At 44.4% G+C, this 139695-nt stretch overlaps 11 protein-coding genes across 26 annotated transcripts in view; 7 read left to right on the plus strand and 4 right to left on the minus strand.

The window, feature by feature from the left end:
* Nucleotides 1-12447: 12447 nt before the first annotated feature.
* On the plus strand, nucleotides 12448-18807 carry tagapb (T cell activation RhoGTPase activating protein b). Its single transcript, XM_077017665.1, has 10 exons — nucleotides 12448-12572; nucleotides 13265-13349; nucleotides 13499-13552; nucleotides 13725-13797; nucleotides 14094-14242; nucleotides 14859-15020; nucleotides 15242-15351; nucleotides 16000-16183; nucleotides 16765-16873; nucleotides 17246-18807. Exons 2-10 carry the CDS (start codon nucleotides 13323-13325, stop codon nucleotides 18343-18345), a joined length of 1968 nt encoding a protein of 655 aa, XP_076873780.1. The 5' UTR covers nucleotides 12448-12572; nucleotides 13265-13322; the 3' UTR covers nucleotides 18346-18807.
* Nucleotides 18808-24521: 5714 nt separating this feature from the next.
* On the plus strand, nucleotides 24522-29138 carry rnf8 (ring finger protein 8, E3 ubiquitin protein ligase). 2 transcript variants are annotated; one of them, XM_077017667.1, is made up of 8 exons: nucleotides 24522-24766; nucleotides 25005-25133; nucleotides 25367-26050; nucleotides 26913-26975; nucleotides 27079-27168; nucleotides 27500-27607; nucleotides 28345-28556; nucleotides 28880-29138. In XM_077017667.1, exons 1-8 carry the CDS (start codon nucleotides 24641-24643, stop codon nucleotides 28917-28919), a joined length of 1452 nt encoding a protein of 483 aa, XP_076873782.1. In that variant the 5' UTR covers nucleotides 24522-24640; the 3' UTR covers nucleotides 28920-29138. The 2 variants fall into 2 exon arrangements, with proteins under 2 accessions (XP_076873782.1, XP_076873781.1); XM_077017666.1 differs by having other exon boundaries at nucleotides 28345-28549.
* A 2842-nt stretch (nucleotides 29139-31980) lies between these two features.
* On the plus strand, nucleotides 31981-38527 carry drc5 (dynein regulatory complex subunit 5). 2 transcript variants are annotated; one of them, XR_013133276.1, is made up of 6 exons: nucleotides 31981-32002; nucleotides 32325-32537; nucleotides 32731-33299; nucleotides 34885-35334; nucleotides 36428-38070; nucleotides 38220-38527. XR_013133276.1 is itself a non-coding variant. In XM_077017673.1 (5 exons), exons 2-5 carry the CDS (start codon nucleotides 32366-32368, stop codon nucleotides 36602-36604), a joined length of 1368 nt encoding a protein of 455 aa, XP_076873788.1. In that variant the 5' UTR covers nucleotides 31981-32002; nucleotides 32325-32365; the 3' UTR covers nucleotides 36605-38527. The 2 variants fall into 2 exon arrangements, 1 of the variants encoding a protein (XP_076873788.1); XM_077017673.1 differs by having other exon boundaries at nucleotides 36428-38527.
* Nucleotides 38528-42730: 4203 nt separating this feature from the next.
* Nucleotides 42731-55669, minus strand: tmem151ba (transmembrane protein 151Ba). Of its 4 annotated transcripts, none has more exons than XM_077017670.1 (3): nucleotides 54863-55669; nucleotides 54256-54634; nucleotides 42731-44152 (listed from the first exon to the last, which is right to left on the minus strand). In XM_077017670.1, exons 2-3 carry the CDS (start codon nucleotides 54337-54339, stop codon nucleotides 42731-42733), a joined length of 1506 nt encoding a protein of 501 aa, XP_076873785.1. In that variant the 5' UTR covers nucleotides 54340-54634; nucleotides 54863-55669. The 4 variants fall into 4 exon arrangements, with proteins under 4 accessions (XP_076873785.1, XP_076873784.1, XP_076873783.1 ...); XM_077017669.1 differs by having other exon boundaries at nucleotides 42731-44155; XM_077017668.1 differs by having other exon boundaries at nucleotides 42731-44155; nucleotides 54238-54634.
* A 94-nt stretch (nucleotides 55670-55763) lies between these two features.
* nfkbie (nuclear factor of kappa light polypeptide gene enhancer in B-cells inhibitor, epsilon) lies at nucleotides 55764-62063 on the plus strand. Its single transcript, XM_077017674.1, has 6 exons — nucleotides 55764-56333; nucleotides 58651-58753; nucleotides 59883-60093; nucleotides 60578-60666; nucleotides 60794-61042; nucleotides 61409-62063. The coding sequence occupies exons 1-6, from the start codon at nucleotides 56002-56004 to the stop codon at nucleotides 61472-61474; spliced, it is 1050 nt and encodes a 349-aa protein (XP_076873789.1). The 5' UTR covers nucleotides 55764-56001; the 3' UTR covers nucleotides 61475-62063.
* A 3258-nt stretch (nucleotides 62064-65321) lies between these two features.
* On the plus strand, nucleotides 65322-73509 carry slc35b2 (solute carrier family 35 member B2). Its single transcript, XM_077017675.1, has 5 exons — nucleotides 65322-65816; nucleotides 67776-67963; nucleotides 68190-68350; nucleotides 68725-69009; nucleotides 70151-73509. Exons 1-5 carry the CDS (start codon nucleotides 65800-65802, stop codon nucleotides 70805-70807), a joined length of 1308 nt encoding a protein of 435 aa, XP_076873790.1. The 5' UTR covers nucleotides 65322-65799; the 3' UTR covers nucleotides 70808-73509.
* Nucleotides 73510-86184: 12675 nt separating this feature from the next.
* On the minus strand, nucleotides 86185-91553 carry hsp90ab1 (heat shock protein 90, alpha (cytosolic), class B member 1). The gene is made up of 12 exons (XM_077017678.1): nucleotides 91396-91553; nucleotides 89967-90110; nucleotides 89663-89869; nucleotides 89403-89562; nucleotides 89189-89322; nucleotides 88712-89026; nucleotides 88405-88570; nucleotides 88086-88276; nucleotides 87628-87775; nucleotides 87232-87500; nucleotides 86792-87125; nucleotides 86185-86647 (listed from the first exon to the last, which is right to left on the minus strand). Exons 2-12 carry the CDS (start codon nucleotides 90108-90110, stop codon nucleotides 86535-86537), a joined length of 2181 nt encoding a protein of 726 aa, XP_076873793.1. The 5' UTR covers nucleotides 91396-91553; the 3' UTR covers nucleotides 86185-86534.
* A 1290-nt stretch (nucleotides 91554-92843) lies between these two features.
* On the plus strand, nucleotides 92844-106660 carry rbm25b (RNA binding motif protein 25b). Of its 2 annotated transcripts, none has more exons than XM_077017676.1 (18): nucleotides 92844-92995; nucleotides 93564-93687; nucleotides 94735-94784; nucleotides 95097-95282; nucleotides 95770-95827; nucleotides 95919-96079; nucleotides 96301-96486; nucleotides 96722-96805; nucleotides 99560-99828; nucleotides 101864-101990; nucleotides 102112-102201; nucleotides 102445-102518; nucleotides 103012-103162; nucleotides 104468-104879; nucleotides 105030-105325; nucleotides 105461-105559; nucleotides 105767-105814; nucleotides 105912-106660. In XM_077017676.1, the coding sequence occupies exons 2-18, from the start codon at nucleotides 93582-93584 to the stop codon at nucleotides 106002-106004; spliced, it is 2490 nt and encodes an 829-aa protein (XP_076873791.1). In that variant the 5' UTR covers nucleotides 92844-92995; nucleotides 93564-93581; the 3' UTR covers nucleotides 106005-106660. The 2 variants fall into 2 exon arrangements, with proteins under 2 accessions (XP_076873791.1, XP_076873792.1); XM_077017677.1 differs by having other exon boundaries at nucleotides 95115-95282.
* Nucleotides 106276-111387, minus strand: eif2s1b (eukaryotic translation initiation factor 2, subunit 1 alpha b). 2 transcript variants are annotated; one of them, XR_013133277.1, is made up of 9 exons: nucleotides 111252-111387; nucleotides 110572-110814; nucleotides 110421-110500; nucleotides 110178-110329; nucleotides 109422-109528; nucleotides 108982-109079; nucleotides 108642-108785; nucleotides 107048-107286; nucleotides 106276-106856 (listed from the first exon to the last, which is right to left on the minus strand). XR_013133277.1 is itself a non-coding variant. In XM_077017679.1 (8 exons), the coding sequence occupies exons 2-8, from the start codon at nucleotides 110810-110812 to the stop codon at nucleotides 107161-107163; spliced, it is 948 nt and encodes a 315-aa protein (XP_076873794.1). In that variant the 5' UTR covers nucleotides 110813-110814; nucleotides 111252-111387; the 3' UTR covers nucleotides 106979-107160. The 2 variants fall into 2 exon arrangements, 1 of the variants encoding a protein (XP_076873794.1); XM_077017679.1 differs by lacking the exon at nucleotides 106276-106856 and having other exon boundaries at nucleotides 106979-107286.
* Nucleotides 111388-111800: 413 nt separating this feature from the next.
* On the plus strand, nucleotides 111801-115074 carry atp6v1d (ATPase H+ transporting V1 subunit D). Its single transcript, XM_077017680.1, has 9 exons — nucleotides 111801-112014; nucleotides 112736-112853; nucleotides 113201-113280; nucleotides 113362-113429; nucleotides 113593-113637; nucleotides 113761-113864; nucleotides 114054-114120; nucleotides 114191-114269; nucleotides 114378-115074. The coding sequence occupies exons 1-9, from the start codon at nucleotides 111974-111976 to the stop codon at nucleotides 114520-114522; spliced, it is 747 nt and encodes a 248-aa protein (XP_076873795.1). The 5' UTR covers nucleotides 111801-111973; the 3' UTR covers nucleotides 114523-115074.
* Nucleotides 115075-126705: 11631 nt separating this feature from the next.
* gphnb (gephyrin b) overlaps nucleotides 126706-139695 on the minus strand; it is a 119727-nt gene continuing 106737 nt past the window's right edge. For 4 of the 9 annotated variants that reach the window (XM_077017688.1, XM_077017683.1, XM_077017686.1 and 1 more), the window contains 15 exons: nucleotides 139390-139452; nucleotides 136223-136265; nucleotides 135046-135183; nucleotides 133883-133975; nucleotides 132677-132732; nucleotides 132173-132292; nucleotides 131613-131671; nucleotides 131280-131433; nucleotides 130936-131057; nucleotides 130512-130599; nucleotides 130138-130211; nucleotides 129972-130045; nucleotides 129319-129422; nucleotides 129101-129197; nucleotides 126706-127898 (listed from right to left, as the gene is read on the minus strand). In XM_077017688.1, coding sequence (XP_076873803.1) covers nucleotides 127765-127898; nucleotides 129101-129197; nucleotides 129319-129422; nucleotides 129972-130045; nucleotides 130138-130211; nucleotides 130512-130599; nucleotides 130936-131057; nucleotides 131280-131433; nucleotides 131613-131671; nucleotides 132173-132292; nucleotides 132677-132732; nucleotides 133883-133975; nucleotides 135046-135183; nucleotides 136223-136265; nucleotides 139390-139452 — 1419 coding nt within the window. In that variant the 3' untranslated portion in view covers nucleotides 126706-127764. The remainder of the gene's footprint in view (nucleotides 127899-129100; nucleotides 129198-129318; nucleotides 129423-129971; nucleotides 130046-130137; nucleotides 130212-130511; nucleotides 130600-130935; nucleotides 131058-131279; nucleotides 131434-131612; nucleotides 131672-132172; nucleotides 132293-132676; nucleotides 132733-133882; nucleotides 133976-135045; nucleotides 135184-136222; nucleotides 136266-139389; nucleotides 139453-139695) is intronic. The other 5 variants (XM_077017689.1, XM_077017687.1, XM_077017685.1 and 2 more) reach the window with 3 other exon arrangements.

Consider the following 139695-nt stretch of genomic DNA (forward strand, 5'->3'; position numbering starts at 1 on the left):
AGGGGGCGTGTCCTCCAACTCGCTCACGACACGGCAGGCACGGGTCACCCAGGTATTACACGTACACGACACCTCATCTCACAACGTTATTGGTGGCCGTCCTGGGAAGATGACATCAGGGATTACGTGTTAGCGTGCTCGGTCTGTGCCCAATCCCGCACTCCCCGTACTCTCCCAGCAGGAAAACTCTTTCCTCTACCTGTTCCTCTCCGGCCCTGGACTCACCTCGCTGTGGATTTTGTCACAGATCTACCCACTTCTGGAGGTAACACAGTTGTCATGGTTATCGTAGACCGATTCTCTAAAATGTGCCGCTTGATTCCTCGCCCCAAACTACCTACAGCTATGGAATCCGCACTGGATCTGTTTAATTATGTCTTCCGCATATACGGCTTACCTGAAGATATCGTCTCAGACCGAGGAGCACAATTCACATCTCGGGTCTGGAGGCAGTTCTGCAAGCTTCTAGGCATAACTGTTAGTCTGACTTCGGGTTACCACCCCCAATCTAACGGAGAGGTGGAACGATACAACCAAGAATTAGGGAGGTTTCTCCGTCAGTATTGTACCTCCCAACATGACTGGCACAAATACCTCCCGTGGGCAGAATATGCCCGCAACTCGATCATACACTCCGCAACCAAACTCACACCCTTCCAATGTGTCTATGGTTATCAACCTGCATTCTTCCCGTGGGACAGGACACCCGCTGACGTCCCGGCCCTGGATGAGTGGCTCAAGCGCAGTGCCCGCACCTGGGAGATGGCACACGTCCATTTACGCCGCGCCCTGCACACACGCCGGCTCAACGCGGATCGCCGTCGTCTTCCAGCCCTAATCTATCATCCGGGACAGAGGGTATGGCTATCGACACAAAACCTGCATTTGAAACAGCGTAGTAAAAAACTTAGTCCACGGTACATCGGGCCATTCAAGATACTCAGCAGAGTCAACGCTGTCTCATATAAGCTCCTTATGCCTGCTCATTATCGCGTCAATCCTGTCTTCCATGTCTCTCTCCTTAAGCCAGTTCACTATAGTCCGTTCACCACTCCCCCTGTGTCCACGAGCCCTCCGGACCCCCTGGAAATCGACGGTCGACCGGCATACATCGTCCGGGAGCTTCTGGAGTCTCGGCGCCGCAGGAACGGACTCCAGTACCTCGTGGACTGGGAAGGATATGGTCCCGAGGAGCGGGCTTGGATTCCGGCGAGGGATGTCCTCTGCCCTGCCATGATCGCGGATTTCCACGCAACGCACCCCAACTTTCCCGCTCCCAGACGCCGCGGTAGACCCCCGGCTCGTCGTAGAGCGTCGGGTGCCGCTCCTTTGAGGGGGGGTACTGTAAGGAATGCCACCTGATCTCCACCTAACCAGCCTCACCTGACACTCATCACCACACCCCCTGTATCTCTACTTAAACGCCCACATTCCACTTCCTAGTCGCGAAGTATTGCCGACTCATGCCGCATACCAAGCCTTTCTATTACCTGCCTGCTTTCCTGTGTTCCGACCCTCGCTTACGTCCCCGACCTCGTCTCCTGCCTAGTCCCTCTGTACCTCCTGACTTCGGCTTCCCCGGTATGACCCTGGACCGTCCTGACCACGCCAAGACAACGCAGTTGTTACTAGTGCTCGTGATACACCTGCCTGTGCTTGTACCTACGTTTCATTTCAATAAAAGCGGTGTTCTTCCGCATTTGGATCCCTCTCTGCCTGTTCAATACGTTACAACCATGTATAAAAATACACATAGGACACACAAAACAGTAAATTACTTGGTAAATTAAATAAACAGTTTGTGATTGTGATTGTGATTTATAAAGGTTTATTGAAAAAGAACAAATCTAAATGCATATCGGAGGTTTTTCTAGGTTACTGAAGTCTTTAGCACTGTTTGAGCTGCGACGTTCAACAAAGGCTGCATTACAGCAGGACTGACGTTATGCCCAAAGTTGAGAACACTGCTTATACAAACATATAAAGGGCTAGTTTCTCAGTTAACTGTTCAACAGAGACACCTCTGTAGTAAAGTCCACTGCTGTCAGTTAATTACTGTTAAAGTCAAACAGTTCACATATTTTGAGTAGACTTTTGGCAAACAGTAAATAAGCTACAAATATCATACATTCTATAAAAAACATTTCTTTTAGTATCTAACTTGATGGAGGCCATTCCAATGACAAGGTATTTTTTTTCATTATGGGTGCTTGAACAAGTGATCATTGTTTTGGTCTGAATGGCCGCCCCAGAATGCAGTGGTGCTGATGAAATGTTTCCATCAAGGACACATTGTAATTGTCGTGCAGCAACGTTTTGCATTCAGCTGCTTTGCACCAAGACTAATTATTTGACACTGACAACGAGATTAATGAGCACATTTGTCCGTTTAGAGACCGAATGCAAATAGAGAGTTTAGTTGTTTTGTCAAAAAGCGCTGAAAAATGAATCTGCTCTGAGACCAGCAGGGGGCAGTAATGTATGAGAGCGTCAGAAGGGCACTCCAGATATTAACATACTTCAAATATATTCTCGATGCATGCTCTCTGCTTGCTCACTGTCAGGCAACATCCATCCAGAGCATCAAGATGCCACATATCTTGTTTCAATTCTCCCCAGATTTGCTCAGTGACTAAGACTTCAATCTTTTTCAACCTGAAATAATCATTCCCAAAGAAAGCCTGACATTCTAATTCCCCATGTAAACACAGCTGATTTCATTATTACTTATGACATTTAAACAGGGAAGTCAGGGAAAAATAACAAAAGACTTTGTGCAGGAGTGCTCTAAAATGTACTAAAACCGCATAGTGGTACCATAACCGTATAGACTTTGTCAAGTACAAATACATAATGGCAAATATGAGTTTCACTGATGCACAGTTACTGTGAAACACACTAATACACAGTAATTAACAGTAATGAACAACAGTAGTGAACTTTCAGAGGGACCGTCCCCTCCTCCTCCCTCAGTACAGTTACAGTGAAGCATATAATGCCAATCATTCACTTCCCCTGTATGCAGATTTAGCAGATTCTTTCTTAATATTCTGCAATGTAATGGCAGCCCTATAAAGGCTTTGATCCTGGGTCTCCTTGGTGATCTGACTACCACAACACAAGCCCTCTTCTACAGCTGCAGACGTGTTTGAGTTTCCTACGCACTGCCCACTCCTTCAGGGGCTGACGCTCTCAGTCAAACTGTTTTCTCCTTCATAGAGCACCCCTCATCGCTTCACACGTTCCACGTGTCCATCACGTCCACCCTGTCTGGCGTGAAGCCATCCCAACATAGCATGAAACTATTTTTACGAATGCAGGCTGCTTTGCAGGGCACACCTGGCACTTCCTGTGAGAAACAGATTCTCTCATTTTAGTGTTGCCCCTCCCCATTATTTGCTGATATTGTGTTGAATGGTTTCAAGTTGATCAATAATTGTCTTGTTACTTTTTAAGTCCTTTATAAACTCTTGATGGAATTACCTGCTGTTTTACAGCTGCTCCGTAGTCTGGCCCACAGAAGAAAATCAGCCCCGTCCCTGTTTTTCACCAAGGCCCTCAACTTACACCCCAATAAGGTATGTGCTAATCTCACTATACTAAATTTGGGAGATATTGGGGGAACTGCAATTTGGGAGAACTGCAATAAATAAAAAAAAAAACTGAGACGACAGCACAGCTTTAGAAACACAATAAACAATCATATCTGTACTAGATAACTTCTTAAGCAAAATAAGGTTCCAACAAAATAAGGTTCACAGCTCCGTGTTCCTCGGGAGCGGAATATGTAAACAACGCGCACGAGGGCATCAAAGGAATGAATCGAAACTAGCTAGCGGTGGTACGCTAACGACAGCTAGCGTCGCCACAGCGGGCGGATATTATCATACAGTTAAGCCCTCCCACTAAGAGGGAAGATATGATTGGTCAATTTTACTGTCATTTGAAACTGGTATTGCGCTGAATTATAACTGCCTAGCCCTCTGTAAACGAACAGGGGGCATCACAGTCCTGATAGGGGGAGACACAGGCTCACAGGCTTCCACTTAACCCAGAGCCGGAGTGGCTAATCGGGAGATTCGGGAGGATTCCCGATGGGCCGACTCATGTCAATCTCTAGTTTGGGCCGATTGGGATGGAAAAATAATTTTGGGCCGGATTTGCGCATGAAACTCCCGGGCTGAAAAAGTGGCCCACTCCGGCCATGACTTAACCCCTCACCTTCCAACACAGATTGAATAGACACGGTTAAATAATTTATTTGCTTATATTTTTGTAATTGTTTAGATGTCGATTGTCAAACTGTAAGTAGATAAAAAAAATTGAATAAATTATATATATTTATATTTTAAGAATATTTTAGGCCCTCTGAGAGGGCGTAGAGGGCCCTGACGGTTCCCCACTGATATATACACACACACACACACACACACACACACACACATACAGAGGTATTTTATCAACTGTACAAATGAATCAGTTTTTTTCTCAGAGCTTCCTAAATTCATTGCTGCCATAGCAGCAACAATTCATAATACAAACAGATGTGTCATTATTGAAGTGTCTGTTAACATGGCCACTTCAGCCACGGAGTAAGCCAATGGTGATTTTTGAGTTTAAATTGTCCAGCAGAGCATCACCAGATTAATTTCACTCATGGAAAGTGTAGTTATGCTTTCATTTAAAAAAAAAATATTTTAGTAGTGGTGCATCTGGAGTTCTGGTGAGGACTACATCCCAGAACACACAGAGGCTGATATGATGAGATCTTTTAAGAGTATGAATGTGACCGTGTGTGCAGCCAGCCACATGCTGAGGAAGACCCGAGATCCTTGTCATAACTGTCGTTGGGATCGTCAATATGTATGTTAAAATCACCAGCAATTACAAAACAGTCAAATTCAGCGGGAATACAGTAATACATTTGAATTGTCCTTTGTAGGTCAGTTAACCATGTTGCAGTTAAAGGCCTAAAATCGAGAGATGAAATGGGAGAGATTAGGGGGAACGCTGGCTCTGAGTTTCTCTGTGAGACGTTCCACTGACATCTCTGTGGCGGCAGGCTGCGCTGTTGAAGTATAACAACGTGGATGTTTGATACTGGGGGTCTCTTCCTCCACTACAGCACATGATGGTGGGTGGAGCTCCTGCTGTCTGCAGAGTAGAGAGTGAAGCTGCCTTTCCGGTGGTTGACGAGGTTGTTTCTTCTCTTTGATGTGCTGCATGCAGGTGGTAGAGGAGCTTGTTGGTTCTTAGGAGAAGGTCTGGGGGGGGGGGGGCTTTGCTGTACATGGCTGGCTGAAGGGTAAAGCGAATGCCTTGTGTCGGCTGATACCAGCTTCTCCCCTGTTGCTGGGCGATTTAGGGGAGGGGAGGGGGGAGTTCTGACAGGATTGTGGCATCCCCCAGTAGCTGATAAACTTGGTCATCATCGTGACTCTCATTTGTGGTCTGTGGCTTTATCAGGGCACAAAGGGGGTAGAGGTTGTGACTACAATAATATCCTCTGATATAAGGGAGACGTGGGGCATTTGTGTCGATGCGTCTCCAGAAATGGGGCTGGATGAGTCATGAACTTGGAGAACCACATTTCTCTGTGGTGGTTTTGACACCCTTCTGTTAAAGTGTTGTCCATCTGGCCTAAAACAGCCTCTTCCCCAAAAATGGTTAAACTATTTCATCTGTAGCTTATGTAGCCGAGGGTTTAATCTGTGTATTAATATGTATTCATTCTCTGCCCTGGCAGTGGACCACTGACAAATGATGGCATGTTGAGCTTGCTAATTGTATTGAAGAGATTATTGAAGTTCCTTTTCAATAGTCTAGCTGTCTTGTGTCTTGCCAACATGCTCAGTAATCTGCTTCACTGTTGTGTGTTCATCCGTACTGTGGTACGCTTTTCAACTCTGTCATGTGGCGCTCACATCAAACTATGAGTTTCTGGTTTTTCTCTCCATTGCTAGAGACAACCGCAAGGAGGAGTCTGCCTGCTGTATCCCTGAGCTGGAGCCTTGTGGCTCTGCTGGGGCAGTTTGGTTCAGCTGGGGCAGGTTTGGTTCAGCTGGGGCAGGTTTGGTTCAGCTGGGGCAGGTTTGGTTCAGCTGGGGCAGGTTTGGTTCAGCTGGGGCAGGTTTGGTTCAGCTGGGGCAGGTTTGGTTCAGCTGGGGCAGGTTTGGTTCAGCTGGGGCAGGTTTGGTTCAGCTGGGGCAGTTTGGTTCAGCTGGGGCAGGTTTGGTTCAGCTGGGGCAGGTTTGGTTCAGCTGGGGCAGGTTTGGTTCAGCTGGGGCAGGTTTGGTTCAGCTGGGGCAGGTTTGGTTCAGCTGGGGCAGGTTTGGTTCAGCTGGGGCAGGTTTGGTTCAGCTGGGGCAGGTTTGGTTCAGCTGGGGCAGGTTTGGTTCAGCTGGGGCAGGTTTGGTTCAGCTGGGGCAGGTTTGGTTCAGCTGGGGCAGGTTTGCTCTGTTGGGGCGCTAAGGACGATTGGTGCTTGTTCTGTCCGTGTCCTCTTCACTGCCTTTGCAGATATCCGCACTGAGGACTTGCAGTGGTTTAAATCTGCAAGTGATGTGATCTCATTTTGTACCTTGTTGGCCTTAGTGTTGGCAGTCAGAGGAAGCTGAATGTGTGATCCCGGCAGGGATGGAAGACAAGACTCCATCGCATATCCATTGCTCATGTCTGCTGTATTCATGATGGAAGACAAGATTCCATCGCATATCCATTGCTCATGTCTGCTGTATTCATGATGGAAGACAAGACTCCATCGCATATCCATTGCTCATGTCTGCTATATTCATGATGGTGGCTGAATCCATGATTGTGGGTTAACAGAGCAGAAGGAGTCTGGCCAGAAGATTGCATGAATGGGGCCACCGACAGTCTGCTGTCAGCACTACCATACTAATGACACTCGCACAGCATAGGACCGAAAACCCAGATAACAAGCTCCAAAAATACATTTTCAAATCATTTTCTAAAGAGCATTGTAACAATTTATCACATGTGTTCTAAAACCTCAGCCATTTTCAAATCTCTTTCTTTTGGTATCCAATGGGAACCTTTCCTGTTCCTGTATTTGTAGCACTAATCTTGAAAGTACAAAAGTCATGAAGAAAGAAGAGCACGTTTGGCTTCATCGTGCTGATCTATAAATGATGGGCTTGGAAACTGTAACCTGAAAACTGTTTGTCAGTTAACAGTAAACTTTAATTCCTTAGAATCTCATAAATGTGCATTTCAGCAGCAGGAATGTTATTGTTAATTTAAAACGGCCTGTCGTTGTCCTTGAGAGATCATCTCATAACTTTCTCACAACCTTATGAAGAATGTTTTTTTGCCCAAAAACTCTTGGTCAGTGGCCAGGAAATCATTAAAATTATGTTAAAAAATGGCCGGTGTTCCGAAGGTCGGGTTGGTAATAGAAGAAATATAGAGTAAAAGAAAACATATCACTAAATTAATCATATTAACAACAATCCCCTGCAATCTACCCTTATTAAATCGAGATAAATGATCACCTGTAACACATTTTTTTTATTGAACGTGAGCGTGCATGTGTGCGTCTATGTGAATGTGTTTGAGCATTAACGCATACATTAACGCATGTGTGTGGCCTGAGGCAGTGTGTCTCTGTAGCTGTGTGCGGATGCCATGGCAACCACAACAGCTGTGGTGATGGGTCTGTGAGTCTAACCTGAAGGTAGGAAGATGTGTGTCCTGTGGAGGTGGAGCAGTGTGAAGACTCCACACTGCTTCTGGACGACACCGCCCAGGTGACGGAGGTCATGAAGACCAGGGACATACATTTCTTTCTCCTCATTCATGTGCTGGCCATCGCTAAGCTCAAGTGAGAGTGCAGGAAACACACACACGCTCACACACCCAAATATACACACAGCTGGTAAGAGGTCAGAGAAAGTAGTTAATTAAGATTTGGTTTGTTGACCAATTACAGCTATTGCATCAGGTTACAGGCATTATTCATCGTGGTGGTATTCAACATGGCGTCAGGCAGATAGAGAATGAGAGTTTAGTGCTAATTAAGAGCAAATGTATTGGCACAGTGTGTATTTAGAATTATTATATTCTGGCCAAATATTACAAAACTACAGCAACAGTAAGAAGTGAGAAGATAGAAATGTTCTAACAATAAAATCATTTAAAGCTACAGAGCCCTGGATCCAGCCGTCAGTGTAAATGTGTGTGTAGTCCTGTGCGTCTCTTCCTGTTCGCTCAAGTGCATTATTTGTGCAACAAATACATTCCACGACACGCTGCCCCTCTCGGCTACAGGAAATGCATGTCATCTGACAGGCCTGTGAGAGTTTGTGTTTCCTTTTCAGAATGGCAATCTCAACATCAGAGCGCGAGAGAGAGAGATTCACACCTCAGTCATTTGTCCATTCACTATTTAATTTGGTGAGTTGCACTAAGTCCTGAGGGAACCAAGAAAAAAATATTATATGTAATTATATGTATGTATATATACTAACATGTATAACTAAACTATAACTACAGTTAAATTGATTCTAATTTAATATATTTTGGACATTTTAATCAGATGGTTTAACTCGGTGGTTCTCAAACTTTTTCTATCATTCCCCACCTCAGAAGAAGGGGAAATTCCATGCCCCAAATACAAATGCTAGTTTTAAATTTTATAATTTATTGAACTAAATTCAATAGGGGTGGCGAACATAATTAGTTGACAGGGGTGGTTGTGTAACGTGATTTTATAAGAAAATGAAATAAAACATGAAATAAGATTTCACTGTCAAATAGCAAATTCACCCACAAACTCCAAAAACATCCAATCCTTTAGGTCAGGGGTCTCCAACACGTTGCTCGCGAGCTACCAGTAGCTCGCCACCCCTTTCCGAGTAGCTCGCCAAAGGGCCAATGAATTACATATAAATTTGTAAACCTAATTGGTCCCATCGAGAAATCTACTTAAATTTATGTCCAATCAAAATTCACAGTTGTCCCTCCCCTTCTAACACTAAATGATTATTCGCCAATTATACAACAGTTAGTTCACAATCTGACTGGTTGAGAAGTGCTCTAACCCTGCAGATATGTGTGATAACAGCACGGTATTCTCGTTCTCTGTATCACTCCGCGGATGCGTTGTCAAGTAACGGCATGTACATATATTCACGATAACACACTCCCTCTCGTGTTCTATTGCTCAATTAGCTGCCAATCAAAAAGTTAGGCTGCCGTCAACCAGGGGTCACCCACGTCATGAGTAGCCCGCGGGCTTGTTTTAAAAATAGCTCACTATAGTGCAATGCACCAAAGCGCTGCATCGTTTATGTTTTTGCTACTATTATAGATTGGCGGTCTTCCCGCTTAGCAATTGACACACGCAACGTTTCGTAAACGTCATAAATGACACTTTTTAGTCTGGTTTCAGAGCTCTCCACAGCACTGAAACAGCATTAGTTAAGGTATTAAATGACCTGAGATTGAATAAGGATGCAGGCAAACTCTCAGTCCTTTTTCTGCTAGATTTGAGCACCGCTTTTGACACAGTTGATCATAACATTCTTCTTGATCGACTACAGAGCTGGGTAGGCCTTAGTGGCTTAGTCTTAGACTGGTTTAGATCGTACCTAACTGGGCGTGATTACTATGTAGCATTAGGTACCTCTTCCTCCACACGTCAAAAAATAACTTGTGGCGTCCCCCAAGGATCAATTCTTGGGCCTTTACTGTTCAACCTATATATGCTTCCGTTACCACATATCATTAACAAACATGGTACTAGTTATCATCAATATGCAGATGACACTCAACTTTACATTTCTCTAGAACCTAAAGCCCTAAAATCAAATCAGCTCACTGTTTGAGTGCATAGGTGATATACAGACATGGATGTCTGACAATTTTCTGCAATTATGTAAAGAGAAGACAGAGGTTTTTGTTCTTGGTAGTGATTCACAAAGAAATTATGTTCAGGCCAAACAATGTGTTAAGAACTTGGGTGTCACTTTTGATAGGTTAGCTTTAAATCACACATCACGACTACATGCAAGACAACTTATTTTCACCTTCGGAACATCGCTTCGAGATATGCTCTCTCCTGCTGATAGTGAAAAACTTGCCCATGCATTTATCACATCAAGGCTAGATTATTGTAACGCTGTTCTATCTGCTCTTCCAAAGAGCTCTATTTCGCACCTACAGAGAGTTCAGAATGCTGCTGCAAGGGTTCTGACCCGCAGGAGAAAGAGAGACCATATTACACCTGCACTCCACTCACTGCAAGTTACCTGTCAGGTTACCTGTCAGTTTTTTTAATAGATTTTACTATTTCACTAGGTTTCTTGCTCCTCTTTACCTCAGTGAAATGTTGGTTAGATATGTTCCAGTCAGGTGTCTCAGGTCTTCAAACAGTAATCTACTGGTGATTCCTAAAAGCCGGTTAAAGATTGGCGAGGGTGCTTTTAGGCACTATAGCCCAAAGCATTTCATCCCTGTACAGCATCAAGAGGAGTCTCAAAACTTACTGTTTTTATCTGCTTTTAGTTATAGAACTCTGTTCTAATTATTTTTATAATTAGAACTTGTTTTCCATCTTATTTACTTTATTACTTTATGTTGTCTATTATTTTATAATTTGTCACTTTATTACATTATTTTATTATGTTTGTTTTCTTTTTATCTTTAATGTCTTAACATTTTCTTTTTGTCTTATCTTTGCTTCCTTTTTAATGTTTCTTTTTTATTTATTCTGTAAAGCACTGAGTTGTATGTATGTATGAAAGGTGCTATACAAATAAAGATTATATTATTATTATTATTATAAAACACCATGGTAGCACACCGTATGAACGAGGACTCTACCTCCATCACCCTTTAGATCCAGTGCAAGTTACAGACTGAAGTACAGAATCAACCTGGAGCACCTCTGGGTCTGCGGATTCAAAAGTGAGGACGATGTGGATGATGAAGATGGAAACGGTGACTTACAGAACACCATTCTTCTGGCCTGGCCCATCTCCCTGTCTGGTGTCATTTGGGTGAGTGTAGATGAAGTAGTGTTCAGGATGATTCTTTAAAAGAGACAACATGATACTGCAAGCAGAATCATCAAGACTCTAAAAACATTTGTCATTATATGCAGAAATACATGGATTTCCTAGAACAATACCAAGCTATTTTCAGACTTCTAAGCATTTGGCCAAGGTAGGAGAATAGAAGAAACGTTTCAAAGGGCTTCATATGAAAACATTTTGAAATTAATTTAGAGATGAGTTGATCTTAATTGTTTTTTAAGTGAATGTGTCATTAATTTTCAGAAATGTACCTCAGAAATCCTCTCTCTCTGAGTTCCTATATAGTGCACTGGCTTCATTTGGGTCTGTTCAGTCCACACACATTCAGTATGTACATATACAGCATATTACTGTATAGCAGTATCTCGAATCAGATTTTTATGCCTACACATGATGGAGAACACAATGAGAATGAGAGCACAAAAATCTGACCTTTGCAAATCAGATTTGTACCACTCCGGTATGTGGTCCTGGCATAATACATATGACACGGTTCTGTGTCTTCTGTGAGAATAGGTCGTCTCACTGTAGTGCAGTGCACAAGTGCAGGGCTCTCGTTACATCCCACAGACGTGTACAGTAGCATCTGAAAAAGTGAACCAACCATTGCACTGAACCCTTTCACTACTATTTCTTCCTTTTCTCAATTTCGGTGGTCACGCAAATATGATGCCTGCTATTCCTCAATCGCGTTCGAGTCTTGGACGTAATGGCATTGTTATTGTTACGTGCGTAACGCGCAAATAAAAGGAGAAGTCACCACTTTTAACAGGAAGAATGATGCCCAACACTGGACTGGTCACATGCGCTCTAACCGCCGTGAAGGGGTATTCCACAGCACACTGAAACCCTTGGAGGAAAGTCACCCATCTATAAGAAAGACTTGGGGGTTTTGGCAAAACTCCTCAAATTAACCGTCAACTGTCCCAGGCCTAGATCACAGATCTATAGCGATCATTTGTTCACATTTGCAGGATTAGGTACGAGATGGTCAGCTATAGTATAAAGGTACTGACTGAAATGACTTTGATTGTTATGGAAAGATATTGTTGGATTTTCTGCATTTTGGGAGAAAATTAGGTTTTAAAAAATCATATTTTTATGTGTGGAGGGTGAAGATTATCAATGTCAAGCCTAAACATCGTCCATTTTGTGTTGAAGTTCCAAAGGTACACATAGTGGTAGCAACCCACAACCTCACGCGCTCGGTCAATGCATACACGTCCTATTTCCCCAATAACCATCATAAACACCTTCAGGTGCTACAGCATCATCGAGGGAGAATTTCCATTTTTTTTTTTAAGCCAAAAAGAGGAAATGGCGGTGTTGCCATGACGCTGCTTCCTGTACCCATGACTTGATCAAAAGAGAGTGTAGAGCTATCTTTCATCCACAGATGTGACTTCTACTTCAGCGATGCCTTTTGCAGTCTGTGGACTATTAACTTCAACCATGATGCTATTTTGCCTGCAGTTTGCCTGAGGTTAAAGAACGCTGGTTAGATACTCCTCAAAGGTGAGAGATTATCTATGTGTGTATTATGTACACTTCTTTATAATAATTTCAGTTTCATTCGCTTCATTTAGATCAATAATATAATGTATGTAATGCATCAGGGGTACATGTGGGGGAAACATTGATTTATACAATAATTATATAGAATCTGAAACTTTACTTGTATTCCATCATGCCATAAACCATAAAACAAAAAAAAAACAGGCAGCAGTTTAAGCTGGTAGGAAATAGTGCAGAATTCAATATTGTTTTGTGTGTATGAGAAGCCTCTATTGTTTTTGGCTACAGTTTAAAATCTGTTCTTTCCATTAACTCTCTATTGTTATTTTTTGCTGTTAATACTGATATTTTAATTTGAATATTTTCAAAGCGGCAAATTCTTTATTCGTGATTCAGTGATTTTAGTTTTATTTGAAACATTCATTCCTCAGATCACACAAGTTCACCGTTGTATATTGCTTAGTGATTTTCGCAGGATATTTGTATTTTTGATCAATCACAGGACATTTTTACTGTACATGTATAACTTTTTATTAGAAATTGTATTAGAAATTCCTAAACCAATATAGTATCAGTGTAGTCAACACTCAGGGCTCCTCCTCCGTCATTCATGGATGTGGACGCTACGACGTGAACACTGGACGTTCATGATAAACCATTTTAAAACGCAACAACTTTGCGTGTCTTACCAGGACAATCACAGAGGCAAAGAAAAGGATAGGCACCAGTTCTCCACCTCCGATTGTCCTCATGAAAGTCTTGACCAACACCACCACAGTACGTTCATTTATTCCTATTAACAGCCTTCTCGGGCAAGTCCTGGGGTCCTTGGATTGGTCATTCCATCTGTGGTGAAAATGTTCTATTCATAAACTGTTAGGTACTCAAATCTCTCTCATCTTTCTTTTTTTATTTGACTCCTTTAGAATAAAATCCTAAATGGTGATGGAATGGACTCTGGTATTGAGCTGCATAGTCAGGTAAGCGCTGTTTATTTCACAGAATGTCAACTTTTCAGTAAAGAGCTGGAACGTTTGTGGCATGTGCGCTACTGTGAATGTGTGATGTACGCGTTCAGGAGTCACACGCCGTACCGTGGTGCAACACGCTTCTCTCACATGCTCACCACCAAATGTTCTTCATGGTCTCCAGGACAACGACAAAGTCCCCGCCCAAAAGTCGATGGAGTTGTGTAAGCAGGAACTGCAGAGTGAGCAGCTCATTGGTGAGTTTAAATGAGGCCCTGCGTGGCTGGCAACATGTGGTTAGAGAGAGAGAGTGTGATGGGGAGAGAGAGAGAGAGAGTGTGATGGAGAGAGCTTTGTCATGAAAGCCTATTCTATTCTAAAACCATTTAATGAAAAATTCAAGTTTACGATGCAAAAAATTCTTTACATCACCACAGTATGTGTCATGTATTAAGTTATTGACTCCATCACTACATATAGCAGCTGCCTGCAGTGACTCAGGCTCTTGTAGCCTAGGGCAACCTGATTTATGTTTACATCCTACGCTCAACAGAACACGGAGCTGCCACGGTTGCCCGAAGGAACATCTTCTCCTTCAAGCTGAAGAGAAGTTCTACACACACCGGCTTGCCCGCCCTGAACAGAAAGCGTCTGCTGTTTGGTCAGCTTATCCCTGGAGACACCCTCCCAAAACCAATAACTGTATGTCTGGCTTCTTTTTTTGTAATGTACTTTCTTCTCTCTTTCAGTTCCTCTCCCTTCATTCATGCTAAGTTCTTTCCCCCGAGTACCTCTGTGTGCCCACTCGGAGATCTCCTGACCTACTGGGTGATTTAGATTTGTACCAGATTTGTATCAAGACGGTGCCAAGATAGCTGGGAAATGATCAGATCTCCTTCATTTACTTCTGGACCTAAAAACACATGTTGATGCCTAGAACTGAAACAGCGGCTCGAGATTCACAAGATACGAGATGCTATTGCGTACTAGTCAAGGCCTCAGTGCAGTCAGTTTAGATCCTGTCTGCACTGCAGTCGTAACCGAGCTGTGGCTGTACCTATGTGCCACCACAGATATAATCAATCGTAAATGTTCCGTTATATAAGCGTGAGAGGCAGTTCAAACACCTTAAAAAGTTCAAAAACAAAACTCAGGTATATTCTGATGACTCACCACTGCAGTCTATAGCCTACAGCTATCTCTCCTTCTCTCTACCAACACTTTCTCTTCGTTTTGTTCTTGTCCTTTTGGGTCTCTTAATCACACATGCATGCGCTTCCTCTCACACGTCTTCTCTTCCTTCGTACTTGTTCTCCAGGAGGTTCTTGACCTGCTGTGGAGGAAGGGTCCCAGCACTGAGGGGGTTTTTAGGAAACCATGTAACAACAAGAACCTCAATGCCCTTCGGGAGCAGTTGGATAGTGGAGCTGAGGTGGACATGGAGGCCCTTCCTGTGGTTCTCCTGGTCGGGCTGTTGAAGGTAAACTCTTCCCCTCCATTCCACCATCTCTCTCTCTCTCTCTCTCTCTCTCTCTCTCTCTCTCTCTCTCTCTCTCTCTCTCTCTCTCTCTCTCTCTCTCTCTCTCTCTCTCTCTCTCTCTCTCCTTTTTTTCTCTCTCTCTCAAGATGTTTAGGTTAGCTTAGCATGAGGAGAGGCTTGAGGGGGAAATGACTGACTCTCTGATTTGGTTGTAATGGCAGACATTCCTGAGGGAACTCCCAGGAAGCCTGTTGGTGACGGAGCACTATGGTGAATGGGTGGAGGCAGTGGAGAAGGGGGCCATGACGGAGAGGCTCTCCGAGATGAGGAGGTAAGCTCTCGTCTCTAAGAAAACTCCACAGACATTCGTCTTCGGCATGATGCTGTAATGCTGCACAGTGGGCGGTTGTTTGCTGACACACCCAGAGAGAGAGACACACAGACAGTTGAATATGGCATGCTTAAGTTTACTTCAAGAAAATCCCAAACTTCACTGGCTGTTGTCTCGCAGGGGTGGGGCTCACACAAACACACACAGTTAAGGAGATGCCACAGCTAACGAGTCGTGGAAGTTTACTCGAAGAAAGTCCCTAACTTCACTGGCTGTTCTCTCACAGGGGTGGGGTTCACACAAACACACACACAAACACACACACACACACACATACACACACAGTTAAGGAGATGCCACAGCTAAGGAGTCGTGGACATGTACTCGAAGAAAGTCCCTAACTTTACTTGCTCTAACCTAAAAGAAGAATAGAAAGAGGGGCTTTCAGTGGACTTTTTCTGAGAGGGAGCAAAATGGGGAAGGATCACGTGTCCTTGTCCCGCTGCCAAAATGTCATGCCGCCACTTCTGCTTTCTCCCTTTCTCGCTCAACAAAACACGTGGTTTTGAAACGGCAGCAAAAACCAGACAGAAAGTCATGAGATTGAATATGGTGTCCTTCCTCTCCCGATTCCCCCACTGTGTTCAGAATGGCCGACAAGCTCCCGGCAGCTCACAACCTCCTGCTGCAGAACCTGCTCTGTCTGCTCCTCCGCATCAGCAAACGATCGCAGACCAACAAAATGGACACCAAGAACCTGTCCGTGTGCATCGCTCCGACGCTACTGCAGCAGCCCGGCGTACACACCCTGGACGTGAGCGCGGTCGAAAAGGTTCGTCACCTGTGCTCTCGTTATGACGGAGCCGTTGACATCAAAAGGTCGCCGGATTCGTGCACTTGGTGTGGTTTGGTGATGCATGACAGACCACAGTGTTTTGGTTCTCAGAACTGGCACAAGTTTGTTTTTGTTTGCTTGAACACTCTGTGAGATTTTGTGACATACAAACCCCCCCCAAAATCCATTTATAAATACTGAAATGCAGGTTGCACGAATGTAAAAGTGACACTGATCGGGTGTCTGTTCACAGTCACTCTGGCATGAGATAGTCAGATGTGTATCAGATCCGTGGGTGAAATACCTGTGAAATATTCAGTGTGAGTCAATCCAAACCATTTTGAGGTGTAATGAAGAACAAAAAAACAACTTGTCTTATTTGCTAAAGTCCTTTAAGTAGTTATTCAGGGTAAATACTTTAAACCCATTTTAGTGTTGACACAGGCATTGGATTGGGGTATAACATAAAAATGTGCAATGCACTTAGAGCTGGTTTACCATATGCATCCTACTGTACACAAGACTCTAGTATTCTACTATCCTGAAGGTCCTAAAGGTCATGCCTCTCTGCATTTCAGGTGACAAGCATCACCCAGTTCCTCATTGAGAACTGTTGTGAACTCTTTGGAGAGAAGATCCTGACGCTCCTCGGAGACCCAGAAGATGAGGAGCTGGGAGATAACTCAGGTAAAACTACAGCAGATGTAAACCACCTTACTCCATTTGGGAGCACACACCTGGGAGCACCCCTGGCAAGCACTCTGCATTTTAAAACAATATAGTGTGATGATGATGTAGACTTACACTTTGGGATTCCATCTCTATTTTAGTTCACGTAATATCATATCAGATTATCCAGGGTGGTGGACACACACCTGAAAAAGACTCTGAACATACAGTTCTTAGACTTTTAATCCAAGTTTCAAACTGATGTCCATATAATCTTTATATGTTGATAGTATGACAAAAGAATATTTATAGTATTCCATGGTTGCAACCAAAAAGGTTATTAGCTGAAATAACACAACATTTGAATAATGTAATTCAAATTTTCCACAGATTCCGTACCTTCAAATCAGCATGACTCCGCATACGATAGTCCAGACCCCGACGCAGATGGAGAGGGTGACGAGGCAACGATGGGTCTTCCTCAGGAGGAGGAAGATGATGGAGCTCTGGCCATCAGCCCAATCAGAATAGAGTATTCCCATGTACCTTCCGGCTCTTCCGATGCCATTTTCGAGACTTACAGCAACACTTTCGACCGACGCTCTTCAGAGCCCACCATTTTCCCCTCGGTCCCCATGAGAAGTCTCCGGGGTCTGGCACGCAGTCATGACGACTGTTCGTCCAGCAGGGACGAGTACGAGAGTCAACCGCTGAAGAAACGCAACTCGGACAACGCGCTGCTGCGCCCGCAGCAGAACCAGAACGCACGCCTGATCTCTTCTGCCCCGGTCTCGAAAACCGGCTCGTGCTCTTCCTCCTGCTCGCTGGAGAGCGCCGTCTCTGAGAACTCGCCGTTCGTCAGCTCCCCTCTGCCCTCGCCCACCGGCTCCCGTAAGGGCCCGTCGACGAGGAACTCGTCTACCCTCGCCAAGGCTCGGCCCGACGGCCCCAAGATCTTCAAGAGGGCCCGCAGCCTGGGGAGCTTCTCCGTCAGCAGGGCGTCCTCGAAGAAAGGCGAGGCGCAGAAAGACGGCGTGTTTCCCTGCGAGACGCTCCCAGAGGACACCCCGAACGAGGGGGACACCCCGGACGAGCCTGCCCGCCGCCAGCGTCCCCTCTCTGCCATCGAGGTCTTCCGCCACGTGGACAGCCTCAACTCCCGCCCCCCGTCCTACGAGCAAGCGCTGTTGTCCGGGGCTCTGCCGATCCCTCCCCAGAACCGGCCCATGACGGTGGGCGCCGCCCGGGAGAGAGGCCAAAAGTCTCGCCCCGTCTCCATGAACGAGAGCATCCTGGACTCTTGTCCCGTTAGCCAGTACACAAACCCGGTTATGCCCTCAAATGACAGGTCGGTCGCACCAGAGTTGGTCCCATTCAGGCAAAGGGCCATGTCGGAGTCAGTGGCCTGCTTCAAGATGGATAAAGTGACCCGAAGGTGCAGTCAGCCTGTGTTCGAGGAGTTGGCCAACGCAAAGGAGTCCTACATATAACCTTGTTCACTGTGAGAAAAGAACTGCACGCCATCACCGCCATGTTGGAGACTTTTTTGTGGTACAGTGTTTTGTCCCATTTATAAAAGCTATTTAATATGCTAATGTAAATAGTGTTTAAATATCACCAGTGCAAAGCTATGTAAATAGAAACAAAGATTCAGTGTGAATAGTTTATTCTTTGCTCTGTGAGTCTCTTTCGGCACTTGTATGATGACACTTGTACATTAGAGATGTTTGTGATTTATAAATGTTGCTGTCCCTTTTTCTTTCACTACAATAAACGTGGTTGACTTCAAATTTGGGGTTCTCATTTAGGAGTGACAACCCTCCCTCTCCAAGATGTGGATATTGTAATTTTCCACTGCAATTAGGATACAGCAAAGGGGTCTCTGTTCACTTTGTATGTATGACATTAAATATGGCCTGAAGCCTCAAGCAAAAGGCACGGACGTCAAAGTCTCATGAAGCTGCACTCTTGTTCTTTTGAATGCTCAGAATAAGCATTCATCAAACCCACCACCTCCCCCCAACACACACACACACACACACACCCTTCTATCACTACATTAAGTAATGGACCCTGCAGAGCTTCATTCAGAACAGAGTGTTCCAATATCGAGGTGCAGATAGAGGAAGTCGACTGTGAGCTGGCGGATGGTGTTGGTTTTTCGCTGAATTTGGTCTGTAGCCTTTCCGTCGCCTGCTGAGCAAACGCCACCATTTCCTCCTTAGATTAGAGCCCCATTTCTGAGAGACAGATTTAGAGGCTTCAGGCAGACGTAGGCGAAGAAAACAGTATATGGCATTTGTCGTTCTTCTAAATATTTCTGCAGAAAGAAAGTATAACTAATTAATGTTCTGTGCTAGTTATCTCATCGGTTCTGCAGCTGTGTGAGACAGAGCGGGTGTCATGAAGTGATGGAGCATTCTAGTGCCTATTTGTGGTGATGGCAGTGTTTCTTGTTGAGCCATACTTAACTTTCAGTCCGTTGTTGGAGAATGTTACATAATCAAAATCATTCGTATACTGACTCTCTGTGTTATGTAACACAGTGACACTTCATCTGCATCGACTATTAAATAATTAGGAGGTTAACAGGGATTTTGATGTTTGGTTTGGTATTTTTCCTGTTGGTCTTTAGTGGTCTTTTGTGTAGATTAACTGGATGAAAAAATGCAGCAGAGTGTTTCAGGACAAATGTGACAAAATGCTTCTTTAATGTAGTGTAGCTGTTGGGTACCACAGTTCTGTACTTTAACACAGAATGAAAAACAGTAAAAGCAAAAATAAAAACCACAATCAGTTTGTATGTGCAATCCACTGATGAAATATCTTAATAGTGCTGCACCCATTTTCAGAACACAGGGTGCAGATGCATTCAGTGGCAGGGGATTATAGAACCATGTCCATTCAGTGGCATGATATTATAGTACCATGTCCATTCAGTGGCATGATATAGTACCATGTCCATTCAGTGGCATGATATAGTACCATGTCCATTCAGTGGCAGGAGATTATAGAACCATGTCCATTCAGTGGCAGGGGATTATATAACCATGTCCATTCAGTGGCATGATATAGTACCATGTCCATTCAGTGGCAGGAGATTATAGTACCATGTCCATTCAGTGGCAGAGTATATAACCATGTCCATTCAGTGACAGAAGATTATAGTACCATGTCCATTCAGTGGCAGGGGATTATATAACCATGTCCATTCAGTGGCATGATATAGTACCATGTCCATTCAGTGGCAGGAGATTATAGTACCATGTCCATTCAGTGGCAGAGTATATAACCATGTCCATTCAGTGGCAGAAGATTATAGTACCATGTCCATTCAGTGGCAGGAGATTATAGTACCATGTCCATTCAGTGGCAGAAGATTATAGTACCATGTCCATTCAGTGGCAGAAGATTATAGTACCATGTCCATTCAGTGGCAGAAGATTATAGTACCATGTCCATTCAGTGGCAGGAGATTATAGTACCATGTCCATTCAGTGGCAGGAGATTATAGTACCATGTCCATTCAGTGGCAGGAGATTATAGTACCATGTCCATTCAGTGGCAGGAGATTATAGTACCATGTCCATTCAGTGGCAGGAGATTATAGTACCATGTCCATTCAGTGGCAGTGCAGAGCTACTGTGCTTTAAAGGCTCCTGCTGGTCTAGAGGCAGCTGTTCACAGTATGACCCGCAGTGAAAAAAAAGCATCACAATACTGCCAGAGGTTTGTCACCTTTGTGTCAACATGTCACCTCCACACAGTGTTTCCTGTCTTCTATCTATGCCACTTTTTTCTTTCACACTCCTCCTCTCTCCCTCTCCATCTCTCTCTCTCCATCTCTCTCTCTCTTTCTCTCTCTCTATCTCACTGACACACAGGCCCTCTTTTTATCTAAAGTGTCTGAACAAGAGGCTTGTGGCTTTCACAATATGTGTATGCAGGTTCTGCACTAAATCCTTGCACTTCTGAGTGGGTTTTGAAACTTTCTGGTGTTACAAGAGAACTCGAGGTCTGATGAAACATCTTAAAACTCAACACTGGCAATGTAATAACAACTCTATCAGTGCAATAACAAGGCAGGTGTGTGGTAGCCATGGACAAACTGACACCCAGACATATCTGTTTACTCAAGTGAACTAAATATTGGATAGCACTGTCTGATAAAACTAGGTTATAGTTTTGTTTTATAACATGACAATGTGATTATAGTTGCATATAATAGGATACTTAAGCATTTTACTCAGACTACAGTGTAATAAATGAACCATGTGTTGGGGGTTGGCTGAAAAGATAAATGAATTAAGACTGCAGGGTATTCGATGTAAAAATCATTTATTTAAAATATGTAATATAAATTTTTAATACCTTTACAAATTTCCACTGCAGTCCAATGTAAATGACTTGAAAAATAATGAAATACATACTTTAAATGCATGCAATTAATATGTAAAGTTCATTCATAGTGTGATGGGCATTCATAGTGTGATGAGCATATGGCCTGCTGTAGTATTTCTAACAGGAGTTCTGATTAAGTCTATTAATAAAGAGCAATACTCGTACTCCATACCTGCTGTTCACACTTGAAGGTGTCATGGTCTTTTCTTTCACAACATTTCTCTATTAGCTCTTACCTGCTGCCTGACTGGGTGTGGGCTAACATGTGTTTCCTGTTGTGCATCAATTGCTATATCTTCACAGAGATGTGCGTTGTGCAGGATCATAGCACAGTGACATGGGCTTGGAGAAATGCACTGTTCATGGTTCAATAGTATCGGTCTTCAGTTGTAGTGTTCGCAGTTATGGTCTTTAGGGGTCTCAGGAGTAAAACGTAATCACAATAGTCTGCTGAAACTGCTTGAGAGGGTAGCGTGTTCTTAAGTTCAAGTAAGTTCAGGTAAGTTCACTGTATGGCCAGAAATATGTGGACTTCCCTTTCTAATCATGGAGTTCAGTTGTTCTGACCAGACCCATATTGAAGAGGTGTACAAGCCAAATCAAACAGCAGATAGATGCAGACTGGATGTAATGAACAACTTGGTTCCTTGAAATGAGATCTTGTCATAGGATGGTACCTCTGCCACCAGTCAGTTTGTAAAATCTCTGTCCTGCTAGACTACAGAAGCACTCGGGAACAGCAATAGCTTAGCCACGAAGCGGTGGACCACGCACTCTCACTGAGCGGGGACCCCCGCACACGTGTTGCATATCAAAACCGCCCATCCGTCAGTGTTCACAACAGAAGTCCTGATCGCCTCGGGAAGCATCAAGGACCGCATGTCTGGATGTTACTGAAATGGGTTTTTATGGCTGAGCAGTTGCTACACTCGGGCTCTAATGATCACTGTGTGCAAAGGCGTTGTGGAGAGCGTTAGCAGAGAGCATGGCATCATGGGACTTTGGAGAAGTTGCAAATGTGTCGAGTCATGTTTGTTTGGAATGCACAGTGCAGACAGTAACGTTTGGTGGAGGCGGGATAAGGGTTTAGGGGTACACCAAAGCCCCTTAGTTCCAGTGAAGGGTACTGAAAGACATTGTACACAAATATATGCTTCCCAGTTTTGTAGCAGTCGTTTGGGGAAAGGGCGTTCACATCCAACATTTTGGCACTGACCTCATAAATGAGCTTTGAGCAGAAACACCCACAGACGCATCTCACGGTTTTGTGGAAAGCCTTCCCAGAAGAGGCTGCTAGAAGAACCAGCTTCATATTAACACCCGTAGATACAGAATGGGCAGGCCAACGAACTCATAAAGTTGTTATGGTCGGGTGTCCACATGCATTTTGATATATAGTGTAGGGTGGGCCTATGTCTTATTTCCCATTTGGGGAAATGCCACAACACTGTGGACTTAATGTGTTATTTTGATAAGTCCTTCTGTCGTGTAATGCCCCCTATTGATTACATATATCAGACATATTCAGGGGAAACAGCTAATAATCCTGCATCTCTAAGTACACAACAACAAACACAAACCCCAGATTACCATAATATTCTTTTCAGGTTTAGTTATATAGTGCTTTACAATCGACATTGTACCAAGGCAGCGTTACAGGAGCCAGGTAGGGATGTAATAAGCAAAATAAAATACAAAATAAAACAATTACCTGGTTACATTCACCATATTTGCAGTAAAAGCAACAAAGTATCTCAGAATGGAGGAAATATGTAGTTCCCTGTGTTTCACTACAGATCTTTTTTTCTCTTCTGTAAACCAAAGGTTTTTAAAAATCCTTTCTTAACGTATGAAACTTGAGCGGAATACCCCTGATACGGCCTCTGGAAGAATAGGAAGAATGTGGTGGCTCATATTTAAATTTCTCAGCTTGCAGCCGATAATGCCATCTGGTGGCTGTCAGAGATATTGCACATAACCATGCGCACGGAATGTTTTTCAGACCGTTTTATGTGACTCAACACTGCAGCTTTTAAGCCCTTAGATTGAACCACGATATAAAGCAGGTCATATTCAACAATAAGAACATTTCCCCTACAATTAGCTTGCACCACTGGAAAAAGAAGACCAGAGAAAAAGCAGAGAGAGACAACAGAAGACTAGATCAGAATCTGGTCAGGAGCAGGGTACCTCCATTACATCATGGCAGAAATCATTTAGGGAGAGTAACAACAGTTAATGCTGTAATGTATGAAATGTCTAATATTATCTTGTGAAATGGCATATAAATTGACTAAAGTCTTAACCTCATGGTGATAAGATTTACCATAACTTATCATAACATGGCTTTCATTTTACTTGTTTTGTATACAATCACATCTACCACAACTCGCTGTTATATTTCAAGCTTTCAAGTCTCCTTCAGATTAAAAAAAGATAATAATAATGTGGTCTTATAGACAACATGGTTTCAGCTGAATACATGCTTGGAGTTTGTGACAGATATGTTTGTGTTTTAGCCACAAACTGGGACAGGACTCTTTGATACAGAGAGCGTTGAGTTGAGATGACGTCCACCAGCAGCACTGAGAGAGAAACAGTGTCTTCGAACATGTTTGTATTGTTCTGGTCATTGTGACACCAGTGAGCAGTGGACCATGTGAGTGTAGCTTTTGTGTAAGGATGTTGGACAAATTGTCTATGAATATTGGCCTGCACCACTGGCCTGCACTATCACAGGACATACTTTAGAACTCCTGGTCCTGGATTAGTAATTCCTTTGTAGTTAATTAAATATTTAATGTAATTGGTTGACCACTTTGCCTGACTCCTGACACCTGACTTCTATATAGGTAGGGTTGAAAGTTTTTGACAGTGTAAATAAGATCATGCCAATAAAGCTTAATGAATTGAAATGAGGTCCTGTCTCACTCTTCTGCTGGGTGGTCATTTCTTTCTCCTCACACTTGGGCGTTATACCAGACTTTTTGCTGTTCCTGCGATTGCGATCTTCTGGCCTGAAATTGATGTTATAATTCCTGGGATCTACTAGAGTCCTGAAACTTATAACCACAGGGACAACATTTTTGCTAAACGTCCACATTCTCAATATATTTTCTCTCATCCTAAACGCTATTTAAAGTGATGCGTTTGATGGAACCTTTATTTTGAAATGGACGGTGCGCGATCTGCCCAGTCTCGTTCCACTCGCGCGATTCCGCGCGAACTTCGTGGCGCGTGACATCAGCGGCTCTGTTGTTGTTGTGTGCGCGCGCGGCCTCTCGCGCCCCCTGGCGGACCTCCAGACTGTGACTATGGTGACTTTCTCAAGAAAGTGTGGCGCGTCCGCTAGTTAATTCCACATAGCTGTATGGCGCGGTAATTATGGATGGGGTTGAAGAAGAACCCTTATTACCCTCCGAGCAAGACCGTCCCGCCAATGGCAAAATATGGTGTTTAAAACGAGCTGGAGAGAATGGTGGCTGGCTGCGTCTCTTCGAGAAGTCTGAGGTAAACGCAGCTAGCTCATGCTAGCTTCTGTGGGAATGTCCACATATAGATCTAATAGTAAATTATTACCCAGTTTGATTCGTTTATCCTATCAGATAGGTTAACTTAATGTTAAAAACAAATATTTTGGTCCATTAAAGCTCCAGTCACAGCTAAAGCTAAAGGGTAGACGACTATAGTTAGCTAGCTAGCTTCAATAATTAGCTGCTCTCCTTTTCTGTGTTGTTTTCTGCCACAGGTCACAATTGGTCGTGGACTAAATGTCACACATCAGATTCTGTCAGCGAGGTATCCGCTGATGATCTCCAGAAACCACTGTGTGCTGAAGCAGACGGAGGACGGCCAGTGGACGGTGACTGACAATGAGGTACAGTACTGTAACTTACGTAGGTCAGGTTATTTTCTTGGAAAGACATTTTTTACAAGTTTAGGCACAAATGCACACTGTAAAGTGTGTAAAAACAGATGTAGCTTGCCTATTTTTGCTTATGTTGTGTGTGTGTGACCGTACTCTTTGCCTGTCATATTCCTCTTGGCTATATTGCATAAGTTTGGATAATTTTCAGTATAGTTATGGACCTTTTCCTCCTACTGTTTCAGAGCATGAATGGAGTTTGGGTGAACGGAGCACGGATACCCCCCAGCAAACCCCACCCTGTACAGCAGGGCGATACCATAAGGTTTGGGGTTCCTTTAGACGACAACCCGGTCGAGTTTGAGTATATCCTCGATCACTGCATTCTCAGCAGAATAAAACATTTCCTGACAAAGACCGTAGTCTGTGAAGCCAGCGGCACTGCCTCCCTCCCAAAGCCCAACAAGGCTAAGCGCAAGTTTACCACCGATGAAACGGGACTGCTCACCACCACGCCGGACTCCGGTTCTAAGCTCTATCGCTCCTCGGACATGGACAAGTCAAATGCCAGGCCCTGCCCGGCCGCTCTGGCGGAGCACGGTACCGGTCCTACCCCTGGGCCCCCAGATCAGGCCGGAACCAGCGGCCCGACCGGAGACACAACCGACCGTGGCGTCGGCCAGCAGCAGATCGCTGCCCTGCGACGCTACAACGACAACCTGCGGGCGCTGAAGGAGCGCATGGGGCAGACCCAGCGGAGGGCGGCCGAGCTGCAGGGGTCCGCCAGTCCCAGCCAGCAGCAGAGGATGCAGGCACTTCAGGAGCAGCTGGAGGTGCTCCGGGGCCAGATGAGCTCACAGCAGGAACAGGCCCTGCAGCGTGTGGACCTCCTGGAGAGGTCTGTCTGCGAGGAAGAGCGGAGACTGGAGGTGAGCGGCTGTCAACCGCTGGGTTGTTTTGTTTGGTTGTTTTTGTAGGAGCGTGTGGTCATCGCACCATATAGCGTAAATGCACACACTCAACCAGAATATGCGTCCACTCTTCTACTTTACTCCCCCACTCTTCTTCTGCTGTACTCCTCCTCTCTTCTCCTTTACTCCTCCACTCTTCTTCTCCTCTACTCCTCCTCTCTTCTTCTTTACTCCCCCACTCTTCTTCTGCTGTACTCCTCCTCTCTTCTCCTTTACTCCTCCACTCTTCTTCTCCTCTACTCCTCCTCTCTTCTCCTTTACTCCTCCACTCTTCTTCTCCTCTACTCCTCCTCTCTTCTTCTTTACTCCTCCACTCTTCTTCTGCTGTACTCCTCCTCTCTTCTTCTTCTCTACTCCTCCACTCTTCTTCTCCTTTACTCCTCCTCTCTTCTTCTCCTTTACTCCTCCTCTCTTCTCCTTTACTCCTCCTCTCTTCTTCTCCTTTACTCCTCCACTCTTCTTCTCCTTTACTCCTCCTCTCTTCTTCTCTACTCCTCCACTCTTCTCCTTTACTCCTCCTCTCTTCTCCTTTACTCCTCCTCTCTTCTCCTTTACTCCTCTCTTCTCCTTTACTCCTCCTCTCTTCTTCTCTACTCCTCCTCTCTTCTCCTTTACTCCTCCTCTCTTCTTCTCTACTCCTCCTCTCTTCTCCTTTACTCCTCCTCTCTTCTCCTCTACTCCTCCTCTCTTCTCCTTTACTCCTCCTCTCTTCTCCTCTACTCCTCCTCTCTTCTTCTTGGCTCTTAATTTTTTTTGTTTGTGCTTTTTTCCCAGCACATGGTGAATGAATATGCATTCTAAACAGTGTTTTTTATTGAAGGTGGAGAATGCCCAGCCGAAAGAAGATGGCTTGAAGAAACAGTTAGAAGAGGCGTTAAAGGAGGTAGCGGTAGTCGTTTGCTCGCTTGCTTGTAGGACATGTATTTCATGTTTGGGAAAAGAGGCCAAAGATATCCTGCTTTTGTTTTGTTTAACACCCATTACAGCACCGGAAAGTAATAGACGAGCTCCGACACGCAAGAGAAGGATTTCAGGAGGTTCTTCAAGCCAAAGATAAAGAACTGGAAGTTACCAAGGTAACGCCTCTGCAGTGAGGAAACGTAACAGCATGTACACATCTTAACCCCTGTATGATGTTCTTCCCAAGGAGTGAATGAAGACGTTCACTGCCTGATAATCTTTTAAAGCAATGGGTAAAACCTAACATTTTAAGAAATTGGGGAGAGACCATGGAAGAGGCAGAGTTTAGCCATCAACTTTTCCTGAAATGTAAAAATGATTTACATATGTCTGTTGATGACGATGTTCATTGAGAATATCAGATAACATTGGACAAATTCCTGTTGGATAAAGGAACTGATGTCGTCCAGCGCCGCTTGTTTGAGCACAGGGTTCTGTTTCCTGCAGGAAGAGAAAGAAAAGGCAAAGGCCCAGAAGGAGGAGGTGGTGACGCAGATGACCGAAGTCCTGGAAAATGAATTACAGTGCATCATCTGTTCTGAGCTCTTCATCGAGGTCTGGTCATGGTGCACTGCTGCTTTGAGCTGCTTCCCCTGATTTCCCCAGTGTAGACGTTCTTCTTACTCTGCCCTGCCGCACCATCCCGTGTGGCATTTCAGCTGCTTAACCTGAACTGAGCCGGGTCCGTCCGAGCACTCTTAACAGTGTATGGTGGAGGAATACCCGGTTGTGCCTGGTAGTGTTCCACTGCAGTAAGAAATTACTCTCTGAGGTCGCACAGCTGGAAAAAAAAGTGTAGGAGAGAGCCACCAATGTTTAAATAGCTGTAGGCTGTTTCATTTGTGGTTATTCATGTTATGCAGTTATTGGAGTTATTCGTGGAATGTTATTTCAAGACAAGTGGAGGTGTTTCCCTTCCTTGTGATGAACACTGACATTTGGCAAAACTTCCAAGTGCTTCGGGCGTGAATGTTTCAGGGTTTTGTCAGAGGTGCTCAACCAGGAACCAAACTAGAACCTCATCGGGTTCATTCAGAATAGATGTTGCTCAACAGGACTTCGTTTCTCATGGATGAATAAACAGCCGAAGAAGCCCATCGTAAATTTAGAGATCGCCTTACAGAAGCAGAAACAAAAATTTTGGTTTTAAATTTCACCTTTTTAAAAAAATATGTATAGAAAAAAAGATTTTCCTTCCTTAGTTTATGACTAAGCAGGTGCATTATGAGCAGGTGCTTAACGGCTGGGCCCGTGACTCCGCCCCCCCTGTGACTCCGCCCCTCTGTGCCCAGGCCGTGACGCTGAGCTGCGCCCACAGCTTCTGCCAGCACTGCATCCGTGACTGGCGCCGGCGGAAGGACGAGTGTCCGATCTGCAGGCAGCCCATCGCGGCCCAGACCCGCTCCCTCGTCCTGGACAACTGCATCGACCGCATGGTGGAGAACCTCAGCGCCGAAATGCGAGACAGGAGGCAGGCGCTCGTCACCCAGAGGAAAGGTGAGAGGTGCGTGCTCACGTGACCCGTAACCCTGCTTCACGCCCGCCTTTCCTTTGTAGGTAGGTCGTGTTTCAGGACCAGGACCTTTTTTTTTGACTGTCACGTTTCAGCCACGTGTAGGACTGGAACTTTCGAGAAAAGCTCCGCGGTCCCGTCGTAGCCGTCTTCCCCGCCGTAGCGCGCGTGATCGGCCGCGCGAAGGGTTTGACGATCGGCTGATGGGAGGGAATCGAACGTGAAATGAGACGGGGCTGAACTGAGGTGAATGACAGCACGTGACTGGTCCTCTAACAGTGCTGGACTGAGCCTTTGTGTGTGTGTCCCCACAGGTCAGCGAGAAGCCGTGTCCGTAGGAAGGCCAGGAACTAAGAAGAACCACACCAGTGACAAGTGACTACTCGTGGAATGCTCCCTCGTCAACCCCAGGCTTTTATTTTGTATGGAGATGATGTATAGAATCAAGAATAGTTGTTTTCTGGACAAACACATGAATTCTTAAGAATGTAAAAAAAAATGCTGTTCTTGTTGATCGTTTGTTAGTTTTCTTTTTCTCGTATAAATAAAGCACCCTCATTTGTTTTGCACGAAGCTCTTATACTCTTGATAATTACTGAAAGCATATAATGTTCTCCACAGTCATGTTTTATCTCTGCTATTTGTGCATAATGCTTACCCAAACATTTGATAAGTTATTTCCAACATAATTACCTGTACATGTGTTTACTGAAATGGGGAAGGTGAAGTTTGTGTATTGAGCTTACCACAAGAGGGCAGCATCATATTAATGGCTTGGTATTTTTATCATAAACATCTTGCACCTGCATTCGCATGATGTGGAGAGGAAATATTTGACCTTGTGGGTGTATATGTAAAAGACCTCAAAAACATAACGATGTTTTCCACTACATTCAGTAGCGTTGAGTAGATTCAGCTGTTAAACTAAAATCACTTTGATTGGTAAGACAGAATTTGACTAAACTGCACAGACTCATGGAGTCAGAATAGAGGCCTGTGTAGTTTGACCTTTGTTCGATGAGACTTTGTTTCTGGCCAAATGTCAGCTGAGGGTCATTAAATTAGTGATTTTCCCCTAGAGAGCCATTCTCTTTCACTCTCAATTCCCCCTTTTTTGATAACCATGTCAGCAACATTATGAACCACAACTCCTGTCTTAATGGATTTTTCCAGTAATTTGGCCTCATTTAGATTCAGAGTTATTCGACTATAATGGAAAAACTTGGCCTCAGAAATATAGGGCACAGCCTTGTGGTATTCATAGTCCTGCTGGATCAAGATATTTTACATTTCATACCACATTTTAAAATGGACGAAAAGTAAATCTTGGCTGTGTTGGTTTAGTACAGTATAAGGATGAAGGCTGGTTTAGAAGTTGCAGGAGAGAAGCAAATTTGAACAGGTGACAACTGATTAAATTTGGCCCTTAGTGAAGTATGACCGTGTCAGCCATCACACACATCTCCCAGTGCCACTTCCCATGGAAGGTTAGCACAGTCACTGCAGACCCTTTCTGTCTGAGATATATCCGTAGTTTCACAATACACATCCAGTTCTGATTACAGTTTAATAATAGAATCTTGACTACAAACATGAATTTGCAAAAACACTAGATACTAGACGTTTCACGAGACATCTGTATTGACGCACGTGCTATAACGTCCAGAGATGAGACGGTTTCAACTCCCAGTTTGTATTTCTAGTTTCATAAAGATTGAGAGCTAGCATGCCGGTTGTTTATGTTCATTTAGTGAAAATGATGCAAAGCTCTTTGCATTATGCAAAATTGGTCTTTGTAACAGATTCTTGCAAGCGCAAGACTGGTTCTCAGGGAAACTGACTCATAACCTGTGCGTATGTTGCAAATGTTTGCAATAAATGGTCTTCAGTACTTCAGGGTTCATACACCTTTTACAAGGTAAAATTCAAGCACTTTCACGGACCATTTTCAAGTTTTTCCAGCACATTTCAGCTGTGGTAAATGAATGATGACGGTGAGGAACCTGACCGACAGACAGCAGCCCCACACAAGCTGCTTCATTTCTTTACAATGCAATAGAATAATAAATTTTCTTTAGCCATATTAAAAAACACAGAAGTGGTAAAACTATGTTGCATCTGGGGGCAAAAAGAGCTGGTGTTGTCCCCTTATTAAAATAACCCTTGTTGAATGAGACATGTGCTTCATATAGAATAGCTTACACAGTTAGATAAATCACAAAAATAAAAGAGTTAACCAGACATTTCAATCCTGTGAGTTACAGTGATTATAACTTAGTTCATTCTAGTTTTGTCCTAACTAGATATTTAGACATAGGGCCTAATACTGCTGTAATACTGTGAAGTCATGTGGTCAGAGGTGAACTTCGGTATAGCCAGTGTGTATCGTATTTAAAATAATTAACACCCTTGAGCCACTGTGTCTTTGGACATAGATAATGCTGTTTGCTGTGATGGATAATTAAAGTCTAGCTCTTATTTATGCATAGAAACGTTAATGGCGAATATCATGTGTAGCGTCTTTATGCGGGTCCACACCGGTTCCTATGGGCCAACTGCTCCTGGATCACCAGACAGAACCGGGATCACACGTACGTGGAGGCGAGCGAAACCTTTTTTATTTTACGCTCTGAACCTATTTAGTCAGATAGTTATTTATTGTAAAGTAAATGCGGAATTTCAAGCATTTTCAAGCACTTTCTCCAAAATGTCAGGACTTTCCAGGCCTGGAACTCTGACGTTAAAATTCAAGCATTTTCCAGTATGTCAAGCTCCCTTATGCGTTTCATTATAAAACCCCCCAGGTGTTGTGGTCTTTCAGGTGTTTTTTTCGGGAAGGTCCCATCAATCATCATGCTTCATTTGTGAATTTCTTAAGATTTGATGAGATTGTAATGAGATTTCCACAATTTTGCATGATCTTTTTTCCTTAAGCATGAGACAAATACCAATTCCCATTCTCATCCTTTCACAATGTCCCTGGGTCTTTGCTCACCGTTAGTGATATACTGACAACAATTTAGTGTTCTCCTAACCTTCTAACGTTTTCTAATTCTCGGAAACTTCAAATGCAAAACTGGAGAAATGTAAGAAATGTATTCGTTGATAAGCTATAACTGTACATAGACTCGGTTCTCCCAGTACCTGAATGTCTGTAGTATGACTGGCCCATCTAGGAAAACACAACACTAATTTAAAGCCTGTTTGAGAGACTCATATAATAGCCAATGTGAATTAAAACGGTCAACCAGACCTGCAGCTTGAATTTCTCATAGCCATTTATTATAAATCATGTAAAAGCTATAACATTATTGCTTATCGGACTGGCTCTTTTGTGGCACACAGGCCGGTGAGGCGAGACGGCGCGCGGGGCTGCGCTCGAGTGCGCGCGCGCTTGCACGTTACCATGACAACCCCCGACGCCGCGCACGCTGAAGGTAATGTGTCGCTGGTTAAGATGTAATTGCACATGTAATTCTTGTACTGTCTTAAAACACTTCATTAGCCAAATAAACCATTGAATAACGTACACGTGTATGAAACAATGCATTAAAACAAGTTGTTCATGTTTTGTTAATACAGCTAGCTATCTTACTCAGTTTAAGATGAGCTAGGTTAGCTAAATGAACTTTAGTCTAGGCCTAACTTGACGTAGCTAGTTTAGCTAGCTAGCTAACCAGATGATTAGCTAGTGATCTTATCTAACAGATACTCCAGAGAAGATTTTTCACATGAATTATGTTCCCCCCCCCTAAACAGACATTTTATTGGAATAACAGTCGCAAGCAAATGTGCCAGAGATGTATTTGACCAAAGGCAAGTATCCAGCTGGATTAAACCAGACATGGAGAGAGAGAGCGACTCACCCCCGACAAACGCGCCGGGTCCTTGCCGAGGATCCTGAGTGGTCTCTAGCTGTGGTGCCTTCACTAGCCAACCTGTGTCTTCAGAACATAGTCAAACATTTTCAAGGTGATACTCTTTCCACTGTTATTGGTTTAAAAATGTACAAACATATCTATAAATACAATTAAGACTTATACTGTAACGATTATTGTGATTTGGTTGATAAAATTAAGGTTTTGGTGAATTTCATGAAAGCCAGTCTGGTTTTTTTGCTTCTTAAAATGTTATTAAAAGGTTTTGCTTATTTGATATATTCCAGAGAAACCCATTCTTGACGAGCTTCTTCCTGACCACAGGGCCTACGTCCTGGAGAAGTTGTCCACGTCTCTGCCCCTGAGTGTAACAGCTAACCTGGTCAGCGATGAGGCTTATTGGAAGAGATGCTGTGAGAGCCGCTGGGGGCTGTGCGACGTCTCTGAGTACGGCAGCAGCTGGAAACGCATGCTGTTCGAACGTCATCTGGAGAACATCATCGAACTCTTCATCCCGGACGTGACTGACCCGGAGTCAGTGCTGGAGGTCGTGCCGCAATGTCAAAACTACGTGAGGAGGTTGAAGATTTCTCAGCTCCTGCCACCCATCAGGGAGCCGCCAAAGTTTGAGGAGGACGATAGCTCAGAGTTCGCCAGTGATGTAGGTCACGAGGGACCCTCGGTGGACCACTTTGACTTCGGCATTCTGCTGGACAAGCTGAGCAACCTGGAGGAACTGCAGCTGGTTTATGGGGTCAATGGGTGCGGCATGAATTTCGAATGGAACCTGTTTGAGTTCACCTTCCGTGACTGCGATTCGCTGGCCAAAGCCTTGAAGTCCTGCAGGTCCTTAAAGGTTCATATGGATAATTTTGGATGAGCTTCCTTCCATCGTGTTTACCTGCAGAAAATAGCGTCCAGGCAAACCTGTTTAACCATTCAAGAGTGCTCCTGTCACCAGTCATTTTATGCAATTAAATGATAAAACAGTGGAAGGACAATATCAGGTTATTGGCTGGCAAAGTGCTACCAAAAATGTAACTACAGATGCCATAAACTGAAAAATAACATCCAGTAAGATAGAACATACACTACTCACATAAAGTTAGGGATATTTGGCTTTCAGGTGAATCTATGTAAAATGTAAAATGTTCGTGCTACAGTGATATATTATGAAATTAAGACATTTAAGTAGAAGCATGCAATGGTGATTTCCTAATCTCAAACAATTGATTGAAACAAAAGCCAACAACAGTGTTGGGTTTACCCCACCAAAAAATGTCAACGTCTCAATAACTTGAGATGTGCATCAATTACTGCTTGACAATGACATCTCGTGCTGTTCACAAGTTGACTTATTGTCTGCTGAGGCCTGGCATCCCACTCTTGTTGAAGGGCTCAGGTCATTGGGGTTCAGGGGTACAGAGTTACGAGCCTCTACACTTGACTCGAGCAAGACGATGACGCCTGTGTCTGCTGGTGTGGTCACGCACGCTTGCATGTCGTCTAGCACGCAGAGCATTCTGGTATAAATGGTTCTGAATGGTCTGACGTGACACCTGTGTGTCTCTCATCTCCCTTATATGTTCCTGGAGTCGTGTGGCGTTCATCTGGTTCCGCCGGGGACTTTTCACAATGGAGCGGTCATCAGCGTGGGATGTGGCCCAAGGACGTCCTGCTGATGACACTCTGTGACACTCTAAGCTCAATGGCCACTTCCGTCTGAGAACATCCTGTTTGAAGCCTCACAGGGGCGAGGTGCTGTTGGTCCGTGGTCTCATGATGTCAAAATGTGAACAGCATGATGAGGAGGACTGTTTAAATACCAATTCTAATTGATCCAGGAAGTGTATTGGTCGATTCATGGACCATAAACCTTTTGTAAATTTTGTTGTTGTGCGATTGACTTCTTCTTGTTAGAGAAGTACTGAAACATTGAACAGTTGGACATTTGCATTCAAAGGTTTAGAGAATGGCATATGACGTTCATCTGTAAAGGCTATTTGGGTTCAACCTGAAATGCCACCCTAACACAAATATCCCTAACTTTCCGCCAGTACCGTATATTGTAACTAAACAGTTTCGTGTCTTCTCGAAAGGTGAACATGAGCTAAATGGTATCGTGCAGTAAGTAACATTTGGGAAGGTCACACCTGAAACTCCCAGCCATTTCCTGTTCAATACTTCCTACTTTCTATTATCCTTGATGTGTTTTCACACCCAGCCGTTTCTCCCCTCCATTCTCCATGGCTCCTGGTACTGCACTCTTGCATATTTAACAAGCAGCTCCTTGGTTAAGTAAAGCTAGCCACAGAGCAAAAGACGCCCTGTGTTTTATGTGAACCCCTCCTTTTAAAAGGTGGTGTAGGCAAAGCGGTGCATTACGTTAAGCCAAAGGGCCGTTGTACACAGCTGATGTTTGTGGTGTCTCTCCTGAACAGGTACTCAGGATCCATCGGAGCAAAGTGGATGATGAGAAGTGTCGTGTGCTGGTGAGGTCCTTGCTGGACCACCCGTCCCTGCTGGAGCTGGATCTCTCTCACAACCTCGTAGGGGACCGAGGAGCGAGAGCCATCGGCAAACTCCTCAACCGCAGCCGTCTGGAGAGGCTGGTCGTTTGTGACAACCAGATCAGGGGCCCGGGGGCCCAGGCCTTAGGCCACGCCCTATCTAAGAACCCCCCCCTCGTCTCCCTTAATCTGAGACTCAACAGGCTAGGGGATGAGGGCGGGCAGGCCATGGCTCAGGCCCTGGTGAGCAACCAAACCCTGATGAACCTTCATCTGGGGGCCAATGAGATGACAGAGCCCACAGCCACAGCGCTGGCTCATGCTTTAGTGCAGAACTCCACGTTGAGGAACCTTAACCTGGCCTGTAACAGGCTGGGAGTGGTGAGTCTTGCTTTGAGCGCTTAAGCGGGTATAAGACAATAACTTCTTTGATCATGTCATTGTATATATATATATACACGTTTTGTCCACATGTTAAGACTTCATCTTAACACCTATGTGCTCAGAACTCGCCTCTCTGGAGCATCTCAGTTTTCAAATGCGGACGTGAATAGATTAGTTCTCGTTGATCCAGCGGTAATGCGTGCTTAATTATTGATAGAGCCGGGTTGGAAGTGCCCTGACAAGCGGAACAGTGGAGGGGAGATTATGGCTCTCTGGGCGTCTTATCAGCCCCCACAGCTCTCTGGATTTTGTCATCTCCCCCCCCCCCCCCCCCCCCTTTCGGCCAGCTCCTCATTCAGAGTGAAATTGTATTAGGATTAATTCCCTTATTCAGGAGAAAGCTCTGGCTCCATTTGACCAAGAAACATTAAAACATTAGACCGATGTTTGGTCAGAATGTTTGAAGAGTGCATAATATGATACGCATGTTCATCACTGCTCTGACCTTGGAACAATCTGCTGCAGCACAGAACGAAACACACTCCTACTTCTCTGGACGAGAGGGAGTGGTGTGACACTGCAGTTAATCCTTGGAGTGCGAAACGTTTGCCGTTTAACATTCACGTCTGCTTTTTTGCTCCAGCCTCTCATGTCAGAATTAAGCGGTAGCTAACAGCAAAGCTACCATGAATCAGAACACCAGATCTCGTGATCTGTCGTGCTGATGTAAATTATGGACATGTTTACTTACCTGGCAAGGCCCTATTTCCTTTCAGTGGATGTTAATGTTATGGGGAGATGGGGAAACACATACATTTGCATGACATGAGTTTTTATTCGCTTGTGTAAGATAAGTTTGCTTCTCATCACTGTTTACACCAATACTGATGTTTGTTTGTTAATTATAACATCTTATTAATTATTTTGACATTTTACATCCTCCATTAATGTCATTATTATTTTGCATTTGAGAATTCCACTCCAAGTAGCTGTTATGTAATCAGCACCAGCAGTTTACATCCTAAATGTTGGGCGTGGGGTTAGCAGTTGCTTCGCTTTAAAAGCAGACGTCTTGTTTTCTGCCCTCCAGGATGGTGGGAAGGTTCTGGAGGAGGGGATGTCTCACAATGGCAGCCTGCTGGAGTGCGACGTTCGCCTCACCAACATAAGCCTGGAGAACCAGAACTGCATCAGCCAGAGACTGTGCACCAACCGGATCAGAGCCCAGTGCAGACAGACGCCGCGGGCCTCCGCCACGCCCCAGTGAGCTGCCCCGCTGTGTGCGCGTCACGGGCAGGTTTATTAAAGACGTCCTTAGGAAGGGATCACCTTTTAGGATCATTAGCTGTGTGTTTATGTGCCTGCAGTGGATGAGGCAGGATCTTACATTTCTGTCTTGACCAGGGAATGACTAGGTGAGGGAAGGTCAGAAACATAAATGTGAGTGAGTGAGTAAAAATGTGAGTGAGATTACAAGGGAGGGGGAGATTGAGTAGATGTAGATGAAAAAGTAGATGTTTAAATAATAACATTCATTCCATGGGGTTCTAAAGTATTTGAGACACCAAGAGATGACTAGCTGATGGGTCGAAGACCTTCGGATTATGGATCTGTTTCCGTCACATTTAGCTCCGCCCTCCGCCCCAGTCCTGTGTTGTCTGCCCTAATCCCACATTGTTTCCTGGTTTCCCTTCTGTGTGTCACGCCCCTGTACCTTGTGTCCCTGCGTCTTTTCTCGTTCTCACTTGTGTCTTGTTAATTTCCCATTTAGTCTGTGTTCATAATCCCCGTGTTTCCCCAGTTCCATTGTCGGTTATTGTAAATTGTCCATGTGTTACTCTGCCTGTTCCGCCCACTGTTTTTCTCTCTCTCTCTCTCCCTCCCCCTCCCTCTCTCTCTCTCTCTCTCGCTTCCTTTATTCCCGGTTCGTTCTTTGGTTTGTCATGTTTTACGGTATGTGTATGTTCGTTGTCTGTATATTCCCTCTCCTAGTTTCCTTGGTTGTCTGTGTCTAATGTGTCTGGTTATCCGTTGTTTTCCACGTTGCCCATGTCTCCCAGTTGTAACGTTTAATTGTTTATTCGTTCTTGTTGTCCATGTACTTGAGTTGCCTCTTGTTATGTTTGCCTTGGTTCTTATGTTAATCCCGTTCGTCTGTTGCCCATTTGCGTTGTATTTGATATCTGTTGTAACCGTGTGTGTCAGCCGTCGTAAGCTAGTCGTGTTTACCGTGTCCTCGTTTGTGAACTCCCTGGTTGTGTGTGTTCCCCTTTACCTGGTCTTACTCCTCTATTCAGTTGTTTGTCTTGTCGCTTTAATAAACTCTTCAAACACCTGCATTTGCATCACGTCCGCCCAGTCCACACGATACAGTTTCCAGGGGCACAGCATTTGAATTCTAATGGACACGCATACACACATGCTTGTGTCTTTGTATCTTAAGATTAAAATAACTGTATACATGTGCCTTAATCCATTTTAGGATATGCTGCACCCCCAAAATGTTCTACCACAATGGTTTGTACAGTCTTAGGGTGCATACATTATCACAGTGATCACACCTGAAGTGTGAAAATGCTGTTGGATCGATTTGGAAAGCTAGTGTGCAAACTGAACAACACCTCAGGACATCTCACGACATCTCAGGACAGCTTATCAACACTTCCTTCAGTAGATTTATCTTCCCAACATCGTAGGCCAGGCTGAGCTTCTTAGGAGATTTTCACATGCAAGGTAAACAAATACATTTGTTCCATCAGTGAAATGAAAGTGAGCACCTTTCAAGTCAGATTATGCTTTATTGAGTTTTCTTCAACTTAACACGTGTTCAGACTCCAAACTATTACATGCCACATTCTGAAAAGGCAACATCGTGTTTGCAGGTTCGATGTGTGTTGATCGGTTCTGTGCATTTCTTGAAATATCTCGCTGACGACAGCAGAAAAGGTGTTTATACCATCAACTCTTCACCAGCTGTTAACCAGCAATTCTTTATGTTCAGAGTATTAAGTAGGCAGTGGAATGCTTTTTGAAGTGTAATGGAAGGCTACAATGACAAATTGTGAAATAAATTAACACAATCTTGACTGGTAGTTGACTCAGAGTGCTTGATTTCGGTGATGCCTGTTTGAATCTACACTTCTGCTAGACAGTCAGTAGTCAGACAGTCATGAAATATCCAACAGCATAACCAGTGGCAAAAGAAAACATCTCCTATCTATGTTTCCATTTTTCAACAATAGTAAAACATCACTCGTTTTCTTACACGTTTAGGACAACACAGTTGGAAACAAGTTATGGAAAATGTTTGCTGAAGGAGAATTTGAGTTAGGGTGAAGAGGGCGGCGGGAACCTCAGCCCTCACCAGGACCATCTTCAAGCACCTTTTACATTTCCATGGAGGATACATATAATTGCCAGTCACATCATCTTGCTACAGTTAGCTAGGAGCCAGCTACACTCACCTATGTCACACAGCTCATTATTTACACATTCCCCTGTTGTCATTATGAGAGCAGAGTGAGCAATCGCACAAGTTTTTTATGGAGAGAAGTTCCTTCTGTGCAGAAACGTAAGGCCCCAGTTCAGCCCATTGGTAGAGTTGGCTGTTGCTGGGCGAATTAGGCAACCCTTGGGAACATGTATGGAGTCTCAGATGAGGGACATAAAGTGACACTGTTGTCCTGAATCATTTCTCTCCTGCGTTTCCTCCATTATTGTATACATCCCGCTTGAACTGTCGTGACCTCCACAAAAATCGCTATATACAAAGTAGTTCACAACACAGAAACAGAGACCTGAGCACGAGTTCATCTCTCACAGCACACGGCTTCTTCCCCGAATGACTTGGCGTGGTAATTACAATCCAGCAAGGAAACTCCTTTGAAAAGTACAGTGGTAGCACGGAGAGACGCATGACAGCCAAGCATGCATATGTCGGCAGTTCCTTTAACTGTATTCAGAGGGGTGTAGTGGGTGTCATCTTCAGTCCCTGTCCGCTGTATTATTTACAGGAAGACCAGTGGTATAGTTCAGCCTTGTTGCTATGGATTACCACACCATCAAGAGTGCATGGAGGGATAGATACTTCAAGCTTTAGATTTAGCCTCGAGAAGTCTGGAAAACTGGAAGAAAGTGTAGTGTCCCTACTAACCCCTGTGAAAGGTTTCATATTTAACCTGTTGGTGAGCATGGTTCACTAATGCATTTTGTGTAACTGATTATCTTTCACAAGAGATACCACACTCTAACATTCAACAATTACTGAAAATATTCATTTTAAAACGGCACAACAGCTACGGTGACTGAAGTAAAACTATCAAAAGTACACTAGCTACTTTTCTTACTTTGCTCTGATACAGTGGTCTTCACAAAATGACCTGAAATTAAAGGCATTTAAACATTTAAACAAATGGAAGGCTTCCCCCTTCTGTCTCCGAGAGCCTCGTGTGTGATCTCGAGGCTTCAAGTAGGGAATGTCTGCACACATACACGAGAGCGTGACATCTTACACTTACACATGCCAACGACACTTCTGATGCAGAAACAAATTTTAGGCACTTCAAATTACTGTTAAAAAAACTGGAATCACAAGAATTGTTTCATGCTGTTATATAAAAAAAACATCAAAACTATACAAGATACATAAAAAAGAAACTAGTAATAATCGCCATCACGCTGAGATCTGAGAAGAAGATGAGATGTATTCTATTTTGACATAAGAATGGCTTCTCTTGTCCTTTGGCTTGCATATACTAAATTATTCATACTGACTCACTATAAATACAGTTGTGATCAAATTTATTCAACCCCCACTGAAATAAAGTGTTTTGGCCAGTTTGACATTGATTTTGATCATTTCAGTCATCTTATTTGCAATTATATCAAAGAGGCACTTATAAATTAGACAAACATAACATAATATTTATGATGGAATAACCACAAATGTCTTTACTGTGCTCACATCATTATCAGTTTTATTCAACCCCCTAGTGACATTATTTTTTAGTACTTAGTACAACATCCTTTTCCAGTTATGACAGCTTTCAAGCGTGAAGCATAGCTTGACACAAGTGTCTTGCAGCGACCTATGGGTATCTTAGCCCATTCTTCATGGGCAAAAGCCTCCAGTTCAGTCACATTCTTAGGCTTGCGCACTGCAACTGCCTTCTTTAGGTCCCACCAGAGGTTCTCAATTGGATTTAAGTCTGGTGATTGCGATGGCCACTCTAGAATGTTCCAGCCTTTCATGTTCAACCATGCTCTAGTGGACTTGGATGTGTGCTTCGGATCATTGTCCTGTTGGAAGGTCCAACGTCTCCCAAGCCGCAGGTTTGTGACTGACTCCATCACATTTTCCTCCAAGATCTCCTGGTACTGAAGGGAATTCATGGTACCCTGCACACGTTGAAGCTTTCCTGTACCATTAGAAGCAAAACAGCCCCAAAGCATAATTGACCCCCCGCCATGCTTCACAGTAGGCAAGGTGTTCTTTTGTTCATAAGCCTGGTTCTTCCTTCTCCAAACATAGCGCTGGTCCATTGTCCCAAACAGTTCTAATTTAGTTTCATCTGACCACAGTACACTGTTCCAAAACCTTTGTGGCTTGTCCACATGACTTTTGGCATACTGCAGTCGACTTTTCTTGTTCTTTGGAGTCAGCAAAGGGGTGCGTCTGGGCGTTCTGGCATGGAGGTCTTCGTTATGCAGTGCGCGCCTTATTGTCTGAGCTGAAACTTCAGTGCCCACATCTGACAGGTCTTTTTTCAGTTCCTTAGCAGTCACGCGGGGATTTTTCTCCACATTACGCTTCAGGTAGCGCACAGCAGTCGCGGTCAGGATCTTCTTTCTGCCACGACCAGGTAACGTTTCCACTGTGCCCTTTAACTTGAACTTGCGAATGATACTTCCGATAGTGTCTCTTGGAATATTTAACAACTTCGCAATCTTTTTATATCCATTGCCATTCTTGTGAAGAGCAATAACCTCTTCTCTTGTCTTCTGGGACCATTCTCTTGCCTTCACCATGCTTGGAAACACACCAGTAGATGTCTAGAAGGAGCTGAGTATCACAGTCCTTTTAAATCTGCCTAATTGGTGCTTATCATGCTTGATTGCTGCTCGTTGACATCCACAGATGTTTTCAATACCTGATGGAAAACACTGGAATGAACCTCTGTTCTTAGGAGTGGTAGTCGTAAAGGGGTTGAATAATTGTGTCAATGAAGAAATCACAAAAAGGTCATTTAATACTTTATGACAAAAAAAATTGATGCTATCTTAGTTGCATTTAGTTCTTTAACAAGTCCTTGTAAGATTTCATTATGAACACAATTACAAATGTGCACTGAATTCCATAAAACCCTTCGCAGCATTGGGGGTTGAATAAATTTGATCACAACTGTAGTTAAGGAAGAAAAAATGTGATGTAAAATTAGCATTTTTGGCAGTTGCTTTCTGACTCTGTTCCACATCAAGTAAGCCCTCCTGGAATGATGTGTGAACTGGAAATCACAGGAAAACCCCTTCGAAAATGAGACCGTCTCATTTTATGGTCTGAGGAGAAATGAAAAAACACTTGGTTGCTCTATGAGAAAAGCACAGTAATTCTGCAGGTCTTACTCAGCATGACAGAATATGCCAATTCACCTAATCAGCAGTGCATAAACTCAGTCCTGACACTGCACCCTTTCCTGGCACTGTGTCAAATGCAGATCACTGATCCATAGATTAGAATAGCTGTCATATATCTGTCATATTGATTATCAAAGGACAAAGGTCTTCTGATACCTATTTGATACCTATCCCAGATGCTTAACCCCTGACAGATACATTCCCTATAAAGTTATTAGTTTTAACCAACAAAATTAACATGAAAGCTACTGTTAAAACAGTGTAATTGAGATTTGCATCTTATTACTGTTATTTTACACATGACCAAGACCAGAGACAGACAGCAAGAAAGATGTTTGTCTGCAGTGGACAGAATTAGAAGTGTCATTTTTTATCATGCTGTAAGAGTATGCTGCTTTCTATTGCCTACAATAATAGAAATGTCAAAGTATTCTGATTAACTGTTGTTTATTATGCATAATAATTAATTAACTGTATTTGCTTGTGTAGCGTGTATTTGTGTAAAGGTTTTTATCTAATATGTTCCGCTTAAAACAACATAGTCCCAGGCAAAGCTCCATTCAGTAGTCTAAAGGGATAAGCGTCTCATTATTGTTTGTAGATGGAAGCATCTTTCATTTGGCCCCAAACAAGTTGCCTGAAGTACATTCCTCATTATGAACACTGACCAGCTCTCCCAAGGGATGCCATCAGAAAAGTCCTCTTATCAGCGACCAGCTCACTAACGAGCACTCGAGGCTTTGCCGGGCGTAAGCCTGGGTCATAAAGACGTCTCCACGCAGGATCCGTTCCGGTGCAGCGAGCGATGGTCGTGGTTGAGGCAGCCCTCGTTGCGGTGCACGATCAGAACGGGGAAGTAAAGTGCGTCCTGATAGGCCGGTGGGGAGGGCGGGCCGTCCTCCTGGGCGGGCCTCGCGGCCAGGCAGTGCGTGCTCTCGGTGGGGCAGGCCGCCTCGTTCAGGCTGCCTCCGCGACTCCCCCACAGCAGGCTCCTCCTGGACCCGTACAGGCGGCCCAGGGAGAAGCGGCTGGCGCTGAAGGCCAGACGAGGGCTGCTGCCGTTGCACACGCTCAGAGCGCTGCGGGAGAAGATGGACGAACTGCTGATGGTCCTGTGGCAGCGTTCGCAGCTCTGCCGGTAGCCGGCGCCGTGGGGGGAGTAGCCGTGGCGGGCCAGGTCCATGAGCACGGCCTCGGAGTAGCTGGGCACCAGCTGCTGGTTGGAGCGAATGTGCCACTCCAGCTCGGTGCTGTCGACGGTGGTGACCCGCGGGATGCGTTGGCAGTAGGGTCGCTCGTCTAGCGGCGTGGCGGGCACGTAGTCGAAGCCGAACAGCTTCTCCACGTGGTAGTGAAGGTGGGCCGTGCAGTACTCGCTCAGAATCCGCATGGGCCAGGACAGCGTCAGCGCCGCCGTCCCCCAGAACAGGCCGCGTTGCGCGTACCACGGCGGGCGCTCCATGTCGGAGAAGGCCACCACGCACTCCCTGAAGTCCACGTTCTTCAGGTGCATGCCCTCGCGTGCCTCCATGTAGTCGTCCAGGCCCTCGTTCTCCGTGAAGAACCTCGCCCTCTGGGTGAGGTACGCGTTCTCCGACTCCACGTTGGCGAAGCTGAAGCACTTGGTGAAGCGGAGCTTGGTGACGGGGAAGCCCTCCAGACCGGCCAGCTGCTTGGACACGTCCTTCACCCCGCAGTTGGCGTAGTCGAACTCGGCCTCCGCCACGTGCGTGTTGACGCGCTCGTGGTAGACCTGCGTGGCCGTGTAGGCGTCGCCGTTGCGGTAGCGCGTCACCTGCCTCGTCCGCCGCACGTAGTGGTAGCTGATGGCCTTCCACCAGATGCAGGGCGTGGCCTGGCACATGCGCTCCACCCGCTCCGAGACTCCACCTACGTCCACCTTATGCTGCAGCTCGCAGCGGACGTAGCAGTGCCAGCACTCCGCCAAGTACACCACGTAGAGCGTGAAGAGGAAGGCGGCGGGGATGTAGACGTAGCCGCCCGAGCAGGGGCTCTCGTAGCTCATGGACTTGAAGGAGCTGTCGAAGGTCGTGCGGGTCACCTTGGTGAGCTGGCACCAGGCCATGGCCACCACGCAGCCGTACATCAGCAGGGTGAGGAGGAGGCATTTCCAGTGCGGCTGGCGACACAGGGTCTTGCTCAGGGACTGCCTCTGAGGACACTGCTGGGGACGGAAAGAACGGAAAGAAGGAAGGATGTGAGAGCACCATGGTTACTGGTTCAGGCTTCATTAGTGGCTATCATGGAGTTGTCTTTCAGTGCTGGGGAGCAGTTTTGCAAAACTTCATACAGTAAACTAAAAGTGTCAAAATGTAACATTTAAACTGACGTCGTTAGATAATCAGGAACAGAAGGGCTAAAATGTTCCTGCAGATGACAGCCTAGCCACCCCAAAAAGATCTGCAGATAATTTCACAGAGAAACACGTGGCAGGTGCCATCTTGCCTCACACCAGGGTACACTGAGCCTTCGAGAGAGCAGCAGAATCTTGCCACACAGGTCAGTGAGCTGGCACTGAGCACAGAGCTGCACTACACACAACCCAGCGACCATCAAACATGCCTGGCACGCATGGCTTCCCTGGATCTGGGGAAAGGATCGTATGACCGCAGCGGCGTAACTACCAAACAATACGTCGGCTAGTGCTGTTTCAGACAGATAAGGAAGAGGCATGTGTGTGTGACCATGCTCGGTTCTGACAGCTGATCCCTGGAGATGGACTTTTAGGGTGATGCATTGTGAGACATAATAAGGTATTGCTCTGCCGTGCTCTTTACGTGGTAGGAGACTTTTAATAATTAATGCTGGTCTTTTTCTCCACCGTGTCACATGCTTAACCCCCCCCCCCCCCACTCCATCACCACCCCCCCCTCCAGGTCCACCCTGGCAAAGCTCACAGCAGAAAAAGAAAAGGTGAGAACCATTTGCTGTATGCAAAAGGAAGAGAGTAGCTGAGAGATGCATGATTGCAGCGTGCTCCGGGGCTTCGCACATGATCACACGATTCGAGACTGGCAAGAGGACCACAGACTCGTGGGCAGTTCTCGTGTTCTTTCCTTCAAGAGCCATGCAGCCATATTTTGATGGAATATCTGCCTGCAGCTTCATGAAACTGTGGTTTTACTCCCAAACGTGAATGCATGGTTGTCTCTCTGTAATCAAAACTCTTATCTGGTTTCCTTTGTCCGCTCACCTTGACGATTTAGATAATCCTTTAATCTTTGTGCTTTCGATGAATGGTGTTTTTGTATATATATCCGCATTCTCCTTCTCACCTCAGCCCACAGTGTACAAAAAGACAGATCCACTGTTGGAGGGTCTGCTCTTTTGTTAGGGGAAGCACAATTCAAACACAAAGCCAGGTATTTTCATTCTAGTGAATCAAACTGCCATGAGGACACAAGATGGGATCAACACTTATTGCAACCAGTCAAGCTGGTTTCCTTTCATTTGATATGCGTGTGTTCAGAATACAAATGGCATTGTGATCTGCAATGAGAAAGTGGCTGTAACTAACAGTAACACCAGAGTGCTTCATGAGATTCTGTTAAGTTCTACTTTATCACTAAAGCAAAAATAGAATAAATCTAGGACCATTATTAATGCATGTTTTTCACTGCTTGCCAATGCAGCTCCTATTTATATTTCAAAGAAAAAAGTGAAGCTGTCAGTAAATATATTCATGCATACAATTAGCATAAATCAGTGATGATCATAATTGCATCCGAGAGGTCATTCCCAAAAAAGTGGCAGAGGACACTGGTACACTACAGGAGGCACATGTGTGGCAAATAAAACTAATTTGTCAATCACAACGTACAGAACATTGTTATATTTTCATAATTTTTTGAAGTTTTAGTTCCTATACATTAAGCCTAATTGTTTTACAGTCGTGGCCAAAAGTTTTGAGAATGGCACCATTTTCACAAAGTTTGCTACCTTAGATTTTTTAGAACCTCATATTAGATGTTTATATGGTATAATGAAGTATAGTATGCATTCCAAACATTTTTATTGACAAATACATCTAGTTTAAACAAAGACTTGATATTTAGTATAGCCCTATATACTGGTGATATTTAGTATAGGCCTATATACTGGTGATATTTAGTGTCTTCTTTAAGACTTCTGCAATTTGTCTCGGCACGCTGGATATCAGCTTCTGGGCAAAATCTTGGGTGATGGCAACGCATTCTTGTCTAATCAGTGCTTGGAGTTGATCAGAGTTTCTGGGTTTTTGTTTGTCCACCCTCCTTTTGAGGACTGATCACAGGTTCAATGGGATTGAGATCTGGGGAGTTTGCTGGCCATGGACCCAAACTTTCAAGGTTATCTTCACCGAGCCACTTTATCACTTTTGCCTTGTGACATGGTGCTCCATCATGCTGGAAGAACCAGGATTCCTGTATTGTTGGCAGAAGTTGCTTTTGTAGTTTCGATACCATTCCTTATTCATGGCAGTGTTCTTCGGCCAAGTTTTGAGCGAGCCAACTCCCCTGGATGAGAAGCAACCCACACATGAATCATCTCAGGAAGCTTCACTGTTGGCAGGCCTCAGGTCTCATGGTAGTGCTCACCTTTTTTCTCCAGACAATAATTTTTCCAAATTCCCTAAACAGTCTGAAAGGAGCTTCATCAGAGAAAAGAACTTTACCCCAGTCATCTGCAGTCCAGTCCCAATACGTCCTGTAGAGCGTCAGTCTGTTCTTGATGTTTTTCTTGGAGAGAAGCAGCTTTCTTTGCTGCCCTTCTCGACACCAAGACATCCTCCAAACGCCGTCGTCCAACAGTGCGTTCAGATGTACTCACACCTGGCCTCTGCCATTCCTGAGACAGCTCTGCACTGGTGGAGACCCGATCTCATAGCTGCATCCTCTTGGCAGCCTGCAAATGAACCACTCCTAGAAGTTCTTGATGACTGGATATATGGTTGAATGGGGTGCTATCTCACAAGCAGCAATGTCTTTGCCTGTGAAACCCTTTTGATGCAATGCAATGATGACTGCACCTGTTTCCTTGGAGGTAACCATGGTTAACAGAAGAAAACTTGAAAGCACCACTACCCTTTGAAAGCAACCAGTCTGCTCCTCTGATCAGCATGACGGAGTGACATCAGCTGTCTTGTCCTCATTAACATTTTCTCCTGAGCTAACGAGATGATCACTGAAATTATTTTACCAGGCCATTTTGTAGGGCTGAAATGCAGCGGCAAGAATGCACTATTTTTTGTAATAAGGTCATTTTCATAACAGAGAATGACTTTGCAATTAATTTCAATTAATCTAATCACTCTTCAAACTTTGCAAAATCCAAATTGTGTGCCATCCTCAAAACCTTTGGCCATGACTGTGTATTTAGAGTTGAACACATTGCTTTGTTGTTACAGTAACAAAACCTAGTAAGGATACGATGACTAAAGTGAGTATTCACCCTCTCAAAGCAGCTGTGGTGAGGAGACTCAAGATTATTTTTACTCCTGAGCAGCAAACCGTATTAATTTTCCCACAGGAAAATCAGATCCGCAGCAGCAACTCCTACTTTGGGCAAATTCAGAGTAGCTTCAGAGCTAATCTGCCAGATGAAGCCCTGGGTGATATTCCCTGTTTCTCTCCAGCTGGCTACACTGACGGACCAGCACCGTGCTTGTGCTGCGTTTTCAGGCTAAGGATGCTTTCTGGATTGGCACCGGGATCTGGGCCGGGGTGGGGGGGGGGGGGGGGGGGGGGTGACGAAGGCGCCCCACTTCTCCGCTGGTTATTTTCATGTTCTGGAGTTGTGCAGATAGGTGGTGAACCCACAGGCACTCATCTGAGCCCTCGTTGTTGCTGGATGTATTGCGTTTAATGAAATGTGGTGGTGGAACATTATCGTGCAGGCAAATGTTCAGTGCTTGAGGCAGAGGAGGAGACTAATAATATGCCCTGTTGCCTTTATGAAAGGGGGTTTAACAACCCATAGGATTATGTATGGAACAGAATGACTTCTGTTCATGCTACGCCAAGGCTTTCATTTGAATGGTCCTTATGGACTAGCCAGAGATGTTACGTGGTTAAGAAAGCGCTAGTTAAACTAGCGAGTTAAAATACACATTTGTTGTAATATTGTAATTTCACAAATTTCTTCCCTTAAAATAGCCCATAGTGATGTAGCGTGGCTATGTTGGGACAGTGCCCTCCCCCTCGTCTCATAAATCTCCTCCCTCACCTGCCTCTGCCCTATTCACAGGTCCAATATGAAGAGGTGGGTGTCAGATTTTGCTCCATATTTAATCTTCAATAATTCTAGACTTCCAGATAAGTCACCAAATAATCACCTATTTATCAATATATTAATCAACAACTGTGCTGTAGAATATATTGTAAATTTTATACTGAATATACTTATATACATATCGTTACTGACACATTATGTACTTTATGCAGTGTACCATAAAGTACATTTTCATGTGAATAACATCAGATGAGAGTAAAGAGACAGGTTGACCTAACTAATTCTAAAAAGTTGTTTATTATTGACAGCACAACAATAATTTACAAAACCACCCTAGCACAAAGATTTAATTTATGGGATTTAAGTCAGCTGAAACAGTCTAACAGCTGCACCATGGCTGAGTGGGGAACAGTAATGTTGTTGTATTTCCATGGAATAACGATGACCTAATAATCCACAATCTGCACATGCCCCTTTTTCCTGGAAACATCTCTCATCGTGCAGCTTCTGCAGATTTTCAAGTGAACGAACTGCGAGCTTCCACCCCACCTTATCCCAAAGGTACACCAGCAGATTTACACTGTGTAGCCCAACCGGAATGAACTGAAATCACCGTCATGTTCCAGGAACCAGCTAGAGGCGACGCTTACTATTTGAGATAGCACACTGTCTTCCTGAAAATAGCCCTTTTTTTTAAAAACAGCTACATGGGCAATGATGCTTACTCACATTTCAGAAGACATTGAGAAGACGTGTGGGTGGTGGTAGGTGGCCTAAACGTGTGCAGAGAAAGCATTCCACGCGCCATGACACCACCATTCTTTCAGTGTAGGTTGACACAAGGCAGAACTCCTTTTGCCAAATTCTGACCCAGCCATCTGCATGTCACAGATGTCACACTCATGAGGCAACGTGTCTTCTACTTTCAGTCATGCAGTGCTGGCAGTCACGGACACGCTGCAGCCTCGTCTTCCTCTTCCTAGCTACCAGGAGAGGAACCCAGCACGCCCGCTGCTTCTGCTCCCCGTCTGCTTCAGGGTTTGACGTGTCGTGCATTCAAATATGCCACTCGGCACACCACTGTTGCACAGGGACGTTACGTCGAATATTTGTGAGCTTTCTGTTTGCTGTTAGCTGTTAGCTTAGATTTTACTGAGAGCCTCATTCTCATTAATGGTGTTTTCACCCACACTTATCCACTGATGCTTTCTGGGTAATGCCACTATTCTCTGTGAACAGTATAGAATTGTGTATGAAAATCCCTGCTGTGTATATGCTTTAGCTTTGACACCAACAGTCGTACCGGAGTCAAAGCTGCTTACGTCATGAATCCTGCCAGTTCTAACATTTGTTCCAATGTCCCAACTAAACTCATCATATTACTTGAATTCTAATCTACTGCCACATGATTTCATGCTTGGAAGACGCTTTTTGCATTAACAAGCAGGCATGTCTAATCAAGTGACCCAAAATTGATTGAAAAGATTGATTACCAGTCCAAACCTTGCCTTTCATTTGCAAAGTCTATTACAGTCTGCTTAACTTTAAATACTCCCACTGTCATGTAATAATGAACAAAGTGTTGAAAATAATTCATTTGATAAATGATGGATACATGACAGACAATGTAAGTTCACTGTAAAAACTGCTGTAAAATAACCATAATAACAGGATAGTATTAGTATTAATAGATTATTATCCTGCTATTCTTAACGTTTTTATAATGTAATATCAATTGTAGCTGATTTTGCAACAGCTACTTTCGACATTTTTAGACCATTATTCTGAGAAACATGAGAATGCAGGATGTTACTTCAAACACAGCATGACTCTAGCAGTCCCCCCCCCCCCCACTCCTAACCAGCCACACCCTCTCCATCTAACCCCCAACCATCATGCAGAAAAGCTACGCCCATGATTTGACTTGACAATGCTGTATGTTGTCTATGGCACAATCCGAGGCTTGAAACTACAGTCTGTTTTAACATTTGTGATAAATATTTGTGTTGTTATGCATGCAAGGTACACTGAAAAAAATAAAGCATTGGCTCAATGTAATAAAATTGAATTAATCGATCACACGAATTTTTTTTCATTGACTCAATCTAAAAAACTAAATTCATTTAGTCATTTTTTCGTGTGATTGATTAATTCAATTTTATTACATTGAGCCAATGCTTTATTTTTTTCAGTGTAATATGCTTCAAGACAGGGTTGATAAAAACCTTTGAAACATTAATAATAGAAAACAGACATCGAGTTAAATTATTTATGTTGGTGTGACAATGAAAGGTGTTTTCGTAGTATTTTTATACTGGTGAAGTCTGTTTACTTAGGTTTACAGTATTACATTAGAAAAGTATTACATTACAGTTATATGCTGTATTTAAAGAAACTGTATCCTATTAATCCCTGAAACAGTAAGATACTGTTAATTTTACAGTAACTTCCTGGCAACATTGCTGCCAGTTCTTTTTTTTTACAGTGTAGGCTTGAAATTTGGAGCCAAAGGGGAAACATGTGAATCGCACATGTGAATCACGAGTGCACGCACGCAGGCACAGACGCAGGTGCACACAGACGCAGGCGCACGCAGACGCACGCAGACGCAGGCACACATACATGATCACCTCGAAGTACAGTTAAAGTCACTTGTCCTTTGTTTATGTATATCAAGTGTGACTGATATGTGGGATCAAGACCCTCACAAAAGCTCACCAGGGGTGTCTCGAATACTGTAAAGAGTGCCTGTGTAGGGAGGTGTGTGGGGAGGTGTGTGGGAGGTGTGTGGAGAGGTGTGTGGAGAGGTGTGTGGGAGGTGTGTGGGGAGGTGTGTGGAGAGGTGTGTGGGAGGTGTGTGGGGAGGTGTGTAGGGAGGTGTGTAGGGAGGTGTGTAGGGAGGTGTGTGGAGAGGTGTGTGGGAGGTGTGTGGGGAGGTGTGTAGGGAGGTGTGTAGGGAGGTGTGTGGAGAGGTGTGTGGGAGGTGTGTGGGGAGGTGTGTAGGGAGGTGTGTAGGGAGGTGTGTAGGGAGGTGTGTAGGGAGGTGTGTGGGAGGTGTGTAGGGAGGTGTGTAGGGAGGTGTGTAGGGAGGTGTGTGGGAGGTGTGTGGGAGGTGTGTGGGGAGGTGTGTGGGAGGTGTGTGGGGAGGTGTGTGGGGAGGTGTGTGGGAGGTGTGTGGGAGGTGTGTAGGGAGGTGTGTGGGAGGTGTGTAGGGAGGTGTGTAGGGAGGTGTGTGGAGAGGTGTGTGGGAGGTGTGTGGGGAGGTGTGTAGGGAGGTGTGTAGGGAGGTGTGTGGAGAGGTGTGTGGGAGGTGTGTGGGGAGGTGTGTAGGGAGGTGTGTAGGGAGGTGTGTAGGGAGGTGTGTAGGGAGGTGTGTGGGAGGTGTGTAGGGAGGTGTGTAGGGAGGTGTGTAGGGAGGTGTGTGGGAGGTGTGTGGGAGGTGTGTGGGGAGGTGTGTGGGAGGTGTGTGGGGAGGTGTGTGGGGAGGTGTGTGGGAGGTGTGTGGGAGGTGTGTAGGGAGGTGTGTGGGAGGTGTGTAGGGAGGTGTGTAGGGAGGTGTGTAGGGAGGTGTGTGGGGAGGTGTGTGGGAGGTGTGTGGGGAGGTGTGTAGGGAGGTGTGTGGGAGGTGTGTGGGGAGGTGTGTGGGAGGTGTGTAGGGAGGTGTGTAGGGAGGTGTGTGGGAGGTGTGTAGGGAGGTGTGTAGGGAGGTGTGTAGGGAGGTGTGTGGGAGGTGTGTGGGAGGTGTGTGGGAGGTGTGTGGGGAGGTGTGTAGGGAGGTGTGTGGAGAGGTGTGTGGGAGGTGTGTGGGAGGTGTTTGGGGAGGTGTGTGGGAGGTGTGTGGGAGGTGTGTAGGGAGGTGTGTGGGAGGTGTGTGGGGAGGTGTGTGGGGAGGTGTGTAGGGAGGTGTGTGGGGAGGTGTGTAGAGAGGTGTGTGGGAGGTGTGTGGGAGGTGTGTGGGAGGTGTGTGGGCAGGTGTGTGGGGAGGTGTGTAGGGAGGTGTGTGGGAGGTGTGTAGGGAGGTGTGTGGGGAGGTGTGTGGGAGGTGTGTGGGGAGGTGTGTAGAGAGGTGTGTAGGGAGGTGTGTGGGAGGTGTGTGGGAGGTGTGTGGGAGGTGTGTGGGCAGGTGTGTAGGGAGGTGTGTAGGGAGGTGTGTGGGAGGTGTGTAGGGAGGTGTGTGGGGAGGTGTGTGGGGAGGTGTGTGGGAGGTGTGTGGGAGGTGTGTAGGGAGGTGTGTAGGGAGGTGCGTGGGGAGGTGTGTGTGGAGGTGTGTGGGGAGGTGTTTGGGGAGGTGTGTAGGGAGGTGTTTGGAGAGGTGTGTGGGAGGTGTGTAGGGAGGTGTGTGGGGAGGTGTGTGGGAGGTGTGTAGGGAGGTGTGTAGGGAGGTGTGTGGGGAGGTGTGTGGGAGGTGTGTAGGGAGGTGTGTAGGGAGGTGTGTAGGGAGGTGTGTGGGAGGTGTGTAGGGAGGTGTGTGGGGAGGTGTGTGGGAGGTGTGTAGGGAGGTGTGTAGGGAGGTGTGTGGGAGGTGTGTGGGGAGGTGTGTAGGGAGGTGTGTGGGGAGGTGTGTGGGAGGTGTGTAGGGAGGTGTGTAGGGAGGTGTGTAGGGAGGTGTGTGGGAGGTGTGTAGGGAGGTGTGTGGGGAGGTGTGTGGGAGGTGTGTAGGGAGGTGTGTAGGGAGGTGTGTGGGGAGGTGTGTGGGAGGTGTGTAGGGAGGTGTGTGGGAGGTGTGTGGGGAGGTGTGTGGGAGGTGTGTAGGGAGGTGTGTAGGGAGGTGTGTGGGCAGGTGTGTAGGGAGGTGTTTGGAGAGGTGTATGGGAGGTGTGTAGGGAGGTGTGTAGGGAGGTGTGTGGGCAGGTGTGTAGGGAGGTGTTTGGAGAGGTGTGTGGGAGGTGTGTAGGGAGGTGTGTAGGGAGGTGTGTGGGCAGGTGTGTAGGGAGGTGCGTGGGGAGGTGTGTGGGGAGGTGTTTGGAGAGGTGTGTGGGAGGTGTGTAAGGAGGTGTGTGGGGAGGTGTGTAGGTGTGTAGGGAGGTGTGTGGGAGGTGTGTGGGGAGGTGTGTAGAGAGGTGTGTGGGAGGTGTGTAGGGAGGTGTGTGGGAAGGTGTGTGGGAGGTGTGTGGGGAGGTGTGTGGGAAGGTGTGTGGGAGGTGTGTGGGGAGGTGTGTGGGAGGTGTGTAGGGAGGTGTGTAGGGAGGTGTGTAGGGAGGTGTGTGGGAAGGTGTGTAAGGAGGTGTGTGGGGAGGTGTGTAGAGAGGTGTGTAGAGAGGTGTGTGGGAGGTGTGTGGGAGGTGTGTGGGAAGGTGTGTGGGAGGTGTGTGGGGAGGTGTGTAGAGAGGTGTGTGGGAGGTGTGTGGGGAGGTGTGTAGGGAGGTGTGTGGGGAGGTGTGTAGGGAGGTGTGTAGGGAGGTGCGTGGGTGGTGTGTGGGGAGGTGTGTGGGAGGTGTTTGGGGAGGTGTGTGGGAGGTGTGTAGGGAGGTGCGTGGGTGGTGTGTGGGAGGTGTTTGGGGAGGTGTGTGGGGAGGTGTGTGGGAGGTGTTTGGGGAGGTGTGTGGGAGGTGTGTGGGAGGTGAGTGGGAGGTGTGTGGGAGGCGCGTGGGGAGGTGTGTGGGGAGGTGTGTAGATGTGTGAGGAGATGTGTGTGGAGGTGTGTGGGAGGGCGGTGGAGAGGTGTGTAGGGAGGTGTGTGGGGAGGTGTGTAGAGAGGTGTGTGGGAGGTGTGTGGGGAGGTGTGTGGGAGGTGTGTGGGGAGGTGTGTAGAGAGGTGTGTGGGAGGTGTGTGGGGAGGTGTGTGGGAGGTGTGTGGGGAGGTATGTAGAGAGGTGTGTGGGAGGTGTGTGGGGAGGTGTGTAGGAAGGTGTGTGGGAGGTGTGTGGGGAGGTGTGTAGAGAGGTGTGTGGGAGGTGTGTGGGGAGGTGTGTGGGAGGTGTGTGGGGAGGTATGTAGAGAGGTGTGTGGGAGGTGTGTGGGGAGGTGTGTAGGAAGGTGTGTGGGGGTATTTGGGGAGGTGTGTGGAGGTGTGTGGGAGGGCGGTGGGGGGCTTACAGTGGCGCGAGCGCTCACCTCCTCTCGAGGGCTCTCCGCTCCGTCATGAGCTGTGTTGATGCTGCTGCTCTCAATGGCCGTCGCAGCCGATGCAGGTGACATGTTGGTACTGGACGTCGGGCGTGAATCACATCATAAATGCGAAACATGCGGCAGCCATACATCGTCTATGGCACTTAAAAAGGCAAATCCTTAGTGATGCAGCATCTTGTCCATAAACATAAGAGCAAAACGCTGGCTGTGCCCGGTGGTTTTAAATCGTACATCCTCTGGTTGCTATTCGTTGTTTGTGTATCAGGTAACCAACACGTCCTCCGGGTCTTTGGGGAATAACAGCACTATAACGTCTCCTCCGCACATCAAGAATTAGCTCCGATTTCGGGATGTTTCAGAAAACCTAGACGGAGAAACCATCTCAGTGAATCACAGGCTAATAACGACAGAAACAATGAACACAAAATACACGTGCGGTCCCTGACGACGATGATGATGATGATGATGATGATGATGATAGCTGCGGGGTTGGAGCGAGGAAGACGGCGGTATCGCATCCTCTTCCTCAGGTACCGGAGTCAGCAGTGAGGACGGAAAGAGCGGACAGTGAGGACGGAAGGAGCTCGTTTACCTGTCCCGCTGGTCCTGCTCGGAAAGACTAACGTGATTCGCTGGTTCGTGGGTCCCAATGAACGGATCTAAAATGATATCTGAGCGAGTCCAAACAAAGGACATCCGGCTCCTGTGGGTTCATTCTGCATGTGAGCTGTGAGCCCATCCCTAGCGGAATGGTACGATCAGCGTTTTGGCCCAAACCAATCCTGAGAGAATATAGTATGCAATTTATTTTTGCGTTAAGACATCATTGGGAATTAACACAGTCTGGATTTACCTTGTATCTCATGGTGATTTTTATTTTGGTTTGCTCGTTTGATTACATTTTTGGGCGACCTCGTTGCGATGGTGCTCTCGGTGTAAACTAATATATAAAAATATCGGAATTTAAAAAGTGGAACATTGATTGATGGTGTTCAAATGAGCTTAGAGGAGTCTGGTTCTTTTAATGTGTGTATTTATTGTAAGATGCCTGATCTTTGCATGAACAAAGTGTAAAGAAACGAAAAAAAACTGCAAAGATTGCAATCGTCACTGAGAACCACTAACATTTACACACAGTGAAAATAGAGCGAACCCACACACACACACACACACACACATATATAACCTCCAGATACACACATATAGCGGGCAGCCAGCGACACACTTGCTGGGGGTTACGCTTGTGTTTGCTAATGATCATGCATCATGATCAGAGTTCACTACACTGCATCCTGCATGTCCCATGTCATGTCCCAGACTCACGCTCGGGGAAGCGTGTAAACTGTCTTCACGAGGAGGGGGAGGAGTTTTCGGAATCGTAATTCTAGCTAGGCCCCTCCCACTGGGGAATTCCCACTCTAAGACAAACAGCGTGTGACTCTTAGTAACTCGACTTTGGCCCCGCCCCCCGCGCCTGTGGACACCGTTCGACTGTCCCCGGTCTTATAGAGACGCCCGTGTGTCCTCCGTGTCCACTTCGGTTCAACCCTTCACCCAAACTCGACCCAGGCGGAGTATTTTGGCGTTTTTGTGTATTTTTGTTCTTTATTTCGCCGAGAAGAGCGGCTGAAGGTGGCATGAGAGAGGGCGACGAGCGCGTTTGTTTCCACCATGGCGCGGTAGTGTCTCGGCTGTGATACCCCGACGCTCCGACCCGCTTCTCCGGACACCATGGCGCGGAGCGACGGCGAAAAGAACAAGTTTGACATGCTGGAGGATACTCGGACCGACTCGGGTATAGACTCGTTTAGGTCTTTAACTAAAGACGACCGGTGCGGTGCCGGTTCGGCGGCGGACAGCACCAGGAGGGATGAGCCGGACAAGCTGGGCGTCGAGGAGCGCCTGGACTCGGCGTACGGGTCTTCGTCTCTGAACGCCGACAGTCTGGATGAAATCATGGGGAAATGCAGCATCTCGGAGAGCAGGAGTACCGAGACCGAGGAGGAGGTCTCCGAAAACGAGGAGGAAAACCCTTTCGCGACGATCACACAAGATGGAGACACGTAGGTTTAAAAACTTCGACGCGGTCTGGTGTCTACTCGTCGATCCTGGTGGTGTTGTGCGAATAAAGCGCTGAACGTGTCCATAATTAGGACTACAGGTCTACAGTTTAACTCCATATCTCACACAAGCCTGTGCTGTTGGACTGGAAACTTCAGACTTCTCTTTTCACTGAAAGGTTTAAGTGTATAAAAATAGACCCAGAGCAGAGAAGGCGCTTGTTGTGCTGTCATGTCTCCACTTAGAAGGAGCTACAAGTGCACAAAGATGGTGGTGTCTACCTTTAAAAACATGCCTGTGTGGCTCAAGCATTTGCATCTGTGATTTAAATAATTTAACCAATTATTTTGTGTTGAACCGGTGGTTTAGGTGCTTTCTGTGTGTGTGTATAGAAAGTTTTCAAAAATGAGGCTGCATTTTTTTGCACGTCTATAAATTTGGTCCAGAATTGAATAGTTTTAATGTCTTTAGTGACCAGGTCTCGGGTGTGGAGTGAGATGGACGGTGTGTTTTCATGTGGGCTATACAGGTGGACCGAACTGGATCCTTATCTGTGGTGCATCTGTGTGCAAAAGCAGAAGTACTCGCACCGGCGGCGGAATTCCCCGCTTCTACCCTGGAAACACGTTCTGGTGCCTCAAACGAGCTGCTGTTGAGGGCCACGAAACGTTCAAACACACTTTCGACGGTTGTAGAACATGTTTATGCACATTTTGAAGCTTTTGTAAAGTTATTTATTGAGTTATTAAAGTTGTACGTAAGGCCAAGTAACTGACGCGCACACGGGCCTGAACCACCGTGTGCTTTGTTCTTACTGCACTGCAGGACGTGCAGGTTGTTGGTGTCGATCCCAGGCAGTCGAATATCAAGCATGACTCCCTTCAGTGGGTGGATATGAATATTCATATTGAATATTCATGGTCGGTCTCTCTTCTGTCTGTAGCTAGCCTGACCTCTTTTTATTTCCGCTCCATCTGGGTCTGTGCCATGAGGAAACCTGCCTAGTTCCTCGCAGTCATAAGCAGTCAGACCAGGTGAATTCCCCAGGCGTTCCTCACTGAGGAGCTGACTTGCACTTTAGGACTGTTGGAAAATTTCCTCAGAAAAATCCCATTTCTTCTTCCTCAGATTTTTTTTTCGGGGGGCCGAATTTTTATCTTTGATATGCCCGTGATCTTTAGACTTTGGGACTTGATTAATGTATTTTTCAGTGCAGCGCTTCTTTGTATTAAACTGTAACAGTGATGCAGGACTGCTGGTTAGGAACAAGACAGGTTTTCCTCATTAGCACCTCAACAGATACGTATTTGTGTTCTGCATTGTCACATCAACTTGAAGCACTCCATAAACCACATCTTGTTTTTTATTTTAACCGTAAACAACCTTAAATAATGTGCTACTGTGTATAAGCCATATGAAGTTAAAAAGATGCACAAGATCACAAGTGAAATTAGCACAATATTGCTGAACTCCAGAATATATTACAGAATAATGATGTGTATATATATATAGTTGATACTTTTATCTTAATAGTTATGAAACTATATCATGTTTATTTGTTCGGTGAAACTGTATGACCTAAAGTATTTTTTCAGCAAAAATCCATGGAGTTTAGTGTTTGTTTTCTAGCTCCTAAAACTGTGTAATCCCTACAGCACGTGGTTCATGTGCTGTGTTCTGTGTCACTATTGTTTGGGCTTCTGTGTCGTCTTAGCAGTTCAGTGTCTGATTTAACCCTCCATACACTGAACTCGCATGTACCTGCCACTAACGGCTGGAGGGACGAACACGTCAGGAATGAATATGAATGCACTTCCGGTTATTTTACTATTTCAAAACACATCATGAGTGAAAAAGCAGCTCTAGGTGCTTCTGTTGGAAGTCTAGCTGTTGTGGTCTTGAAGTGTTTCCTGTTCTCTGGCCTCCTTTACCCTTATTTCTGGTGTGTTAAACATGCCATAGTTGCTCTTTGTCTGAAACCACGTCTGTCACTTCTCTAGGTAAAACCATTTCTACTTTAATGTCTGCATTTCCAAGAACCGGACAGGCTCTGCACTGTTCTCTCTGATTTGACTGCTATCTGCACGGAAGTTCCAGAGTTGCGCAATGCATCTCTGCCTGATGGCCTTCTGACCACTCATACTATGGCATAGCGTGAACAATTTTCTTAGTATCATTTATGCAGTCTATATTTCTTTCCGGCACAGATTGTGAAATACTTTCCTTTGTGTGTGGCCTTCCCACACACACACGTTAGACTTAGAAATGCTGAACTCAACTCTCTGGTTCTCTGACTCTGTCTCACCTCCTCCCCCCCAGACCTCTTCACTTGTTAATAATCCATGAAGAGGAGTCGTTTGCACACGAGTTGATAAAGTTCTTTCCAAAAGAAGTACTGGACATTCAGAACGACTTGTCTCAGGTAAACACGAGAGATGCACGTTATTCCAGTGGGTTTGTGTTTTTTTTTTACTCACAGGGTCATGTAAACCAATGCAAATGCAGATTTTGCAATGCATTCTGGGGTCATGTCAGCCTACGTCATTGGTATTGTAAGGGAAACTCCACCTCGACCAGAAATGAGAGTTATCACACTCGTAGGCCTCTTAGAGTTTCTGATATTTATTTGGAAATACTGGTTTTATTCCATTTTGAGAGATGAGGAGGGGTTAAAAAAATCCAAAATAAAATTTGGCACAAGATTTGTAAAGAATGCTAAAAGGGCCAATATTTAATATTTTTGGTTCCATTAATGGATGACTAATAGATGTATACACGTATAAGCTTATTGTAAACATGCCCACAGTAGACCATTTAAACAGGTCAGCGAGTGATTACGTGTCTGTCTACGTGCTGATGCTGTCTCGGGGTCTCCTTTGAACACCTTGCAGCGTCTGCGAAAGGAGGAACCTCGCAATGAGAAGACAGAAGTGTTGAAGTCAGCACTTAAAACTATGACTAATGGAAATGTATTTTTGAGGCAGTTACCGAAAACCACGTAATCGAGATCCAGCGTTGGTCATATCAGCCAACGTGACATATCGGCACAGTCAGTATGCAGTTTGAAATTGACTAAGCACAATCTTGTCAGTGAAGTAGAATAGAATTATTCATACTCAGATTTTTTTTTCATGTGTCTAAAATGTTGTGTAATTTAGTAGTTATGAAACCATGTGCCATAAAATCAGAGAACTCATAATTTAGTAGACTTTCTTTAAACTAGTGTTTGTGGTCCCAAAGATAACAGTGCATTTGTAAGTGTACTGTTAGGTTTGTGTAAACAGCTGTCTACTCTATTCATTTAGTTGAATAGAGTATACCTTGATCCTTTTTAATGGTACTGTTTTTTAGATCATATTTTCAGTGAAGACAAAGTCAAAGAGCTGTGGTTAGTTTATTGAGGTGAATTTGGTTTTAAGATTATGCCATTTAAAAGATCACATGTATCTGATCAATTAATTAAAATGCTGGGGGGGGGGCGTTTAGAGTGGGCGGAGTACGGCCGGTCTGTTTCAGCTGGAGGAAGCGCTAATGCTGACCCTCTCCCGCAGACGCCGATGCACCTGGCGGTCTACCTGAATCAGCCGGGCGTGGTGAGTGCTCTGATGGGTAAAGGGGCGTGTCCGGCACTCCAGGACCAGGATGGGAACACCCCTCTCCACGTGGCCTGCGAACACGGCAGGCTTGATTGTGCCACCGAGATGATTCGCAATGTTTCCGCCATCGAGCTGACCTACATGATGAACATACAGAACTGGAGAGGTGTGTGTGTGTCTGTGTGTGTGTGTGCCGTGACCACTGAAGGACTTTTAGAGTTGTGTCATTCCCATTTTTTCTTTTGCCTTCTGAGTGTCGGCATGCCCTAATGCAGGATGTTGTGTGCCGTGAGGCAGTGACTTAATTGAAAGTGGAATTGTTTTCATTTGCTCATGTTGACAGAAACAGAAATACAGTAATAATAGAATGGGGAAGTTTCCAAGTGTTTTGGAATTATCGGGTCCATTGCCATGACAACTCTAATTCATTATTCCGCTGTCCTCAACCCACTTCCTTTTGCTCAAGTCTGTTGGGGTCACTTCACTGTGATCTTGTGCCTTCCAAAGAAGATGGTCAGAATGACTTGGGGGAATTAGCAGAACGGTTGACAAGACAGCAATGCATTATTGATTGGTTTTATTAATTAATTTATATATTTTAACACAGACGAATATCATATCCAGTCATAACCATTATTCCACTGTCCCAGGTCTCACCTGCCTACATGTGGTGGTACTGCATAGACAGCACAAGCTCATGAGGCTCCTTATCAAGAAAGGCGTGGACCTCAACGTTCAGGTGAGCAGTCCGCTGGTGAACAGACCCGGCCGTTTCTAAAGCGTGGTCCACCCTCCGTGAAACCGGGCTTTGCCCGGCGCCCGCTGCTTCCTTTAAAGGTCGTTGCCGACTCTGTTTGGCCCCTCAGGAGGGGACGAGCGGCAAGACGCCGTTGCACGTGGCCGTGGAGCTCCACGACGTGGAGATGGTGAGACTGCTGCTCAACAAGGGCGCCAACGTGGACGCCGCCATGCTGAACGGCTGCACGGCCCTGCACCTGGCCATCGGGCGCCAGGACGCAGACATCACCACCTGCCTGTGCCAGGCGGGGGCCGACAGAATGATCCGGAACATGGAAGACGAGACGCCGCTCGACCTCGCCGATGGCAAGGATGATGTGAGCACGGCTTTTTGTTTTAGATAGTGAGATGTAGGAATTAAGCGTTTTAAGCGGGAAGACTGATACTACTTTAGGATTAGGACATGTTGCCAGATTTTGCGACGCTATGACCTGTTCTCAGTAGAGTTTCTCTGCCGTCTGAATAATCTTTTGGGACTAGTGGTTTAAACTCTGGCTGGGAAAATTGCTGATTGGGCAAAGAACGATTTTCCGTTAGTTATATGTGCTAATCGTTGCTGGTTAATGTAGTACGCCTTGTGTCCTGTTGTGCCTCAGCAGGATGAATTCAGAGCTTGCGTTGTGGATCTGTGTGTGACACAGTATGTGTGAAAAGGTAACACAGCTTCTGCTTTTGCCTTTCAGATACTTGCACTGTTCCCGTTTGATGACATTCAGATCATGGGCAGAACCATTGGTGTGAACTTCTGAGCCTTTTTGGATGTGAAGATTAGCATTGTGTGTGTGTGTGTGTGTGTGTGTGTGTGTGCGCGTGTGTGTGTGTGGCTTTTCTTTTTAGATGCTTTTGTATCTTATAGTTGTTAATTTATGCAGATATTTGGGATTAAATACATGTTGTCAGATTCTAAAAAATCTCTGTGCCAAAGATAATTTGGAATGAAGAACTGAGTGGCCAACTCGTGGCTTTGCAAGTGTAGCACAATGAATTTTGTTACCAAGCTGAAGTGCGCACATGTGATGTGTGCTGTGAAGAAGCCAATTCAAGGTATATTTTTGTGCAACGTTGTAAATGAAGTTGAGGTTGGGGTTCAGTCTGTTCGTCAGATGCAATTGATGCACCAAAAATTGCAAAGGAACCTTACACTACTTCAGTAAAGCAGATAAAAATAGGAAATTCAGTTTCATTTATTAGACTGTTGTGGTTTTCTTTCTGTCTTTTTTTTTATCCAGTGAGGCTAAAAAACTCCATCACCTACCCAGCTGCTAAACCATTCTTCTAAGGTTGCTAACGTGCTCCCTTAATATGTAAAGTGAATTACAACTCTTTGTGAAAAAGTGAGCTGTGATCTGGCACTTAATAATGTGTACACCTTCGGCTGATCGTCCTCTCTAGTTTTGTTAGAGTAATAACCATTTCTTGGTTTGTAACGTTTTTAAAGTGATGTAGTTACCATGCTCTCGGAATGTCACGGCCTCCGTGTCCTGTAGCTTTTACTAAGAATGGGTTTTCACTTCCTTATCTCAGAGTTGTGACATTATATAATCCCCATTATATAAAACCCATTTTGTCCAACTTGTATCCTTAAGGAAAATTTGGGGGGGGAGGGGGATCACTTTTAAAACAGTTTAATATCAGACTTGACAAGTTCATCAACCTTTTGGGCATCATGTCTACAATTTAGCATTTTGCTATGAATCTGATTGAACAGCAGTGAGTAAAAAGCAAGTGAAAGAATTAATTATGCAGTGCCGTGCTTTAAAACACCTGGTTTTATGTACTTATCCATGTATTTGACAGTATTTTACTTGAATTTCATTGGCTAAGTCCCACATGGTACATGCACAAAATCTTTCATAAAATTAATCATTAGTAAGGGTGGGTTCCCTGTAGCTTCTAACCTCCAAGTAGTCAGAAATGTTTTGCATGACAATGCCAAATGTAAATGAAAACCACCTGCTGCTAAACGGCCAACAAAAACTAATGCCAAAAGTGCCTGATTGCTTTCAAATAAATACTTATTCTATCGCTTCCATTCAAGTAATTTCTCAAAGAAATACAAATACTTTGAAATTCTCGAACGGGACAACCCTATGCAGCACAACCCTAAAGCCCTACAGCAGTGCTTTGTGCTTATAGACCACAATAACCTGTTGTGGTTATAACCTAACCTAACTAACCTCCCGTAACCAAGTCTGCAGGTACATGGAAGTAGTCAAGTGGATCTAAACAGAATACCAAGAGTAGTTTGCAATTGGGGAATTTTGTTTTCAGAATGCTACCGTTATGGGTTGAACATGCAAGCTGTTTGTGTTGTGTGAACTCCATTCTCATTTCAGTGTTGCAGTTTTTACTTATTTAACCAAGAAATGCGTATTTTAACAAAGGAATTGTATAACATGTTAACATATTGACAATTAACATTCTGATAAATGGCTGTTCTCTTTGTAGCATACCTGTTCTTTTCATGCTAAATATCACAATTGCAAGATGTACAGTTTTACTTTTACAGATCTTATTTTAGGGGGAAATCATGAAAGCTTATTTTGTATTAAAGACGTTTTTCCAAAAATGAAATGGTGTTTTGTTTAAAAATATTTTCAATTTGAAAATATTTACCTCAGATTTTGATTACCAGACAGCCATCATTGTGCATAGAACAATTCAACAAACTAATATTATTTTCCCTGAATTTAAAATACTGTGACTGCAAAACAGACCAAGATTTTTTCTAGGAGACCATTAAAAAGCCCTGCACAGAAAATCTCCTAATTTAAAAATGCATGAACTATGTGATTACTTTCATATGTCTGCTTCAGTTTAACATTTGCTGGGCACTGCAGACCTTAAATTATTTATTTGTGTATTTTGTATACTTCCCCCTAACTAGTGTTTAGGAACAACACTATTTGACGTGATCTTTGACGTCATATATAATGGTAATTGACTGTAGTGAAACATACCTTATATTGCATATTCATAGCCGGTGAAATCAACTGAACTACACTTCATTCACTGCATTGTTCTACTGCATAACAGATGGCACATGCATAGAAATGCTTGTGTTTGGTTGCATTTTATTCCAGAAAATTATTCCAAATCAAAATGGATCAAATTTCTTTCTGGGGTTGAAGTTACACCAAATGCAAGAGTTTGTAGCAGGCATTTTACTGCAAATTCATTTGAAAATTGGGTTCAATGCAGTATCATGAAATGTTATGTAGTTTAAATAATCTACAAATTTATTTTTAGAATGTTACACGATACACTGACATTTCTGAAAATGCCAATAGTTACTGACTTACCCAAGCTTTACCCAAGACGAAGCTCGTTACATACACCTAGTTAACCACCCATAGATGGCTGTAAAAATGCTCTAAACACATTTTTGAAATATGAACCATGGCATCCTCTGATTTAAGCGGATATTTGATTAGCCTCTGTTCACCTCTTCAGGTTCAGACGAATAAAGCCACGTTGGTGTGGCGGAACGTCCAGGCTGCTCCCCACTAACGGGCCATATTCGCCAGTGTCAGTCTAACTGCTGGGTACACGTCCACATAACAGAATGGTACAAGGCTACAGAGAAAAATACATTTCAAAATATTTATTTTAATGTCATATTAAGGTGGGCGGGGTGGGAATGTAAGGTGACGAATACATAACATTCTTTACGGAAGTATATTTTTTGCACATTAAAAGCATAACCGCATTTAAGCAGTCAAAATATGAACAGTATGAAATATGGAAAAATGAAAACTCCTCTGAAGAATTCCCTTTTAATATATTTCGTCTATTGTTGCTGAGGTAAAACGATAACTCTGCTTTGTTCACTGTACTGTCGGCAGCTCTTCTGGACAATGTAACTTTCAGGAAAGCATAGATTGAATTGATTTGGAGCGGTTTAATTCCTCATTACTATTCATTGTATTTGATCCCAATATGCTCACACTGTTAGGTGACTTGTTCTCACTCTAGTCTAATCTCAGGCGCGCTCATGTGGTTAACCATTGACCACTGAATGGACCTGTAGACCTGTTGAAGGTTGGGTCACCTGCTTGTGAGTTGCTACATCACTAGGGGAATATCAGGGTCAGAACTAAGGGAGCGACCCCACTCCAACTAAAAACGCGCTGTTGATGTCAAGATAGGTCACTAGTTTCTGTTTTATCTTTAAAAAATCCCAGTCCCAGTAACCCAAATATCCCATCCAAATATCCCAGTAACATATCGAGGTTAATATTCGACTTAATATTAGAAGTCATATATCTCCACGACAGATGCACCGTCTGTGGAGAGGGGTTAAAGGATGTGTCTCGTCATCTTTACTGTAGCAGATATGTTGAAAAACGACTAAACGCTCAAGACACACCTGCAGAAATGGAATCGTTACTTCATGCCATAGTGTATGTTAATACTCGTAGAGTAAGAACAATGAACCTGTCTTAGAAGCTCCTTGTCTTTAAAATGCATAAACCATTTTTCCTAACGGAAATTACAAGACTGCAATACTATAAACATTTTTTTTAATAAAACTCACCCTTCTCTTTTATTTTAAAGTTCTTTCTAACAACTTCCGGTTATGATTTTACTCTTTTCAAAACAAAAGTCCGCTTTCTTTTCGCCTCACAGTAAGCTTGCTAATCTTCCAGACTTCCACCGTTAAATACACCGTTTAATTATATGTGTACTTTATCAAATATTTTAGATTAATGGATATGCAAAGCTTCAAATGTCACGGAGCCCTACAAATCCGGAAACGTCTTCGTGGCTGGGAAAGTTGCTAACTAGCTAGCTAGCTCAGCTAACCGCTGGCTAGTGATGCTAACCTCAGAAATGGTCTCAGTTCATCTTTGACAGCAGCGCGTAGCAGACGCGGCTGGCGAGCTCATGTAGCTGGTTAGCTAACTAACTGACGAGCTGACATTAATAAGAGAAGTTTCATTTGTGGAAACAGACACTGGAACTACTAACTTTAGCTGAAGGTTTTTAACGGTTCATGTGCCGCTTAAGTGAACGTCGTGAGGGAGTTCGGGGGGTGTAACGCTGGCCGTCTGACTAGCACACTTTCTTGAAAATGCCACATCTTCTGAGGTAAGAACCAAGTGTGTTTTAACTTCTCTGTGAGTCATTCGTCTCCCAAGGTTAAGCAGCATATGTAATTCGTTACCTGTGTATCAGGAGATTACTGGCACCCCCTCCTCTTCCTAACACAGCTTAAACTAGCCAGAACACAAGGGAGCCCATTAACAGACCCAGTAAGTTGGTGAAAGAGAGTCTTATACGTGTGTGTAAACACATTTCTTTGACATCTTTCCCAAAGCAGCACAAAATGTACAAATATACAAAGTATTCATAAATTTTACATGGTGACAGTATGGCTTAGAGAACAGGTTAGCTGGTCGTCTTAACTACCTAGTAAGCTGCACATCTCACCAAAGTTCTTATAAAATAGCTGTGTTAACTATCACGATGTAACTACTTAGATAGAGATGCTAGATAATTAAAATACTGTTTTATTTCAGTGTACGTGATGGAAAAATAGTTATGCACACACTAGTGACCTAACTAGGTTATCTTAACTAACCTGTGAAGCTACCTGTGCCTCTTTTAGCTAGCTGGGTGAAAATGCAGTTATAACTAGCCAGTGCTTTATTTAATAGACAGGAAAGTTCATATATGATCAAATGTACAGCTGAATTAACCAGACTACATTATTTGAGGAACTACATTTGCTGGGGTAGCTATGTGGCCAGCTAGCATAGGTTGCTAGCTAGCTATGTGGGTAGTGTGTGCCTGGCTAGCTGGATAAGGCTCTGTGAATAATTGTATTGTTTACATTTCCTTATGGGCTTAAACAGAGATTATGTAATTATGTTACATACTGAATTAATTGACTTTGATCTCTTGGTTTTGAACATGTTTCTCTACCTTACGTTTTCACCTTTAGGGCCCAGTAGTGGAAAATATGGTACTATATAAGCAAACGTCCTAGTTTTGCTCAACAGGCTGGGTAGGATGTTGTATAAACATATATATTGATTGTAAGTTTAATTCTGAACAAATATGGTTAAGGGTTAGTACAGATATGAAAATATTTGCCCATGGCTTTAAGCTGTGTGTGCAGTACTCATTAATTTTCACTGTCCAACCAAACCTAAAACTGAAGAATAGGCTAGCTTAGAGTACTGACACAGGTGTGTTACTCATAATAAACAAAGCACTAAAGTTGATGTTAGGTTTCTAAGAAATGTAAAGATGAAGCAATTAATCTTTAACTGGCAAGGATTTAAACACCTGTTTAGTTTGGTGTTACCTTGTGTAGACATATAGGCCCCTATATGTATTTTTCTAACAAAGCAAATGACATTTTTAATGGGGGGTGGGGGGGGGTCGTATTGGTTGCTATTCTCCAAGACGTTTGTGAGGTGGCAGGGCTGTGGCCCTGTGTGGCATCCACTACTACTCTCGTGGACTGCAGGGAGTTGGGTCTGGTGTACAAAGAGGCTCTGTTGAAAGGTGCTTGGGGTTTGGGGGAGGCCCACTTCAAGAATGTGCAATATAGAAATGCACTCTGTCACAGCTGTCGTCACTGCATTCATGGGCTTTTAATGGTAGAATTGATCATTTGATTAAAAAAATTAGCATATGTGTGCTGTCTCTAAATACAGCATATATTTTTAATTTTAATTTTTGCTTCAATGCATGCAATGTGTGTGTGTGTGTGTGTGTGTGTGTGTGTGTGTGTGTGTGTGTGTGTGTGTGTGTGTGTGTGTGTGTGTGTGTGTGTGTATTTGCCTTAGCCATAGAAGTTTTAGAAGTTCACGATTTTCTCAGGATTATTTTAGCACTGTGGGTTAACCTGGTTGCTGGTGTCAGGTTTTGCTGTAAGTCAGAAACTCTGTTGAAGGAGACGTTTGTGTAGTTTGAATATTGCCTTTGTGTACTGACTGTGAGTGTGCTCAGTGTTGCGTTAGAAACTGTCAGAGAAGAAACATACCGTTGCGTCTAAATCACTGGAAACTATGTGTATGCGTGCGTGTGCGCACACAGTGTGTGGCCTGGCCTGCTCGGCCTCTGGACCTGCGTCCTGGCTGATGCTGCAGAGCGCCCCCTACTGGAGACCTGGCAGGACATGTGGCTGTTACGTTTCTTCCTCAACATCCTGGGCTACGCCACCATCATCATCCCTGGGTACTTTCTAATCAGCTACTTCAAGAGGACCAACTACCTAGAGACAGGTGCAGTGCACATTCCAGCTCGTTCCTTTTCCGCGTTACCATCATCACTGATCATTGCAGCACACGGGGTGGATCTGGCAACCTCACCAGTTTGAATCCAGTCGTTTGTCTTGTCCTGTGCTGTCATGACCTTTCTGTGATGGAAATTCTCTGATTTTCCGGGGCGGACGTGTTCTTTGCTCTCTTGCGTTCAGCCTGTTTCACCGTCAGGTCCTGTTCTTTGCAGGACGAGGGTTTTGCTTTCCTGTCGTGAAGGCGTGCGTGTTTGGCACGGAGTCCAAGAGCACGCTGCTGGACGATGCGTCCGCGGCGCCCAGAACCGACGCCGAGTCCACGTCATCCACTCGACAAGCCATGAAACTCCTCTTCTGTGCTGCTGGACTTCAGGTGAGCAGGTTTTGGTATTTGGTTGCTTTAGGCTGCGGATGGTTTAATTTTAAATGGCTAACCCATGTAGTTACATTCGTCGTCTATTCATGAAAATAGCTGTATGTTCATATTTCAGTATTGCTTTTTTAATATTAATATTTAAATGTTGTTTCCCCTTAAATGACGTAGTTATAAAAGACGGACATTTTAACTATTTCCGGCAGTTGTATTAATGCATGCTATACAGGCATTGTGCTGCTTTCTGCCCTAATTCTTCCCTGTTGACTATAAATCTGTGCGTTCACTGCGATCCTGTTTGTGTAAACGCGTCTTGTTTTCCTTCCCTTCGGTGAAGCCCGGTCTCATTAAAGACGCCTCCTCCTTTCCCGCAGGGCTCGTATTTGACGTGGGGCGTCCTGCAGGAGCGGGTCATGACCCGCTCGTACGGCGGGTCCGAGGAGGAGGGCGGTGGCGAAGGAGAGCGCTTCAGGGACTCGCAGTTCCTGGTGTTCATGAACCGCATCCTGGCCCTGACCGTGGCGGGACTGTGCTGCGTGGTCTTCAAGCAGCCGCGCCACGCCGCCCCCATGTACAAGTACTCCTTCGCCTCCCTGTCCAACATCCTCAGCAGCTGGTGCCAGTACGAGGCCCTCAAGTACATCAGCTTCCCAACACAGGTGAGGCACGGTGGCTGCGCAGAAGGGGTTGCGCGATATATTGTTTGACCATTGCCATCACGATACTGCGCCTTGCGGTACCGATGAAACCGAGTGTTGTCATTTGCAGTTAGCGCCTCCCAAGTCCCACACATTTCTAGATGGGTTTTCATTATGGTCAAAATGATACAGGCATATTTTTAACTATGTCACATATATTTTTGACTGATGGAGTGTTTTAGATTGTAATTTATACGGGAGCTTTTGGGATTATTTTCAGGCTTTGAGCTTTCATTTAAAAGTGTGTACCAATTTAAAAAGAGCCATTGAGATATTGGGGATCATTTTGGGCATTCATTTATGGTCAGTTTGAAGTATAGGAAAGGGGTGGTTTTAGAATAGTTTAATAGGAAGGAGCGTTGCCCCAATGCCCGCACAAGACGTTAGGTCTGTGTGACTAGTCAAATGTCAGTCCGTTGTGTTAAATACAGCATATCTTTTCAGTCTGGAGACCCACAAGTCGGCAAACACAATATGAAGTAGAGACACGTTGCACATGTGCAACTACAGAGGAGGACCAGTGTAAATAGCTCTAGTTAACCTGTCATTATGCCTCAGGTCAACATGTCACGCAAAAGACATCAACCTTCTTTCAGTTATTAGTTTCACAGTCTGTTTATATGCCTCTAGTTTTCTAAAGCATTCAGAATACAACACTAATTCATGGATCATGGGGTTTGTGTGGAAATACTTTTATATAGATGCATTGAATTTAATGCAAGAAAATTGGGTTTCTTGATACTGCGAGTATTCTTGGATGTTGGTTATTGGGTAAACCTGCTTATTAGACAGCTTTGTGTAGACAGCTACTGTTAGTTTATAGTAGAATACATAATTGTAGTAAACAATATTAAATTGAAGTGAATTTTTTAACAAATGACTTTTTTGATGATTCAGGAAGTTGGAGTAATGTACTCAGCAGGTTTTCTAGATTAAACTTGACGGGTGTTCCCCTTTGTGCTTTAGTGTTTTAAACATCCTGAGTTTGAAGGGCACAACTTGTTAGTCTTTGTAAGTACAGCCTGGTTTCTCTGAGCTCACTCGTGTGTGTGTGTGTGTGTGTGTGTGTGTGTGTGTGTGTGTGTGTGTGGCGCACCGGTAGGTTTTGGCCAAAGCCTCCAAGGTCATTCCCGTGATGCTGATGGGGAAGCTGGTTTCACACAAGAGCTACGAGTACTGGGAGTACTTCACGGCGGCGCTCATCTCCGTGGGTGTCAGCATGTTCCTCCTGTCCAGCTCCACCAACAAGCACCCGTCCACGGTGACCACCTTCTCCGGGCTCTTCATCCTGGCCGGCTACATCACCTTCGACAGCTTCACCTCCAACTGGCAGGACAACCTCTTCAAGTACAAGATGTCGTCGGTGCAGATGATGTTCGGCGTCAACCTGTTCTCCTGCCTGTTGACGGTGGGCTCCCTGCTGGAGCAGGGCGCCTTCTTCGACTCGCTGGCCTTCATGACGCGCCACTCCGAGTTCGCGCTGCACGCCGTGCTGCTCAGCGTCTGCTCCGCCTGCGGCCAGCTCTTCATCTTCTACACCATCGCCCAGTTCGGCGCCGCCGTCTTCACCATCATCATGACCCTGCGCCAGGCCATCGCCATCCTGCTCTCCTGCTTCCTCTACGGCCACGCCGTCACCTTCGTGGGCGGGCTGGGCATCGTCGTGGTCTTCCTCGCCCTCTTCCTCCGCGTCTACGCCCGTAGCCGCATGAAGAAGGGCGCCAAGCGGGCCGCACCGCCTCCCCCGCAGAAGGTGTAGCCGCCCGCGGCAAGGCTGGGGAGGGCTTGCGACTTTGTGCAGAGGCCACGTTTGTAGTGGTCTGGCCCGGGTTTGTCTTATTTTTTTTTTGGGTATCCTTTTATAAAAAGATACAGAAAGGGATAACTCCTTTTTTTTTATTTTATTTTTTTTTAAAGGGGGATTTAGAATTTGCTGTCGAGAGAAATGGGAGACGTAGTTTGTATATAGGGCGAAAGTGCATGTGTGTGAACGCCTACCTGTACGCACATACATGTGCGTGTTACTGAAAGCCTCCATGGGTGGGATTTCACTGAGCCAGTGGTGGATCATAACATGTTTGTCGGATGAGTGTTGGGGTTTTTTTTTGTCTTTCTGTTGCTACAATAAAAGTCAAACTCCTGCTTTAACGCTCTTATTTATGGTTCTACTTTCCCTTAATCCCTACAAGGCCTCTCCGAGTGAGCTGAGTCATGCTCCTTACTTTGAAGAGCTTTGTGTCGTTTGGTGTTAAGGGGTCATGTTTTTTTTTTTGTGTTTTGTTCTCAGGCTAAAATTCAACCTTGTCACCTATGCTACTTACTTGCTAAATAGCTATTCTCTATTAGTGAATGGGACTGTATTTAAAAATCTAGATTTAGCTGCACTCTTTATTTTGGGAGTGATCTTATTTGGTTTTTCTTATTGTATTTCACACCAAGGCTACCTTTGCATGTAGGCGGAGCTGATTGCTTTGGTTGACCCAAGGCAGTTTTCTTAGGCTGACTGTGGACTCGTGTTGGGCCTTGATCAGCCTCTCAGACCGTGAGTGCCTATTGATGGAGAAACTGGACTTCACTGCTTATACCAACCTACAGACAGTGACCGTTGTATAATCACAGCATCCTGAAATGTTAGCTAAATAACCTGCTAGAAAATTCTTTGTTGTTGAAGTGATCTTTTAGTGTTCTTCGCCAACTTAACTCTGCTCTGGAAAACTGCAGTTTGTTTGCAGAGTTGTTTCTTAAACTGTATGGTAGAAATGTTATTTTGAACAGTCACAGCATAAATATTTGCAAGTGGCTGTGGATACGTTTGCACAAGGAATTTAAGTGATCTTATTGTGAGGATATTTTCTCGTACGAAGTTCCGTTCTCCAGATTGCCGGAGCGTTTGTGAGGATAATGCGCAGCACATTTGCGTTTTTGCGGTACGAATAGATCGGGGAACATTCCAAATGGTGCTAGCTCATTAGCTTGCTTTCAGAGGGCATCTCACGCCTCTCAGCCAACCACAGCACAGCACGTGTGACTTGGTTACCGTGTGCTCGTGGATGCACCTCTTTAGCAGGTACCAGAGTTCATTCACCTAGGCCACTTTTTTAAATGTGTGTACCCAGGCATGTTTAAATAATTAAAGAGCTAAATGTGGAAAAAGGTCTCAAGTGGCCTTGAAATGTTTTTAAAAGTGCAGCACCTTCCCTTTTGAGGTATCCATGTGGATGCCGTATGCTGGCTGAGTACTGCAAGCTTAGGTACCACATGGTGAATCTCGGTTTTCTGAGCAGCATCTGAGTAAAGCAACTCCCAAATATACAAATACTGCAAATATCAGAGAGATGGTCTTAGGAGGCCGTGGAGAAAAACGCCAGCAGAAGAAACCCAGCATTACGTCAGAAGAAAATACATTGAGATGGAATGTTTGAATGTGAATGTGAAATTTACTTTCCCAATTCCCTCTAACAGTTGATTAGAGAAACACTATTTTGCTCTTATTTATGTCCCACACATTCTCTTTCAGGCAGTATACAGTATAGAAGTGGAGATCCACCCACCAGTGATTCACCAATCTTTTGTTTTGCTCTTTTTTGAAACTGTGCTTTAGAAAATAAGGTTTGGGTAGAAAACAGGTCTGTGGATCTTTTTGCCTTTGAGGTAGACCCCTCATGTTTGTAATGCCTATAGAGGTATACGCTTTGTTATGGGTCAAACTTTTCTTTGGGGTATTTTTTATTTGTTGAAATAAGTAGATGCTTTAACTAGACGAGGGGTATACCCCCCACTGTAGTAGTGAAGTGGACTTACATACTACAGCTTTGAATGCACCTGAATTTTCAGTCTGAAAAATTAGTTTTTCATTCACCTCTCCACCCATTAATATATAGACAAAGGTTCAAGTCATTTATAAAACTGTTTTTCGTGTGATCCGTTATGTATTATTTTTTTAATTAGTAAATTCTTAATTTACACGATTGCCTTTCTTTTTGAATAGATTCCAACTTAAGGTTGCTATGCAAAAGTAATAAAGGGGTAGATGTTTCAAATTGATATCCCTACAGAAACACTGGTCTTCAGCACACTACCAAAACATCTAGCTTAGCTTATGAGGAATAGACCTAATGACATCGTCAGCATACACATTAAATGGTTTTGGAATTGTTCATCATTTCTCTCTCTCTCTCTGTGTGTGTGTGTGTGTGTGTGTGTGCGATGCGATGCTGTGCTGCTCGCCAGGGGAGGTACTGTATTAAAGAGTCCCATCTTAACTGGTGTCACTGGTCCCATCTTGTGTGATTGAATCTTTGAGTCCAAAACTTGGTTCTGGATTTTTGTTTGTTTGTGTGGAAGATGTGAGCGATGTGCCGAGGACATAAGGAAATGCAATCCAGCTAATGTATTGTTTGTGCTCTTCTCTTTTTTTTAAAGGATGTATTAATTATGTTAGGGAAATAAATTAATTTGATTATTCAATGAAAGTTTTGGCTGTCTTTTTGTTCTCACATAAATATGTAGAATAAATACAAAATATCAGAAATGCCAATATCAAGCACATAAATCTCGTAATGCACAAAAGCCACAGACCCGCACGCCAGCCACAATGAGGTGAGAAGGCACGTGTGAAGTGTGAAATCAACTGTAGGATGAGACGCAGTGTCCTTGTGTACATCCATGTAGCACACAACCTTAAGATGAGCACATGAAAGAGTGCCTCAAACCCATGGGTGGGGGGGGGGGGGGGCTGCATAGGCAAGACAAGTTTATTTGTGTAGCACTGAGGGTCTGACCTCATTCTTGGGTATTTGATGATCGATGGTGTCAAAGATCAAGTGAAGAGAAGAGAGCAAGTAGAACATGTTTTTCTGGAATCTATTGAAACAGATGTTGTTGAGAACGTTTACAAAAGCTGGTCTCGACGCTGTGGTTGGCCTGGAACCAGGGGCATTTCTGGACTACATGTTCTGGGCCACACAGAAGTAAGGGGCGTACAGCCCACAGTTTGCTGAGCGATGAAAGGGGAATAACTGGATTTATGCTTTTTCTTTCTTTCTTGTTTTAAGGAAAAGGCCTAATCCTCGTTTCGTTCTCGTACTCTTATCTGTTTTTTATTCCCTTTTCTCTGTTTTATTTTCGTAGTTCTGCTCACTTCTCATTTTTGGTTGCTCATGATACATTTTGTGTGTAAAAAAAGGTTGTGGAATTATTATTCATTGGCATTATTGTCCTTAAGGTCGTCACTGTGTGAACTGTATACTTAAATCAGCAGCAATGATAGTGATTCCAAATCAAAATTACTTTAAGATCAGTAAACAGCACTGGACCTAGGAGGCCTACTTGCCCCTTTCTTTAAATATAATAAATATTCTACCACCTTTCCTATTGGTTCATGGAACATTTGCATATCCATAGCGTGCCATGTGCCATGAAACCATTACTTAAGAATGAGAGATCTGATGTTGAGAATCGCTAACAACACTCAACTAGCTAACTTAACACTCAAATAGCTAACTTAGCACTTGAGTGACAGACTTGTCAGACATGGTACAGATGTTGAAAAAACCCTCTTCTTTCTATTACTGATCAAAACTAATGGGACTTTCCGGCCATGTGGCCCCAGCTTGTTTCCAAGCTGGCCATAATACAATTATAATGACTATTATAACAGTATAATCCCTACTGAAATATAAATCCAAAAAACTGTCTGCGTTCTGTACTCTGATGCTCTTTTATTAGTGCTGAGTGTGAACATGCCGTGCTGTGTGGGGCCTTGGGGGGCGGAGGAAGGAAAAGTCGAGATCTTTTAGTCCAAGGAGGAAGCGGGTGGGGGGGGGCATATACTCTAGCTTGTAGGCTCACTGAGATGGATTGAGACGGCTTGGTCCCTGCAGACACAAGTTCCTGCGTTTTCTCAGAAATGTTCAAATGTGTGTGTGTGTGTGTGTGTGTGTGTGTGTGTGTGTGTGTGTGTGTGTGTGTGTGTGTGTGTGTGTGGAAAGGGGGGGGGGGGGGTTGTTTGGGGTTGAGGGTGTTGATTCTGGAGAATCTGGCAGTGACAGCTGCAACCCTGGTGGAGATTCTGATGAAGGTTGCTGTGGATACTGCACAGGTCATCATGACTCATCAATGAAACAGGAGTGTGTGTGTGTGTGTGTGTGTGTGTGTGTGTGTGTGTGTGTGTGTGTGTGTGTGTGTGTGTGTGTGTGTGTGTGTGTGTGTGTGGCAGATCAGCCCCAACATTAAATATTAAAACCACTAAATAACATGGATGATCTCAGCACAGAATAGGCAGCACATAGACCAGTGGGAGGATGAGAAAACATGAGGGTTGAAGCATGTTTGAGAAGGAAGAGATTGTGGAGGCTGGATGACTGGACCACCTCCACTCACAGCCACACCGGAGCTACTGCAGCTCTGATTGCTCAAACAGTTCATGCTGGCTGTCGTGTCAAAGGTGACAAAGCACACAGCACAAAACACTGCAAAAAAAATTTATAATAATCTTTATTTGTATAGCACCTTTCCTATATACATGCAACTCAAAGTGCTTTATAGAATAAATTAAAAAACACTAAAATGAAGCAAAGATAAGACAAAGCATAAAAAAAAATTTAAGATAAAAAGAAAACAAACAATTAAATAATGTAATTAAGTGGCAAATTATTAAAATAATAGACAAAATAATGTAATAAAGTAAATAAGATGGCAAAACTGTTAAAATAATTAGAACAGACATATAATGTAAAATAATGTGATAACGTTATAAAATTATTTACGATTAGAGTTTCATAACTAAAAGCGGATAAAAACAGGAAGGTTTTGAGACTTCTCTTGATGCTGTACAGGGATTAAATGCTTTGGGCCATAGTGGCTGAAAGCACCCTCGCCAATCTTTAATCGGCTTTTAAGAATCACCAGTAGATTACTGTTTGAAGACCTGAGAGACCTGACTGGAACATATCTAACCATCATTTCACTGAGGTAAAGAGGAGCAAGACCATGAACACATTTAAAAACCATCACTAGATCCTTAAAATCTATTCAAAAAACTCACAGGTAACCTGACAGGTAACTTGCAGTGAGTGGAGTGCAGGTGTAATATGATCTCTCTTCCTCCTGCGGGTCAGAACCCTTGCAGCAGCATTCTGAACTCTCTGTAGGTGCGAAATAGAGCTCTTTGGAAGAGCAGATAGAACAGCGTTACAATAATCTAGCATTGATGTGATAAATGTATGGACAAGTTTTTCACTATCAGCAGGGGAGAGCATATCTCGGAGCGATGTTCCAAAGGTGAAAATAAGCTGTCTTGCATGTAGTCGTGATGTGTGATTTAAAGCTGAACTATCAAAAGTGACACCCAAGTTCTTTGTGATTTCTTTGTGAATCACTACCAAGAACAAGAACCTCTGTCTTCTCTTCATATAATTGCAGAAAATTGTCAGACATCCATGTCTGTATATCACCTATGCACTCAAACAGTGAGCTAATTTGATTTTAGGGCTTTAGAGAAATGTAAAGTTGAGTGTCATCTGCATATTGATGATAACTAATACCATGTTTGTTAATGATATGTGGTAATGGAAGCATATATAGGTTGAACAGTAAAGGCCCAAGAATTGATCCTTGGGGGACGCCACAAGATATTTTTTGATGTGTGGAGGAAGAGGTACCTAATGCTACATAGTAATCATGCCCAGCTAGATACGATCTAAACCAGTCTAAGACTAAGCCACTAAGGCCTACCCAGCTCTGTAGTCGATCAAGTGCTGCAGCCACACTGACCGACCGTATCGTACTGACAAAAGCACAGCGGACATATAAGTGTCTGGACCATGGAGTGCTGGAAGAAGGTGGCCTAATGAATCACGTTTTATCTTATCATGTGCATCAAGGTGACAGAAGCAATATGATGCTCTGGGTAATGTTCTACTAGGAAACAAAGCACACAGCCGATGGACAACCTGTTTTTCTGGAAACCTTGTGTACGATAGTAAATTAGTCCTGTAACAGAACGGTTCAAACAGTGGTCATTCTTTAGCTGTATTACAAAATCTAAAGAAGGGGCAGATGTTTACCATAATGAGGTACGTGCATGAAATGCACCTGGAATGAAATGAATATATTCACCATAACCAAAACACATTTACATTTAGGTGGCTGAGGACAAAAGGCTCAAAGGATGAGTGTCCCCTTGTGCATCTTCCAAAAAGTGTACTTTTTTTTATTAATGCAAATGAATGGAGAGGTTCTCTCTAATGTGCCTGTCCTGGCTGATGTTCATTGGTGTGCTTTGAAAAGCTTGAGGGCCTGAACCCACACAGGCTGAGTAAATAGGAAGTTGTTCAAATCAAATGTAATTTGATTAAATTTTAAATGAACAACATGTTATCTTAGGTTTTGTCTGAGAGAGAAAATCTAATGTACCTGAAAAGTGGCAATAGTAATCTGTTCTATTATGGTAATTACCGGTAAGTTGAATTACCATAAACGTGACCACTTGTTTTTCGTGGAAAAGGAGGATTGTGTGATTCATAATCCGGCCTTGGCAGCACTTGTCTCACTGACTCAAAGTGGTAATCTGCTAAATCTCACTTCGAATCTTGTGGTTTTTCACAGCTAGGTTACAGAAAAAATATTGCACGATTTGTACAGAATGCCAATGTCTTTTGGGGAGCGCTGCTGTTTTCTGAAGACCTCCACCGACTGGTGTCCAGTAGTGCCGACTGGTGTTTTGCCGGATCACCCATTAGCCGGTGTTTGATTTTCTTCAGTGGTGCACATGAGCCAGCAGAGGTAGTGTTCTTTTCATTTTCACAAGCATGCCTGTTAATGTAGCCACAGTGTGACATTCTTGTGCAAAATTATACAGATCAGTCATCCAGTCTCAGAAGCCGTCATCACCAAAGTTGGCTGTATCTTTTTTTAATGCATGTTTTTACTTTGGCTTTTTCCAGTACATTTAGGTATAGCAAACCAGAGTGAAGAGGAAAAATCTTACAAAAGAACCTTCTGAACCCTGAAACCCGCGGGGAGAATTTCACCTGTAAAGCACATGAACACACCTTTATTTATTTATGTCTTCAGCGTAGCGAACATTCTACATAGTGCTTCAACATACATAAAGGCAGAAGATAAGGACCCACACCATGAATCCACTCCTATGGATAAATGCCTTTCATCTCCAGGGAATCTCTACCATTATTTTACAAAGTGTATGGGATGTTTTCATACACTTTTTTGCTGTTTTGAAATTATGATGTTTGTTTATAGAATTCTTACTTTCTGGAAGAACAAGAAAATAAAAGAGTCATCAAAGTCAAGACAAGTAAAAGTGTAGAATAATTACTGTAGAATAACTTCATTAAGAATAAATCAACAGGTTTACAAAGTCACTTTGTTTTAGCTCCATGTAGAAGCAATAAAAAGTAAAAACAAAAGTAAAAACAAAAACTGAAGCTAGCACACAGTAACAGTGATGAGAATAGACTTATAAAACAGTTTTAGTTTACAAAGGGATATGCTAACTATATATCTCTGAAATATGAATACAGTAGTAAATGAACATATAACAACAATTCACAAATCTTAATGCAACATAATAAACTACATCCAACACCTTCATATTTCATATATTCATATATAGTGAATGATTATACTTCATATATTCATATACTGTATAGTGAATGACTATAATTAATTTATTCATATATGGTGAATGACTATAATTCATATATTCATATATAGTGAATGACTATAATTCATATATTCATATACTGTATAGTGAATGACTATAATTCATTTATTCATATATGGTGAATGACTATAATTCATATATTCATATATAGTGAATGACTATAATTCATATATTCATATACTGTATAGTGAATGACTATAATTCATATATTCATATATGGTGAATGACTAATTAATATATTCATATATGGTGAATGACTATAATTCATATATTCATTTATAGTGCATGACTATAATTCATATATTCATATATGGTGAATGACTATAATTGCTCCGGTTGATGCACGCTTAACTGTGAGAGTGGATACAGCAACAAATGAGAATGAATAAGAATAGACATTTCTTATTGCTATTGATGGTGAATAATTAATGGACAAAAAGTGAACCCTGGCCCACACTCCATTCATATATGTAACATTGTTGATTTTAGTGCCATTAAAAATAACACAGAGTTCTCTCAGAAAAAAAACAATACCCTGATTTGACAAGCCAATACTAATAAAACAATTTGTCATGTTTTATAGCTGTTGGTTTTGTTCTTCATATTTTTATTAAAAAACCAACATGCTCAAGAGAAGCTATAGAATAATTGAACAATGCAATCATCAACAGTGACAAGGCTAAACAAATCATGTAGTAAGATTAATCACAAATCAATCAATCAATCAAAGTTTATTTGTATAGCGCTTTTAACAACTCAAGTTGCCGCAAAGCAGCTTTAGAGGATTTACAAGGTTAACAATACTATGGGTCCAGAACCCTAATGAGCAAGCCAAAGGCGACAGTGGCGAGGAAAAACTCCCTATGATGGTGGGGAATAGGAAGAAACCTCGGGAGGACCAAGACTCAAAAGAGAAGCCATCCTCCATTGGGCGGCCCGTTAACACACAAATACAAATATATTTACAAATATACTGCTCAAAAAAATAAAGGGAACACTAAAATAGCACATCCTAGATCTCAATTACTAAAATATTCCAGTTGAAAATCCTTATTTATTACATAGTGGAATGCTTTGAGAACAAAATAACATAAAAATTATCAATGTAAATTAATATTATTATCCCATGGAGGTCTGGATTTGGAATCATACTCAAAATCAAAGTGGAAAATCAAATGACAGGCTGATTCAACTTCAGTCAGTGGAAATTCCTCAAGACAAGTTAAAATGAGGCTCAGTAGTGTGTGGACTTCATGTGCCTGTATGACCTCCCTACAACGCCTGGCTATGTTCCTCCCCACACCATTACTGACCCACTGCCAAACCGGTCATGCTGGAGGATGTTGCAGGCAGCAGAATGTTCTCCACGGCGTCTCCAGACTCTGTCACATCTCCAGACTCTTGTCACGTCCCCAGACTCTGTCACATCTCCAGACTCTGTCATGTGCTCAGTGTGAATCTGCTCTCATCTGTGAAGAGCACAGGGCGCCAATGGCGAATCTGCCAGTCTTGGTGTTCTCTGGCAAATGCCAATCGCCCTGCATGGTGTTGGGCTGTAAGCAATCCCCACTTGTGGACGTCGGGCCCTCATACCACCATCATGGAGTCTGTTTCTGTCAGTTTGAGCAGAAACATGGATATTAGTGGCCTGCTGGAGGCTTTGGCACTGCTCCTCCTGTTCCTCCTTGCACAAAGGAGGAGTCATTGGTCCTGTTGCTCAATTTTTGCCCTCCTACAGCCCCCTGCATGTCTCCTGGTATCTGCTCCATGCACTGGACACCTTGTTGACAGACACAGCAAACCTTCTTGCCACAGCTCGCATTGATGTGCCATCCTGGATGAGCTGCACTACCTGAGCCACTTGTGTGGGTTGTAGACACCGCATCATGCTACCTCTATGGTGAGAGAACTGACAAAGTGCCAAAGTGACCAAAATATCAGCCAGAAAGGATGAGAACAGAGAAAACGTCTGTGGTCACCACCTGCAGAACCACTCTTTTATAGGGGGTGTCTTGATAATTGCCTCTCATTTCTACCTGTTGTCTGTTCCATTTGCACAACAGCAGGTGAAATTGATTCACAATCAGTGTTGCTTCCTAACTGAACAGGTTGGTTTCACAGAAGTGTGGTTGACTTGTAGTTACATTCTGTTGTTTAAGTGTTTCCTTTATTTTTTGAGCAGTGTATAGCTATTATTATAGCTTACTAAAGCTATATTACTATAGCTAACACTGATAAGGATATGGCATTTCAAAAGAATAATAGGTCATACTATATTCTAATACACATCAGCTGTATCAACACATTTTTTCCACAAAAGTACAGTGTGAATTAATTTTGTGTCAGCAGGGGCTGCAGCGTGTTAATGGAGTGCTGAACCACAAAGGAGGAATATGTTCTGTGAAGTATGTGATGAAAATACCAGGCCTAACATACAGGAATACATGAACAAAATGAATCATTCATCTGCTTAGAGTTTTCCTGGACGTCAACCTTAATGTTAAGTGGAATCATCTCACCCACCAGCTGCAAGGCGTGCTCACTAAGGTTGAAGGTTAAATCAGCTAGCACAGTAGATGTGTTACACATCAGCTCTCGGGTGAACAGGACGGAGTCAGCAAGAGAATAAGAATCATCAGAAGGACCATCAGGAGACCTTCATCAGGGGGTTAAAAGTGAACAAACTTCTTTTTGCAAGTTTAGTGTAGAAGGAGATTAAACATTTTTAACTTATGAATTACAAAGTTGTTGTTTTTTTTACATTTTACACAGTACATATAATAATAATAATAATAATAATAATAATAATAATAATAATAATAATAATAAATTTTATTTGTTGGCGCCTCTCATGACACTCAAGGTCACAACAATTAAAACACACAGTATGTATTAAAACTCAACACAACAAACAGAGAAATAAAAACTTTTTTTTTGTTTTTTTGTTAAAAAGAATAAGCCAGTTTGATTAGATGAGTCCTAAGAGCAGTTTTGAATATATATAGAAGATGAATGGAAATAATGCTTTTTGGAAGGTTTAATAACAAGTGCACATATATACACTTAATTATATATATATATATATATATATATATATATATATATATATATATATATATATATATATATATATATATATATATAACTTTCTGAGGTTTAATGTTATATCTACTTGATAGCTGTATTCCCTTAGCAATATTCAACTTTTTAAAAGATAAAGTTTCATACGAATAACAAACAATGTTGCACAGGACACAAATCAAATGCCCTAACACTTAATTATTCATAACAAATTTGAATGACTCAGTGTTTCTAGCAAGCAATCATCTTTTATGTTCTTTTGCTATGAATAAGAAGAAATTGTCATGTGTCCTCTGAGAAGCACAGCTGGCCACAGTTTCTCTATTGCGTGGGTGAACAGGGATTCCCAGACAGCCACCTTGGTCCGCCTCCGCTTCTTACCTTGAAACTGTTATCTGTGTGGGTGTAGACCTTGAAGACAATAGACCTAGATATTATAGACCACAGACCTTCTTTTGAACCAAAGACCCATGTTTCCACAGGATGTAAGATGTCGAAAGCTAGGGTGGGCTTTAGTAAATCTTTTGTATAGGTGTGCTTTCTTTTTGATAGCAGTTTTTTTTTTTTACTTTGCCTCCCATGGATTTCAAACCTTTAACGACAGAACCAGATCTGACCAGGTCAGTGCTGGTGCAGTCTCACAGCAGTGTTTCAGTGGACTGCTCAGGTGTTCAGTGTCCAGCAAAACTGTCAGTGTGCTGCCTGAATACCTGGAAACAGTGAATATGGGTCAGAGGATGGAGCCATCGGTGTAGCTGTCAATCACTTGGGTGTCAGAGACGTGCACCCTTCAACCACACCAACCTTCCTTCCTCTACCTGAAATGAGTGTTCAGAAGGCGACTCCCCCTCCGCCCACTCACTGCTGCTTTTTTCTCTTAACATGTGACTTAGAAGAAACCTAAACACCACGATGCAATGTTTTTTAATGCAAATCGAGAGCACACAAAAGGTTAAACAAATCATATAGGTTATAGACAAGTGCTGTGAGAAATCTTTATGATCTCTGTGGTGGGCCTTTCATTATCAGAAATGGATGTTTTTAGTATACATTAAATATTAGTACATGTAGTTTAAATGTTGATGTACAATCTGAATTGCATAAACCTTTAAACATAATAGTAAATACAGTTACTCAAATTGCAGTAAATTGAAAAGATAATTTTATCTTCATCACCTCCTGTGGCTACTGATACTGGAAGAAGTTTTGCACTTTGGAGTCACATGAAGTAACTTCAGTTTTGCTTGCAAACCCAGAAATATCAAGCAGCCAAATCTACAGTCAATGCAGTGTAAAGACACAACGCAATGTTATGATTCAAATCAAGTCTTTTAGAATTTTTACCTGTGATTTATGTTAATGTTATTCATAGCACAAAAGTGATTTTTTTTTCAATACGTTTTTCTTTCCGGCCACAGGATGATTGTCAAGAGCAGCACCACCTAGTGGATATATCAAGAAATTATGTTTTTAACAGTAAATATCTTATGATTACATAGAGCATACCTGTCAAGTCTCCCGTTTTGGCCGGGAAACTCCCGTATTTTACCTCTCTTTTCCGATGTCCTCCTGTATTAATATTTTCCCGTATTATAATATAATACTTTTTTTTAAAAAGCATTGAAGTGCCTCTCCAAACTGAATTATTTGGAGTTACAAGTCAATACTAAGAATCGATCGCGATATAATACTTAATTTGTCTCCATTCTACACACTCGCCACCCCCCCGGCCGACAGATTACACTCGTCGCCACCCACCCAACAACTTGTCAACAACCGGTCAACAACTTTGGGCTTTGGGCTAGTTTAGGCTTCTGAAGGGCGGGTTTTACACAGATTTTGTGCGGGATATTTTTGTAGGACCTGGCAATCCTGGGCCGCGGACTGAGCCTGTAAACACATGAACGAGTTGGACTGGGCCAGCTGATCCGGGCTGACGGTATGCACCGGAGATCAGAAAAAAAACCCCAGCTTGTCCCAGAAAATCCGGGCCTGACTGCGAAAACATACGAAAGGGCATGCGAAAACAGCAGCTGTGTCACTTATTAATACAAGTAGTCAATTGTTCATACTAATGCCACATTAATGATATCTCCCTGTTTGTATCCCACGAGTGACAAGTCAAGAGAGAGACGCCAGTTGCACACTGACACTGCTGAGGGTCTAATTCATCATGTGATCCCTCCGCGACACGGTTCACACTACTGAAACGTGGAAAAAATAGGTCCGCATTGCCGTAAAGATGGAGCCGTCTAAGCCAGGGTCTAAAACAGTTGTGCCCAATACGTCGATCGCGAAGCAAGTGTGGGTAGAACACAACATTAAAAAGTAGGGGACGAATGACAGGCTATCATCCATCTGCACTGACGGTTGTTTTTTGATTGACATACAGGGTAGCCAATCTGACGTCTGAACTTCCGACAACCTACGCATGCGCGTTAACTTGTTCAGTTCAGAGATTAATCTTGTATGTGTATACCGTATAGAGCAGGGGTACTCAACTGGCGGACCGCGGTCCGGATCCGGACCCGAACGCAGTCCTGTCCGGACCCAATCTCATTCCTGATTAACTGGATACGGACCAAAACAAAACCGGAGCATTTATTTCAGGGCTATTGAAAAAACACTTCGTCACGAGTGTTACGTTCGCCACCCCCGCTCAACAACTTACGTTCGCCACCCCCCCCCCCCCCCACCGCTCAACAACAAGCCTGCCTGGTTGTTGCGACGCGAGGGTCCGCGCGGCGAAAATGACGTAATCGCTGTGGCTCCGCGTGTGCGCGAGTGCCTCGCGCGCTGTCGGTTCGCGAGGTCGTGCACCTCTCGAATTTTGTAACTTCGCGCCGCGCTTCAGCGCAATGAACAAAGTCACGTTTTCAGGGTTCATACACCTTTATAAGGTGGAATTCAAGCACTTGTACGTCACTTTCAAGGTCCATTTCAATATTTCCCAGCATGTTAAACATACTTAAGTTAAATATTTATACATATACTCGAAATAATTCGCTTTTTATCACATTATTTAATGGTTGTTTATTTAAAAAACGCCCAATCTTCACGTCTTCACGTTCTCTCATGTTTCGTCCTGGAATTACAAGAGGCTCGTATTTGTTAACCTAATACAAGAGAACTATTCAGTCAGACAGATATTTGTTGTGAAACCAAGTAGTTACAATTTCAAGCATTTTAAAGTACTTTAACCTAAATTCCAGCACTTTTCAAACCTGAAACATATAGCAACATTAAAATTGGTCAGGTAAATGTTCATTCCCCTGTTTTGAGGGGTGTTTCTACCACATATCGTTTCGGACAAAACGCCTATCGTTTCGGAGAACACTGCAGTGACGCTCGCGACCCCCCCCCCCCCCCCCCCCCCCGCTCAACAACTTACGTTCGCCACCCCCGCCGCACCGGACCTCAGGACACAGGTATCTGCCAAAATTGGACCGCGGACAGTTTTAGTTGAGTACGCCTGGTATAGAGCATAAACTGTTCTTGTTCCCTTGTCCGTTACCTGGTGAGTTGAAAAGCCGATGTGTTAACACCAGAGAACAAACATGGTGCTCTCCAAAACCGACAGCTTCCTGGTTCACTGGTGTGGAGGAACACAACTGCTTCAACACATGGGGAAAAATCTTTGCATCTCACCATCAGTTGTTGCAGCTACACTTGGTTTCCCCTCATTAAAGCAACTAAATTGCCAGGCTTTAAAAAATATAATTTTAAACTGTAACAGAGCTGGGGCTTACCCAGTGCACTAAATAAATAAACCGTCCACACCCTCTCATAATGATTGATTCAGTGACCTCACACCTAGGTCCATTTTGTGCGAGTAGCAAAAGCCTTAAACAGTGCCATTCTCTTCAGTGCTCTGGGCCCAGTGTTTGTGTTTGGAGTATGGGTTCCCTTTTGAGTCTTGGTCCTCCCAAGGTTTCTTCCTATTCCCCACCATCATAGGGAGTTTTTCCTTGCCACTGTCGCCTTGGCTTGCTCATTAGGGATCTGGACCCATAGTATTGTTAACCTTGTAAATTCTGTAAAGCGCTTTGTGACATGTGTTGTGAAAAGCACTATACAAATTTGATTGGGTGATGTGTTCCTCTTACCAAAAAACATTCAGTGTAGAGACTTTTGTGTAATGGTCAGCTTTAAAATTGCATATACATAATCTGAATGCATGTGTGCAGATGGGTGTGGTGTGTGCTAAAGAGATTTAATACTAAACAAAGGAACCCCGGAATGATATACTGGCCATTTATATATAGTTAATATTGCTAGCTTTAGCCAGAAGTGTTCCCTGTGTAAACTAGGTTAACTGGTTTAATTTCAGAAGTCACCCACAAGAAAAGTGAATAAATAAAAAATATATATATATTCGACACGGAATTTTTTTATTTATGAAAAACCAAGACAAAACACAAAACTGTACTCAGGCAAAGTAATTTTGCAGTCCACCTCTCAATACAGTGTGCATGTATACATGTACATGAGCTTACAGGAGCAGCAGAGTTTAACCCCCTCCAAACCAAATGGAATGTTCCAACACCACCTCCCCCCCTCCCAACCATTTTGTGAACCTCCCTTCAGAAAGCTCATTGCAACTGGGTATTTAAATCACAGTTGCACAAAATCTTGTACAACAAAAAGAAAGGGGGAAGGTTGCCCGTATTTGGGCAGGGCAGAGGTACCCATGAAAGGAAAGTAAGAAGGTGCAGGTGGTTTAGTCGACCTCCTCCATGCGAGACGCGTCATCATCTCCCTCCAGTGGTGGGATCTCCTCTGGAGCAGGGGCGGAGGTGGGTTCTTCTGCAGGGAGGTCGTCATCATCGATACCTACGGGAGAAACGGGGCCGTCAAACCGGGCGAGGCAGGAGGGAAAGCTGGCCATGCGATCGATTCATACATATGATTAAACTGCCAGTACAGCTTGGACTTCAGGATTTAAACCAGGAGCTGCCTCTTAAGTCAGCGCCTTACCCAGGCCCAGTTTGATCATCCTGTAGATGCGGTTGGAGTGGGTCTGTGGGTCATCGAGAGAGAAGCCGGAGGAGAGAAGGGCGGTCTCGAAGAGAAGGATGACCAGGTCCTTCACGGCCTTGTCGTTCTTGTCTGCTTCGGCCTTCTGCCTCAGGGTCTCCATGATGGGGTGGTCAGGGTTGATCTCCAGGTGCTTCTTGGCCATCATGTAGCCCATGGTGGAGTTGTCCCTCAGGGCCTGAGCCTTCATGATGCGCTCCATGTTGGCCGTCCAACCGTACGTGCTGGTGACGATGCAGCAGGGCGAGGACACGAGTCGGTTGGACACTGTAACCTACGGCGACGGGAAGACAAGTGTTGGAACAGGGTGCAAGTGCATGCTGGGCAGAATATGAAGACCGGTCAGCGTGGTGATGCCACCTTAGATGTTCCTGCTTTACCTTCTCGACTTTCTTATCCAGAATCTCCTTCATGAGTTTGCAGAGATTCTCAAACTTGGACTTGTCTTCCTCCATCTTCTTCTTCTCCTCTTCATCCTCAGGCAGCTCGAGCCCCTCTTTGGTGACGGAGACGAGCGTCTTGCCGTCGAACTCCTTCAGCTGCTGGACACAGTACTCGTCGATGGGCTCCACCATGTACAGCACCTCAAAGCCACGCTTGCGGACGCGCTCCACGAAGGCGGAGTTGGCCACTTGGTCCTTGCTCTCGCCTGGTGGGAGAAGGTTTGTTAGCATGTTCTGCACTCCATCTTGGCAGAGTAGCTCATTCCCATTTAACAGAAGCAGCAGGCAAAGTTCTACAATGGGGAGAGAAACTCGGGATGACGGGATTCTTACCAGTGATGTAGTAGATGGACTTCTGGTTGTCCTTCATGCGTCCGAGGTATTCGGAGAGGGAGGTCATCTCATCTCCTGACTGGGAACTGTGGTAGCGCAGCAGCTCCGACAGCTTCTTGCGGTTCTGGGAGTCTTCATGGATGCCCAGCTACAACACCAACACGAGTCAGAACTTCCAATATGGACCCAATCTCCGCATACAACACGCTGCTTTGACAGGTGCTAAGAAATGTTTACTCCATCCACAAATAGGAGGAAAAAGGACCGACTGCTAGTCAGTCGTCAATCTAAACCCAGAAGGCAATGTTACGAGAAACTATTTAGTTCTACTTTGCAGAAGCCACACTTATAAGGTACATCTCCACATTTTATAGTTACACTAGAAGAGCACAAATGCATTATGTACATCTTGACTGTATTATACTGTGCCCCCCAAATCAGGAAGTGCCAATTCCTACCTTGATGTTCTTGGAGAAAGCTTCATAAAACTTCTTGTAGTTGTCCTTGTCCTCAGCCAGTTCGGAGAAGAGCTCCAGGCACTTCTTGACGATGTTCTTGCGGATCACCTTCAGGATCTTGCTCTGCTGAAGCATCTCTCTGGAAATATTGAGGGGCAGGTCCTCGGAGTCCACCACCCCACGGATAAAGTCTGAAGAGAAGGGTTCAGTGAATAAGAAGGTGTCAGAAAACAAACTTCCAAAAGCACTGCCTTGTTACAGCACCATTATTTACTTTTTTAAAGCCTTAAGGTCATAAGTATTTGGCCAAGTTTCTTACTCAGGTATTCTGGGATAAGTTCCTCGCAACTGTCCATGATGAAGACCCTCCTTACATACAGCTTGATGTTATTCTTCTTTTTCTTGTTCTCAAAGAGGTCAAAGGGCGCACGGCGTGGGATGAAGAGGAGGGCGCGGAACTCCAGCTGACCTTCCACAGAGAAGTGCTGCGAAGAAGAAGCACGTCACAGGAGTTAACACCACAAAAACGCCAAACTGCCTCCCGCAGGAAAGCCTGGCCATGTATACCGATCACTGCATTTGACTAGCCAGAACATTGTGCCAATTTTTTACAAGGTATTCGATACCTTAACAGCGAGGTGGTCCTCCCAGTCATTGGTCAGGCTTTTGTAGAACTCTCCGTATTCCTCGTTGGTGATGTCGTCAGGGTTCCTGGTCCAGATGGGCTTGGTCTTGTTCAGCTCTTCCTGGTCAATGTACTTCTCCTTGATCTTCTTCTTCTTCTTCTTGTCCTTATCCTTGGAGTCCTCCTCGTCATCCGAGCCCACGTCCTCGATCTTGGGCTTGTCTTCTCCCTCCTCCTCTTCCTCCTTCTCCTCCTTTTCTGCCTTTTCATCCTCCGCCTCATCATCGCTGATCTCCTTGTCACGTTCTTTCTCCACCTTAATAAGGAGCATTTTGACCGATTAAGAGATTTTAAAACGAGCCTACGCAAATCCTGTTTGACCACATTTGCAGAAAACAGACCAAACGCAGCAACTTTACATGGATGCTGAACAACGTTAAAATGGTGTAGACGAGCTAGAATATACGACATCACTTACAAAGAGGGTGATGGGATACCCAATGAACTGAGAGTGCTTCTTCACCACCTCCTTCACCCGCTTCTCCTCGATGTATTCGGTCTGATCTTCCTTCAGGTGGAGGATCACCTTGGTTCCACGGCCAATGGGCTCTCCTACCAACAGATGTTACCATTCAGTCTCTTGCTGCTATTGCGCAGGTTCTGGTGGCCTCAAAGCAGCGGGCCCAACGTACCATGGTCAACCTTAACTGTGAAGGATCCGCCAGCAGACGACTCCCAGGCATACTGCTCGTCATCGTTGTTCTTGGTGATGACCACCACCTTCTCAGCAACCAGGTACGCGGAGTAGAAGCCCACTCCAAACTGCCCAATCATGGAGATATCTGCACCTGCCTAATGGGGCATGGAAAAAGGAGAGAGTTTATATATTTGTTTTTACTTTTTAAGCTGCAACGCGCCGTTGGCATTTTGTTGATTTATTTTAGCCGTTTACCTGAAGAGCCTCCATGAAGGCCTTGGTCCCGGACTTTGCGATGGTGCCGAGGTTATTGATGAGGTCAGCTTTGGTCATGCCGATTCCAGTGTCGATGATGGTCAGGGTGCGCTCGTGCTTGTTTGGAATGATGTCAATTTTGAGGTCCTTCCCACTGTCCAACTTGGTTGGATCAGTCAGACTTTCATATCTGATTTTGTCAAGTGCCTACAGAGTCAGAAAAGAAGAGCGTAACGCAACCCCACCATTTTACAAAGCAGGAGCAACACCGCCCCCGTGCTGTGGCTCTGAAAATTACACTTACATCAGATGCGTTGGAAATAAGTTCCCTGAGGAAGATCTCTTTGTTGGAGTAAAAGGTGTTAATGATGAGGGACATCAGCTGAGCGATCTCTGCCTGGAAGGCGAAGGTCTCAGCTTCCTCCTCTTGTCGCATTTCTTCAGGCATCTGTGAGTGGGAGAACGTGATATGGATCTCCTTATACACACGCCTTCGGTTTTGGTTTCAGTAGGACTGCCTCAAACGTTAGCAGGTGCTCCATTGAGACTTAATCACCACAATAATTCCCGTTGACGTTAACCTAAGCGTCAAAACGTAAAACTGGTATTCTGAACCCAAGTCCGGGTCCTGAACACGCCCTGCCTGTAGCGAGGAGTCGCCGCTACGACACTAGCGTAGCTAGCGTTAGCCACCAGCTACATTACTGAGCGCTACGAGGTGACTAGCGTTAGCCACCAGCTACATTACTGAGCGCTACGGCGTGACTAGCGTTAGCCACCAGCTACATTACTGAGCGCTACAGCGTGACTAGCGTTAGCCACCAGCTACATTACTGAGCGCTACGAGGTGACTAGCGTTAGCCACCAGCTACATTACTGAGCGCTACGGCGTGACTAGCGTTAGCTAACTGGCTAAAGTACCGCGCGCACAATGGACGCTGCACGTGCTCCCGTCCTGGGTGGTGAGGCGAGACTCGCTGGATACGAACACATCCAACCAACCGCCATCATACCAAACGAAATAAACATTACCAAGTTTGATTTATATACTACCAGTGAAATCTGTGATAATCGTCGGACCGACAACCATCGCAAAATCACCGCTATTAAATTTGTGTTCCGCATTCAAAGTTTAAATCCGCCAGTTTGATCCTGGATGGCGACCCATCTGGTCGGCCCGAGCGGTTCTGTAGCGCAGCTAGCTAGGATGGCTAGTTAGCATCTGAGCTAACCCAGTTCACGTTAGGCATAGCTGCGCTAGCTGCAAACCCAACGTGGACGAGTCTTCGACCGATGTCGGAATGAAAAATAAAATAAAAGTAAAAAAAAAAAAAAAAACCGAATGTTGCCACAAACAGAATTAAAGGTCAAACAACACGTCCTTTGGTTAGCTAGCTAAATATATGTTATTTAAAGCCACTCATTAAATTAGCATCCTTAGTCAACTAGCGAATATGAGGAGGTTTAACAATAAGCAATAAGAGAGGACGAATGAGGCTGAATTCGAGGATAAACCCGTGAATGTGACCGGAGCAAACGCCACATCGCCGGTGAAAAACCACCAGGTTAGCGAGAACGGCTCATAGCTGCCGGTACGAATAACAGTAGCTGCACTTGCTCTTCGACATCAACTGAACAATATACATGAAATTAGCTATTTAGAGGAAAAAAACAAGTTATCACTTGAAGAGCATAATAACGACAAACATTTTTAAATGTAAGGTTGAGAATACCTTGATTGGTTTCGTTGACTTGTCTTGAATAAAATGCCACCAACACTTCTTCCTCCCTTACACGCTGATGCAGGGAAGTACAAGAGGGACGAGGCGTTTTGTCAATATCTAGATATATAGCGACCCAAACCGAGTGATTATGCGGCGTATCAATCCGCACACTCAGTCGCCTTTTGAAACCTATGAGCTAGGCCTGATGTGTGTATAGTGATGTCTATATGTATATATAGATATGTGGGTTTTTTTTACAGTGCAACAAAATAATATACTATTTGCCTGTTCCTTTGAACTGTTCACAAATTAGAAGGAAATAAGATTTTAATCAGTACACCGCGCATAATGAACATTTGGCACATTTGAATACAAATTACACATTTTCATTAGGGACAATTATCATGCATACTATGTTTATTCCTGTATGAGTATTACACATAATAACCGACCGGCAAATTACACCCTGATGTTGCTTAGAAGATGCGCTCATCAAATTGTTGTTTAAACACTGACTAAAAGCTAATTATTTACTTTTTTGCTATATTATCTTTATTGCTTTATTTAATGTATTAATTAGTATAGAGTAGCACTCAGTATTTTAATTTTACACAAAATAAACCAGTATCTGCAGTACTTATTTTGTCTATCGGAAGGATATCACTGATTTCAGGTGGGTGTGCTTGGGTTCTTTCTAGCACTTTCCATGAAAAAACCGCCTAAACGTGACGTCATGTGCCTGTCAAAAGCATGCAGCGTTCAAGTAATGTGTGAATTAGGGGTTTAGTACGTTTTCATCCGGGAAATAATGCCTACAAATGTTTTCCCAGTTTGAAGACGATAGTCCAGTACAGACATTTCTGGATAACTTGAATGCGGCGAGTAGTGTTGAACGTTGCTTCCTCAAACGTTACTTTCATTACTTGTTTGTGTAGTCAATACAGGTTGTATCTTATGTAAGTGTAGTTGAATAATTGTTGACAGTTTAAATAATTAGGAATATAGAATTTGGTCAGCACACGTTTTGTAGTCAGAAACTGCCCAGTTCTGGATGGGTTTAGAGGATGACTGACAACTTGTGAGTGCCAAAAGATGGACTACTGCCGTAACTATACACCGTTAAAGGCAGGATTTGTAGAGTACATGCTGCAAATATGCTTGAAAACAGCAATCCTGTTTCTTGTCCTGAATTATACATCCAAGAGCACAAGAAAACCTTGACAATCAGCAAATCTTGTGTGACCTCTGCAGTCACATGGTTTATGGGCATACGTGATATTTGATACATTGCACGCATTGCATTGTATTTGATACAACTGTATGTCTGAACACAGTGATGTATTCCAAAAATATTCGTATATTCCAGGAACATTCGGTTAATTATATCTAGCTAAATAATAAACGCATTCTTTAAAAATGTTTTTTAGATAATTTCTCTTTCTGTGATTTCATTTTGTGAGTTAGGTCTTTTAAACTGCCGGGCGACCTTTTTTTCCCATAATGCAGTTTTACCGGAAATCTCGCTGTTGGGTTGATCGTTGATTTGACTGCATTAGATCCGGTTAAGCTAACTTTCCGCGAGAAAAAAGGTGAATTGTAATCGATTTGGGTAAGTATAATACACCACGGAAAAATAGTTTTGAGAGTACAATTCTAGTCTCTAACGCGTTTAACTGTACTAAAAAAATAATCAAGTCGTTGGACGGTAACGACTTAGCTAATGTACTTCCATTTTAGCGTCGGCGCCGTGAGTAGCTCGCTGCTAACAAAGCTAACGAATGCCGCACATAGCTCGCGCGCTGGCTCACGCGCTGGCTCGCGCGCTAACGTAGCTAGCAGCAGCGGTGCGGAATTGTGGCTCAAATAAAAAACACGCGAGGCGCATATTCGGACGTGCCGTTACATTAACGCGCGGTTGCCGCGTCCACGACGGCGTTCACGGTGAAACAAAGACGTAATGTGTTTATAGAGAGCAACAGTATGCGCCTGTTGAGTAGCAGCGCTAGCTGACCAGCTAGTTACCCGTCTAACTAGCGGCCGCACCGTCGTTATCGTGCGGGCGGACGGTCAGCCGTGTAGAGGAGGCACGGGTGTGTTCGTTCACCACCGCTCCACGATATTACCATCTTGTGCCCATCAATTGGGTTTTTATAACTGATCTTCCCCTCCCGACTTAGGTGGGTGTTCTACCCAAGATGTCCTTTCCTCCACATCTCAACCGGCCACAAATAGGCATCCCCGCCATGCCGCCAGGGATCCCGCCGCCACAGTTCGCTGGGTTTCCTCCCTCGATGCCCCCAGGTAAATTAAGACCCGATCTCAGTCTTGAACCCCAAAGACATTATAGTTTGGGTTGGTACCGGGACAGGCACTCTAAGTGCTGTGACCGTGGAAGTGTAGTCCAAATGGATTTGACAGGTGCCAAAATGTATTACCACCATCACATTAACTAATAATAAATATTAGTTAATATAGGGCCTTTTTTAAAATCTCCAAGCACATTACATAATTTTTTTTTATTATTAATTTCATAACACATTTTTTATGACATTTACACAATACAAATAATTATTTCAACAGAATAAATAAAAGACTCAACTGTCAGTCATGGCCTGGTGTTTAGGGAACTGGTCTTGTGACCGGAGGGTCGTGGATTCGATCCCCAGACCTGTGGCCATGACCAAGTTGACCCTGAGCAAGACCCTTAACCCTCAATTGCTCACTTGTATAAAAAATGAGATAAAAATGTAAGTCGCTCTGGATAAGGGCATCTGCCAAATGCCGTAAATGTAAATTGTAAGTCAGCCTAATGAAGTCAGTTTTTAATTATATATGGAAACTTTAATTCCAAATAATGTTCCCTGGAACACTGTTCCAGATTTGAGGAGCTGCACAAGTAAAGTTGCTTCAGGTGGGAGGGTGGTTTGAGTGGGCTGTGAGGCTTCAGGAGTCCAGCAAGACATGCAGGATATTCCACACTAATGAAGACTTTTAATGAAGCTGCTGTGGTCTGCCAGAGACTGGTGTAGTGCGACTTTATTGGGCAAAATGCACTGGGCTATCTGAAATTCACTGTTGAGAGACCACATTGTAACCAGTCAGTAGTGCACGGCAGTGGTCTCATTTAGATGTGATGAAAGCATGTAGCTTTTTCACAGTATTATGTAAGGTGATGCTATTTTGATGGTGATGGCATATTAATGATTGCCTATGGGATTCAGTGTTAGATTAAAAAAAAAATTGCTACAGCGGTGTTATAGATATTATACGTTTGATTTGAATGATGTGCACTGAAGATGTTGGCAGCTACTGCAGCTTTTGATTGAGGTCGCTCCTGCTTTTCCACAGGAGCCCCAATGATCCCGGTTCACATGGGTATCATGACCCCAACCCCCACGGTAAGCATCTTTATTTACAATTTTAAAAACCCACTTAGTGTTATTTCCTCAAATATTTATTATTAGAACATGTTCTTAATGCTCCCTTTTTATTACTTTGTCCACAAATGAAACTTGACACTGCTAATACAAGTAGCGTGTGTGCCCTGAAGAAATCATCTGCTTGTCTGTACAATTTCCTCACACTAGGCAACCTAATTACGTAACATATTGTTAGTAATATGTGTAATAATAATTTTGTAATAATGTAATACTAGTGTTTTTCCAAGTGTATATTACCAGCTCGTTCAGACCCTGGACTCTAAATTCTAGCCGCGATTGCTTGGCCAGGTGCTGGTGCCAACGTCGGTGCCGGTGGTCAATAAGGTGGCCGTCCCTAGGAAGGAGGTTCCGGCCCGGACCAAGGAGAACGAGGAGAACAGCGGCCCCACCACCACGGTGTTTGTGGGGAACATCTCGGAAAAGGCCTCCGACATGCTCATCAGGCAGCTGCTGTCGGTGAGTGGAGTAACGGCGTTCCCTGGGTAACGGCGTTCCCTGGGTAACGACGGCCTCGGTCACCACCTTAGACATAAGGCACAAGGTGAAGGTGCGGCGATGTGCGTAGGTTCTTCACGTCAGAATTTAAAGGTCCATTTCGGATTTGATTTTGCATCTGATGTCACAAGTGCCGCCGCCTCGGTGACCAAACAAAAGGTATTCAGCTGAAGGACAGTGTTGTGGGAGGGCAGATTTAGCAAATAATGCCTACATGTGTGTACATCGCTTCCAAGATATCGAAATATGAGTTTTTCATACTTATTAGTATGAAAAGAAGCAGTTGGGTTAAGTTTATTGATTTCGCTTTGTCAGTCAGTTGCACCGAGCTTTGATTTTGGGGATTATTACAGCACTGCTGCACAAATCCATCACCACGTTTAGGGATGTGACCCTTATGTTTGTGCTGTTAAATTATCATATATCAAACCGTATTTCCCTTTCACAGAAATGTGGCTTGGTCTTGAGTTGGAAACGAGTTCAGGGGGCATCAGGAAAACTACAAGGTAACAACAAGAAAAAAGTCCCAAAAATAACGCAGAGTTCAGCACGTATAACGTACTTGCATATCAACATACTGCTGCGTGTGTGTGTCAGCGTTTGGGTTCTGCGAGTACAAGGAACCCGAGTCGACTCTGCGCGCCTTACGGCTGCTGCACGAGCTGCAGGTGGGCGAGAAGAAGCTGCTGGTGAAGGTGGATGCCAAGACCAAGGCCCAGCTGGACGAGTGGAAAGCCAAGAAGAGGAGCTCCAATGGGGTGAGGGCGCCGCCCTGCTGGTCATGGCCTGCACCAGTTATTCGTGCATGTATTCACTTATTCACTGGCTTCAGGATCTGTGATGGATGTTTTATAAAATAAAATGTAATGATGAAATTACAAGACATCTGTAAGTGTTTGAATGTAATTCGGATGTGTTTTGCATGGCTTCGTAGCTTTGCCCATTAGATCATGCATTAACGCCTCTTTCTCCCCGGTAGAACGATAAGGCAGAGGAGGGGGGTGAGGAAGAGGAAGAGGTCTTGGATGAAGAAACCCAGAAGCGGGACCAGATAGTGAAGGGTGCGATCGATGGCCTGATCCGCGAGTATTCCAACGAGCTCAACGCCCCCTCTCAGGACGACGAGTCCAATCGCCGCAAGAAGAAGAAGGAGAAGAAAGAAGAGGTACGTAGACCCAGAGCGCCCCCCTGTGGCCCCCGTGTGCCCCTCATAGCTGGGGGACGGGGTGGGCGTGTCCTCTGAAGGAGCCAGGGCAGCGCTGGATTCACTACGGCTGTTTCTTAAGTGAAATTGCGCCATCACTTGGAATGGTTTTATCCGCCTGCCTGAAGTGTTCATTGCGTATTGCTGTCGTGCATGTTTTGAACTTTTGTTCTTCTGATCCAATCTGTCTATCCAGGAGGACATTAACGCCATAGAAATGGAAGAAGACAAAAGAGATTTGATCTCCAGAGAGATCAACAAATTCCGCGACACCCACAAGGTAACACATTTCGTGACAATCTCTCATGTCCCAGGTAGTGCAAACAAACAAACAAACAACAAACAAACAAAAAAGAACACATGCCTAGTTTAGGTTTGTAGTGTACAATTGGAATGCAACGACCACCAGAACGAGACTAGATTAAAATGACTGGATTGGCGTTACTGACCAGACCAGAGATGTTTACGTTAGTGTGGCTGGACGTCACAATTATTCTCTTCATACACCAGAACTTTGTCACTCGGTTCTGTGTAAATGAACGGCAGTCTCCTAGACTCAGATTAAACCTAGTCCAGCTCTGAAACCCATTCAGTTTAAGTTTTCTTGATTGAGATCGCGTTTTAGCCCCAGACTAGGCCTAATCTCGGTCTTGGACGTCCCTTTGTCTGTCATGGGTTAATTCCTCACATAAATGCCGAATGAGACGGACAGAGTCGCCGCTTTAAGGGCCTGCAGTGTAGGCGCTGGTCAGTCACACATAAATGCATGCACGTAATGTACACTTCCCTCAAAGCTAATCTGTTCATTAAACCCCACCATTATGATAGAGATCATATGGTGACTAAAGCAAGATGAATCTCACAGCTTTGGAAAAAGTTGCAAGAATAGGATGTAAGTATGAGCTTTCCATTCTTCTCTACATATACTGGGCGCCCCCTTCTGGAGGGCTTGCACAGGGGCAATTGCGTCATTTCTGTGGGGACGTTCCATGACAAATTTATCTTTCCACACGGCTTCTGTGTAAATTCAGGCTATAGTTCCAAGCACATGAGCGAAGTTGATCTCTTTCTAGACATCTCCAAAGTGAAAAGAACCCTGCGGTCTTCCTACTCAGAACTGTGCACCGAATGTGTGTTACCCAAGTCCCCAAGTGGCCAGTGAACCTGTGTGGGTCCCCCCCCCCATTAAAGATGTTGTTCATGATATAAATGATTACTGCTGACTGAATAACCACTGCAGTGAGTTGGCCGTGTGGCCGGTGTGACAGTAGGGGGCGCCCTTCCACAGCACGCGGATGCTCTGAAGACTCTGCAGGTATGAGCTAGCCCTCTGTGTTGTTGCACCCGTCAGCCCTCCATCCTCACTGCTTGCTTACGCACTCCTCCGTCAACCTTTTTTTCTCCTTTCTGTCTTTTGTTTCTTTTCCTTTCTATGGAATTTAGGACATTTGCAGGATTTTTATTCTTGTACGCGTCCGTGTTCAAGTCCACGGGCCCGCTGCGGCATATAATTGCATTGTATCCAATAGCAACCAATATGGCGGGATCGGGAAGGTAGTTTTTGGACATTAGTCAGTTAACCTCACATGACATTAATTCCCAGTTAGCTATTTTTCAAAAAGGGTTTTATTGCTTTATTACAGTAAAAAGATCTACCTGTCTCTGTCTTTCTGTGTGTGTAGTATTTTGTGTGTGAATGAATTTCTCCTTTTGGCTGTATATATATTTTATTTGCAATCTGTTATAGACACAAAAAATAGTGATGTTGACAGTGTCTTTGTTCAACACCGTTTCTTGAGGTGTACGACCTCTCTGAGGAAGTGAGAGCTGCTGAACTGAGGTTAAAGGTTATAGGCTTCAGGTTAAAGTTCATGTCCTGCTTAGCCCTCTGCTGACACCATCTTCCTCTTCTTCTTCTCTCTATCTCTATCTCTCTCTGTTTGCTCTGTACATTTTTTCCTTACCTAGTCTCTCTCGCTCTCTCATGCATCCCACCCACTGTTTTTAGAATTCCCTTTGGTGGCGAAACAAGAAACCGTATTCACTCCTTTAGCCACATTTTGCTCTAAAAGGTTAATACATTGCCCATTGGGTAATGTATTAATGTCCTCATCTCGTTTGTCAACAATTATTAATATTTAAATGGACACATTCTTAAAACTGTGGGTGTCATGCTGGCTTAAGGTCTTTTCATACTGTCTGAGTCACAGCGCCCTCCTCTGGCAGGACCTGGGCTGGCAGCTGTAGGGTAAGCCAGCCTCTACAAATTCATTTGTTGCCCTTTCTATCCAAACGTGAACAGAGTTCCACAGAGTAGCGTGATGCACCTGTCAGCCACGTTTGCACAAAGTGTTTGGAACTTGTTGTAATGACGTCATGTAACAAGAAACGGAAATTTCTGAATGAATTTCTCCTGCAAATCCTTTTGACCTGCTTTTCCTCCCAGGCCTAACATAAAGGCTTGTAGGGGCAACGAAGCTCTGAATCCGTAGCTCAACACCTGTAAGTTCAAAAACAACTAGTTTCACAAGGATTGAAGCCTTTCTGATGCTGTTGTTGTGAGGTGGAAAACATTTGCAGCGTCTTTCCATATCTGAATATGTCCTTTTGTTTTATGAAATGTGGGTAAATAGGTCTGAAAGAAAATGTGATTTCCAGGTTCTTTAAGACATTGAGTTGAATAAGAGGGGAAGACCTGCAGAAATATGTGCATTTTGGTGTTAAAAAACCCAGAGAAAACCCAATTCTGGAAACCCATTGTTATTCTGTTGCGGTAAACTATGAAAGACTTCAACACTTTAGACCAGTTGCTTTCCTCTTGCTCTTGATATTTAAGTTTAAGGGTGGGGGATCCCGACAGCTCTGTGTAAATATATATGTTTATTCGTTTCTTGCTGGCAGCTTTGTTGGGCAATTTGGTTAGCGTAGCGCTAGAGGACAGAGCTGTCCTGCACCTCCTCAGTGCAGCGTAGACGTGAGCCTGGCCGCCGTGCGTGTGCGTGTGCTCAGGCCGTGCGTCTGTGCCTCCCTACAGAAGCTGGAGGAGGAGAAGGGAAAGAGAGAGAAGGAGCGACAGGAGCTGGAGCGGGAGAGACGAGAGCGAGACAAGGAGCGCGAGCGGGAGCGCGAGAGGAGGGAGAGGGAGCGAGAGAAGGACCGCGAACGAGAGCGGGAACGAGAGCGCGAGCGAGAGAGGGAGCGTGAACGCGAGCGTGAGAGGGAGCGTGAGCGCACCAAGGAGCGTGAGAGGGAGAGGGACTGGGACCGGAGCAGAGACCACAGCGAAGATCGCAGCAGGTCCAGGTGAGGAGACGCTCGATCTCTGGTGATGTTTCATATAGGCCTGTCACGACAACATTTTCAGAATGATATATTGTTCCAGAATTTATTGCGATAAACGATAATATTGTCATTTTAAAGTGCCATTATAGATTTTTTTTCTTGCTTCTGGGCTCTCCAAAGGAGCTTTAAGACAATGCCACAATAATAATATAGTAGCATAATATTACAATTACACCAGTTTACCAGTAATGTAATGTCTTGTAAAGCTCATGTATGGGGTCATAATTGAGCTTGACCACATATCTGTAGTGGCAGAATAAAATGACATGTCTTTAATTAATCTCCTTCAGAATGCCATCTTTCACTACATTATATATGTATATTCCATGTTGGAATGGCATATACTCGAAATAATTCTCTTTTTCATCAAATTATTTAATGGTTGTTTATTTTCAAAATAATAAACAACCATTCGTCATGTAATTCGTCAGGTTTTGAGGGGTGTTTCTTTATACTACCACATATTGTTTCAAACAACACTGCAAAGAATGTGCCGCGGAAAGTATGAATGCCTCCACCGTTTGCGGAGGTTTGCGCGAGGTGGGCAGAGTCGCGCGCTACGGTCACTATAATAACCATTAAATAATGTGATAAAAAGCTAATTATTTCGAATCATTTCGAGTCCTATTAGCCTCGAATACGTTCGCGAGCTAACACCTGTGTGTGTCGAGGCACTGTTATTGACGCATATGCTCTCCATGTACTGCACTCATTTCCTAACCGTTAGATGTCGCTCTCTGATCACAGATTTGTCTTCCCTTAAGGGGGGAGGGGGGTGCATGAGAGCAGCACTGCGTGCCTTTCTGAAATCTCACGTAGTTGCAGAGGTGGAAAGAGTACTGAAAAATTGTAATTGAGTAAAAGTATCATTACTTTGCCTAAAATCTACTCAGAGTAAAAGTAAAATTACCCGTCTCAATTTACTCAAGTAAAAGTACAAAATTACTTCATTTAAAATGTAATTTGAATAAAAGTTACTTAGTTACTTTCAGTTATTTAATGCATGGATGAATCATGAACCAAATTCAGCACAAGTTGTTTTAATCGATTTCAAAGTGTATTTAAGTGCACATCCACACTTGCAAAAAGATCAGCTGGGCTCAGGAACATACTTCCTCACAGCACAAGGACAGTCACAACCATAAAGTGCAAACAATTTTCAGTCCTATTGTCCAACGGACAACACTATGATAAGAATAAAGAAATTTAAATTACAAATTATTCAAAAAACAAAATGCACACAAAATTAAGTGCCCACAAGATGCCACAAGTCAAACTAAAATGCAACAGGATTCCACTACTCACAATAAAATGACCACAGGATCCCACAGAATCTCATCCTTTTGGAAATAAGTGCACCAGATTATGACCTGATTATGAGAAAATGGAAAGGGTGCGCGCAAGGCAAGGCCATGCAATTGGCCTTCAGTTCTGGGACTCAGAAGTTTAAATTTCTGCCCGCATTTAATTTTTCACCATCAATATTTTTTTACTCAGTAATGTGAGGGCGTTCAAATGTAGTGAAGTAAAACTACTTGGGTCAAAATGTACTCAAGTAAAAGTAAAAATTACATATTTCAAAAAGTACTCAGAAAATTACAAATTACTCATAAAAGTACTCAATTACAGTAATGTGAGTAAATGTAATTAGTTACTTTCCACCCCTGCGTAGTTGCGGTTTATTCTCAAGTAAACAAATTTGCGCGGAAACCCAATGGCCAATTATCGACATCAGCAAAAATTATCACGGTTAAAAAAATTATCGTACGATAAGTCGATAATGTAATTATTGCGACAGGCCTAGTTTCATATCTTTCAGTGTTGGTAGTAAATAGCAAAGACGTGTGTGACTCGTGGACCATGTGCTGCCTAATCTTAATAGCATATTACCATAAATGTAAACTAGATTTTAAGTTCAGGGGTGCAGGATTGAGTGTCAGGGTTGGAAACTCTTTTCTCCTGAGCGTTGTTTAAATCAGCTGCTGTGACGTTCCAGAGAACAAAGCCGAGATCGGGACAGAGACAAGGAGAAGAAGAGGGACCGCGAAGAAGACGAGGAGGAAGCTTACGAGAGGCGTAAACTGGAGAGGAAACTCAGAGAGAAGGAGGCAGCCTATCAGGAGGTGGGCAGAGCAGGATTACACCACTTCACAGGTTTTATTTCGGGGTCGTCGTTTTGAGGAAAAGTGAGCGTTGCAGACCACGGGAACTTTAGCCATTAACTCCAGTTGTTGTGCTGTGCAGCGGCTGAAGAACTGGGAGCTAAGGGAGAGGAAGAAGGCACGAGACTACGCCAAGGAGGCCGAGAGAGAGGAGGAGCGGCGGAGAGAGACGGTAAGGGGGGGGGGGGGGGGGGGGGGTGACTACTAAACCTAAAGCTGCCCCCTATACCTCAGCACTGAATTTGTGTGTGTGTGTAGCCTGTTTTAAGTAGGTATTTTTTCCTTCTAGTACTGATGAATCCGATTTTTGACAAATCTGACAAATTGACTAATGACAAAATATGGTCAGCCTGTCTTTTAAAACACTTCATGCTCCCTGATGAAGAATCTTTTTTTTTCTTGCTCTCTCAATCAGGCTAAAGAAGGCAAACGATTAAAAGAGTTCTTGGAGGACTATGATGATGACCGGGATGACCCTAAATATTACAAGTAAGCTCTAGGCACGGTTAGTAAGTGTGAGGTGCGATGTGATTGTGGAAACATACCCCGATGTTAATCTAATGGTTCCCTGTTCTTGCAAACGCTTCGTCATACACACGTTATCGCATTATAATTTAAACCAATATTAAATTACACTGTACCATATTTGACTGGTCATATGTGCCTGTTTCAGTTCTGAATCCCAAACACTAACTGTGTAGACAGAAACGGGCTTCTGGTACAGTGAATGTAGTTGGCAAAAGTCATTACATACCTGACCTCATATTGTTATCATCCTTATCGGTCATGCAAGTGGAAAGGCTGAAATGTTTGAAATGAACCACAGCTCATGCCTCATGTAACTGACCTTGAAACCTAAGCCATATATGTTTTTACTAATCCTTGTACTCAGCACACAGACCCCCTCTCTCACTCCTCCCACTAACCCGGCCTCAACCATGCGCGTGTCCAACGGTGTGTTGTTGCTCTGTGTGGCCAATAGGGGCAGCGCGCTGCAGAAACGTCTGCGAGACCGAGAGAAGGAGATGGAGCTGGACGAGAGGGACAGGAAGAGGGAGAAGGAGGAGCTGGAGGAGATCAGGCAGCGTCTGCTGGCCGAGGGCCATCCTGACCCGGACGCCGAGCTACGCAGGGTACCTGCCCCCTGTGCCTTACACGGTGGTGGTCAAAACCCCGCCCCCTCTGCCTTACACGGTGGTGGTCAAAACCCCGCCCTCTCTGCCTTCTGTGCGGCGTTCTGTGGTCCAGAGTCAGCATCCTCCCTTAATTCTGCATGCCTTTGATATTTAGCTGAAGCCAGCAGGTAGAATGAATCAGGCTGTGTTCAGGGTATCAGCGGTGCCGTTTAATTCAGATTTATTGATGCTCCGATCCCATTTTTCTCATTTGACTGGTTACATTCCTGTTCCAGTCAGTGAAGTGTTGCTCACTGACTGCAGAATCCACACGTATTCGCAAGGCCAAGCAGCATTGCAGTAGTAACAGAGTTTCAGGAGGACAGCAGGACAAGGTATTTATTGTGAAGGTGTGACAGCAGGACAAGGTCTTTATTGTGAAGGTGTGACTGCAGGACAAGGTCTTTATTGTGAAGGTGTGACTGCAGGACAAGGTATTTATTGTGAAGGTGTGACTGAAGGACAAGGTCTTTATTGTGAAGGTGTGACTGCAGGACAAGGTCTTTATTGTGAAGGTGTGACTGCAGGACAAGGTCTTTATTGTGAAGGTGTGACTGCAGGACAAGGTATTTATTGTGAAGGTGTGACTGAAGGACATGGTCTTTATTGTGAAGGTGTGACTGCAGGACATGGTCTTTATTGTGAAGGTGTGACTGCAGGACAAGGTCTTTATTGTGAAGGTATGATCTGCTCTACTGGCTGTTGAACATCGCCTGTGCACCATTATGAAAAGAAGCCTGAAACCTGCAGATATGAAGCTTAAGCTATTTGTACTGTTTACAGACGTGTCTTTATGTGGGATGTAGGAGCCCGTACTGTAATAACGGTAATGAGTGCACCCATAGGGGGTACTGAGAATCTTAAGAATTCTTATCACTTGACCACATATGAAAGTGACTCTGGTCTAATGGAAAATGGAAGACTATATATTTTTTGTCCTGCTGTGGTGGGTGAGGTGTTGCACAAATCCTTTATGTCTTATGTCTGAGTGGATAGCAAGATAATGTTACGCTTGTCTTGTCTGTTAAACTCGGCGATAGCAGCTATTCAGTGGGATTCGGTGTTTAAATATCTGCTGGTGTAAAGCTCTCCAGCTCTCCATTCTCAACTGTGCAGCAGTTTCCTTCCTCCCTAAGGCACTAACGTCAATGAGACGGCGGTTTGTTTAGCCAGTGGAGGGTTTGTTAACGTCTCGATGGGGATCGGTGAGGCTGTGCTGTCTCCTCGTGGCTCTGAGCTCTCTCCTCCTGCCCGTCCCCCCAGATGGAGGAGGAGGCCGAGCGCTTGCGGCAGCCCCCCGTGAAGCCGGAGCCCGTCGTGGAGCGCGAGCGGGAACGCGAGAGGGAGCGCAAGCCCTCGCGGGAGGAGCGCGATCGCGGGAGGGAACGGGAGCGCCGCCGGCCCGTCCAGGAGCCCCGGCCGCCGTCCCGGTCGGACGAGGACGTGGAGGACGGGGAGGAGGTGGAGGACGAGGAGGAGGCCAAGCCCTGCCTCAAACCCACCATGAGGCCCATCACGGCCGCCCCGTCGGTCTCCTCGGCCAGCGGCAACGCCACGCCCAACACGCCACGCGAGGAGTCGCCCACCGGCATCATCATCCCACACGAGAACTCGCCCGCCGAGACGCAGCCACAGGAGGAGCTCCGGCCCAAGATCGGCCTCAGCCTCAAACTAGGTGAGCCCACGACCAGGGGCAAAATGTTTTGGTCTTTGAGGGGGAAAAACCCCCTCAAAAGCCTAAACTCCGCCCCCCCCAATCACCTGATCATTGGCGATCCTTCTGCGGTCACTAAGGTTCCACAATCGTGTGTTTGAACTTGCTCAGGTGCCACAGGCAGCCCCGGGCAGCCCATCGTGGGCAAGCGTAAGAAGCTGGTCGTGGAGAGCGTCTTCAACCTCGACGACGAGGTGGACGAGGTCCCCCGCAAGAGGAAGCTGGTTCCCTTGGACTACGAGGACGAAGACAAGAGCAGCGTGGGAGGGGACGGCGTTGGGGCGGCAGGGGGCAAAGGGGCAAATACGGAAGAGAAACGCAAACACATCAAGAGCCTGATTGAGAAAATCCCCACCGCCAAGCCGGAGCTCTTTAACTATCCGCTGGACTGGTCCGTCGTTGACACGGTAAGCCTGTTTGGTGAGAGGGGGGTTGAGGCTGTTTTATTTAACTCGAATATTACATTAGAAAGCATCATTTTTACTTCATGTCTTACAAGTAGATTGTCCTTAATAACTTTCCACCCCCCCTCCCACATCTAGACTCTTATGGAGAAACGTATTCGCCCATGGATCAATAAGAAGATTGTGGAGTACATCGGTGAAGAGGAGGCCACGCTAGTTGACTTTGTATGCTCGAAGGTGAAGATCTTGTACCTTCTTTCACTCACAATGAAGCTGTAAATTAGTTCTGATTGTGTCTGCTTTTTCCATGGGATTTTATTTACATTGAGCTATTAAAACACCTGTTAAATATAAAGTGCAACACATCTTTGCCGTAACCCTGCACACTTTAGGGCTGTGTCTCTGTTGTGGGTGTTCATGGATTTCATTCATGTTTCTCAACAGGTAATGGCTCATAGTACACCACAGGGCATCTTAGATGACGTTGCAATGGTAAGTGAACTCACACATTGCAAATATGACTTAGTTACTTTGTAAATCTCATTTGATAAATAAAATCACACACGTTTGGGCTGTCCCCTCTGTCCAGGTGTTAGATGAAGAAGCAGAAGTCTTCATTGTGAAGATGTGGAGGTTATTGATTTATGAAACGGAGGCCAAGAAGATTGGACTGGGCAAGTGAACGAGCACTCAGGATCAAATCTGGTCCCGACTTCCTGTTTTATCGGTTCCCTTCCTGAAGAGAAAAAGTGCACGACTTGGGGGAAACTCAACAATTCTAAAACTTCTGACCCAGAAAGTTGATCTTTTCAGCAATTCCATATAAAAAGTTGTTTTTTGTTTTCTCTCCATCCTGTGACTGCAGTGACTGTGTTTAAGTTAGTGAGCACTGGATCTAAAGTCTAGCTCCGCTTCCACCACTGAAGACCTTGGTGAGATGTTTTCCTCAGGGCTCATCTACTAAGTTGGACCTTCAGCGTAGCCTCATCATACCCGCTTAGATTAGAATTGATGTCTCTATCAATACCGTATTCTATTGTAGACTGTCGCACTGTAATATTTGCCAATCAAGTCTGGGTTTCAATTTAATTTTAATTTTGTTCTGTTCTCAAAGTTGAGTTGCACCAAAGAGTTTATCCCCAAATGTCTCATGGTGACCTCTTTCCACTGCAATGGGATGTGCAGAGTGAATTGAACCCAACAATGTTCTGGAAGTCTGGCGAAACTGATCTTGATTTGCGCAAACATTAAAACAGTGGTCTCTGTTTTTGTACTTACTGGTCGATATGTGTTTTCAATAAAAGTGATCTTTTTTTTAATAAACTTAATTTGCAGTTATGGGTTTTTGAAAGGGAATGTTATTTCTATGTAGCTATAGAACATTAAGATATATATATTTTTTTAATGCTGGCAAAATAAGCATCCTTATGCACAGTGAGATGCTACCTTGCTCAACTCTCTTAATTCAGTAGCTGCTACCACCACTTCAGGAGAACCCATGCACTGGATGTCAGGTTGCTTCTCACTGATGCACCTGATCCAGATGTTAAGGCCGCTTAACATCTTAAACATAGAAGGCCTCTGCAGGTCATCGCAGAAGTATTCAGGATGGTCTGAAACTTGCGCATATGCTTCTCACAAACTCAAAATGCCACATTTCACAGGTTTGCCTATAAATTTTTAATTTCTAGACTTTTTTATGGATACCACTTTTGGTTTGGATACAAAAACAGTTCATGTCTGTATCCCCTCCAGGAGGGTCTGGCCACTGCATGTAAAGACCACGCAGGGTTCATCCATCCATACGTTCTCCGTTTCTCCACTGGCGCTGTGGGACTCTAGTCTTCAGCCTTGGCCTCCATCTCATCTGCGTCGTCATCTCCATCCACTTCTGCGTTCTCTCGTTCCAGCCGCTCCAGCTGTCTCTGGAGTTCTGTCTCGTCTGTGTCTGTCACCACTTTGGGCTGGGAGAAACACACACACACTCACTAATCCATGGGACAGACGTGGTCTGTACTCACACTGCACCAGAAATTATACCGTGACTGCAGTGTGGACTGGTATTTCTGCTATAGCCAGATAATCTAAACACTTGCACACTATCCCATACCAGGGGACCAAGAGTGACTCGACAAATACAATCTCAATGATATGCTTAGTGATAGCACTTGGTTGCAGATCCTCTGAAGACTGCAGTGTCAACCAGATGCTGGATACATACATACATGTTCTTTGCATTACGTTGAATTTACTAAGTGCAAGAAAAGATACAAACGTAACACTAATATAGTCAGGGTTCCCACGGGTCCTTGAAATCCTTGAAAGTTTGTGAATCTGAAAAAATAAGTTCTTGAAAACGGGCATAAAACGACATCCTTGAAGGTCCTTGAATATTTTTTGGGGGAGTTGACATTTCACATGGATGATAAGACCATAATAAAAGAATAATAGGCCAATCACAGTTGTTAGGAAGTCAATATGTAGAAAAGATTGGTAGGAAAAGGGTATTTTTGTAAAGAGATTGTCATGAAGATCTTTCTCATCCTTTGTTGAAAAATATGATCTGATATAGTTATAAAGATTTTAAGAGGGTCTGCAAAGCTATTCCTTTAGCATTGATTCAATTATTCAAAAATGTCATTTTATATTCAGAGGTGACCATTTCGATTTAAAATTCCAAAATAATATACAAGATATATCCTGTAGCCATGTTTCTTGAAAGAAGATTTAAATTTGATGTTGATTCACGTGCCTTTTATAAGTCAGATGAATCAAGGGAGTATTTGTTTTTTTTTTTTTCATGACAATATTCACAATTTTTTTGCATGGACATTGGATTAATGTCAAACTTAATGTCAAAGATTCATTCTTTTGATGTCAATGATGTCGCTAAAATCATCTCACACCAGATCTCTAGAAACCTGGTGTTCTGATCTCATTATATGGCTTTTCTGTGTATGTTTATGTGTATATGCATAAGTGTATTTTCATCATTTTGTTTTGTTGTCAACTGCTATCAATGCGTCATTATTTTGCCAGCACATGCTGACTTTTACTTTGCAAAAGTTCGGTCATTCTCCTGTAGATTTTATTGGCGAAATTTGTTTGTTCAATCAGCACTGCATTGTAGCGTTTCCTGTACGTAGTTAACATGCGTGTAGCTGCTTTACATGCGTGCCACCTTCTCACAGGCGAATCGCCAGTCGCACTGAGTTTTTGTTGAATAGATTGTCTGGATCAGCAGGATTAGTCTAAAATTCCAAACGTAAAATGCTCATCAGAGCGGTGAATGCGTGTGTAGGGACTCGTGCATGCTGACCTCCATCTGGACATTGAACACGCCTCGTTTCTCCTCGATCTTCTCCTTGATGACGGCCATGGCCTGGTTGAGTATGGACAAGCCCTCTGTCCGGTCCAGAGTGGTCGTAGTCATCACATAACGAGGAGGAGCGATTAGGTTTATCTGAGCCAAAACAAATGATTTCAGATTGTAAACAGCAGTATTCACTTACTTCATATATGTATATATTTTTTTAACATAAACTATGCTAGCATTTGTATATATGTCTTTATTAAGGAATGGTAACTTTACTTTCAGTTATTTGGCTAATTTTGGCCTCATCCTGTTGCGTGTACCCCAGAATTTAGGCACCGTTTACCTTGATGGGCATAATCTCTGTAGAGCAGTTTAGTCCTGCCCTCAGGGACTCTTTGACAGCATCAATACCCTCATATCCATAACACGCCACTTCAATGTCTGTTGGGAGCAAACATTAGGAACGTGTTCGAAATGTTGATAAGATAAATTGCCATAGAACAAAATACAATGCAATACACTCACCTGTGAATGACCGCTAACACCACCCATACAACTCATTATTTAGGTTTTAGGCTTTTGTCATTCAGTGTATAAGCTTTATGTACATTTCTAAAAGTCACGAGACGAAATACAGAGAATTATTCTCTGAATAATTACTCCTTAACATGAACAGAAAACAGAAACAATTGCTCTGGACTTTTACATCCCTTTATATCATCAGTGTATGTATTTGGATATGCTGAGGATGCGGGCAGGAAGTACCGCACAGCATCTCAGTACCTGCTCTTATTTTGACAGCCTGTGGTGTAAGCCGCCTGTTGATGTTGTCAATGAGCACACTCCTCTCATCTTCGCTGAGATCCAGCCCGTCCAGAATAGAGGGATCACTGACAGAGGGCAAAATAAAAGCATGTCCTTTTTTAAAATCTTGGAGCCAAAAGCAGGTCTGCCGTTGCTCCAGAACATGTAGGAGTGTCATATATAATCCAACAGCTGGGAAACAAGTGTATTGTTTTTACAGGGTCTTGTGCAGTCAATAACTGATGAATCTAAAAATAAAGAAATTAAAATAAATAAATATTACGCATTAAGTATTTTATTGCAGATGCAACAGAGGCTCTAGTGGGAGTGTTTAAGTTCATCCTCAGATTCCTTAAGTATGTTTGGAGACATGGCCCCACAATACCAGAGATTTTAACTCACAAATACTTGGGAAAATATAAAGAAACTGTTCTAATGATTTAGATATGCAGTTGTATTTACAATCTTGATTTCTTATTGCACTATAACTAAAACTATGAGATTTTACTTAATGTAACATTAAATAAGTTAGAGTTTAAGTGTTTGCGTCCCTTCAGTTTGTCCAAGTAGCTCATAAATACCCTGTTAATTTTAGACAGTTTCAGATATCAAAAGCTATATGCACCAGTGTGCTCATAGGAGGAGACTATTGGGGTCTGATTTTGGATTCACACATCCACTAGAGTCCCCACTTTCCTCCTGTGACCTTGCAGTTCAGGAAAGTGGACTACTTACGACACAGCCTGTTTAAAGACGTCGTAAGCGCCGTATCCGGGTCGCTTGTATTTCTCGTCGAACACCCAGGCGGTGCGCTGGTACAGGCTCTCCAGCTGCTCGTCCTTGGTGTACTCTAACACCTCGGCCACATGCCTCAGGATGCTGTAGACCTAACAGACATCACACTCTTCAGACCGACCCACGGGAAAAGGCAGAAATGTGGAAAACCGAGACAGCCACTGCTCACCAGCGACCACTTACGGTCTTAGACTTGGTGAACTTGTCCTCGCACTTGACGGCCTCCTCTGGAGAGACTCTTCTCTTTGACAGGTCGATGTATCCTGCAGCCAGAGACAGAGTTAGGACAGAAGCTCCTACAGTAAAGCCCTTTGAACATCAGAGGTGTGCCCACCCTTCTCTTTGTCCACCCGGATGACCACCACGCATTCGTTGCGGCCGATGCGAATGAGTTTGTTGATTGAACGAATGCGTCGACGAGACAGCTCGCTCAGCAAGATCATGCCCTCGATGTTGTTGTACTCCAGCAGGCTGACATAGGCGCCCATCTCAGCAATGGACCTCACGTTCACCATCACCACATCCTCCACCTCCGGGAACCGGTGCTGGTAGAACCTACAGCTCAGTCCCGGCATCCCTTTGAGAGAGAAATCAAGAACTTCACTTCATGAGCTCCCACCACCACATGACCATCTTTCTGGACTATATGGCACCACAGTTGCAGAAGACAATGATTCAATTCCATGTGTCCCTATTTTACAGCTTTAACTGAGATTACATCTAGCTAGCTGCTAACTACCCGCCCAACCCGCCAACTTCATCTTCCAACACAATAGTCACACACGTTCACCTCTCTGTATTGAAGAAGTTAGCTAGCTAACTAACTAGCTAGCTAGCTAACAGGTCTGGGTGATAAACGGTAGCTAGGCAACCAGGTGAGTGAAACGACGTTAACTAGCTAACCTCGCTAGCGACATGCGGCATGTAAACGGCGCTAGCGTGCTAACGTTGACTATGGGCTTGACCGCCGTATTTACACTCAATAGTCTATGAAGTTATGTGTATAAAAGTTACCTGAATCCAGATATTACTGACAAATTAGTTTTAATGTAAAAAATAACTTCGGAGATCGTAGTATCTCTTCTGACTCCGCGATCATAAGTTAGCCATTGATCCAGTTTGCACAAGGAGCTGGAAAACAGCAACAATGAGCAACACAACATGAACGCAAAATTGAATTTCAAAATAAAAGCGTTATAATAATGCAATAATTATAATAATGTTAATGTTAATTTTCAATGTACGTTTTACAATGTACGGTTAATTTAAATTTACTTAAATATCTATTTATCAAAGCAAAACATACATAAATTATATAGAAAGACAAAACTGAGAAGGAATTGTATAAACTAAAACTAAATAGTGCTGGAAAATACAGATTTGCACTGGCTCACTTAACATATTTGTAGTTAGTCAACATTTAAGAAATATAAATTTACAAAAAATATATGTCTTTATAGATTTGCGAACTACTACGCAAGGAGTCAAACTCAAATGATTTTTTCAGACGCTAAACGGGGACTTTTGTTTTCGTCGTGGCTAGATCACGTGACCCGCTGTCAGCTGGTTGTGTCTTTTGACTATGAGGGTCAGGGCGACAGTAAAACTGACATCGGGGTTTCTCAACTAACCCGCACACGAACAACGACAGCTTGAGCATTGCTGTGCATACAAACGCGGTTATTAAGAACCATTTTCGGACAGCAGTGTCTCATTGTTCCTTGAAAAAAAACAAGATGTCGGGCAAAGAGAGGATCGACATATTCCCCTCCAGAATGTAAGTAGCTAGCTAGCTAATGTGAACTCTGGCGAGCTAGCTTGCTAACCAGCTAACACGTCGAGCTTATAGCTTATTATTGCAGATAGCAGATGATTGTGGCTGAAGTTATTACGAAAAATGACATAAATACGACCGTTTTTAAATACTAACTATAGTGTTGCAGCTGCAAACTAGCTAAATATTTTCAGCCATTTAACCAGAGTGTACGTTGAATGAGTTGAGTGCTTACTGGCTAACTAACAATAAATAATTTTGGTTGTAACCGACTACTTATAAGATAAGATAATGTATATATCTATGTAATTCGAGACGGTCAGTTAGGAAATCCATTAAAAACAGAAGTGCTCTTATTCACTATCATGTGATGTTAGTTTCCTGCTGCGTGTTTGGGGGGGGGGGGGGGGGGTGTAATCCTAACTAGCAATTGAAGGTCGAAATAATTTATTTTAATTTAGCCTAGGTTTTTCAAAAAATGTGATTGTAAAATTATGTCTGTGAATATTTAGGACACAGGTGTATTATTATCTGATACAATTGAAGTCTGAGAGTGGGGATTCCTTATTGACAGCGTTTTTGAGTCCATTCATTTGGGCTTAATCAATTCCTGTAAAACCAGAGCGAGAAATTAGACAAATATTCTACTGAGATCACTTTTTTAGCTGCACTACTGGCTGGTTTTCTTATTGCTTCTTCGTCGTGACCTCTGTGACGGTTTCAGGGCTCAGACCATTATGAAGGCTCGTCTGAAAGGTGCTCAGACTGGCCGTAATCTGCTGAAGAAGAAGGCTGATGCTCTTTCTATGCGTTTCCGTCAGATCCTTAGAAAAATCATCGAGGTAGGATGAAGACCATTTCACATGGACACCTTTTAAAGTCATTTCTTGGGAGTCTATCATATTAGCATCTTGTACACAGCTAATTTACATTATGCAGCCTTTTAAAATGACGTTGGCCACTTGAAAGGTGTACAGATTTCCAGCTACACGGTGTTCAGAAATATGAAATTTCACTCCATTAAGAATGAAGGTTTGGTCACTTCCTGTTGCCATTTGTCCCCTTCCTGTAGTAGGCACACTTTTGTGTTATAATATTGTAATAATAATATTGATTCATGTAATTGACTCTACAATATAACTGAACATGTATTGGGTGCTATAATAGCTTCTTTCACACCGTCCCCCAGACCAAGACACTGATGGGTGAAGTGATGAGGGAGGCCGCCTTTTCCTTAGCAGAAGCCAAATTCGCTGCTGGTGACTTCAGGTAGGAGCTGCTAATGTCCGTCCTGTGTGTCCGACGGCAAATTTGTCTGTGGGCTTCACCAAACGCGTGTTCTGTCCACAGCACCACCGTTATCCAGAACGTTAACAAGGCCCAGGTGAAGGTCAGGGCGAAGAAGGACAACGTCGCAGGTTTGGCTGTGTTATTCCTCCCCCATTTCCCCTTTCACACATCCCAGAGGAATTCTTAAGTCTTCTTTTTCCCCCTCAGTTTTTAAGAAGTGTAGTTTAGTTTTTTATTTTCAACTCTTGGCTGCTGCATTTCTAAGTGGCTGTGTGCTTCGTCTGGTCTTAGGTGTGACTCTGCCTGTGTTTGAGCACTACCAGGAAGGAGGGGACAGTAAGTTTAAATAAACGTATTTCATCACCTGACTTTAGAATAGAACCAGGTGTACAAAAATCATGAACTCAGTGTAAGGCTGTTTAATCAGGATTTCAGAATAATTGTTCTGTTTATCTCTAGGTTATGAATTGACTGGTCTAGCCAGGGGTGGAGAACAGCTGTCCAGGCTAAAGAGGAACTATGCCAAAGCTGTGGAACTGCTTGTAGAATTAGCCTCCCTTCAGGTAGAGGGCGCTCATACATGTATATTGCTTCTCCAAATATAACCACAATGTTTGACCATATGGACCTGTCGGAAAATAAGACCAGAAAGCACTAAAGGCTTAATCTTTACTTTGATTTTGAATGTTTTAGAACCTTTTCACTAGGTTAAACCTTCACACTGACAGCATTTTGCACCATTTTCCCTACAGACGTCCTTCGTCACCTTGGATGAGGCCATCAAGATCACCAACCGGCGTGTGAATGCCATCGAACACGGTGAGTAGAGCAGATTCACACGCCGTGTGGCGTCCGAAGGCCCTGCTGTTTACTCCCGTTTTTCCCTCAGTGATCATCCCGAGGATCGAGCGCACGCTCACCTACATCATCACCGAGCTGGACGAGAGGGAGCGCGAGGAGTTCTACAGGTGAGCCCCGTCCCCACGTCTCCGCTCCGAGAGACACGTCGCCGTGAGCATTCTTTCTTCCTCCGCCTTTCTTAACGAGAGCTTCTCCCTGTGCTCCGCCCTCGCCAGGCTGAAGAAGATTCAGGAGAAGAAGAAGCAGCTTCGTGAGAGGACGGAGAAGGAGATCGCCCAGCGCCTGGCCCAGCTTGGCCCCATCGCCGAGCCCACCAACATGCTGACCGAGGAGACCGATGAAGACCTGCTGTTTGAATGAGACCCGCTGCCTTGCCCAGGAGACCATGCTCATCATGTTTTGTGTAGGGGGGGGGTGTCATTGTTTTTTGTGTATATGTTGGTGCTTATTCTGTTTTGTTTGGGAGAGAAGACTTTTCATGTTAATACATAAGCATGTTCAATAGAGCTCTATGAAAAATGAAACAAAACAAAATATATATATAAATTTATATATAGTATATAAGTACACTGTCCCTGGTCTTGTTTAGTATATGAATGATTTTTTAACATGACTGAAAATATTGTGCTAAGTTGTCAGAGAAAATTATTGAAAATAATTCTAGAAAATATTCTGAAATGCTGTTGTTCTACCATGGAAACTGAATTTATGCTGGGACCAGTTTTTCACGTGTTCTCCAAACTGTATTTGCTTAGTGTTTGTGATGGTGCTTAGTACACCACCACCTTAATATCAACACACCAATGGTCACGTAGTGATTTCGATAAACCCTTCTCTGCTCAAACAACTGTATTATATTCTATAACTATCATTGTCTGTGAAGTTCATGTCAATAAATTATGTAGACGATCATTTGTCTCCATTATTCAGTCATATATACATTTCACAGTTTATACATGGCAGGAAATGGGTGTCTCACCCTTTCGAAATGGGGGAGAAGTCAGCTCTAACTGCAGAGTGGAGGCGGAGCTTGTTTGTGTTTGATCTCCATGCCATACGCAGAGCAAAGATGCAACACACAGGACTGAATTGAACTTGGCAATGAGTTATGAAATTCTTTAAAATGGAAACAAAGATGAAGGCGGTTTGACATGGGTCAATTACCCAGGACAAAGTAACGTACAGCAAACAATGTAAAGACTTCATAAGGTCCCCACATGTGATATGTCTAGGTCAAAGTATTTCTGTGTCATATTTTGCCACATTTCTCTGAAAGCTGGATCTGAAGATGTTCCAAGTGTGAACATTCAGCAGTTGAAGTTTTGTTGCTATGTGTGAGGTAGCATGCTCTAAAAGAGTGTTACGTCTTCCACCACAGGAGACTACACTACCCACACTACCTACTAGGCGACTCAATCATCTAACACGTGACTAATTTCAGTGTGTGTATTTATACTTTACACTTCCTCACTGGATTTGTGAAGTATTGCCAGCTTTCGTAGATTGTCTGCATCCTGAGCGTTTATTCTTGTCTTCTTTCACTGTGTCCTTACCTGGATTGATTATTGGATATCATCTTTGCCCCTCTGGTTTGACTGCCTTTGTCTGCCTCCTCGCCTCTACATTGATTCTGGATTACCCTCTTGTTATAAAACATCTTTTCACGTTATTATCTGCAAGCGTCTGCAACTCTGCACCACCTCCCAATATACGAGAGACATTAAAAAGGTGTCTGGAACCTTCCTTGGACCTGTAAAGCAGCAGGTACGGGAGCGACAGGTGTACCTACTGCTCCTACGATTGATTGGCGGCGTCTGGAACAAACCTGATCATTCATCTGTCTAAACTACAAGTGACAGTTTCAGACAGTTTGTGGGAACTTTGTGACAGCTGTGTCAGTGAAACCCGTACTATCCATAGTGCTGCTGACGCCAATGGGAAGGTCAAAAAATATCTGACTGATGTTTTTGTTTCTAGGACACATGATGCTCTGGTTTACTGGCAGAATCAGTGCATATCATCACCTTTATATAATGGTAGAAAACAATACCTATAGCCTATATGCCAATAAGTGTTCCATATGGGGACATGTTTTCCAAGGCAGAGAGATAATTTGTAAAAATAAATAAATACAAAAAGATAATTAACCCAAAAAGCTAGAACAAATTCTTTTGAATAAATATTTTGACATTTATTGTCAAGAAACATCATTCCTTAATATTTCATAATCTACACTTCATACACTAAACTACATTTCATAAATGGGTTTAAACTTCATACTCTAAACTACATGTCATACTCTCACTTCAAAATGGGGCCTACACTTTATACTCTACAAAGTACTCATACCCACAACACCCATGTGGTTAAAGCTATTCATATTCTTTATTCCTAATTCAAATAAATAGATTATCAATAGATTATTATTTTCCCACATGAAACTGATATACCAAGCAATTAAAATTTTAATCTCACAGATGTTAATAAAATTAACCCCCCAGCCTGGGAAAAATGTGTTCCCATGAATCACTTGGTGACATATATACATATATAGGTGGTTGTTGGTGTATGGTATGGTATGTTGGTGCTGTATCCGCTCATTTCTTCTGCCGGTGTCCTAGAAACAAAAACATCAGTCAGATATTTTTTGACCTTCCCAATGGCATCAGCAGTTGCACTATGGATAGTATGGGTTTCACTGACACAGCTGTCACAAAGTTCCCACAAACTGTCTGAAACTGTCACCTGCAGTTTAGACAGACGTGTGATCAGGTCTGTTCCAGACACTGCCAATCAAACACAGGAGCAGCAGGTTTGCCACCTGTCGAAACAGGGGTGAAACACACATGTGACACGGGTATTTTGAAGCGCATGTCTGAGCAGCGTCTTGAGATGTCTGTGCGTTGGGAGCACGACACAGCATCGAAATGTCAGTATTGAGCATCCCATCCGTAAGAGGAAGAGGCGGAGTGGTAGTCTGTTGGTCTGCAGGAGATTGGCTTAGAAGCCAATGGAGTCCCTCTATGACTTAACAACAGAAGAGCACTTTAACCTACATCGCTCATATTCTTTTAACAACCTCTGAAAACTTCCAGATTTTCTCAGTGCCACATTTCTACAAACTCTCAGCATCTCACAGGCTCTGTGACAAGAGCTTGTGCGCCCGTTAACTCCATTTTGCTACCCAGGCACTTGTGCAAATCAAAGCACACGCTACCTGTGCTGCAAGCATGGCACCAGGTCCCTGTTCACAGAGTTCTGCAACAGATCTCTTACTAACACAGAGTGAAACAGACCTGCTGTTACCTCTATTCATAAACTACAGTCCAGTTCTCCATGTTGAACATTGGGTGTGGCTCAACTCTGGTGCACAAATTGATCCAAATGCTATGAGGGTCAAAGCTAGTGACAGTGTTAGCGATGCCCGAATCAGTATTTCCTTATCAACTTGGGGGGGGGGGGGGGGGGGGTGATAAGGGTCAGTGAGTTTTCACAATCTTTTCGGAATCCTAATTTTAGGGTTCAAATAAAAAGAATTATTTGAATTTTTGTGAGTCTTTGTATTTGTAACAAAATTACCTGAATCTGTAGTTATGTCAGCATGGTATGATGTATGACTGTCTAGAATGTTCTAAATAGTCTTAATAGTCTAGATCTTCACCCTACATAAATGTGGATCCAGTTAACCAGGCCTGTTCTGTGATTCTCCGTTAGTGAGAATCAAAGAGGGAATCAAAGGAATTCATATACCCTGTATTATATGCTATGTATGTTTATCTCTGACTCTCTACCTTTATAAATTTGACCTAACTATGATGCTCACTTGGTGACAGGTGTATGTTTGCATTAAGGCTTAGGCCAGTAAAGGTGTAATGTGTCTGTCAGAACACAGAAGGTCAAAGGTGAACCCATTGGCTAGGTATCATTGACCCATGACCTACCCCCATCTTGTGCTCTGTTCTCTTAATGTAAATGTATAGTTACACTGGCTGATATTAGACTGGTATCCTGACGCCAGAATATTAGACTGATTTGTTGATGTCTGCTATCTGCCTGGTGGTGTTTCTGAACAGGAAATCTCAGGATTATTTCAAGATGAACTGTTTTGTGGTAAGTTGTCATAAGAGAGGTGTAAATGTGTAAATGTAGAAGGATCTAGAAGGAGCACATGATTATCGTTATTATTATTTTTGTGTTATTATCATGAAGTTCTTCTTACTGCAGTACCAAAAACCGCATTGCAAGCAGAATTATGTGCTTGACGCAACAACGGGTCTGTGTGGTAAAAGCATTCGCTTTGACAGTAGCTGCAAGGACAACTGTAATTTCAGCTTCTTGTTTGATTTCCTGAGTCATCTGCTTCGGGAGGATTGTTGCCACGTGGTTTGGGAACCCCCAATGGGCCAGAATACAAACAGGTGTTCCTTGCACTGGGGAGATCTGCTCACTTTTTGGGATTTGTTGTCTGGGTGAAATGTTGACAGGTAGATGTATTAAATGATGTATTAATGTATTACAGGGGTGTCAAACTCATTTTCACCAAGGGCCATATCAGCATAATCGTCACCCACAGAGGGCCAAATGTAACTTATAAATGTAACTACTCCTTAATGTTAAATAACCCCAAATTTATTACTTATTCAAGTTACATATAAATTTGCATAGATGTAAAAAAATGTTTGCTTGTTGCTTTGTTATTATAACATAAATCCTTTAAATGTATTATGTTATGAGACAATCAACGATCAAACTATCTAAGTGAATAAAGAAAAAGGACATCAAAGATATCACATTTACTTTGTGTCACGTTGAGGACCCTGGCCCCTCCCTTTTGGGGGTGTGTTTAAGTTGTCCACGTGCATTGTCTGCGTCTGTGGATCTTCGTGGTTGTGGTTATGTCTTGTGATAATCCGTCTCACCTGTGGCTCGTCTCGTAATCACGTGGGGCTAATGTGGTTTGTCTATTTAATGTGTGCTCGCGCAGTGTCCTGTGCTCGTTGTTGTCTAAAGTTATACGTCTCGAAGTGTTTCATGTTCTCCGTGCGCTATAAGCGCTTATTTGTATTAAAGAAAAATCATGTTTATCGTCGCCAAGGATTCTGTGTCTCGTCCTTCGCCGCACGTCACAGAACGACGAGCCGACAAGATACACCAAGACCATGCCAGGCTACGTAACCCGGCCGAAAAAAGGCAAAGCGCCTCAGCAAGCGGCATCACCGTGCTTCTTCCTCCCCTCTGCGCCGCGAAGCCACGGCGACTCTGGCGCAGCTTAAGCAGGACCCAGAGTGCGCCTATATGCTGTGCCCGGCTCGGGAAACTGCTATTCCCGAGTTAGCAGAGGAGTACCGCCGGACAGCTGTATGGGTGTGGCAGGAGAAGCACCCCTCTCCTTCCCGGGAGCTCTCGCCCCTGCAGGTGGGCGTCCACGAGCTTGAGGGGGACTCTCCCTGTCGTGAGGAGGGAGGAGAGAAAGAGGAGTCCTCCCCGCGCCATGAGGCCACGCCCACGATGGAACAACTGGAGCAGGACCCTGTGTGCACTTCCCAGCTGTCTTCGGCTCGTTTGTGCATGGACCCCGAGATGGCGGAAATGTTCCGCGAGGGCGTGGTGAGGATTTGGAGATATTGACACCCCTCTCCTTCCCACGCCCTCTCGCCTCTGAGGGTGGGCGCCACCGCGTCAACCCCGGAGGAGGAATTCGGGGAGGAGGAGGAGGAGGAGGAGGAGGAAGCCTACCCTCCATCAGTGTGCAACGCCTCCACCGTAGACTACGGTGAGGAGGAGGAGGCCTACCCTCCGTCGGTGTGCGATGCTTCCACCATCGACTACGGTGAGGAGGAGGAATCGGAGGAAGAGAATTACCTCCCTCCGCCCGTAGGCTCCTCTCTCACCGTAGAGGAAGGTGGCGAAGAGGAAGAGGAGGACGAGGACTATCCTCCGTATGAGTGCTCCGCGCCCACCGCTGACTACGGTGAGGAGGAGGAGGGCTCCTACACAGAGGAAGAGGAAGACAGTCCACCCCCCTCGGAGAGATCTGCCGGGACTGTTAAAGGGAGGGGGAGTTCGGAGAGGAGTCCACCCTCCGATCGCTCCGGCGAAAGCGGAATGGACTACTCCCGGGGTGGCAGCCAGGGGCAGTCCATGGAGTGGAGCCGGGGGAAAGAGGAGGAGATGGAAACAGACGGGGAACTCCCATGCGGCCACGCTGCACCAGGCGCGTACGCCAGCCGCGATATTCCAGGCAGGTTCGCCAGCTGTGCTGCTCCCAGCGGAGGGTTCAATGCAAAGGCTGGAGGAGGACCGCCCACCGCAGCACCTGCAGCTCCCGATCTCTCTCCTCTCCTAGCTCTCCTCCTGGCGCGTAGCTTGGCGCCTGTTACATGTTTGTCTGTTCCAGTGTTCGTAAGTCTTCCCGTATGTTTGCCAAACCCCCTTTTCCCGTTTGTGCCTATTTGTGTAAGTGTACCTGTTTGTGTGTTTGTGAACAACCGTTAAATGTGTCTAACGTCTTCTCCCCGGTCTTCCCAGGGAGGGTGTTCTAGGCAGTTTGTGGCAGACGCTTCGCCGAGGGTGGTCACCTCCCAGACGCAGGACTGAGCGCGTCGGATCCGCCCATCGACGTGGGTTCGGGGCACTCGGTCCTGTTGGCACCCCGGGACAGGTAGTGCCCTTGGAGGGGGCCTCTGTCACGTTGAGGACCCCGGCCCCTCCCTTTTGGGCATGTGTTTACGTTGTCCACGTGCATCGTCTGCGTCTGTGGATCTTCGTGGTTGTGGTTATGTCTTGTGATAATCCGTCTCACCTGTGGCTCGTCTCGTAATCACGTGGGGCTAATGTGGTTTGTCTATTTAATGTGCGCTCACGCAGTGTCCTGTGCTCGTCGTTGTCTAAAGTTATACGTCTCGAAGTGTTTCATGTTCTCTGTGCGCTATAAGCGCTAATTTGTATTAAAGAAAAATCACGTTTATTGTCGCTAAGGATTCTGTGTCTCGTCCTTCGCCGCACGTCACACTTTGTTCAAAACTTGAAAGAACTGAAAATAGCAATTGTGCTTCACAAATGCTCCCTCTGAAAAAGACTTTGAAGTGCAGGAGATTTATTCAGCCACAACAAAGCTAGCTTTTACTGCTGCATTGTTTGTCGTTGTGAACACATTCTGTTGCGATCGCAGTTTGCCTTTTAATTCTTCGGAAATTTGTTGTTTTTCTTGATGCCTTATTTTGGCATACTTAGCTTTGTGTTTGGTCTCAAACTGTAGATCAGGGGTCGGCAACTTATGGCACGCATGCCACCGGTGGCACGCCGAGACATAATCAGTGGCACGCGACATGCTGGACCAGCATCAGCAAAAAAATAAATAAATAAAAAATCTCAGACAGAGAGCATGATCCTGCAATCGAAATCGCTCCTCAATGCTCTGCTCGGCGGAGGCGTTTATACTTGGTGATCGATCGCGATATAATACTTAATTTGTGTCCATTTACACCTCCACTCCCCCAACAATTTACACTCACTACCCCCCCCCCCCCCCCCCCAATTTTATTTGTTGATAGTGGCACACTCATTATACTCCATGTCTCAAAGGTTGCCCAGCCCTGGCATAGAGCCATGGACGAAATTTTGATTTCATAGGTGGGGGGCACGAATGGCTTGAGAACTGGGGTGCGGGGGCGTAACCGTAAAAACTGGGGGGGGGACCAAAACCGGCTTTTGAAAAAGTGGGGGGGACATGTCTCCCCCCCGTCCCCCCCCAAATTACGTCCGTGCATAGAGCATACCTGTCAAGTCTCCCGTTTTGGCCGGGAAACTACCGTATTTTACCTCTCTTTCCCGATGTCCTCCTGTATTAATATTTTCCCGTATTATAATATAATACTTTTTAAAAAAGCATTCAAGTGCCTCTCCAAACTGAATTATGTCGCTAGCCTCGCAAGAATGGCAACCTGCAGTAGCCCGAGTGTCAATTCTCGCGAGATTAGCACTGACAGCGGGAACAACAAACCCGAAAAACTAATCAGAGATGGATGAATGTAACGAGAGAGAAGGCGTTTCTATCAAAAAAGGGGTCTTGGACCTTGGTTGGGCTGGTGGGAATGCTTGCAGCAACCAGCGGAAAATTTTCCTTATTTTTAAATCAAAAACTTGACAGGTATCTACTTTGCTGCCAGGGTGCTCCTTTTCTAATGTAATTCATTCAATTCCATCTCATTACTCCTTTATTTAAATGTATTATTTAAAGTAGAATTAATTTGCTCAAATTAAAATGACAGTAGATACGAACAACCCGAGGGAGAACGCACAACGAGCGATGACGGTGCAACACAGAACATTTATTGTACAGAACAGAGGTGTAAGCTCCGAGCGGAGAGTGAGCACAAAACACAAACACTCACACTGGCACAAAACTTTAGACAAAGACGAGCACAAGACACTGCGCGAATGCACATTAAATAGGTGAGTAACACAGACCCTCGTGATCTCGAGACAAGGCACAGGTGAGACTACGAACATGCTCACGGACAACCCACACCCACGGAAGTACAAACATGGACATAATGACACGCAGACAACGTAGCGGCACACCCACAGGGAAGGGTCCGGGGCTGTCACCGTAACAGAAGCCCCCACCAGGGGCTCGCTACTCCCGGAGCGTCCCTCGCAGCTGGAAAGCCCCAAACCTACACCGACGGGCAGGTTTGGAGCCGCCGGGATCACGAGCCTCCGAGAGCTGTCTCCCCTGATGGTGGGAACCGCCACGAACAGCCCTAGCACACCCTCCCTGGGAAGACAGGGGAAAATACATTGAACACCGGCACAAGCACAAACACGCACACAGGAACATTAAACACAAAGGGCACAAGAGGGAACAGGGGGTTCGGGAGAAACACTGGGGCTGACACACAGACTGGAACAGGCAGCCACGACAACGCTTGGGCTGCCTGCCAGAGCGCTAACGGTGGCGCCACCCCTCCTGGGAACGCAAACGGGGCGGACGAAGCAGGTGGAGCAGGCGGCGGAGTCCCTCCGGTCCTCGGCGCTGCGCATCCAGCATGCGTTGCGCTGTTCGGTGCGCCCGTGGACCTTGCGCCCGGTGGCCTCCTTCAAGGGGCATCGGCCGCCTTCTTGGGCGCCACCGGAGTCCAGAGGCACGTCGAACCCCCACCTCGGGCCGCTGGCTGCGCTGAATCTCTCTCGCGCTCCTGGGGTCGCTGGAATTGGAACTATAACTATAACTATAGAACTACATTTGGATTATAAATACAGACTTCTGCTAGCGGGCCGCCCAATGGAGGATGGGTTCCCTTTTGAGTCTTGGTCCTCCCGAGGTTTCTTCCTAATCTCCACCATCGAGGGAGTTTTTCCTCGCCACTGTTGCCTCTGGCTTGCTCATTAGGGATCTGGACCCATATAATTGTAAAGCTGCTTTGTGAAAAAATGTGTTGTAAAAAGCGCTAAATAAATAAATTTGACTTGACTTGACCATGTTACAATCATTATGATATAATATATATATAACTTTTTTTTTTAAGCATTCATGTGCCTCTCCAAAATGAATTATGTTGCTAGCCTCGCGAGAGTGTCAACCTGCAGTAGCCAGTGTCAGTTCTCGCGAGATTAGCGCTGATGGTGAGAACAACAAACCTGAAAAACTAATCAGAGATGGATGAATGCAGGGGCGGACTGGCATACATTATTAACGGGGGTTTCCCCGGTGGCCCAATGGGTTAGTGGGCCGCCGGTGGTTTCACTCAGCCCATGGAGGAGCCATTGCTGCGCACTGCGGCCGCGGACTGAGCCTGTAAACACATGAACGAGTTGGACTGGGCCAGCTGATCCGGGCTGACGGTATGCACCGGAGATCAGAAAAAAAACCCAGCTTGTCCCAGAAAATCCGGGCCGGCCTACGAAAACATACAGCAGCTGTGTCACTTATTAATACAAGTAGTCACGAACTGGAAAAGCCTTGTCCATACTAATGCCACATTAATGATATCTCCCTGTTTGTATCCCACGAGTGACAAGTCAAGAGAGAGACGCCAGTTGCACACTAACTCATCATGTGATCCCTCCGTGACACGGTTCACACTACTGAAACGTGAAAAAATAGGTCTGCATTGCCGTAAAGATGGAGCAGTCTAAGCCAGGGTCTAAAACAGTTGTGCCCAATACGTCGATCGCGAAGCAAGTGTGGGTAGAACACAACATTAAAAAGTAGGGGACGAATGACAGGCTATCATCCATCTGCACTGACGGTTGTCTTTTGATTGACATACAGGGTAGCCAATCTGATGTCTGAACTTCCGACAGCCTACGCATGCACCGCGCTAACTTGTTCAGTTCAGAGATTAATCTTGTATGTGTATACCGTATATATATACGGTCTCTAGTGTATACACACACACACCAGTGACGGTATATATATAATGGACGGTACGTCACCGTTGACTCCCATTGTGAATTTTTGAAGCCACCAAGATGGCCGCACGGACGCTGCCATCTTGGATGCGCTTGCGTAGTAGATGAAAATTGGAGCCAGAGCATGCGCATTAGAACCGGTAGGCAGGACAGTATCTACGCCAAATACTGTATCTCCGCCCCAACATTCGTTAGGATACGCCCACCAGTATAGACACTTTTGACGTTTTACAAAATAAACAAAGGTAAAAGGTTTTAATACTGCTGTCGAGAGTTTTGCTGTCGAGAGTTTTGATGTTGGGCGCGTTCACGTTTGAGCGTCTGGTATTAGATGTCAACCAACGCAGCTATTAACTGTCAATCACCTTATCGCCACACCCCTTTAAATAACACTTAATAACTTCTATAAAATCTGTTTATCGTAGAGAAAAACACTGGAAGAGATACTAACGCAATGGGGTGTTATAGAATTGACAAGATATAATTGCTCAAAAAACTTATTTTACGTGTAATAAAAATTCAAAGTTTCTTGTCCTGCCCGTTCACTTACATGGGAATGGGCGGGGTTAAAAGTTGTACTGCAGCCAGCCACTAGAGGGCAGCTGACTAACGGAGGCTTCACTTTTCACTCGTGTTGTCCAGTCCACTTATATGCAGAGGTGTATAATCCAGGTTCAGAAAGTAAAAGTCCTCACCAGGATTTTGCTCAGGCTTCCTGGATTGTGTTGATTACACTCATTTTACCTGGATTGCACTAATTAGACAATCCAGCAAGCTTGAGCAAAATCCTGGTGCGGACTTTTACTTTTTGAACCTGGATTATACACCTCTGTGGCTCTGGATTTGCGGCACCTTTCATTCGTTTCTATGGAGACAAGCAGTGGTTGTGCATAGAGGATAATGGAAGTAAGTTCATTCCTTCACTGGACAGCAGCCAATCCAGTGTGGTATGATAGGTCCCCTTTAACTGAGGGATGGAAAGACAAAAAAACCTTGAATGGACATTGTTATGTCTTGTAGACTATTTTGCAATTTTGTATGAATCTCTGACTTTAGAGACTTGCAATAATTGTGAAACTTTTTGTTTTACTCTCATATGTCTTGCTGTACTATGAATAATATGTCAACTAAGAGTTAATGCAAACATCCAAAAGTGATAAACAAATGTATATAAAATATCACTAACTCGAATATTTGGTGATCCAATTACAAATAGATCTTTGCCACAAAGAGGTATAGACTATGTGTGATTGCAAATTGTGATGGACCCGTTGATGTCTTTTTAGGAACAACATACACAACATTACCACAGGTCCTCTGGGTTGTAAGACTGTTCTTTACACGGCAGTGGCACTGTAGTGGTAGTGGCACTGTAGTGGCAGTAGCACTGTAGTGGTAGTGACACTGTAGTAGTAGTGACACTGTAGTCGTAGTGACACTGTAGTGGTAGTGACCCTGTAGTGGTAGTGACCCTGCAGTGGTAGTGGCACTGAAGTGGTAGTGACACTGTAGTGGTATTGACACTGTAGTGGTAGTGACACTGTAGTAGTAGTGACACTGTAGTGGTAGTGACCCTGCAGTGGTAGTGGCACTGAAGTGGTAGTGACACTGTAGTGGTAGTGACCCTGCAGTGGTAGTGACCCTGTAGTGGTAGTGACCCTGTAGTGGTAGTGGCACTGAAGTGGTAGTGACACTGTAGTGGTAGTGACACTGTAGTGACGGTTGAGCTGGTCTCAGTAAATGTGGCATGTCAGTGTTGCTGGGGGAAAAGTGTGACATTACATATGGTTACTAGCGGGTGGAGAGAGGTCTGTCTCCTAAACATACACAGCCAAGAGTTGCCCTGTTGATAGACACTGACCATGTATGATATATTTAAAAATAATTATTGTGTTAATTAATAGATAAAATAGATTTGTGCAGTTTTGAGCCATCAGAAGATATAATAATTTCTCTTATTTCACCTTGTTTGTTTCCAAAGAGAATGAGACTATCGTAATTATTTAATGAACAGATTGCCTCAGAGATGTTTTTCATGCACCCTTAAAGCACAAAAATGGCATGATTGACTTTTATGGTTTCATTAAGAAATCTGCAGAAAGATATTTTTTATATAATGATCAAGGATTTTATTATCATAGTCTCTCTCATCAGTTTCATATCATTACAGAAAATGTTATTGTACAGAGTTGTTCAATAATGTCTCCTCATTGCTTGGGGATTTTCCTCTGAAGTGCTGGTCACATATCTGTACAATATGATTCTTATTTTTTAACTGTACATTTTTGTGTAGTAAGTTAAAAAGGCTGTCAGCACTTAAAGAAGCTGTTTCATCATTTCTTCCCCTCTCGTTTTTGAATTTATTCAAATAAAACATTAGCCAGTGACTCCACCCCTGGGGGCAGGGGAGGAGCTTCACCAGGTCATGTGACTATAAGGAAGCTTCAGGGATAGGGCGGGCTGGCATGTGTCCCCCCAGGCACACCCTTCATCCACCCATGCGTTTGGCACTGCGTACATAAACAAGACTCACAAGATAAACAACAAGCAAAGCTCTTTGTGAAGCCATAATGATGCATATTAATGGGAGAAAAAACAGGAGTGTCACATGAATGACACCCGAGACAGAAAGTGCCATTTTCCAGTACCACACACGATTTTGAACTTGTTGTCTTTTCCTCCCATTTTCAAAAACAGAGATTCAATTTATTCGTCTGTTTTTTTGTGTGTTTAGATGAGGAAATAACGTAGATATTTGTGCCTGGCAGGCCCCTACCGCTTTCTATTAAAATGCTACAGCTATTGATAAGATCTAGCATTGAACACACAGAGCAAATGCAATGAAAAGAACAAAGTTGTCTTAATATAATAATAATGAGAAGAATAATGATAATCATTAATAATAAGAGTAATAATAATATATTACAGAATAAATCTCTTTTATAATTAGATTTTTTACTTAAAAGTTATATCTTTTTTGTTTGAAATACTAGAATCTTCTTTTTTAAATATGTATCTAGTTTTGTGATCAAGATGTTGACTATACTTCAACGTTATCCAAATCAATAAAAACCAGCTGTGCCATTGCATATTACAGAGATAGTCGATGATATGTGGGCATGCACCGTGAACCACCCCCTCCCTCCGTGGTCTCCCCTCGGCTCCTCTCGTCCCTCGTTGATGACATCATAGCCGTCCTATCACCATGACGTCCACCACCTCGCCCTTGTGCAGCTCCACGTATTGCTCTGTTTTAGGAGGGAGCATAAGGAGCCCGTTGGCACTGCGCATGCTCATTAGCCTGCTGTTCACCTGGTTCCCTGTGAGAGAGAAGAGAGAGAGAGAGAGAGAGAGAGAGAGAGAGAGAGAGAGAGAGAGAGAGATAGGCCGAGACATGAGAGAGAGAGAGAGAGAAAGAGAGAGAAACAGAGAGAGAGAGAGAGAGAGATAGGCCGAGACATGAGAGAGAGAGAGAGAGAGAGAGAGAGAGAGAGAAAGAGAGAGAGAGAGAGAGATAGGCCGAGACATGAGAGAGAGAGAGAAAGAGAGAGAGAGAGAGAGAGAGAGAGAGAGAGAGAGAGAGAGAGAGAGAGAGAGAGAGAGAGAGAAGAGACAGGCCGAGACATAAGAAAGAGAGATATATTACACATTCAGCAAGCAAACACCATTCTCCGGGCTCAAGATTGTAAATGAAAACAAGTGGTAGCAACAGTAGTAGTAGGTTTAAATGGTAGCAACAGTAGTGGTAGCAACAGTAGTAGTGGTAGGTTTAAGTGGTAGCAACAGTAGTGATAGTAACAGTAGTGGTAATAACAGTAGTGGTAGCAACAGTAGTGATATTAACAGTAGTGGTAGCAACAGTAGTAGTGGAAGGTTTAAGTGGTAGCAACAGTAGTGATAGTAACAGTAGTGGTAGTAACAGTAGTGATAGTAACTGTAGTGGTAGTACCAGTAGTGATAGTAACAGTAGTGATAGTAACAGTAGTGGTAGTAACAGTAGTGGTAGCAACAGTAGTGGTAGGTTTAAGTGGTAACAACAGTAGTGGTAGCAACAGTAGTGGTAGCAACAGTAGTGATAGTAACAGTAGTGGTAGCAACAGTAGTGATAGTAACAGTAGTGGTAGTAACAGTAGTAGTAGGTTTAATTGGTAGCAACAGTAGTGGTAGTAACAGTAGTGGTAGCAACAGTAGTAGTAGGTTTTAGTGGTAGCAACAGTAAATTTGCATTTTCTTTAAATTATTAGTGTTGCTTTCCTTTTTTTTAGTAGATAAAACCTTAAAAGAACCCCCCCCCCCCCACACAGACATAGGCATGTACACACAAGTACACATGTGCACACACACATATGCATACACACTCAGATGGACGCATGCACTCATGTGCATGCACACACACACACACACAGACACACACAGACACACACACACACACACACACACACACACACACACACACACACACACACACACACACACACACACACACACACACACACACACACACACACACACGTGTTTGTACCTGTGCTCTGGGCCCAAGGAAGGGGCTCCTGATGGTGCCACGTTAAGATACAGCGGTGATACTCAGGGCGTGGGTCAAGTTTCACATCACAGGACAACTGCAAACAACCCACAGAGCAATAGTACGTGCCTGCTGTTTCTGGGCAGCGAAGGAAAAGCTGATACAGCATGCGTAATGACACTGAGCCATACAGCGTTAGACCTGCGGTCAGAACTCACCCTGGCTTTGATGATGGTGGGCCGTGGGTCCAGAATTCCCTGCATCTTCCTCAAGGCGGGGATGACAAAGAGGTTACACGTGACCACGGCCGACACGGGATTACCTGCGATTGCAAATCAAAGAAAAGCATTTCATCCATCTCTTCAAATATGGAGACGGCCTTGATCAAGTTGAGCTTGCGATACGAGAGACGTTTTAAAATAAGCTCTCCATCTCACTATCCACTTTGTTAGAAACATTTTTTAGAAACATTTTATGATGACCAGTTTTAGACTACAATCCAAACGTTGCCATGTACAATTTGTATTGGCCATTCTCCAACCCTTAACACAATTATACCAGCACAAAACCCAATACCACACCAATACTGGGGCAGTATTAATACTGTGGGAAGCATAGACAGTGGGCCTGTGCTTCAAACACCACCTAGTGATGGAAACACCACCTAGTGATGTATGGTGTAGAGGGAGTCAGACAACCCGTACATGTCAACAGGCCACAGTCTGGAACAGTGCACCAAGCACACAGGTGGAGCTAATAAAGCATCCAGTGAACATGGGTGGAGCTTGTTTTAAATATACGTCTACTTTAAATCTCTACTTTAAATCTTTCACTATAAGTCTACTAAGAATGTACCAAGAGACTCTCTCACCATCCCTACCTGGTAGAGCAAAGATAAGCTTTCGTGTACCATCCATGTCCAAAGTAGCAAATGTTGTGGGGAGACTATTTTGAAGAAACAAAAAACAAATCAGATTTTCTGCTGCCTCGTTAAAGCTTCACTGTCCCTTTAAGGACCCATGCATCCGCCCACTTACCCTGGTTTCATAAAGACACGCCCAAAGTGGATCTGAGCATGGAGGTCAATGTCAAGTACCTGCTTCAGGTAGTCCTGTCAAAATGGGCCAATTAACCGGGCACGTTAACAATGAGACATGAATTCTTGTGGAAATGCAGACAGTCCCATATGACAAGAGGAAAATAAAATCAATTAAAAATAAAAACCATTTTTGGTTGATTCTAGAATGGGCCACTAGATGTCAGCACGGAGCTGAATAAATGTGAATAAAGCTTTGTATTAAGGACTCTAGAGGAGGTGCAGTGTAGTCTTTCCTCTGCTCCAAATAAATAAACAAGCAAACAAACAAATAAATAAAAACACATGAATGAATGAATGGCAGCATGGCCACACCTTCTCCCCCATGGACACGCCCCCTGAGGTGATGATGACGTCGGCGCGGCTGATGCCCTCGTTCAGGGCGTTCAGGAGGTCATCTGGGCTGTAGGCATGACACGACAGCAACAGTTACCAGGACAGCCACCCACCTTACAGTAAGCACACTTCATTCAGACCCTGTCACGCTGTACCCTGTCAGGTTCTCCTGCGCCCGTAGGCACACCGTAACTCCGACGAAGTGTTTCTGAGCGGACACCGAGGCACTTACGCAAGTCGTTCCGGGGGAAAAAAAGCGTAAACGTAAGCTTCCCCTCCGTAACGGAGAAATGTACCAAACATTATCCAACAAGGCACTGAAATCCAGCCTTAAAAGCTCCAGCCTGACGGGCTGATTCTGCTGTGTACCGTTACCCCCCAGGTGTGGCGTGAGAAGGCTCACTTGTCTCCCACGATGCCCAGGTTGATGGTGGGGTAGCCGTGCTCCTGGATGGTGGCGAGCAGCGTGGAGCGGTTGGAGTCGCGAATCTTCCCGGGGTGGAGGTCGTCCTCTGGGTTCAGCAGCTGCGGGACCGGAGGGTGAGACAGCGCAGACCAATCACAGAGCGCCACAGTGACCCTCCCACAAGCCACGCCTCCACAAGCCACGCCCATCACCAGACTTCGGAGGCCCAGCAAATCCCAGTCGGTGTGGTAGAAACAATGCTTTAGAAATCACATTATCTGCCAGCACATCGGTGCATGTGTATATGTGTACTGTGCGCTGTGTGTGCTTGGTTCACGAACCTCGTTGCCTGTGGACATGACGGCCACCACGGGGAACTTGTGCACTTCCACCTCCGTCACTCCGACCGTGGCCAAGAGCCCGATCTCCGAGGGGCCCATATGGGTGCCTTTGGCCAGCACACACTCACCACGCTTTATATCATGGCCAATGGGCCTGAAACGAAGGAAGTAAAGGAGGTTTGAGATGATGGATTTCTCTTGATCTCTCCCTCTCTTACACACACACACACACACACACACACACACACACACACACACACACACACACACACACACACACACACACACACACACACACACACACACACACACACACACACACACACAGCTTACCTGATGTCCTGTCCTGGACGTGCTTGCACCAGGATGCGCACCTCAAGTTCTTCTGTGCCCTAAAGGACGAGTATTTAAAACCGCCACTGACTTATAAAACCCATCATAAAATCCTTCACGTTCCACCATATTAATTTCATAAACGGCCATTAGCAGCACAAGCACAGGTCACTTCTGCTCTCTACACCGCCCTCCATGCTGTCGTAGCTACACCCAGCTCCACGTACGCCGTGCTGTGTAAACACCACGGTATGAACAGCAGTTGTAACTCTGTGATAAGGTGCGTGCGAGTGTGTGTAAACACCACGGTATGAACAGCAGTCGTAACTCTGTGATAAGGTGCGTACGATTGTGTGTGTAAACACCACGGTATGAACAGCAGTCGTAACTCTGTGATAAGGTGCGTACGATTGTGTGTGTAAACACCACGGTATGAACAGCAGTCGTAACTCTGTGATAAGGTGCGTGCGAGTGTGTGTAAACACCACGGTATGAACAGCAGTCATAACTCTGTGATAAGGTGCGTGCGAGTGTGTGTAAACGTGGTGGAGCAGACTCACGTCCTCGGACTCACGCAGGAGCTCTGTGTCCTCCACCTGCACTACGGCATCAGCGCCGCATGGGATGGGGGCCCCTGTGGTGACCCGCATCACCTGGCCCGGCATCACCGTGTGGGTGGGCTGGGGGGGGGGGGTGTGGTCCAGGTGAAGATGCAACATATAAAACAAAACAAACAGCAAAGAATGAGGGCGCCACCACGGACGGGCCTCAACTTTAGAAACGTTCTTCTCCTGTCCGGTTTAAACCGTTAGTCTCTAGTAATTTTCTAGCATTGCTGTGGAATCGAAGCTTTTAAAAAAAGGAACTTGAACATTTGAGGCTAGGAGTGAGACTCCAGTCATCAGTGGTCACCTCTAGCTGCGTGATCATGTCCACTCAGCTCGGTGTATTGAGTGAGTGGAGACTGCGTGCAACATGGGGCCGTGTGGGCTCTAAACTAAACGTTTCGGGAGCGTCCTGCCGGTGTCTCTCTGATTATAACTACTGTTTGAGGACAGTCTCACCTGCTCTCCTGCCTGTGACTCGCCGATGATGAATCTGTCACCAGGGCCGTCGGCCGCTGCCGTGAGGGAACAGAACGAACCGTCATACACGAGTGCAAACAGCACATGCTACACACCACACATGCACCAACACACACTTATACATACTACACACTCCTTGACTTCAAATGCTACACTAAACTATTTTGTTTCCACAGGTAAAAATATGTATTGCAGCACCCAAGAAAGCTTATTTTTTTGCTTTAACTATTCACTTGTGAATATGTACAAAGATGAAACACTTCAACTCAGCCGTGTACGTGTACGAAACCCTACGAGGAAACCGTTGAAGAACAAGATGGCAACACCTGCTGGTGTCTGTGTCTCAGAGCAGAAGGGTGATATGGCAGAGACGGCAGAACCCCGGTACTCAGCTTTATGAAGTAAGTAAGTCGGTTCTGAAGCACTTTCTATGACCCCGGTGAGAGAGAACGTGGTTCTGTATGGAGCAGTGTAACGAAACCGCAAACTGTTTGACATTCATCCCCCGAGAAGCTTATTTCGACCCCACTTTGTACCACAGATGACTGATCCGGCGAACACGGAGGCTTGTCACAGGAAGTGAAGCGTGAGCTAACAAGGTTTGTCATAATGCCAGGCAAACAGCCTTATCATGATTTAGCGTGACTGACAGAGCGAGAGAAAGAGAGAGAGAGAGAAAGAGAGAGTAAAATGTAGAGGCTACGTTTGGGGGGAGGGGGGTTCTGAATCACTGTAATATCAGTATGGAGGCTCCAGAATTAGAAGCTACACATATAGTGAGTCACCACTGACGACTTGTAGCCACAGGCGGTAAGAAAGTTGACAGAGACAGAACAACTCCTTCGGGGGCACAAGGTTACGCCTGCGGCAGGCGGGGAGACGGACACAATGCCTCCATTCGCCTGGGCCAACAGCATTTATGAAATGTGTTAGTATGACATCTTAATCCCACGGTCATACTTTAGGACAGCAGGTAGTGTTTAATGAGCCACTGAAAGAATTCAGTCAGGGTGATCTTTTTTTTCTTGTTAACATTCTTTAGAACATCCAATTTGATTTTTGTGCATGCCCACACACATATCCAGATATCCACACACACACACACACACACACACACACACACACACACACACACACACACACACACACACACGCCTATAATTACAAACAGAGCGTGTCACATACCTCTAACAGCATAGCCATCCTTAACAGAGGCAGGAAAGGGAGGCAGGTTGTCTTTGGCATAAACATCCTGAGCCAAAACTCGACCCATTCCATCTGAGAGAGAAGAGCACACACACACACACACACAAACACACACACACACACACACACACACACACACACACACACACACACACACACACACACACACACACACACACACACACACACACACACACACACACACACATACACACATATACACACACATACACACACACACACACACAGATTCTAAATGATTCATTCTAACTCCCATTCTACAAAATTAAGTGCTGTCTTTTCCAGTTGCTTAAACACAACAGTGATCACATTATCTAAATGAATAATTCTCAAAACCATATAAGAGTACCATAGTCTGTCAAATCCTGCCATAGTCTTTGAAATCCTTCTCTCTCAGTCCTCTGCACTCTAACTGCATACTCAAAACAATTAATCTCTTAAGAAATATAGTACAGTCTTTCTGTGATGCTGGGTAAAACATCGTCCATTCAAGAAATCGATCCTCTAAACAAAACGCACCCTGTATATCATTTCATGGTAAGAAAGGGAATATGAGAGGAAAAAGAGAAAAGAAAAAGAGAGATAGAGGGAGAGAGAGGGGGATAGAGAGAGGGATAGAAAGAGAGAGAGACGGAGAGAGGGATCTCCCAGAACTCTGCCCAAAGCTTCAGAGGGCATAAATATAACTGGGGCTGTGTCTGTTCTCTTAGCTTGTGTGTAGGTGTTCAGATATATGGCTACGGGTATGAGACAGTGGGATTAGAGTGCGGTACACCAGAGAGCGTCTCACACACACGTGCGACACAACCAGAGAGCCTCTCACACACACGTGCAACACGCCAGAGAACCTCTCACACACGTATCAGAGTGTGGCACACCAGAGAGCACCTCACACACACGTGCGACACAACCAGAGAGCCTCTCACACACATGCAGTCCCTTCAGACAGCGGTGAAAAAACCCAGTAACTAAAAGATCATGTCAGCAAAAACAAAACAAAACATGCGAGTGAAGACGTAATGACAAATAATTAAAACAATGAAAATGTCTGAAAGTCACGAAAGGCTCTAAGAAGTGAGAATCTGAGTGTGTATGGGTGTGTGTGTGTGTTTATGTGCTACCTCTGTAATTGATGATCTCAGTGGTCAGGACTGGAGTCATCTCCAGCACAGTGATGAAGGCCTTGTCCATGGAGGTGAGGGGGAACGGGGACATACGGTGTCTCCGGGCCACTTTAGTGATGTCCACCGCACTGTGACCTGCACACACACACACAAACATGTATGTGCACATATAAACAAACACAGACACACACATTTATCAAGATAATAGAAAAAGATACACACTGACAGGTATCAGAATAAATACACGCACACACAGGCACGCACACACACACAAACACAAACATTACAGAAAGGGAGTAACTGACCTCTGTGAGTTGTGGATAAAAATAAATGGTATCATAGCTCTTAGCTCATAGCTCAGTGTGTGTTTCAAACCTCTTTTCTTCTGTTTATCCAAGATGAAATTAACTGCAAACACTAATCAACCTTAACGCTTTCATGCTATGAGTCTGAACATTACATCTTTATTCCATTTAACACTGCACCTTTTTGTTTGATAGTTTACTGTTCTGTTGTACTTTGCTCTCATTCATTTCATAGTTATACAAAGTGCTTTGTAAACCTTACATAAATATATACATAAATGCGCTACGTGCTAAACGAAGATTGATTTTTACATTATTTTTACGAATGCACAATTTCCAGAAAGGAGACGCCGGGCCGTGGTAAAGAAGACGTGGTTCGGCCCATCTAACAGTGACTGTGTTAGGGAGGTGATGGATATGTGTCTAGGACAGGGTGGAGGAGAGTGAGGCACAACATCACTTCTCCTTTCAACACAACATCCACCCTAAATCCCCTCCTACTCTAAACAAACACATCGGAGTGGCAGAGAGGACAAGCTCTGCAGGGAGTGCACACACACACACACACACACACGCGCACATACACATGCGCTCACGCACACACACACACGCGCGCGCACATACACATGCGCTCACGCACACACACACACACACACACACACACACACACACACACACACACACACACACACACACACACACGCACATACACATGCGCTCACACACACACACACACACACACACACGCGCACATACACATGCGCTCACGCACACACACACACACACACACACGCACATACACATGCGCTCACACACACACACACACACACACACACACACACACACACACGCGCATGCGCGCGACTTACTCGCCCGTAAGATATTTTCTTTGCTGCTGCATCGTGATTGCACCTGTACACAAAGAGAAAGAAACAGACATGGAAAGAGAAGCAGAGAAGCAAGGGAATAGTAAAGGAATGAAGGCAAGATGGAGTGAGAGAGAGAGAGAGAGAGAGAGAGAGAGAGAGAGAGAGAGAGAGAGAGAGAAAGAGAAGGAAAATATAGAGTGTTAGTTTCAAAAACCGTAGACCTTTTTGTGGAAATGCTTGATGAGATGCTGGCTGCGTTCTGAAGAAAAATGGAAAATGCAAAACCATGAAGTCAGACCTGCGTAACCTGGGATCACGGCTATGAAACAACAATGCAACTCTCACTATGAAGTAACAGGCAAAAAGGAACATGTAAATCTGATTGGTGAGCAGATCTAAATCGAGTTTACTAGCTACTCCTTTTCAAAATAACCTTGACAAACGCCATCTGCTGACACTGAACCTGCCTTACCATCGGTCCATACCTCATCAAATACGCTGGTACCGAACATTTGTAGCCCTGAAAGTCAGCCCCGAAGCCTTTTCAAAGCTCTACCACAGACAGAGAGACATACATGGCAACTTTCATCCAAGCTCTCATAAAAATGTGTGTTTACAGTGCTGTCTGTAAGTTATTAGACGAGGACAAATATTTAGTTGTTTCTGCTCGGCGCACTGACATATTGGATATGGAAAAGAACATAACAGGATGAAATACAGAATGTCAGGCATGTTTTGTTTTTTTTTGCCCCACTTATGCTGGATGAACTGGAATCAGAACTGTTTATTTACCACGGAAAAACGACGCACCTGAACTCATCACGTCAAACGAGTGCCTCAGAACTCGCCGGAAGCCATTTCGCCTCACAGCAGAATAGTGGCACAAAACCTTGCATCAAACGTCAGTCGCCGTCTTCTAGACCAAACTAGTCACGTGACCTGAAGCCCTCAGCATCGGAGCGCAAAACGACTGCGCTACACACCCTGAAGAGGAGTAACTAACCCATGACGTCTGTGAGCTGTGGACTTCAAAGGATCAGCTGCAAAGTACTGAACATGACGATTTATTTTGCCATTTTCTGCCATTACCTTTGATCTTCTAACATGGGGGAACTATATCTAAAATGGCTGTGAAACATATGGACTTCCCTCACTACAGGTGTTAACACCAGGCTAAAGCTAACGCTGCACCCTTTACGCTAGCGTCACCGTGTCACATCACATCCAAGAAGGGGACGGGTCTCCCCTTTGAGTCTTGGTTCCTCTCAAGTCTTTGGCTTGGACTTGGACATATGTAAAGGTACCTTGTGACAACAGTCGTCGTAAAAAGAGCCATACAAATACTGGACCACAGAGCCTAAACCACTGTCACTGTCCAGTTCCTTACAGACAGCTCCATATGGATATCTGTTTAAGACACCCATACACAACCCATGGAGTGGATGAAAAAATTACTTGGGAAATATGGATGCTGTGTGTACATGAAACCATTGTGTGTGTGTGTGTGTGTGTGTGTGTGTGTGTGTGTGTGTGTGTGTCACCATGGACGTAATTTTGATTTCAAAAGTGGGGGGGACATGGATTCGTCGCTATATAAATATTTGGTTTTAACCGTAAAAACTGGAGGGGACTTTTGAAAAAGTGGGGGGGACATGTCCCCCCCGTCCCCCCCCAAATTACGTCCATGTGTGTCACTATATCTTAAATACAATCAGGTTAGGTGGGCGACACCATGGCAGCACCAGACCTGTCAGGTGTAGCTGACCTCATGGGGTCATAGGTCACGCAGGCGAACACCGGGGACCCGATTCTGCCAGACAGCAGACAAAAGGGGGGGATGGAAGAAGAATAGAGATGAAATGAGAGAGATGGAGTGAGGGATATGGAGTGATGGAGATGGAGTGATTGAGTTGAAGTGAGGGAGAAAATGAGGGAGTTGAAGTGAGGAAGAAAATGAGGGAGATGAAGTGAGAGAGATGGAGTGAGGGAAATGAAGTGAGAGAGATGGAGTGAGAGAGATGGAGTGAGAGAGATGGAGTGAGGGAGATGGAGTGAGAGAGATGGAGTGAGGGAGAAAATGAGGGAGATGGAGTGAGAGAGATGGAGTGAGAGAGATGAAGTTAGAGAGATGGAGTGAGAGAGATGAAGTGAGAGAGATGGAGGGAGAGAGATGAAGTGAGAGAGATGGAGGGAGTGAGATGGAGTGAAGTGGATCTGGAAAACTACCAGAAAGGAAGCGAGAGAGCAGACATATTACATGTATAGAGAGATAGAGAGATGGAGAGTGAGAAAGACTGAGAGAGAGCAAGACTGCTGCAGCCACTGAGACCCAACACACCAAACAACAAAGCTAACAGAGGCAGAGCAGAGAGAGGGTAGAAGACAAGAAAAAAAAGAGAGAGAGACCAGCAACCGAGGAGAAACAGGGCTGAACTGAAGACCAGATCAGGATGGAGAAGAGCAAAGTGAATCGGGAAGAGGACGCTTCAAAGAGGAGCACCAAGGGCGTGCCGTTCCCCGTCTGACACAATCCGTCCATGACACAATAACGTAATGGTGAACTCGCATCTCGCTGAACCTCAGCCCATCTGTAGGAGTCCCGGCGCAACACCGTCGCTTCAGTCTGATGAGATCACAAATCACCAACGCTAAAAATGTCAGGCTAGAATTACTGCGCTACGCGTGTGCAAGTTTTATCTTTCCTTTGTCTCCCGCTTTAGCCTACGTGTTATTTCTTCATTTAAGCCTCAGCCATACAGAGGATAAAAATGGGGAAATGAATAAACTCAAATGTAATCGAACTAAAAGGCAAAATGACTCCGGAACTTTTGAATACGCGTTTATGTTAAGAGACGTAATTGGACTGTGGAGAACTTGAAGAATGAAAATGGATGGCACTTAATAGGAAGGGAGAAAACAGGACAGAAAGAAAATGAAAGAATACACGAAATGCGAGCAAAGAGCACAAACTCCACACGCAGAGAGAGAGAGAGAGAGAGAGAGAGAGAGAGAGAGAGAGAGAGAGAGAGAGAGAGAGAGAGAGAGAGAGAGAGAGAAAGGTGGGAAAGAGAGAGATATCTTTAGATTAGACAGAGATATCAAGAGAGGAGTGAGAGTGCGTGTGGAGTTGAGGCTCACGGGGTCGGTGAACAGTTAGGGATAGTTACTCGAGAGCTGAAGGTCCTATGGCTCCTCCGATCATCTTTAAGCCCCTCCAACCTACACTGGAGCTACAGTGGAGACAAAGTCAAGCGTCAGTCCATCAGTTCCCACGGACGGGCGGACAAAACACCAAACAAACAAGAAGCAACCAAAAAAGACAGCTCACAACAAACAGTATCAGAGAGAGAGAGAGAAAGAGAGAGAGAAGGAAAACAACAGGTAATTCTTCACTTTCAGGTGTATAAAAATATTCTTGTGAGCTTCTCAAATTTGCTTTACATGGATTCTGAATTTCAAGCAATTCAGCTGTG

Source organism: Brachyhypopomus gauderio, chromosome 9 (assembly GCF_052324685.1).
Source record: "Brachyhypopomus gauderio isolate BG-103 chromosome 9, BGAUD_0.2, whole genome shotgun sequence".
Lineage (NCBI taxonomy): Eukaryota > Metazoa > Chordata > Actinopteri > Gymnotiformes > Hypopomidae > Brachyhypopomus > Brachyhypopomus gauderio.

Excerpts from the sequence above, each read along its gene's own strand:
- tagapb (XM_077017665.1), top strand. The coding sequence starts at position 13,323 with ATGAAAGTCTTGACCAACACCACCACA. Across the intron at positions 14,243-14,858 it reads CCCTCCCAAAACCAATAACT|GAGGTTCTTGACCTGCTGTG; the intron begins GTATGTCTGGCT and ends CTTGTTCTCCAG. Across the intron at positions 16,874-17,245 it reads GGAGCTGGGAGATAACTCAG|ATTCCGTACCTTCAAATCAG; the intron begins GTAAAACTACAG and ends AATTTTCCACAG.
- rnf8 (XM_077017666.1), top strand. The coding sequence starts at position 24,641 with ATGGATGGGGTTGAAGAAGAACCCTTATTACCCTCCGAGCAAGACCGT. Across the intron at positions 24,767-25,004 it reads GTCTCTTCGAGAAGTCTGAG|GTCACAATTGGTCGTGGACT; the intron begins GTAAACGCAGCT and ends TTTCTGCCACAG. Across the intron at positions 27,169-27,499 it reads AAGAACTGGAAGTTACCAAG|GAAGAGAAAGAAAAGGCAAA; the intron begins GTAACGCCTCTG and ends TGTTTCCTGCAG.
- drc5 (XM_077017673.1), top strand. The coding sequence starts at position 32,366 with ATGTATTTGACCAAAGGCAAGTATCCAGCTGGATTAAACCAGACATGG. Across the intron at positions 33,300-34,884 it reads AGTCCTGCAGGTCCTTAAAG|GTACTCAGGATCCATCGGAG; the intron begins GTTCATATGGAT and ends TCTCCTGAACAG. Across the intron at positions 35,335-36,427 it reads CCTGTAACAGGCTGGGAGTG|GATGGTGGGAAGGTTCTGGA; the intron begins GTGAGTCTTGCT and ends TCTGCCCTCCAG.
- tmem151ba (XM_077017668.1), bottom strand. The coding sequence starts at position 54,339 with ATGTCACCTGCATCGGCTGCGACGGCCATTGAGAGCAGCAGCATCAAC. Across the intron at positions 44,156-54,237 it reads AGGTGAGCGCTCGCGCCACT|CAGTGTCCTCAGAGGCAGTC; the intron begins GTAAGCCCCCCA and ends TTCCGTCCCCAG.
- nfkbie (XM_077017674.1), top strand. The coding sequence starts at position 56,002 with ATGGCGCGGAGCGACGGCGAAAAGAACAAGTTTGACATGCTGGAGGAT. Across the intron at positions 58,754-59,882 it reads TTCAGAACGACTTGTCTCAG|ACGCCGATGCACCTGGCGGT; the intron begins GTAAACACGAGA and ends CCTCTCCCGCAG. Across the intron at positions 60,094-60,577 it reads GAACATACAGAACTGGAGAG|GTCTCACCTGCCTACATGTG; the intron begins GTGTGTGTGTGT and ends CCACTGTCCCAG.
- slc35b2 (XM_077017675.1), top strand. Across the intron at positions 67,964-68,189 it reads GACCAACTACCTAGAGACAG|GACGAGGGTTTTGCTTTCCT; the intron begins GTGCAGTGCACA and ends TGTTCTTTGCAG. Across the intron at positions 69,010-70,150 it reads ACATCAGCTTCCCAACACAG|GTTTTGGCCAAAGCCTCCAA; the intron begins GTGAGGCACGGT and ends GCGCACCGGTAG.
- hsp90ab1 (XM_077017678.1), bottom strand. The coding sequence starts at position 90,110 with ATGCCTGAAGAAATGCGACAAGAGGAGGAAGCTGAGACCTTCGCCTTC. Across the intron at positions 89,870-89,966 it reads TTATTTCCAACGCATCTGAT|GCACTTGACAAAATCAGATA; the intron begins GTAAGTGTAATT and ends CTGACTCTGTAG. Across the intron at positions 86,648-86,791 it reads GATGATCAAACTGGGCCTGG|GTATCGATGATGACGACCTC; the intron begins GTAAGGCGCTGA and ends TTTCTCCCGTAG.
- rbm25b (XM_077017676.1), top strand. The coding sequence starts at position 93,582 with ATGTCCTTTCCTCCACATCTCAACCGGCCACAAATAGGCATCCCCGCC. Across the intron at positions 94,785-95,096 it reads TCATGACCCCAACCCCCACG|CCGCGATTGCTTGGCCAGGT; the intron begins GTAAGCATCTTT and ends TCTAAATTCTAG. Across the intron at positions 103,163-104,467 it reads CGGACGCCGAGCTACGCAGG|ATGGAGGAGGAGGCCGAGCG; the intron begins GTACCTGCCCCC and ends CCGTCCCCCCAG.
- eif2s1b (XM_077017679.1), bottom strand. The coding sequence starts at position 110,812 with ATGCCGGGACTGAGCTGTAGGTTCTACCAGCACCGGTTCCCGGAGGTG. Across the intron at positions 109,529-110,177 it reads GTCTTTAAACAGGCTGTGTC|TGATCCCTCTATTCTGGACG; the intron begins GTAAGTAGTCCA and ends GCCCTCTGTCAG. Across the intron at positions 109,080-109,421 it reads GGCTGTCAAAATAAGAGCAG|ACATTGAAGTGGCGTGTTAT; the intron begins GTACTGAGATGC and ends TGCTCCCAACAG.
- atp6v1d (XM_077017680.1), top strand. The coding sequence starts at position 111,974 with ATGTCGGGCAAAGAGAGGATCGACATATTCCCCTCCAGAAT. Across the intron at positions 113,865-114,053 it reads TAGAATTAGCCTCCCTTCAG|ACGTCCTTCGTCACCTTGGA; the intron begins GTAGAGGGCGCT and ends TTTTCCCTACAG. Across the intron at positions 114,121-114,190 it reads TGTGAATGCCATCGAACACG|TGATCATCCCGAGGATCGAG; the intron begins GTGAGTAGAGCA and ends TTTTTCCCTCAG.